The 144,179-nt window shown below is 36.2% G+C and overlaps 11 protein-coding genes, 1 long non-coding RNA gene and 1 pseudogene across 14 annotated transcripts in view; 7 read left to right on the top strand and 6 right to left on the bottom strand.

Moving 5' to 3' along the window:
• The first annotated feature begins 12,282 nt into the window (after positions 1 to 12,282).
• Positions 12,283 to 17,472, top strand: LOC146148385 (uncharacterized). 2 transcript variants are annotated; one of them, XM_083387440.1, is made up of 8 exons: positions 12,283 to 12,630; positions 14,084 to 14,226; positions 14,502 to 14,616; positions 15,092 to 15,222; positions 15,395 to 15,527; positions 15,710 to 15,800; positions 15,916 to 16,136; positions 16,244 to 17,472. In XM_083387440.1, exons 1-8 carry the CDS (start codon positions 12,576 to 12,578, stop codon positions 16,936 to 16,938), a joined length of 1,584 nt encoding a protein of 527 aa, XP_083243566.1. In that variant the 5' UTR covers positions 12,283 to 12,575; the 3' UTR covers positions 16,939 to 17,472. The 2 variants fall into 2 exon arrangements, with proteins under 2 accessions (XP_083243566.1, XP_083243565.1); XM_083387439.1 differs by having other exon boundaries at positions 12,284 to 12,630; positions 15,083 to 15,222.
• Positions 17,473 to 39,007: 21,535 nt separating this feature from the next.
• Positions 39,008 to 45,125, top strand: LOC146148384 (actinia tenebrosa protease inhibitors-like). Its single transcript, XM_083387535.1, has 8 exons — positions 39,008 to 39,145; positions 39,999 to 40,147; positions 41,019 to 41,212; positions 41,430 to 41,521; positions 41,944 to 42,123; positions 43,724 to 43,909; positions 44,008 to 44,140; positions 44,508 to 45,125. Exons 1-8 carry the CDS (start codon positions 39,091 to 39,093, stop codon positions 44,827 to 44,829), a joined length of 1,311 nt encoding a protein of 436 aa, XP_083243661.1. The 5' UTR covers positions 39,008 to 39,090; the 3' UTR covers positions 44,830 to 45,125.
• Positions 45,126 to 49,235: 4,110 nt separating this feature from the next.
• LOC146148383 (jouberin-like) lies at positions 49,236 to 69,193 on the top strand. The gene is made up of 30 exons (XM_083388029.1): positions 49,236 to 49,371; positions 50,399 to 50,462; positions 50,825 to 50,858; positions 50,934 to 51,082; positions 52,863 to 53,039; positions 54,028 to 54,140; positions 55,379 to 55,492; positions 56,115 to 56,436; positions 57,408 to 57,666; positions 57,992 to 58,090; positions 58,634 to 58,831; positions 59,068 to 59,220; positions 59,389 to 59,521; positions 59,850 to 59,973; positions 60,190 to 60,296; positions 61,012 to 61,125; positions 61,241 to 61,347; positions 61,609 to 61,727; positions 62,099 to 62,229; positions 62,653 to 62,793; positions 62,927 to 62,998; positions 63,250 to 63,329; positions 63,439 to 63,543; positions 64,941 to 65,087; positions 65,392 to 65,521; positions 65,632 to 65,747; positions 65,918 to 66,083; positions 66,211 to 66,421; positions 67,297 to 67,574; positions 67,996 to 69,193. Exons 1-30 carry the CDS (start codon positions 49,362 to 49,364, stop codon positions 68,517 to 68,519), a joined length of 4,497 nt encoding a protein of 1,498 aa, XP_083244155.1. The 5' UTR covers positions 49,236 to 49,361; the 3' UTR covers positions 68,520 to 69,193.
• A 441-nt stretch (positions 69,194 to 69,634) lies between these two features.
• On the bottom strand, positions 69,635 to 87,616 carry LOC146148382 (cubilin-like). The gene is made up of 8 exons (XM_083388028.1): positions 87,575 to 87,616; positions 85,523 to 85,660; positions 83,640 to 83,907; positions 82,322 to 82,350; positions 80,276 to 81,182; positions 79,629 to 80,218; positions 73,968 to 74,235; positions 69,635 to 71,772 (listed from the first exon to the last, which is right to left on the bottom strand). The coding sequence occupies exons 1-8, from the start codon at positions 87,614 to 87,616 to the stop codon at positions 69,635 to 69,637; spliced, it is 4,380 nt and encodes a 1,459-aa protein (XP_083244154.1).
• Positions 87,617 to 97,688: 10,072 nt separating this feature from the next.
• Positions 97,689 to 98,168, bottom strand: LOC146148381 (transmembrane protein 254-like). The gene has a single exon (XM_083388026.1). The coding sequence runs from the start codon at positions 98,166 to 98,168 to the stop codon at positions 97,689 to 97,691; it is 480 nt and encodes a 159-aa protein (XP_083244152.1).
• Positions 98,169 to 98,173: 5 nt separating this feature from the next.
• Positions 98,174 to 101,610, bottom strand: LOC146148380 (uncharacterized). Its single transcript, XM_083387841.1, has 7 exons — positions 101,410 to 101,610; positions 100,665 to 100,785; positions 100,435 to 100,515; positions 99,631 to 99,755; positions 99,438 to 99,550; positions 99,279 to 99,364; positions 98,174 to 99,043 (listed from the first exon to the last, which is right to left on the bottom strand). The coding sequence occupies exons 1-7, from the start codon at positions 101,544 to 101,546 to the stop codon at positions 98,864 to 98,866; spliced, it is 843 nt and encodes a 280-aa protein (XP_083243967.1). The 5' UTR covers positions 101,547 to 101,610; the 3' UTR covers positions 98,174 to 98,863.
• Positions 101,611 to 104,125: 2,515 nt separating this feature from the next.
• Positions 104,126 to 109,055, top strand: LOC146148379 (uncharacterized). Of its 2 annotated transcripts, XM_083387588.1 has the most exons (8): positions 104,126 to 105,036; positions 105,453 to 105,744; positions 106,257 to 106,361; positions 106,968 to 107,123; positions 107,186 to 107,343; positions 107,398 to 107,542; positions 108,291 to 108,426; positions 108,497 to 109,055. In XM_083387588.1, the coding sequence occupies exons 2-8, from the start codon at positions 105,454 to 105,456 to the stop codon at positions 108,583 to 108,585; spliced, it is 1,080 nt and encodes a 359-aa protein (XP_083243714.1). In that variant the 5' UTR covers positions 104,126 to 105,036; position 105,453; the 3' UTR covers positions 108,586 to 109,055. The 2 variants fall into 2 exon arrangements, with proteins under 2 accessions (XP_083243714.1, XP_083243715.1); XM_083387589.1 differs by lacking the exon at positions 104,126 to 105,036 and having other exon boundaries at positions 105,071 to 105,744.
• Positions 109,056 to 114,250: 5,195 nt separating this feature from the next.
• Positions 114,251 to 115,234, top strand: LOC146148378 (uncharacterized; annotated as a pseudogene).
• Positions 115,235 to 120,484: 5,250 nt separating this feature from the next.
• LOC146148377 (uncharacterized) lies at positions 120,485 to 123,904 on the top strand. Its single transcript, XM_083388628.1, has 7 exons — positions 120,485 to 120,793; positions 121,757 to 121,861; positions 122,009 to 122,164; positions 122,329 to 122,486; positions 122,687 to 122,831; positions 122,898 to 123,033; positions 123,285 to 123,904. The coding sequence occupies exons 1-7, from the start codon at positions 120,506 to 120,508 to the stop codon at positions 123,371 to 123,373; spliced, it is 1,077 nt and encodes a 358-aa protein (XP_083244754.1). The 5' UTR covers positions 120,485 to 120,505; the 3' UTR covers positions 123,374 to 123,904.
• Positions 121,241 to 123,987, bottom strand: LOC146148376 (uncharacterized). The gene is made up of 3 exons (XR_014494840.1): positions 123,395 to 123,987; positions 122,886 to 122,980; positions 121,241 to 122,483 (listed from the first exon to the last, which is right to left on the bottom strand). It is a non-coding gene; the product is annotated as an uncharacterized LOC146148376 (long non-coding RNA).
• Positions 123,988 to 124,296: 309 nt separating this feature from the next.
• LOC146148375 (uncharacterized) lies at positions 124,297 to 126,272 on the bottom strand. The gene has a single exon (XM_083388629.1). The coding sequence runs from the start codon at positions 126,233 to 126,235 to the stop codon at positions 125,330 to 125,332; it is 906 nt and encodes a 301-aa protein (XP_083244755.1). The 5' UTR covers positions 126,236 to 126,272; the 3' UTR covers positions 124,297 to 125,329.
• A 7,343-nt stretch (positions 126,273 to 133,615) lies between these two features.
• LOC146148374 (uncharacterized) lies at positions 133,616 to 135,226 on the top strand. Its single transcript, XM_083388631.1, has 3 exons — positions 133,616 to 133,877; positions 133,987 to 134,123; positions 134,349 to 135,226. Exons 1-3 carry the CDS (start codon positions 133,718 to 133,720, stop codon positions 134,532 to 134,534), a joined length of 483 nt encoding a protein of 160 aa, XP_083244757.1. The 5' UTR covers positions 133,616 to 133,717; the 3' UTR covers positions 134,535 to 135,226.
• A 225-nt stretch (positions 135,227 to 135,451) lies between these two features.
• Positions 135,452 to 144,179, bottom strand: part of LOC146148373 (neuronal calcium sensor 1-like) — an 8,935-nt gene continuing 207 nt past the window's right edge. The window contains exons 2-7 of the mRNA XM_083388630.1: positions 143,728 to 143,801; positions 139,727 to 139,816; positions 139,101 to 139,179; positions 138,310 to 138,398; positions 137,079 to 137,156; positions 135,452 to 135,710 (exon numbers count right to left, since the gene is read on the bottom strand). Of these exons, the coding sequence (XP_083244756.1) occupies positions 135,585 to 135,710; positions 137,079 to 137,156; positions 138,310 to 138,398; positions 139,101 to 139,179; positions 139,727 to 139,816; positions 143,728 to 143,801 (536 nt within the window). The 3' untranslated portion in view covers positions 135,452 to 135,584. The remainder of the gene's footprint in view (positions 135,711 to 137,078; positions 137,157 to 138,309; positions 138,399 to 139,100; positions 139,180 to 139,726; positions 139,817 to 143,727; positions 143,802 to 144,179) is intronic.

The raw sequence follows: 144,179 nt of genomic DNA, 5'->3' as shown, positions 1-144,179 counted from the left end.
ACTGGCAATGAAAGAAATTTATGACGTTTCTTCTCAACGGTAAACTGTGGCCTTTTGCATTTTCGTAAACAAGACCTCATTCGAAAATCTCTACATTAAAGGGTCGTAACTACAGTTGTAAAATGCGCGTATACGTTATTGTCGAGTTTGACGCTTGTTTTTCTTAAATGAGCAGCAAAAGTTATGTGCCTAAGGTATAACCCATGCTAACAACCTTTTTTATCTTGAATTAAACATTAGTGCAATGTGGATACTTTTCGGTACGTAACAAACGAGCCACTGTGCGTTTCAAATGTCAACCAATGCTGTATAGTGTACTGGGTGTATGTCGTTCATTAAACAAACATGCCAAGGCCAACACAACACAGTTGCGGCGGGCCCCTAAGGCTTGATGGAAGTGTCATATATTAAACAAACAAAAAGTTTCCTCTAGTAACGTGTGCACAATTACAAATTATGCGGCGACACTGTAAACTACACTGTTGTTCGATCACATCTAAACAATTTCTTGCAACACTTGGAACAGAAGTTTTAAAGATGGATTTTAAATGTATATTTAGAAATTGAAGACCAAAAATGGCTGAAATTACTTTAATTATTTTGGTATCGGATCGGCACCGATACCACCCTAATATTGGACGATAAACGATAGTATCGCTTGGTTCCGAGGGACTTCTCTTCTTTTTCTACATGATTGTGCTTTGTGTAGCTCATAATGAACAAAATAATAAAAGGTTATGTTATTCTCAAATCAGTTGGGCAAAATACTAAATCGTTGCAATCAAAATGTATACCGGAATGTAAAACAATAAAAATAAACTTGTTCTAAACAGGTCAGTGTTTCAAAAAAATATGGTGTTGTTATGCTGCCTTATATACCAAATAGCAATAGTTTATGTATGTAAAACACTTGTTTTCTAACTGATGCGTCGCTAGATTTTATCTGTCATGATTGATGTTCGATAAAAAATAGATATTTATTGACACTATTTAAAAGCATACTCTTTAACACATTGATGGGACCTGTCGAGGTGTTTCATTTTAAAAGAAAACAAGTTAAGGGAAATGCCCACTTACCGTGAGGCATGTTTGCGGCTGACCGCAAGATATTCTCAAACGACAAAAAATTGATGGTCGATTAGATTGCGTTTGTTTGACAGAGCTTGGCGATAGCTAATACAGGTTTGGCGATAGCAATATACAGGTTTGAAATGTTTAGTGGGTTATGGTAAATGTTTTGTTGTGACCAAAAACAAAAACTGTTACAAACGACAAACAGCCGAATTTGCTGTGACCGCAGAATCGCCCACATTGTCGGATTTTGAAAAACAAGTTTGAATTTAATCGATTTCCAGGAATATTGCTTTTCGTATTTCAAGTTCGACATCGTGAACTAAAATGTCTAACAAAGACTCAAACATTGTTCCAGGTAAATAACAATAAGGGCCCTGCTACTGTATTTCCTCCGCCGTGTTTTGGTTCCTGTTGGCCTATAGGTAACGACCTATAAAATTTGATGTGCTCATATATGGAGTCGTCTGGAAATCATTCTCCCCTATACCCTAAAGTCATTTAAAGAAAAAAACTACGAACCTAGTTTTCAGCAAAATACATTTTTGGTCTACGCATAACTTCAACAAATTGCAATGTTTACAAAATAAGCTTCAAGGATAGTCCCGACGAATAGTTCAGCAACTTTTGATCAGACAAGGCAAGAAAAACTCCCGCTATCTAACCATCGCTTGACTCACGTGCTGAAAATGCAAACTTTACCACAAACAAAAAATCTGTTGGAACTCATTTCACTTTATTACATCAAAATAATTATGGGAAAATGCTTGAGGCCACCGAGACGATCGCGAAGTACTGCAGTTCCACAAATTGTTGCTGAAATTAAATTCAAACAGGCTGGTGATTAAAATGTATTTATAGCATCTCCTATAACTAATTATGCCAAATATTGGGGACAGCCTAAAACAAAATATTGGTTATATATGTCGATCAGGCCTAAAATTAACCTTAATGAAGCTGGGCCTTTGTTCCTATTTGTTTTTTAGACTTTCTTGTAAATATTCGAAATGATAGGCTATGTCGTTAAAGTGATTTAGTGGACGAGAAAAAAAATTGTTTCCCTTTTTAAAACTGCAATCTAAATTTACTTACTCGTGAAGTTATATATATGTTTGGTAAAGTCGGTAAACACTTTTTATCTATTACTATGATTACATCGAATTAGACCTGTGAAATTTTAAATACAATCAAATTATTGTGGTTTTAATTAATTGGACTTTATAACACAGCTATTAAGTTACTATACACGAGTAAAGCGTTAAGCTCCTCCTAGTTATAAGAGGGTTATTAATATTTAATATGTACCAAAAACGTAGGTGTTTTTGAAATTTAACTTTTTAAAAATAGTTAATTACAATCATATTTTATTATGCGCAAAATCAGTTCGAAAATCTAAATCTGCTATCTATTTCGAGACTGAGAATTCCATTTAAAATTTTCAGCCTTGAGCAGGAAAAAAGTTTGCGGTTTAGTAAACCTAATCCGAAACAAAATCCTTTGCCTGTACCTACAAAGCAACAGTATCTAAACCGCCATGATCTATAATACCATATAGGAATAAGGCCAACGACATAATATGGGACAATGGGGGTAACCTATATTGGGCACAGGCCGTTTAGTGTCGACGTTTGGGCACCCTAGTTTGAACGGCGCCGTTGGGACGGCGCTGTTCTGGAACCAGATTGTTTGATCTTGTTTGGGTTAGGGGTGGATAATGGATGGGGTTAGAAAGTTGGTTAGGGTTGAAACGAAGTTAGTAACAAAGCTAGCGTTGGGGGTTGCGGTTTGAGCTTAGGAAAAAGTTTTATAGGTCTTATTCCGACGGGTTTACGACTTATTCCGATTTAAACGGGATTACGACTATCTAACCATAAGTATTTTCGTTACAAAAACGTGTTAGATTAAGTAATTATTTGATGGGTACAGTAAAACACTTATTCAAACATTTCACAAAGCAACTGATTATCAAATGATCTACACATCCATATTACTTAAAAGGATCGCTAAATGTGACAATGCTTAGTTTAATAACAAAAGGGTGCTACTTATAGTTTTGGAAGAATTCTGAACCAGCTGCGCAAAATAAAACAATTGGTTTGAATTTAATCTAATTGTACTGACTGAAAAAAAAGTCGTAAGGCAATTTAAAACTATAAAAAATAAGGTAATGTGTTAAAAAGTTAATTTTTTTTTAATGATTTTATAAGGATTGTTGTGGCTATAGTTTTGTTAAAATATTGTATACACAACGCTTTCAACGAGCGTGTAACTTTTCCGCGATTTAGGTGATTCGCTTTTAGTATAACGTTTTAAGGTTGAATTTCCGTTTGCAACACAACAACAGTATGTGTGTAGCAGCGTTTCCCAAACGTGCTTTCTTAACTACAGTCGCCGAAATGCAAGGCATTGGACTTGTTAAAACATCCGTTCTTAATTATCGCTGGCTTATGTAGTCATGTCCAATGTGCATGCCCTAGCGACAATATTGTTTTTATTTTAAGTCGATTTAAACAATGTGCTGGCAATAGAAATATACAAAGAAATAGTCACTGTGCAATTTATTTCAAGGAAAATATTATTTAATATTCTAGTTCCTCTTTTCAAATAAATACCGTTCAACATTTTTGCCTTACCATGAGAAGCACAACTTGGTTTGCAAACGCATTCAATAACAACCTTCGCCCACGTGATTTGTTAACAACGGATATATATAAATAAACAACTTAAGTATAATACTATAGGTGAGGCGTTGCACAATTGGTTTTATCTCGACAGAATTTGCATAATGAGATATTTTTTTTATAAAATCTGTTGATTTTGTCGTACGTACATATCACGTATATTCGTAATTATCGGGGCGTGATGCTGCGAATTCGGGCTTGGAGGCTTAACTGAATCCACAATGCAGATGTAAAGCTGTGGCTTGTTCCCATGCTAAAGGCGTTTAAATAATAATTAAATGCTTGGCAATTATCAGGTTGCAAACAACATGGTTCGCACATGATGAGGTCAATTCCAGGTATTTTAGTGATGGCAAATTGGACTAAAAACTTCCCAAAAAATGAGCACATTTGAAAATCGTTTTACAGTTCGAAAACAAAATTCAAGAATTTACTTAACAACTCACTTAGAATTACAAGGTAAAAATATTGTTTCCTGATTTTGTGGTGTCTTCGGGCGTTTTACAAATAAATTTGATGCCTCAAGTTTATCATTATGTACAATCGCAAAATCAAATAACCCTAGCAAAAAAAATATAACAATTATATATAACAACTTATTTTATTGTTGGTACTATATGTACGTATTTTACTGAACAAAGCTAGCTCAATCACTGAACAGTCGAAATTATTAGCTTATAGCGTTCGTGTTTTACACACATTTTCTCCCTTTTTCAGTAAACTGCTCTCCTTTAGCATACTTCCCCTGATATACATCCACCTTAATCAACTTTCCCCTAATATTGGATTTGAAGTGCCTACTTAGAAGCTAGGTTTAAAAGACCAACATGTACGTCGCTTGAAATATTAAGTGATAAATAAATAAAATATTTTATTTACCAAAACCGAATATTTCCCCCATACTTATAACCTGGTCGGTCCAAAGGCAATCCATAGGCCGGCGTTTCTCAACCGGTGTGCCACGGAAGGCTGCCATGTGCGCCGCGAGCAAAAGGAAAAAATAATTTAATAAACAAAACATGTATTTTTTACTTTTCTATTAGGCTTAGCTCATTGATTCCACAGTACTTTCAAGTAGAAAACACAACAATACCTACAAAGCAACAATATAAAGTCAGATTATCCATAATACCATGGTATACTAAGACCACCGAAATAATAACGCCAAATTCGCATTAAAGACCACGACAGAATAACATCTGAAATAGTCTAGTTAAGACCTAAACATGTCGTATTAAGCTCCAAATTAATCGGAATAAGACAAAATTACGCCCAGGACTGTAGCGAAAGGGTATGGGATGATTGGGGGACACATGTTTGGCATTGGCCGTTTGCTGTCGACATTTGGGCGCCGCTGTTTTGGCCCTGGATTTTTTTGCCTCTGTTTGGGCTTATAGGCGGTAGTTGGTGGTGTTAGCAATTGGGCTAGGGTTAAAAATATTCGGGGATTTGGTGTTAGTTATGGGTTGTGTTTGGGGTTAGATAAAAGGTTGTATTGGCCTTATTTTGGCCATTTAGGTCTGATTCCGATTTGGTCATTTTTACGCCTTATTCCTAACTGTCTTTTATTCCTAAGTTGACGTTGTCATTATTTTGGTCTTAAGGCTGGAGTCTCTTTAAAGATATGCAACCATAAAGCTTATATAATAAAAAAGCAATTTAAGAGAAATACCGGTACACCTCAACGCTCGCAATGTGCGACGCAAGCCGCAACGTTTTAAAATATCTCTAGGTGCGCCCCCAAGTAAAAAAGGTTAAGAAACTCTGCCATAGGCCATGAGAATATTACTGGGCAAACAAATCATCCCACAAAAAACAAAAATACATATGACGACTAACATTTTCTGGGCTTCCTACATAATATTATATATAAAAACAGGGCCACTACAAGCCTACAACGCTAATGAAATGCTGGATTGTTATAAAATTAGTGACTTTGATTAGAACAGAAAAAGCTAAAGAATGTTTCCTGATAAGGCAGTATATTAAACTACATAGGAAAATCATTAGTTACAAAAAAATCGTTAAAACGTACTAAAAGAAGTTATAAATATGGTGAAAAATTGTATATATTCAGCACGTTCAATTGAAATATATATATATTATTTATGATAGTATTTAATAACCTATACTGCTTGGGTAGCAACTTAACAGGGCAGTGCTGCGCTATAAACCGGTTTTCGTTATCACGAATTGTACATCTTTGGGATTTTAAACGCAAACACTAATCAGCCGATATTTGTTTCAAAATATTTTTCGCGGACAACCTTATTTCAATTCGTGAAACACGATTTAAAATAGACCCGAATTAGTCGGCTAAATGCCAATTTCTATTTTCTGGGTGTTATTACGGTTTCCCAAATGGTCGTTGTCGACCATAATTACGGTCCCATGATCCGTTTACGGTTATTCCGTCGTGTGCCGCCTAACGCCTTATGCCGAACACAGTGTAGAGTTTACCCTCTATTTAGTCGAAACACTCGCTCGACACTGTTGGCGTAATTAGAAAATAATGCGGTTAGAATTAGATTGTGCCAGTACCAGTTTGTGTCGTTCGACTTTGGTCGTTCGCTGGTACGACCCACCTCTGCCGCGTGGTTCTAGACTGGCGCGAGAAATCTTCTGTCGTGTGGTGGTGAAAAATATATCTCTATAAGCGCCATCACAGATTTGCAAGACTAAAACCGCCTTATTCCGCGCCAGTTTGTTGCAGGCGTAGGTCACTAGCTCTCTCGTTAAGCCGCAGAATATATTATGTTTAACCGGCGAGCATAAAATGCTGACACAACGTCTTTAACTTGAAAGCGCGCGATTGCTTTGCTACATATTCAGACAGTTGGTCTGCACGCCATACTCTGTAATGAGCACATTAATTGTGTTGTCAGAGACTTAACCTTGTTGTCGGCCTCAAGTTGGTTCGTAATCGTATTTTTAACTCTGACAGCACTAAAACCCCTTTTCGTAAAACCCAATACGATTTGTTGGTGTGTAGTAGCTGCAGATAACAGAATTAATCGGATGGAGAATGAGTGTTTAGAGTCACATTACGCAGTAAAGTTGTTTGTCGCGATTCCATGTGATCTATGTCCTGTTGGTGTTTCACATGTTGTCACTTGAAACCAGCGCCGTCTTACTTGTTTTAAAAAGACACGAAAACCCTAAATAAATGATCATGTAATCACCGGGTCACAGCAGGTAGATTGGTTTGCTAAGCTGTTGTGTGAAGCTGGTGCTATAGGACCGCATACATCCGTGGCGTTTTCCAACAACCAGACTTGGTTGTTGCATTGCTAAACAACGCCTGATTCAGTTACAACCACAAGCGGATTAATGCTCATTGCAAAACACTGGTAATATTTCACATGGTCCGAAAATGCATCATTCTGCATGTAACATCAAACTACCGTGGCAATTTATGGACAGTTTTAATAGTTTTACTATAGTTTTTATATAAGATGTATACCTCTTTAAATTGCGTGGATGCACAGAACGCCGATAAATATACAAAAGCTAAGTTCATGTTGAGCAGATATTGGAAACAAACGATTAACCGTTTTAAGTATCACATTCAGTGTGTTTATCGCACATCACCAAACCTAGGCAACGGAATTTAAACTCGATATAAACGTGATACCGGTGGTACACGAAGTGTCGAAGTATAATAGGCGTTCAGACGAATTCGGACGACCTTGCTTCAACGCAAAGCAGAAATTATCGTTCTGTAAAAGTCGGCGAGTTACAAACGAAGGTAAGTGCATGACCCATGTTTATCACGCAGCTGGGCAGGGCATCCAACACATTTCACGCCATCTGGCAGTGGTACTTAAGCTAGTTTCCAGCGTAAAATCGTAGTTCTCACGGCAAGGGTTAGGTAAGTCGCTTTACAATCTAGCAGCATCGGTTCACCTTTTTTTCAATGATGTTCAAAGAATGGGCGTCGCGACCTTTGGGAGTGACAACTCTCGCACTGTTTGGTTTGCGGTTTTATTGCACGCTGTGAAAATGGGTGGGTGTAATTAAAGAGAGGTCACACGGTGACAATTATTTCAGTTTAAGCATCAATTTGCCAGGAATTGAATCGCGCCCTGGGTTCAGCAAGCTATGAACTGACGAAAGCACTTGAAAGTCAGGACAAGATTAAACGTAGCGGGTGGCGGAAATGCACAAACTCCAAGCGCAGAAAACGACCGATTTATTGTTGGCGTGTAATAGCAGTGATTTTGTTTTTATTATTTATAATAATCACAAGCTTTATATCATATTGAAAGAATTTTTAAAACATTTCGCAAATAAACCAATTAAGTACATATGGTGTTTTGGCCAAAACGTTTACGTTGCAAGGAAATTTGTTTCAAATATATTGGCTAAATACGCAAACCAATATACACATAACATCACATTGAACAAACTAGCATTTTAATTATCAGAGGTTCTTCTGGGAAATACATGTATCACTTAAAATGTTTAACGATTTATTCTAATTGCGGAGATAATGCGCCGCCTCCATTAAGAAGGCAGATAACATTATTACCATGGAGTTTCCCTGCAGATAGGCATATTGCTTTATGGTGATTGTTATGAAGGCATATTGCTTTATGGTGATTGTTATGAAGTGCATTAATGCTGTTAGAAATTGGCATGTTAAGCGATTTGAACAAGTTTCACAACAATATGCTATTTATAAATCACATCTCCCTAAAGAAGTTCATTACATTGAAATTTCACTTGATTAAGAGTTTGCACATAATGCATTGAGGTACATATGCATCTACGAAACCAACATACTTGTGTGTAACAAATCAAAAATAAACAAAATGCACAACTTTTTGTTAAATGCACAGACAAAACAAGGTCGAACTGAGTGGAGGAACTTTAACCAAAAATCAGCTCAATTAGATGAAGGGTAACGATAAAATTTAGATTAGAAACATAATTCTCTCATACAAGTTACCCGAAAAAATGTTTCAGGCTGTGACAAAAAATGAACATTTTTTGCGCTTCAACCATCATCAGTAAACTATGTGACATGAACAGCCTTAATATACATTGAAGTTCCTCAGATAGACGCGTTGTTATCTGATGCAGCCAATGTTTACACTTGCCAGACGGATTTTTGCAGCGATGCAATTTAATCGACATTATCAGAGCACGGGCCGTGCTTTGGTTGTAGCGCGAACCCAAGAGTGCTAGATAAAGAGGGAGACTAGCTGCTCCGGGCCCTTATCTACGACGGCAGACTACACAGTATAACGTGGACTACTGATCATATCTGAGCATGTTCTCGTCACGATGCATCATCACACGCGTAGGCGATCCTTGCTTGTTTCTGGCATGCCGGTGGCCGCGAGTGTGCCGACGTTCGCGCTTGTTTGTTGCAGAAAATAAACTTCGATTGTCCGCCGCAGCTTGCCAAATCTGACGGACTCATTCGCTCCTTCACACGGAAATTACAGCCAAAATTCCCTGGATTGTTGTTGTTGTTGTTGTTTTTGCCAGCTCGCGTGCGTGAGGTAACCTACAAAACATACAGCCCGTGAAAATTTTCTACGTGCAACGAACTCCTGCAATGTTAGCTATGATTTGTGAAAACCTCTTTTAAAGCCATGAAAATTTGGCAAAATGCAAGAGGTGACCCGGTTTGTGCCTTATATTAATACTAGTAATTCTTTTGCACCACAAATTGGTATCAGAAGTTAAAATTGCATTTAAATTATAATTAAAACATTGCCTATACTGCGTGGCGCCGTGGCGTGAATAGTTAACAAGAGAGTCCGAAGAAGATCCTACTAGTTACCTTTTACATTTTTAGCATCTGTTAACATTGTGTATATATGCCCTGTTTATATTTGTCTGTTACCTTATCTGACGAAGACCATTTAACAATTGAAGTATATCAAAGGTTTTGGGGATATGTTTGGGGATATAAAATTTACCCACTATAAGTTTCGATAAATGATGTCAATGTTACTTGATCCAAATCAACAACCCTGCTTTATTTTTGTGTTTTAGTAACCGCGTATGTTTCAGGAATATACGATAAAAATATATTCTAATGACAAAAAATTTGGCATGCAAAAGGAACTACGGTATTAAAATAATTGACAAATGAAGCAAAAATATTTTAATATTTTCGTGGGATATTTCTATGAAAATATTTAAATGAGCAGTGTTCTGTAGATAAACCTTATTCTGTTAAATGGTGCGAGGCCCTTGTCTCGAAAAATTGGTAAATCCAAAACCGCAACCACATTCGCATTTCCGAGAAATGTTTCGTTTTACGTCAAGGCTTTAAAAGTGTGTCAAAGCCGTGTAGTTATTCTTATGGCTTTAAAGCATCTTTTTGTATTGACGAATGAATGTGTGACGAAATGATCCTTGACCGTTGAACATTGCAAGCTTCGTGATCGCTTCGAGGCAAATTTTTGCCCAAGTTAAATCTGAAAAATCACGCTGATGACTACGTGTGGCCAAAAGCTGTAAATAGTCAAATCTTTGTTTGTCGTTAGTGTTCAGCCACGCGACTTGACTGGCAAAAGGGGCGGACATGAACTGTTTGTTGAAAGTCTAGGACTCAATTGAATGACCGACACTTTCACCATATAAGACGTTGAACGAATTTTTGAGGCTGACAAACCTTTCGTAGATTAAACATTACCAAGGTGTGACAACTTATATAGTCTAAACATTTTGAAGCGACTTCAACACAGACATTTATTTCGGTAATGTTTTGTAATGCTGATTTCGTTTTCCAACCTATATCTGACCTAATAAACCAGTGTTTCTTAAACTTTTGAACTCAGGGCGCACTTGTAGATCTTTGAACATATAAGGAATACTTCTTTAGAGTACAGACCTTCCGCTATTCTTATATAATGCTTGCAAGTTTTTATTACGAAGAAGTTGAAGCAATCACTACTTGACGAAAATGTGACCGGATGTTTTTGTTACTCTATTTCTTTGCGTAATCCCTAATATTGTGATGCAAATTGTTTTTTTTACGGGCATCTCATCAAGTCGTGATGTTTTTTGCCCAGTATAAGGCTGAGTTTAAGAAACACATTAGTAATCGGATCCTTTTTGTAATTGAACACGTATCAAGAGGGGTGGGGGGCTATGCACGATAATTGTTATCTGCAGTAGGCCTCAGGTTGCGTGTCACGTTATTTGTTCGTGCAAAGAATTAAATAACAAGCCATCACCTCTTTCCACAACTTGCGTCATTCGTACACGTCATAATTCCAATGGCCAAAATAAATCCGATTTGGTTATTGCTTTTTCACTCAGTTTCCTTTCAAAGTTAAGATTTAACAGGAATGTCGAGTTTCTGCTGAAGAAGATCTATTTAATCTAAGCGGATAACGTCTGGCAAAGAACTCGGCAATATCGTAAACTATAATATAATAGGTTTGGTTTGGCTTTGCAACAGCGAGGATTCCTAACGGTATGTTTTAGGTTAAATATCAATATGTTTCAATTACTTGCTAATGCACCAATTATATAGTACAGTGTTTCGCAACCTTTTTTGGCTTGCGGCACCCTACAAAAAGTATAAATACTATACGACACCCTTGCTCGTATTTTTGCTAAGTGGTCAACTGAACGTTACATTCAACGCGATTGAAACAGCACATTAACTGCGCAACAAGGTTGAAAACACATTTGTTTTTATCGTACAAAAAAAATCATCAAAAAGCTTACCAAAAGAGCAAAAATTGGAATCCCAAAGAATTTTAAATATCTCTCGACACCATTGAGCGTTAAAAATGGCACCCAGTGCCGCGGCACCTCGCTTGCGAACCACTGACTTGCTTGCGAACCACTAAGAATTTCGCTTACCTGAAATAACGTTTGGGCTTCGATTCGTCTTTCAAACGGCCATTGACTTTGTCGTGTAAATCTCTGAAACCGAAACTGTTGATAAATCGAACTTTATAGCAATTTTAAACGTTAAAGTGACGAAACTAATTTTTGTATACAGCGGATAAACAATATAAAAATGCTTTTAATTTTTTTGAAAAACATGCAGTGTTTTGAATAGAGTGTATAACTTCGTTAACGTTCTCCTGAAAGTATGTTACATACCTAACAACGTACCGTGTGATCTCCAAAAAACATTGTTTAAAAAATCAGAAACTAGCATAACTTTTCGCACATGGGAAACGTAACCAAATAAAAGTGCAAACTAAGATGTTAGGAGCGCAAAAAGTGCAGACGGCATCCTCGTATCACCTGTGTTGTTTTGCGATTGCATCGCGGTTCTTGCGCACCCTTTGCGTATGGAAGATGTCGAAGACAATAATCGCATATGATGTTGCTTTATAGAAGGTCAGGCAGTTTGGAGCTGTTGTCAGACATCAGATGGACATGATCGCATAGTGCGCTAAAGTAAGCCTTGATCCAATCGCCGCAGGCTAACGACTGTTGAGGAGGAAAAAATCGAGGCACTCGTTTGACACCACGTCACGTGATGCGAAAAAAAATATAAAGCCTGTGCGCGTCGGGCATGAAGTACGCATTGGGGCGGTTTAGATTCGCGATGCCAGCCTTTTTTTAATTTATGACAGATCGAAATATGGATTTATATAGGCGTACAAGCAGGAAAGGCAAAGTTACAACATTTTGCTAAGCAATGATACTTTTTGCTGCCGGCACTTACTAAAACTTAAATAAAACAGTGTGTCATCACGATGCAATTCTTAAATTTCAAATTGGTGTTAATAACGAATTTTTTTTAACTTAGACCTTTGGCTTTGAGCTAATTTTATCAGCATTAGTAATTTTGAGCAAACTGTGTACCGACGTTACGAATACTGAAGAAGAAAGATGCAATCGGTTATTTTGGCAACATTCTCTTGCGTCGTTCTACAACTGACATCAGGTATGTTACATTGTTCGATTAATTATTATTAAGTGACGAACATAACTTTTTTGGAAATAAATGTAGCAAAAATGTTGATGATTTAGGAAACGGATAAACAGTCTTACAGGTCACATTGACATGTTTTACACCTTGGCATTTGCGCGCTAATTAATGCTTTACATGAGAGCTGTGCATGACATTGCAATTACAAACGCTTGCGCCGTCAAGAGCACTTAACCGCGTTCACACCTGAGGCCGGTTTTTCGGCCCACAAGCCTGTGATCTGTCGGGCACGACAAGGATTAGCGAGGATAAAACGACGAGCAATATAGCAACTAAAAGTTTCCATGTTTTTTAATGGGGATCAACTCACGCAAAATACTTGGCTATAAACTGTAGGGCGGGCTACGGAATTGACCCAGCGTGTGATGCACTTAACCCTCTTGACATTACGTATACTTCTGATTGTTTTTTTTTTTGTGTTAGTTTTGTTTTTGTTGGTTTAACTACATTTGTTATTTTTATGTATGTTAACAAATGTTTTTCCAAGTGCCTCTTAACATGGCACCTGGTTGTAGAAAACTTTATGTACACCACTTTATTATATGGCGAAAGCTTGAAAATTTAATCTAACGCCAACAAAATAAAACTCTTTTTTGCGTCACTCAGACATTCTTCGCATACATTTTTATCGCGAAATGATCAGACTATTGAACTTTTTTGCGATTACAGCGGAGATAATGGCTCGTGCAATGGCATTGACAATAATCGGGAGTTTTACGTAATAAAAGTTTTAACCATGTGTTGTGGCAACAAGGATTTCGTGTCGAAGCGCGCGTCTGGCGTTTTGACCGGGCACGAATCCGATAAGATTTCTGCGGATTAGGCCTAGTCAGGACTGAGGCGGCTTGTATGTGCAGAAATCCTTGTCAAGCATGATGCAAAAAAAAAAAATGTCCTAAACACCGCGTTTCGGTGAATTCCGTAGATTTCATTAGCATACAAGAGAGCTCACAGGTGGACTTGCCTTTCAACCCCTTCGTTTCTTTGAAGCAGTGAAGCTTGCTTAGTAATGTGACATACACGTTAGGTTTCAATGGAAGTCCGACTCCCTTATGCCAATTAATTGGGACAACCATAAGAACCTTTTAACCAACTGGCCTTTCCCCTATTTATTTGCATTTCATGGAAACATGTCACTTAATGGAGGTTCATAGGCACCCGGCTATTAAGACAAAGTGGCTTCGGGTATAATTAGCCCGTCCGTTTTTAGAGTGAGTCGTGCTAACGGGTACTTCATACGTCACAATCGCATTATATCGAAATGCAGTTTTCAAATATTGCACAAGACATGTAGGACGCTGACCCTTATACGGATTGCTGTAACACTATAGTTTAGTGGTATGTCAATGCCAAACAAAAGTTAAAATCGGCGTAAAAGTGTCATAACTTAAATTTAAATTTCTTTTAGGTGCTCCTGTCTCGATCGCCCCCGTGCGTTTGCCATGCAAAGAACGTCACAAGCAAGTTTCTGACGAAATCGAGACTACAGGGTCGATAAGGAGTGAACCTTCCTACGTGCCAGAGTGTGACCTTAGTGGAAGATACTGGATGGTAAGAAAGATGGAGTGTTTTCATTCTATTGCACGCGACTGGTACGTAAGCAACACACATAAACGTGAGGCACATTCGTGTGACGTATTCAGCCCTCTTACGTACACACGAATGTAAATGGGCAATATTCCAATACGAAATGTCAAAAAACCAAATGCGTTTAGCCGTGTACCACCAAGAGTACCAGCATACACACTGAAAAGTTAGCATACTTATCGACAATGAGAACTGTTGTTTGGTTGTTGGGTATTAACTTATATTTACCAAATTTGTAGCCGGCTCAGTGCTCCAACACCGATCGCGGATTTTGTTTTTGTGTGGATCCAGAAAGTGGCATACCAAAGGATGGTTCAATTTCACACTATCACCCGAAAGAACAACTTGAATGTGGTAAGTTTACATTTATCAGCATGCAACGTAAGCTTAAATAACAAAACTGCATTTCTGCATGACAAAGCTCTTTTTGATTTTATAACACTACGCCTATTTTTTTCTCACAGCCTTATTTTTCGATATTTGCATGTTGCACCTGCCTTGCCTTGTATACTGATGACAAAGCCGGACCTTGTTTCTGCGCTCACCCCTGCTTCTTATCAAATTTCGCCAACAGTGGTGAAATATATTTTGCACGTCAAAACTCTAAACATTGCTTGCCTTTTTTATGGCTTCCTCTTCCAAAAAAATAATATACTTCAATATCTAATGTCATTTGCTAACAATGACTTTTTAATTAATTTACTTCTAAAGCTAATTTTAATGTTTAATGTAAAAATAATTTTTTATACAACTCGGTTCCTTCCACAAGTCTGTCATCAGTACACAAGCAAACGTTAACCTTGCCTTTTCTCAACTAAAGTCTATACAGCGCCGCCTAACGACACGAGATTGTGTCAACATCGCCAAAACGAATACCGGAACTTCAGGGCAAAGTTCGGAAGTGCCATGGGAAATGTCCTAGAGTACAATCCAGAATGTTTGGAAAACGGCTCATTTAAAGTAAGAAAGTTTCTTTATTATTCATGTGGTATAGGCCTACTTAAAATAATATGTTGTTCTATTTCTTTATCTAAACAATTTGTGAGCCATAGTTGACAATTTACTTTTTATGAAAACGACAAAGTCCCAAGCATAAAAATCAATTAAATAACACCTTTCTTGTCTGGTTTAGGCTTTGCAGCGTGACAGTCTTGACTTTTTTTGTGTTGACACAATGACTGGAAAAAAGATCCCCGGAACGGCAAAAGAAAATCTGAGACATCGGCCACTTATTAACAGTGTGTGTCGAGCGTACTCTTTACAATGTAAATATTTTCCTTATTTTTTGCAGCCTAAAATTCAATCAAGTATATTGACCAAGATACGATAAAAAATTAAAATGTTGGTGTAAATCGACTTTATATGTAGATTGATGCTTTCTCGTTTTATACGAATATCAAAACTGCAAATTATCTTTCTTATAATATGAATTTTTATTTCATATCAGGGCGTGCATTCATGGTATGGCTGAGATCTGCCAAGAGGGTGACAGCTGATCATGATGAACACAAGCTGCCGCAAAATGCTAGCTCATGCGAGTAAGTTTGCCAAATGTACATGATATTATTAAGATAATTTCATAAATATTTTTTGTTCGGTATTAAGCATGGGCAAAATAATATCTCTGAGTAAAAGACTGATTTATTTCTAAAGGGACGGTTTGGAGTTTGTGGAGTGCGGCTGTGCACGTGTGTGTCAGCCTGGTGTCAACATGGCCGAACGTGAATTGGAAACCACGTGCGACAATTGCAAACCAGTTTGCTCTTGTCCAGAAGGCTCGTATGAGTTTAACGGAGCCTGCGTCTCAAATGAAAAGTGCCTTGCAGCCGAGATCCCCGAAGAGAGTCATGAAATCGTGGATATCGATAGCGTGTGTAAGTTAGCAAGGCTATATATGTTAATCTAAAGTGGCATTTGAATTAGCATAAAAAGAAAATATTTCTGTTTATTATTGTTATTTAAAAACCTATTCCTTATGCAGGGGAAGAGTACCAGCGCGACTATCCAAATCAAGATGTTCTCAATTTCCGTTTGCAAACTGGAGAGTACAGCGAACGAGGACAAGGTGTTGAGTACTCTAACAACCTTCAGGTGGAAACACCGAATGAGGTCGAGTTGGAAACTGAATTACCAACTGAAGTGGTGGAACACGGAGAAGAGTATTATCCCGATATACCTGAGGAAGTACAACCTCCAGTATCCACGCCAAAAGACATGTACGAGGATGTTTACATCGATGTTGAAGTTGTCGACCCCGCAATTTCTACATCGACTTCTCCTACGACAACCCAAACACACACAATTGATCCTAGTATGTACTATACATACGAAGAAGAGGAAGAAGAAGAAACCAACGAAAACCAAGGGATGAATGTTTCTCAACAAAGTGCGATCTTATTAGAGTTACTTCGCAATGCAGTGATGCAGGAAAGGACCACTATGAAGCTGAACCAGCAACTGAAGGAAGTCCAACAGCAATTGGAAACTGTGAATCAGCAAATTGATTCTGTTTTCGAGGAAGAATATTTTACGACTGCGCCGCCATTAGAAGAGTTTTCAGAAATCCCGGAAGAAGTGCCCGAAGAGGAGCCATCATTGCAACAAGCATTGGAGGCCGAATTCAAGGCACTTTTATTACCTGTGAAAAAGTCAGCAGTGAATTCCAGTTCTTCGTAGGAATTGCACGATTGCAAAGTCGATCGACAAAAGTTTACTTTGAAATTAGGGTCGACAGCCAACCCTAGTACGTGGCCTTGAGCGAGCCAGTCGTCACGAGTCGACTGATCAGCGTACACTGTGAATCCGTCGCATATTTGTTGCTTTGTTTTCTTTCCGCATATTGCGATGACCGTCCTGCGAATTCTAAACAGTCTACACGCACACCATCAATGCTTGAAGACTTTAAACGACTCAAACGCACCTGGCAATGCTGTTTTTCGATAGAAAGCAAAGCATTTTGCCTTCTCCGCTATAGGCGTGTTAAATGTTTTGACCTGAATCTGCCTTAGATAAATCTCGTAAACAAAAAAACAGCTAGTTTGTATTGAGCAGCTTGGTGCGTGTATACATAATGTATAAATCTAGCCTTCAAGCAAATTGTGCTTTCCTTTTGTTTTCGTTTCTTACTGTTTTGTTGGTTTAAGTTGTACTTTTCTGTTGGTTGTTCTTTGTTGTGAGCTGCTGTTTGAATAAACAAAAAACATATAATTATTTACGCTTTTCCTTTCGCTATATATATGTTTACCTTTTATTACAGGTAATTGAAATATTTTTAAGTAATATAATTTGGGCACTGAATTAAACAACGTGTTAGGTCCATGTATACAGGTTTAGACCACTGATTCTTCCACTTCCACTGTGTGTCGTGTCACACTAGTGTGCTTCGAAAGATTCTAAAGTGCTACATAACTTTTCAGTTCTTGAAAAACAACTTTGCATTGTACCTAGGCATGTAAGTGGGCTTGTGAGAATTGATGCATACTATACTAAAGAAAAATGACATCTATTGCCTTGCAAAATATAAAGGGCACGTGGCAAGTTCAAGGTATGAAAACGTTGTTCGCTTAGTTTAAAACTTTAGAATATCATGAAACTGTCTTCAATATCACACTGCAGTGCTGTTAACTAATAATCCATTCACACTTATTTAAAACGTCACCGCACCACCCCCATTGGCTGATGTCGTTGTGCAAGCTAGGACCGCTTCACAAACAAGTGCTAACTGTTCAAAGCACTTCATATTTGCGAATGAACTAATTGACCAAACAAGTTAACAATATATGTCCTAACCAGATGGTCATTTATGGAAGAACGTGTCTAGGACGTACAAGCGGATAGCCATTACAAGAGCGATAACAATCTACTGTGACTTAGCGAAATGCTGGTGCATTATGGACTAAACACGGACTACAGCCTGATTGAAACATCACTTAAAAGCATTATTTTTTGTTAGAACGAGTGTAAATTTTTAAACAAATATTTATTTGGGATGAAATGAGTTTTCGTTCGCTTGCAAAGTTGCAACGCATGTTTATAATGTTAGGAAACCAAAATAAAGGTATGTCGAGTTTTCTATCTGCCATTCTTCTCTTGCATCTCGCCCGCAGCGTTGCTTTCAAAACAGGTAAATCCAGACAGTTTTCTGACGCGGGTTAAACAAGCAATGCTTAGACGATTTATTACATGTGTGTAAAATATATGACATATATGTATATTATATAATATAAGTTATAATCTTTTAAATCAATTGACTGATAAATAATCGATTGTAAATTATATTACAAATTAATAATTGTTGTATTTAATAAAATTAATACTGCCGATTTTACATAAAGTCATTAGCATTACATTGGCGTACAGGGATTTATAAGTATAATATGATTCTCGGCGCTTTTATGAACCATGCTAAACGTATTTTTGTCCAAATTGTTCTGCTGGTAAACAAATGTAAATCGGGAAACTAACTTAAAACCGTGTATTAATTTTACTGCAAAAATTAGCATACAGTTTTAAGTAAGCTTACTTCTGCTGTGCCAGATTAAATCTAAACTTTCGGTAATAAAATTTATGACCGATTTTATTACGCAATCCAGTTGTCGAAAATGTCGAAGCACATTTTTTATGAAATTTTCCTCTTTTTTCGCAGAGAAAATTTTAAATCGCAGGTTACACCGTTTTAATGAAAGAATCGACAACGTCGCATATTTGGATGAAGAAAGGTGTAGTAAATTATTAGGGCCTATAACAGATAACTTCATTATCTAAGGATAACCTATTTTGCAACTCTTTAAATCATATCCCCTGTACGCATAGCTAAAAATAAATATAGTTTTGTTAGAAACGAGTGTGTTCACGCTGTATTTGTTGTGCTGGTGAAAAAAATGCATTTTTTGTCGAACTTCGCTATTTCTTCCTTTTTATCATCAGCTTTTGTTGCTGATTAAAATAATCAGGGGTTAAGAATTTTACCAAAGCAAAATATCATGATTGAGCTTGTGGCACTTGCGCACAAGACATTGTCGGGAATTATAAAACGAAGGCGTATCAGTACCTATAGGCTCGATGGTCTGAACTTAATATTAGCTCGTTTAAAAAATAAATTAGGATTGTAAAAGGCGAACAAGGCAAAATTAGCGAAAGGTAATACGCTAAAAGTGCCGTGTGTCAGCATAGATCGCATTTTTGCAAGCGTGTTTTTTGGATCGATTTTACCGATATTGATTCACAGTGTATACGCGCGCAAAGTGGCTTTTTTGCCGAAATGCTTCGGGGCTCCTTATCGAGTTGCACTACCACTCAGCCAGTCGGCGATAGAACTGTTTGTCGGGAAGTTTAGTGCAAACTTGTGTGTCGAGGGATGCTTAAACTATAACAAATTTATCTCGTTTACATTAGTACCTGGCACCCAATGCTACTCCAAAACCGTAAACAACCATTAAGAAGGACGGCTTTTATAACGTGTTGATGAAGTTCACAAAGCCGAATTGAAAAAAAATGCTGCAGGTTTTAAAGTTGATTCTGAACGTTAAATGTCGCTTGAAGTTCAATCAGTTTACAGTTCTAAACACATATACGATAAGATTATTTAGGAAACAGGTGCACACAATAGGCGTTTCTACCCCATTCAAGAAATCACACGAACCTATTAAAGAATTCATATAGTTGCAGTAACACAACATGTGTTCTCCATTTCAAGCATTTTTCCAAGCTTGAAGATTTTCACAAAAAAATAGTCAAACTAATTTAAGGACAAGATTTTTCTTCAAAGCTATAGAAAAACATTTTTCCATGAAAAAATGCCGCCGATTTTCTCAGCTGAATTTCAGGTGAAAAGCGATAAAACCAAAAGTATTTGGAAAATGCCTAACACGACATTGGCTCACATTGCTGACGCAGAAGCAAACGGCGGTGCACCAACATTATCCGATATCCCAGCATGAATTTGTTTAAATCGTCTTGCTTACGCTGACAGCGTAATCTGCTTAACATTGCTTGCCATCAGGTTAGCCAGTTAACCATCACTCGCAAGTAGCTGTCGCCCAAAATCGATACTCATATTTTCAGCTAATCTATAGACCACCGGACTCATTCTTTGGTTTTAGCAAAGAAAGCAGAAGAATAAAACTTATATGCTGCCCTGCGACGATCGTTTTGTTGTGTTAACGTAACTGGAATTTGCGTTAATAGTTGAGTCCACAACAATTGTAAGCGGTGATGTGGGAGGTTGGGGATTAATTGCTTAAATAAATATGGATAAATTTTAAGATTTTCTTGAACTTCCACATTACTTATGCTAAAAATTATTTGATATTGGCAAATATATTATATCTTAATTTAAGACATTGTTTTACAAACAAAGATGCATTAATCAGAAATCGGCTTTTCTATAATTTGTTTTATTTTTAACCAAATATTTTCAGAGCAAGTTATCCAACAGACAGCAAAGCAACGCTTGCCGGTAACTATAACACTTTTTTACGTAATGTTGAATAATATTCTGGTACTGTTAGTACGAGTTGACGTTTTTGTTCAGGCTTGTGTCAGGATAAAAAGCTTGACCTTGTGTTTGTTGTGGATGGATCGAGGAGTGTGGGGCAGTCAAACTTCCAGCGAACGATTGGCTGCGTTATCGGAATGGTAAAAAGTCTGGACCTTCAAAAGAACCAAACGCGGGTAATAATTGTCTTCACATGCGATGTTATAATTTAATCATATCGTTCTGCGTTGCGCAATCGTAAACTGGGTTGCTGCTGCTTATAAAGCTGACACTTCGGAAAGCACCGTTAATCCAGATTAATGGTTTAAACACATGTGCTACGAAGCAGTCCCTGTCACTCGATAAGTTGTTAAATACTTGATGCAAAGTTATGTTTATTTTATACAATCTTCTGAGAAACATGATTTCACCAAAGTTGACAGAGCCATTTTATAGATTATAATCGCTCATATATCGTACTGCGGTGGTACATTTTGTTTGTTTAAGAAAGTATTAACAGATTTAAGTTCACCACCTACACATTTCTTAGAAGGGTTGTCAAAATTTCTCACCTTAATAGTTATTCACTTGATTTCTGTATACAACAACCTGGGAAAAACAATTTGTGATAATTTAAAAACTGATTTTGTTTTTTTCGTAAAACTTGTGTTGTATGCTTACCTAAGTATTGGCAATATGTGCCTCGAAAATAAGTCAAGTTGTAAACCGCAATTTGTCGATGACCATGCTTGTTCCGCAGGTCGGCGTTATGCAATATAGCAGTTGCATTCGACCTCATGTGTTTCTAAATTCCTTTTATAACCACACGCAACTCGAGAGCGTCTTCAAGGGAATCAAGTATGAGGGTAAAGGAACCGCTACTGGGCGCGCCCTGAAATTCGCGGCCACAAGAATGTAAGTTATTCGAATAAGACTAAAAAAATATTGAACAAGGCGCGACATACGGGGTAGCATAGTCAGTTAATGTGCTGATCCATGCACAATTTAAAACGAATAGCTCATACTCCAACCTAACCTATTAAAATGTCAAAAAACAATGTGCTTTAACGAAGAAAATTGCGATCTTTGACGCACATGTTTTATCATTTATAGAAAACCATAAAACAAGTCTGTCATGTGTTAATTAAAAACGTCGGATATGTATTTAAAATTTATTTATTTTCAGTATTTCACCTACTGCTAAATTGTTAAAAGAATAATTATTTAGGCCTACAGCTACAAATTATTTATGTATTACTTTAAATACACAAAAGAGAGTCACATTTATGTTATTTTTTATAAATAGGTTTAATGTGAAAAAGGGGGCAAGAAAGAGGGACAATAGTGTCCGTAGAATGATGTTCCTGATCACCGATGGGAAATGGTCATCGCAGAAAGACGTATTGGAAGGCGTCAGGCAACTCGAAAACAAGGGGGTTGAACGTTATGCCATCGGGGTAACTTTACTATTTTTTGGAAAACTCTTTGGCTTCTAATCCTATATAAACTGCATAAAATAAGATAAGTTTTCTAAATATTTATTACATTTCCCGAATGCCTAAGTTAAGATTCGTGTCCTAATTGTTGTAAAAGAAGGAACTGTTTATATTAGAGTAAGAAGTAATACGATTACTAATTTTTTACGTTTTGTTTTTTTGGCAGATTGGGCGCAGTATTCGGGGCGTAGATTTGGGGGACATTGCATCTCAAAACCAACCACCCCACGTGCAATATATTGAAAACTTTAACGAGCTTCAACTGGCGGTGCGCAACATTCTCAGAGATATTTGTACAGGTTGGTTTTAATCTATGTAAACTAAAAAGTCATTGACTAACTATATGAGATACTCAAATAACAGTTTGGCTGTTTTTAATAAGAATACCTTTCCTTACCGCGACTTTTACTTTTAGCGGACATTTGCGAAAACTGCAACATAGAAAACAAAGGTCTTTCGGGTAAGCTTTTATACCTGTGAATTTAAAAGAATATGTATCAATATACTATGTCATAAAACTTCAAGGTTTCGACATTCTAAAGGCAGTAGACAAAAATAGTCTGCATGGAGTGAACCAAGGGGGAGAAGGAAGCAACAGCGAACAAATGAGTTATGGGATTAGGCCACAGTTCTACATTCAAATACAGTCAGCCAGGTTGGTGATCTAAAAATGTTGCGATAATAAACGCTTTAAAAATTGTACTTTCGTTATAGTTAATACCAATTATTACTTGATTTGTAGTACACGCTTTACAAATAACTTTCCAAGGACCTTTGTCCTAACAAGTACGCTTCAAATGAACAAGGACATCGCAAAAAAGGACTGGGCAATATATGAAGTAAGACTGCCATCAGGCGACGTAAGCGCGTCATTAAGAATCATGGGTTCAAATCCTTTAAGAAGAGTTCAATTTATCACACCTGAAGCTACACAAAACTTTTATGGTAATTTTGATAAACTGATAAGTTTTATTTTGAAATTAATTTAAACATATTTCATTCGGATCTTAGTCATGAAATACATAACTGGGAACTATATTCCACTTGAAGTTGTACTTGACAAACGATAACGGCTAACATAGTATATACCAGGCGAGGGCTGTAAACTCATTTAAACTAGGTTATATGCTCGCGCAAGAAACGGTGCTTTGGTAGTTCCTCGGCAAGGTCACACTTAGTTTGCGTAGCTCAGTCGACAGAGCCCTATGCTGGGTGGTACACGGAGTCTCATTGCAGGCCAGATTTGTCTACCCTTACCTTACAATGTTGGTTAGGACAAACTGTTAATAGCTTTTCCGCTGGTATATTGTTTATTCGCTTGGTATATTTGCCTCAGACCCATATTTCTTGAAAAGCGTCACCTTCTAAATACTAATTTGGGTTTAACTATTTGCTACACGTCGTTATTTATTTATTGCAGTTAGGCTTGCCTGATTCTTGACATTTTATATCGATGCCAATACCTCATAATTTAAAAAACAACTTGACGCCATTCGATCCGATAACTAATGACGTGATTAGCCTACTATATATGTTGAAACAAAGCAAACTATATTAAGTTGATACTTGTAAAGGTCATTTTATGGGGTTTCTGCAAAAAATTGCGTAAGCGTCGAGAACTACCAACTCAGTACCGAGACCACCACTTTCAATAACCTATAGAGACCTAGATCAAGCTGTTTAAAATTTAACAGACTGCTACTATTATTAAACTTAAAAAATGCTATTGCTATCAGGTGTATCCAAGTTGTTTCAAGAGGGATATCATACATTATCTCTTTACGTTACTACAACACAGCTCACCCTAACGATTGATTGTGGATTAGTTGGGCACAAACAATTGATTAAACCAGTTTCAATTTCCACTGATGGATCAATTGTTGTGGCAAGGGCCGTGCTGACGAACGAAACTGTTTCGGTAGGATTAGTAGTATTTTATTGAAGATTGTTTTAGCAAATTAATTTTTGTCTTAAAAAAATAAGTATCAATCACCTTAATAAAACATTATTTAAATAGGTAATTTGGTGAAGAGTGCAACAAACAATTACAATGATATGTTTTTTTTCAATCCTGATAGGCATACCTTTTGGCAAAATAACATTCAAGTGTTAATTTTGTTAAAACTGTTCTTTTTTGTAAGATATTCAAGGACTGTGTTACGAAATTTTAGGATTATATATTTAAGTATTTGACCAGTCTAATAGTCACAATCAAAGAAAACAATTAAGGGGGCAGTTCCATATCCTTGTGTACAGTAGGCTAGTCTGATGCTATCCCTTTTGCCTTCCTTTAGTCCTAAACAGCGCGCAAAAGATAGTTCTTATAAAAGCTTTAAGTATATATTAACTCAGTGGTCGGCAAACTTTTTTTGCCGCGGCCAAAAGTACTCTTTTCAGAGCTTATAAAGGCCCACTACGTAAAACAACTATGTAAACAGTGGCGGATACAGGATATTTGATTTTAAAGTGAAATATTACACGACGCCTTAATGCCCAAAACACTTCTATGTTTTGTAGTATGTAAAACACACTATAAAACGAAGAATATACGCGCGAGGCGCGAAAAGTTTTATTAATTGCATAGATTTAAAGTCGGCAAGAAATATAGTTCGACAGGCTCTCAGAACAACATTTGGCACGGGAGCCTTTCCAAGCTGAGCCAAATTTAAAAAATCTATGACACACTAACTTTTAAATTAAAGTGCAATGAATATACGGCTATCACGCGGCCCACAACTAAATGATAACACTAAACTATTTTAAAGGAACTCGCGGCCCACTAAAAATGGCTCTGCGGCCGACATTTGGGCCGCGGTCCACCGTTTGCCGACCACTGTATTAACTAAAACCACTAACTAAAACGAGGTCGATGGTTTTTTGGTAAACTGAAATTGTCATAAAATAATCCTACTCAGTTTTAAATTTGTGATGGCATGATGCTCATAAGTTGTAACAACCTATTTTAACGTTTTATGTAACTATTTGCCTTATTCGATTAGGCCAATCTTCAAGAACTAGTTGTTTGGTTCAACACAACATATAAGGAAGAGTTGATCAACAGACACTTTAATTGCTGCATTCTCCCTGGGGACTCAGTAAGTGTAACATGAGCAAGAAATACTCAATGCTTTTTAAATCGCAGGTGCATATTTTCGCAAATATAACCCACCTTGTTAATATATCAAAAGCTCCTAAACATGTCCATTATTCTCAGCGGGTCTCTATTTCACCTATTTTTATAGGGTGGTCTTAACTAGATTACCCGCAAACTTTTCCACGTTTTAACAAATTTGTTTTCCAACATAAACCTAACGCAACAATTTATCAAGTTTTACACTTGTTATTCTAAATTTAATCATTCTTGTATATCCTTTTTTCCATATTGGTCAAACACGTATCAACCAACATTTTTCAGATATTTATAACCATAACCTTATCTAATAATTAGTGTATGAGTTTGACTGGACTCAATACTAGGGATGTCCGATACTGGTCATTTTATTTCGATACCGATATTCGATATTTTAGACAACAAAGAGTACCAATAAAACCATTTGGCATCGGTATCGGCTCCGAACCGTTAATATCGGATACTCAATACCTTACATTAAATAGTGATATGACGCACTCGTTCATTTACGAACAAAATTCATTACCAATAAACCGTATTGAAAGATGTTTTGCTTATTATAGAAATTCCAAATGTTATTTTAAATATATATATATATATATGTATTGTGATTCTCTTGTTTTAAGTGATTCTGTTGTTCGTGCAGTGTGCTACAAGCCTTTTAGTGCAACCAAGCCAACGCAACACAAATATTCTTACGACAAACAAAGAGGCGAAAGCGACCCTCTCCATTGAACACAAGCCGAATTTCGTTAAAGTCGAGAGCAATGAGAAACTTCAAATCAATGAAAAACACGAACAACGCTGGCCTGAATCATCTAACTACATTCAACAAAAGCGCGAACCAAACAGAAACCTCAGAGAGAGTAGAAAACGTAATGAAACAGTGCCGCGCAACCCGGCTGCCAGCAAGGTAGCAACATCCCCTTCAATTGTAACTCATCATACTGGATTTCACACAACCCCGCTACAACTTCGAAGCAACCACTACTTCCGAAGAGACCTTCCTGGGAGTCAACCGCTAGTAGTCGTAAAACCCAGTGGTGTTCCGCCAGTTCACGCACCTCGACCAAGATGCCAAATAACTCCCGGACAGACAGGGCCTCGTGGGTTTTATGGCGCGAAGGTAGATTTCTAAAAAATCTTGGCAAACATTAACCGCTGAAATATACTTGTAAGAGATTAACTTGCCTAACTTACCGGTTACATCTTCCTTTGTCGAATTATTAACTTCGATTAGTAGGCTAATGATGAAATGGCATTTTATTTGAAGAAAAACTGGGCTGCTTCTTTTATAGCACCCGAATACGAGCGCTACAATTAAGCGCTGGAAACAATTCGAATCGGATGTTTGTAGATATAGTTAAATAAATTTTTTTCTCAAAATTCTGCATATAACATGTATAATAATAATGTTAGAAATACTCCCAATGTCTGCCTTAAGTACATAATACTCTTATCCAAGTAAGTATAGAACTTTAAACCAGGGTCATCACGGTGACAAGGGCGAAACCGGAAAACCTGGACTACCGGGAAGAAAGGTAAGGCGGCCTTAAAAACAATACAATTTATACTATTAAAGTAGGCTTGTTTAAAACTGTTTTACATCCAAGGGTGATCATGGTGTCCGGGGAGCAAACGGTCCACATGGGTATCAAGGGGAACGCGTAAGTAGAAGTCGTCCACGTCACACGTGCTTTTCATTTCGCAGCGTCAATCCATATAGGGCTTTGCATCATTAGTCTAAGAATCATTTATTTAAAAATGCAGATGTATAAATTATTACTCAATTGCAGGGTCTACCTGGGCCTCAGGGGTACAAAGGCTCTAAAGGTTCAAGAGGGACCAAGGTAAGTTTTCTTTAAAGAAAGTGTGAAAGGAATTTCTCAAATGCTGTGTATTATTTTAAAGGGTGATGTTGGCCCACAAGGAGTGAAAGGTTCCATTGGAATGATTGGGCAAACTGGAATTCCTGGGCACCCAGGATTAACTGGGCCTACAGGACCATCAGGAGAAAAGGTTGCAGCATTTATCAGTTCTAATTTTTTTTATTGGGTGATGTTATTGAAAGCACACTTTTATTGTTTCGAAAAAAGTTTTTTCAATACACATATATATATCGCCTATCATGATACATGAAACGGAAATATTAGGTGTAATATTAAACTTGCTTAATTTTAGGGATCAAAAGGAGAAAGTGGTTCAAACGGCATCGAGGGTCTCGCTGGTATTCCGGTTAGTATGTGACTAAACTGCAAACAATCTTTAAAAGCATATTTAATTACATATAGGTTAAATTCACTATTTAGGGCATACCGGGAAAGAACGGCGGAAAGCCTGGAAGACAGGGAGAAAAGGGAGCGAAGGTATGTTACCAGAATATATAGCTGATGGGGCAAGTACAATATCACTAACACTACTAGAAGTAACTGATCTTTCAGTCTGAATGAGGGCTGTCTGCAAGGCAATTTATTCTCGGGCTAAGGATGTGAAAAAACTGCAGCAAAACATAAAGGTTTAGGATGAAGTATTGAAAAAAAAAGGAAGCGACTCGTACCCTTATTTTATTTACTCTCTGCCACAATCATAAAAAACTAGCGCCCACATTATTTCACACTGACATTCACTCATGCGTAACTAAGTGAAATTAAATTTTAAAACACAGCGTACTAAAGTCAGGGGAGGCAGCAGAGGTCTGACCTCAGGGTATAATTGAATAACCCAATTATTTTGAGCATTTCAGCTTCGGTTTTAAATCCGAGTTTTCCACTATATAAAAATAACTTACAAATTACAATAGTTAAACCCAAATAAGTTTTATAAAGCAAAATAAACTATATTCCTAATAACTAGGGCGATTATTTTTTTAATTATCAAAAAAAGTCAAAATTTACATGTTAGGTCAAAATTTACACGTTCGGTCAAAATTTGTTGAAATTTTTTTAAGTCAAAATTGAAAAAAATGCACATAAATCTTTGACACAATTAATAAAAAAATATAGTCAGCTTTTATAAATTTTTTTTTTTTGTTTTAATTTTTTGTTCAATTTATTAAAGATAATTTAGTTTTGATTTATATTCAAAGTTATTTTAACCGTAAATATGATATCTTTGTTAGAGCAATATACGGTATAAAAAACGTGTGAATAACGACGCCGAGGTTATTTAAATCAATGTTTTTCTAACATGTTAAAATTTTGTCAAAATAAATTATTTCAGGTCAAAATTTCTCAATTTTTAGGTCAAAAATATTCGCCCTACTAATAACTTAAAAACCATTACATTTCCACTGTATTTTTTAATTTTGTAAAAATGTACTGACTTTTTATTTTTTAATAAACTGCTAACTCCACTAGTAAAAAACTAATTCTTATTGTACTGATTGGCAAACTATATTTATTTTAAGGGACCAGTGGGTAAGCCAGGGCGCCGCGGTGAAAATGGTGCTCCAGGGCCAATTGGTAGGATTGGACCGCGCGGACTGAGCGGTACAAAAGGAGATCAGGTGAAAGCTTTGTACATATAAATTAATGATGGGCAGGAAGTACTAACACTCGCTTGTATTTTACGTAAAGGGAAAAACGGGAACTATGGGCTTGATCGGACGAAAAGGGGAGCCTGGCGGACCGGTACGTTTTGTCCATTTTGAAATATACATTTTGTATTGTTTATATTTTTTATTTGCTTTAAAATAAATTAAAGTGTGCCCCCCTGAAGTTTGGGCTATATTATTGCGGCCAAGAGGCCTCGAACCCAAACATATATACTACGGTATTCCTGTTCTTGCTAGTTTTTGACAATTTTGAACAATTACAAAACAACTGTTAAACTTGTAATCGTTAGCCTTATCTTCTCTTTACAACAGGGTAATGCCGGGGAAATGGGGCATCCAGGTCAGATCGGAAATCCTGGACCAAAGGTAAGGTAGAGCATTACAACTTAAATAGTGACAACGGATGGAAGCAATGTTTTATTGTTAAGGGTGAATCTGGAGTAGGAGGAGCATCAGGACCAAGAGGAGATCAAGGAGCACCGGTTAATTGTTTTGGTTAAAATGTGTTGCAGACTTAGATTATTGTGGTTAAAAAGGGTTAAAGTAAAAGTTCCAAATATGGAAAGTACCACCTAAATAATACTGTATAAAAAATAACGATATTTATCTTAGGGTCCAAAAGGAGATCCTGGATTCCAAGGCAAACCAGGAAGGCGCGGGTTTCCGGGTTATTTTGGACCTCAGGTAAAGATACAAGTATGCTTTCGTTAGCCTACTGGTAAAGAACAACAGTTGAACACATAAAACTAATCATCAGTAATCTTTAAACGGAAATATTATTTAGAAATTCTAAAAGTTTTTGTTGGTGATTCTGAAACCGTCCTTGTTCTCTTTTGAGTTATATGAGATTTTGAGATATTTGCATTTAATTTTTTTAAATGTTTTGCTATAATAATATTATAGTCAGATTAGGCACTGCGGCGTTAATTAACAGTGAAGTTATTTACGCAGCAATACATCTGTGTCTTATTGAACACTTTGGAAAGGAGGCCTACAGTTTAGGAAGGATCTCTGGTCAAAATTTCCTATTTGGTCTTTATTAAATTTGTGTGATTAAGCCCATTGTATTACTTAAGACATCAAAAAGATGCAAAATTTGTCATTTGGCTACTCATTTACAGAGCAGACAAAACAGCGTAGAGACTGTTATTGGTTAAAAAAGATTGGCGAAACAAACAAATGCCACGGATGCCATTTAATGTTCTTGAAGATAGTGTTGATGAACACAGTTTCATTAAGTGATTTCGGGTAACCTGCATAAGAACCAAAATATGGTTTAATTCAAAACAAGTTACTAAAGACTGTACTAACAGATTGAGCAAGCATTGGCGTATGGTTGTTTCTCGACTCGTTCCCTTCTGAGCCTGCATAGCTCAGTTGGTAGAGCGACGGTCCCGGCTTGACCGGAGGTCGTGAGTACGAACCTCACTGCAGGCTAGTTGTTTTTCTAGTCTGCTCTGCTTGCATCATTGATCGACAGATTCGGTGAGTCTGCAATGGCTTTTCGGTGTAAGTTACTAAAGATTGCTTTATTTTCGAAGAAATGTCAGAAACTGGCTGTTTTCTTGATATTGGGCTAGTTAAAATTAATTTGTAAACCGGCATTTTTCTCGAATTGCTTAAGTTTGTTTTCACATTCGCCTCCAGTTGTAGTACATTTTAGGTGTAACTTGGTATGTATTTAACGTACGTTGGTTGGCTTTCCTGGCTGGGGTTCAAGAATTTCGCTCATTGATCAATAGGCTACAAAGAATTGCGCTTTGAGCCGCGGTAGAATTTGCATGCAAATGGTCCGTGGTTTAAATCCTGATACATGTATCAGCTCGTCGGTGAAGGGTTACACACCCTTGAGTAAAGCTTTGGGAGCCCATCACCAACCTTTTTATAATTGAGAGTGATTGGAGACTATATATATCGTGATATATCGTGATGACCCAAGTCTTGTGTACAAAAAATTTATATGATAAGGGCTATGCGTATCATACCAAATATTGTCAATGTACCATAGCTGAGTATTAAATGCGTTTTTTTAGCAAAGCAAATAGACGATATTTTTTACTTTGAACTGCTAGAGAAACACAAAAAACATCTAAAATGTTTTCCGTTTGTAAAATAAAGTTAAATTTTGTTGACCAGTGTAATCGTTTATGATAAAACCTAAATTAAGCGAAACCGCATTTTTTGTAATTTTATTTTTTCTCTAGGGACACCAAGGAGAAGCAGGGCAAGTCGGCAAAAAGGTCATTATTAAAATTACCTTAAAATGTTTATCTTAAAAAGAAATGCACAAACTTTATAAACCAAAATCTTTTGAACAGGGTTGCACTGGAAAAAGTGGTCCTATGGGTGTGGTCGGTTCTGAGGTAAGTGTCAAAGCTAATTTGACCGTATAGGCCCCTACATTTTTTTGCTTTTGGTTCTGCCACAATTGTTTCGTATTTAATTTATCTACCACTGTGTTCAACCTAATTGATGAAGACGGCTAAGTTTAGCGACACAATTATTATTTTTCAGGGACAAAAAGGAAGCAACGGCCCAAGAGGAACGGTAGGACTTCTGATCAGCGGTTAATGTTTTATTCTGTTTTTTTGTTTTTTTTACACTTGTGCGTGGTGCTATTAGTCTAATGTTGTTAGGCTGGCAATAAAGGCGAAGTTGGCATTCGTGGCCAGCAAGGTGCGATTGGTCCAGTTGGTCCTAAAGGAGAAAAGGGGGAAAGGGGATTCGATGGACCAACTGGAATCCCCGGAACTATTGGAAAAACAGGGCCGAGAGGACCAGGGGTAAATCAACATTGGATTAGGCCTAATGGTCGTGGCAATTGTATTTCATTTTTTTAAACCACTTTTTTAAACGACAGGGACCACCCAGAGATTTAAAAGAAATTGAAACACTTATTCGAACATTACTTGGCGAAATGCTTCCAGCGTAAGTAGGGCTTCTTCCGTATAAGAATACACCAAATAATGTTAATCGCTATACATTTATTTTGTTTTGACAATTGTCAGGAAATAAGATCATATAATTTATATGCAGTGTTACTATTGCTTTGAGACACCAATGCCAGCGCTGTATTGCACCAAAATTATCACAAGGGGTACCGGGACCACCTGGAGAAAATGGCGCCAAAGGCATCCAGGGACTCCCGGGATTTAAGGGTAACGACGGCCCCGTCGGAATCCAAGGCCTACGTGGACCAGCAGGAAAACGGGGAATTCCCGGTTTGTAAAACCAGGCATACACGAAAATCATTTTGTAAGTTATATTTTAAACGCTTTAACATGTTTATAAGGTGCCAAGGGCGAAAAGGGTGATACAGGGGATCGAGGATATTCTATACCTGGTGCCAGTGGGCCCGTGGGAAAACCAGGTACGACAAAAATAATCGCGTAACGAAATAAACGGAACAAACACAAGATACTTTTTAGGAAGGCCAGGCAGACCAGGGTTGAGCTACAAAGGCAAGGATGGCAAACCGGGAAAGCAGGGTATAGTCGGCCTACGAGGCCTTCCCGGTACAAGAGGGGACTACGGTTCGCCAGGAGTGTGCCTTCCAACCGACTGCGCTCTGCAACCTGGCCACGTTGCCCCGCCACAAGGGGTAAACATTATATCAAAAAGCACACTCGCTACGCTTTCTAAAACGTTAAAAGCGGCTATATGTGGATAAACTGTTGTTTAAAACGACCATATTCCATGCTAATTCTACTATAGGACGTATACCATTTTAATGTATAATCGTATATAAAGATCTTTTAAGCCAACCTTCTTTGAATTACATCCCATCGCGCAAGCAATATAGCAATTCTTTTTTTCTTTACAGTATTATCCGGAAGACACAAAAGGTCCCTCCAGTAACCCAGCATACCGCAATCCCCCAAGGGGCATGCGGTTTCCCGAAATTCAGCAACCCCAACAAAGTTCCGCTAGGTTGCCCCAAGAGCACATTAGAAGATTGAACATTGGTCGTCAAGTACTGCAACGTTTAAAAGGTGAAATTATGTTTGAGCAAGATTTTAAGTCTGGTTAATGGTACAACAAAATGCACCGGCTGATAAAAATGTTTAGTTTAGGTTAAGTTAACACACTACCAGAATATCTGTTCTTGGTTTGACATTGTTTCGCTCCTTGATAATAATGTCTTGGTAATAAATGAGCCATCGACGTAATAATTTTAAACAATGGTTTGTAGGTCTACAAAGTGGTCGAAGCCACATTTTCCTGTTATCTATTATTGGTGTCGAATGTGTTCTTAACAGTTCTCCATTTTTTGGTAAAACATTATTGCTTGAATATTGTGAAAGAGTTCGAAATTAAAAGAAATGCTCAGCAAGATTGCTTTCGATTAATTCGCATGGGGGAACCACTTTGTACAATGTGTAAGACTGAATGCATGTGACCCGCAAGCACTTTCGAACGCGTTGTTTGCTGATGACGAAACTCCGGTAACGACCAAACTGCGTGCCATTAAAACGTCAGAATAAAAATGATCATCGCGAGGCGTGACCTTTGTCAGCTGTGGTCAACGTTTGGAAGGCGATTGCATGAAGGAAATCCGAAAAAAATCCATTTCCCATGTTCGTCACAACACTTATCCAAACCCAAAATGTTTGACTGCAGATAATGAACCAAAATACAATTTTTCGTACATAATAACGATTTTGGTCGTTTTTTAATTTTTGCTAGCTCAGACAGAAATCGAAAATAGTTTTTTCGTGACTTGCCTAAATTATGTGTCAAGCAACTGTAGCAAACAATTTGCCTAATATTTTAGTGATGATTGATGCTTGTCCCAATAAGTACTTTCGACGGTCTATGTATATCTAGATATGAATTACAACAGGAATATAATTTTTTGTTTATCTGTAAATTTAATTTTGTTTTAAGGTCCACACGCTCAAAGCGTTTTCAATTTGAACGACCTTCAAAGGCCAACTAGTTAACTTCAAAGCTTCATCATGAAATTCTTCTCATGTTGTGTTCTGGGTTGTTTGAGCTCCTGAGCAATCTTTGTGATGTATTTGTTTATAAAGTTTATGTAGCAAGCCACTGTAAAGCATCAAGAATTTGCAGATGAAGCCTTTCGCTGCTAAGAAATTGATATTATATTTTGATTGTTGCTATAAACCTATAGCTAAGTCGGCACAATAGCACTTAATCGCTACTTAGCTCCACCGCAATTACATTGAGACAAATTTCGCAACTAATTGAAGTCAAATTCAAATACTAATGTGTTGTTATCTATTACGAACTAGATTTTAAAGATCAAGTAATATAACCTCTTTTAAACGATGAATATTGCAGGTAGTTTCAAAATTCGAAACCAAGAATGTGACAAATAGTCGTTAATTGCACATTACAGGGGAAGATGCGCTCATTTTGGTTCTCGCTTTTCTTATCATGTGTTTCTTCCTTAAATTTGTTTATTTATCGGTAGTCATAATTTCACTAAGGTGATTTTTACTTTACGATTGAGCCGTAAAAGGTTGCATGTAAAATATTGAACTAAAAATATTGTGCTGCGTAGATTTGTACTGTTTTGCAGTCGACCAATATATTAACGGGAATTGCCACCTATACAATAAACATTTGTTAAAGGAAGTTGTTTTGAGAACTTTACATTAGGTGCTCTATTTGGGTGTATATGGGTGACATTTCGTTTAAAATGAAATGTTTGTTTCCACAATGTTTAAAAAATGAAACTTTTTAATTGTCACTGTAGCACACCTCGGGCCGAAATATTGTTTTGCCAAGAAGAATCAATAATAAACAAACTATTTTGCCAGTTTGTTGACATACAGTCAAAAACCAGGATACTAGTTTTAGCAATTTATTTACCCAACAATATTAACGTAATACAACGTCGTCAACATGCTATGAAAATCCGAATCGTGTTAAACGACAGGATTTTTGACTAAATTATAGTAAAGTTGTAAACGAAAAACCAATTACGATTAAATGATGCTCAACAATTGACAATAGCCTACAAGCGACCGATACATTTATTACAAGCAACTTAGTTAGATTTAAAGCGCTTGGAAAGAATTCTTACTGGAACCCCCTTTAAAGTGCCGGGTTAGAATACATCAAGTAGTAAAGTAACCACTTGTGCTTCCATGTGCAGGAAAATTTTCTTAGTAAATTATGGGTTCGGCTGTTGTAAGTACCGCAGTATAGTTAATCCGTCATGTCTTGTAAAAGCCGATTATTTTGAAAACATTTCAAAGCGCGTTGCGTCAATTTTTCAGTGTTGAATAAATACAGTACGAAACGTTGAATGCTATATTTTTTACCACTATGTATAGTTAGAGTCTATTGGCTTGTCTATTTGCAGTTTTGAAAAATTGATGATGACAAAGTTCGCTTATTACATCCGTAATCAACTCGACGTCACCAAATTGATGTTATAAGTAATCTTCTTCAGTTCATCATTTTGCATGCTCTGCCTACATTTACCACCAAAATGATTCTATTAGTATGATCTCGTAAGTTAAAGCAATGTGTTTGCGTACCAACATAGCAAATGTCCGGTGTCGAACATATAAGCCGCTTTTAGAAAAAACGCCGAGGAGTTAGAACCGTCGTTGGCTTACGAAAACAATAACTCCGTACTTGCGCAAAATTGTCGTCGAACTGAAGAATTTGGAATGGGAAATGATGACAACTGTCGGCTAGAAGCTCGTGACGTTTTACCCGACTGGCTGAGATTTTGTGGCCCCCGGCAATGGTACTGGCCGACACACGCGCAATATAACCTCATTATATTTATGCCCTCCTGTAATGACGAGTGTCCAGGCCGCAAAAACGTCATTAATGTAGTCTTGGTTTAAAATAGCGTAGGCGGCAAGTTTTTCTCGTCGAATGCTTGTGGTGATTTGACGATATGAGTCTGATAATTAAAAGCCCCGCGGTGGCAGGGAATAAGGTTGCTGCACACATGAATTTCTTGGCTTGATAAAAATAGCGTTATTTGTAAATTTATGTGCACGCATGTCGCGCGATGAAACAGATTCTAATAGCAATTACACCGACTTGCAACAGGGTTCAAAATTAATATGGAAAGCAAATTTAAAAAAACATTTGTAAGAAAACCATCAATATTAGATAAAAATCCCAAAAATAATATTATTCCGACCGAACTCATTGCCGTTCTCTTGATTTATGGAGAGAACATGCCACCCAAAAAAATCAATAAATTTTCGAACTTTGTAGGAACCTTCTTTGGTTTTAAAATAGACCCTACAGCCATCGCGCGAGTTACTTAATTTAGGTTTTCACTTGCATATTTGTGAATTTAGTTCGAGAACAGAACGTCTCTGGTACTACTTGAATTATGAAATATCGTTCTGACGTAATTTGTGACGTCATTCTTTTAATGTCGAATATACAAAGTATACAATACAATAAATACTGAATACGTTATTTGATTTAATTGTAAAACAGGTTATTTATGGCGTTTTACGAATGTTACACTTTGTTATTTTCCTTCATAATTGCCAGATAACTTGATATAACAAAAAGGAGAGATAATAATCCCACCGATACTTATTATTTTTGTTTGTTGGTTTAACCAAAACAGTTAGGTGTAACTATGTAAATATGTATAATACCTATAGTAATAATAATAATAATGTGTATGGTTATTATTTGTAAATTGACATACCGTACACAGGGTTGCAATATTTTCCCTGGCAAATTTACCGCGGTTACATTGACCAACTCCAGATCGGGAAGATTTAAAACACAGAAATGACGTCACAAAGTTATGTCAAACCGTGACGTATTTTTTTTGTAAAAATTGTAAAACAATGGCGTGCTGAGTGAAAAATGCCTTTGTAGATAGTTTAAGTTGGCGAAATTTTTACTTTCGATGGTGCGATGAGTCGCACGGCGCACTTTTTTGGCTAATCTGAATTCAACAAAACGAGCTAGACATAGATTTCGCGCTTTTTCATTTACATACTTTTGTATGAAACTGTGCTTGGGTTGCAAACTAAACATTCTGCACACCTTCAACTTCTAACATGTCTATAAAGCATGGATATTTTACTTGTATTCCACTCGTGAATTTACATTTTCTCTTTAAGATCTTAACAAACTCAGCTGGAATCTTTAAAAGAGATAATAATGTTTATTATAGGAATTCGGCTAATAAATAGCAGCTTGGCCAGATGAAAAATTGGTTTGTAGCAAAATAATTAGACTTTAAACAACTCAAAACAAGTGTGTTTCCACAGTAAGTTTAGCGGTAGGCAAATGATGTTTCACTGCACCTCGATGTTTGATAAAAAAAAATATGTATACTTTTGCTTGTTTAGGGTTTGCGATCTACTTGCAGTTAACAAATGAAAAAAACATTCTGGGTAAAAGTTTTTAACAGAGAATACTAAAATAGAACGTAATTTATACGGTACGCAAAAACTCTGCACAAAAGCGAAACAAAATGATTAAAAAAGCCATAACCTAGTAGTGTGTGACGTAACAATGAATTGTATTTCAATCAATGAACAGTATTTTCACTCGCGAGTAACTCTCTTTGAATGTATTGGCGATATAATTTATACAATACGGTTAAATCATAGACATATAAGCATATTTTGTCATTTCTCCCTGACGCAGATTTAAACAATAAAATCCCTGACATGTCTGGGAAAATCCAGGCGTATGGCAACCCTAACATACATACAGTTCCAAACTACAGAGAAAGGATTTTTGCTATGAGCTAAATTTGGCTTCGCGACCAGCGCTCTGCACTGCTTTATGTGCACGTTTTTTTAATGGTAACGTGCCTAACCATCCGAATCAAATTTGGCAAAAGGAAATGAAAATTAGCTCAAAAGCGTTTTTATTTTGGTTTAGGAAGTGTCTGTTAAATTAAATTTTACGAGTGCTACTAATTATAGAACAAGCAGCCGCCGGCCAAAACTGCGCAATGTTTTAAAATAGGCTGCAATAGCGCCTTAAAATGAAAAAAGAGACATATAGGGCTATTTCTCAAAAAAAAGGTTATTTGGTTTATTTTATTAATATATATATTTACTATATACATTTTATTGTATAATTTTACTGATATACATGTTATTTTGTTTATTTTATTAATATACATTTTTATGGTGAAACGCAAACTCTAGAATATTTTTCACTTGCAAACTAAATTTTTCCTCAAACCGAGAACTATACCTCCTCTGAGCCAAAGTGAAAAACGCGAGAAATTAAGCAAAGGTAAAATGTGTGAGCCTGATCTATACAGTCTGTTTTGTTTAGATATACTCCCTAGGCCTAATGCAAGGCCCCTAAACAATTTATGAGCCTTAAAAATCTTAACCGAAACGATTAGTGTTACATTTACAGAAAATAATAATGTTACCAACAGGGTCATATATAATACTGTTTGACTTACCAAAAATGTATTTTGCCGGCAAAAAGATGCTTCTACGTTTGATTTTGTACACATTTTCAATAATGTTGGTTGATTGTAGCTACTGCCAATAGAAACATTTTATGGGAATCGCTGTGACGCGCGATACAGTACACATACCTAATTTAACCACCCACCAACTTCAACGTTAGTTTTTAACGATTGTCCGACCAGCTGCGACTTTAATGTACGTAACAGTGCATCACCTTTCTTTGCTTGTATTGTAAACAAACTCCACGTGTTAAACAGTGACGGTTTTTCGGTAATTGTAGCTCGTGTGCCGAATTTGAGAAGCGCACAAGCAAATTAATGACTATTACGTATCTGTTGAATGGTAACAATAAACAAATACTGGGATAATTGCAACGCGATGTGTGGGCACTGGACTATCACTTCTGAGTGATTGACAAAACAAAACAATCAATCCAAACATGGTCAAGCTGATACAAGCTTTTTTGATTCTATAGGATTGTTGGGTTATTGTCAGCGATTGCACGAAATTGGAATTAAAATTTATTTGCGGTCGCGTGAGCGCGATCTGTCCTTTTTGGAGGTTGGCAGCCCTCGCCGTACGTCAGCGCCTTTGTAGGTTTGGGCATTACGCGTGGGACGCTCGAGGGCTCGAGGCTGTATAAAAGACCACGCAGCTCTAACGTTGTCTCATAAATGATTTGTTCACACAAGAGAAGAAATACGAGAAAGCAGTGATAACTCTCAGTGAGCTTCAGCTTTTGCAAAAGTAGAATCGATACAGAAATGACGAGGACATACAATACATTTTTGTTTGCAGTTGCCTTGCTTCTTGTTAAAGGTAGGTTAAAGTTATTTTTGCTATAACATATTTTAAAACAGTAAATAAAAACACAGGGTTATTAGGAATTGCTGTCTACAGTCAGTTGTATTTTTTGCAGGACTTTAAAAATTGTGTGTGGAAAAATTTAAAAGTCCTAAAGGCTTTTATTGTATAGCGTGGTTACTTTCATTTTCCCTTTGTATAAGCTTGTGTTTAATAATTTTTAAATGCTATAGGGTCTGACGTTCTTAGCCAATCTTATATCTTATAAGAAAACTTTTTGTAAAATATTTTACATTTGCCTGTGAAATATAGCGTTCCCCAAATCTCACTACAAGTATACAAAACCGCAGTATCAAGGCTGTATACTTTTACCGTCGATGATTATGCCTTTATATATAGCAATAATAGCCTCTGGCAAAAGCAAATGTCAGTAACGCGATTCTACAGTATGACCTATCAAAACTTTTCTGCCAAAAATTATAACACAAATACTGTTGTCTTGTTTACTGTGACTCACTAGCCTTGCAGAATAAAATACTGAATTTAGCCACATGAAAAATTTCAAATACACTTTTCTCTTCAAAGTTTTAACCATCATATCTTGGTCTTTTCTTGTTTTACGACAGCAAAATCTTTTTGCCTATTTGGAATAATTTTTATAATTTCGGGATCTCCCACTCTTGATTTTATAGGGGTTTCCACAATACGTGCTGTTTTACAACATAAAAACATACACGTCTCTATAAACCAATGTAGTTTTATACGACCTAATTTTTTTAATTTTAAATGTTAAATTCTAGCTAACCCATGATACATTCAGAAAACTGTTCAAAAGCGCCTCTTATTATTTAATGTTTTTCAAATTCAGCTTGTAGCGGCTATTTTCCGTACTCAAGAGAACTGCAAAACTACGACGTTGGCTGTTATAAAAAGATATCGGATTTCTATTCATCGAATGACTGGCAGGCATTCGCAAACATCGTGATTCCGGATTGTAAGACAGGAGGAATATTCAGGGTAAGTTTAATAATGACACCACCGCAAAAAACGTTCTGTCTGCTATACATATTGTATAATGTCCTACTTTTTAGACAACTTGATTAAAAGTGCCTTCTTACAAGAAAGACAAAGCTTCGTTCCAGGGCAGCGGAGTCGGCTAAAAATAACCCGAGTCCGACTCGGCCAAAAAAATAAACCCGGGTCCGACTCCCGAGTCCCGACTCCGACTCCGGTCAAATGTGTGATTTTGCCAAGTCCCAAGTCCGGCCCTGACTCTATACACCATGTATTTCGCTAATTTACGTAACAAAAATAACGTGGATATTCAGCAATCCACCTATAGGTGTGTCATATAATTCATTTACTCACAATACACGGTTGAAAAATGTTCCACAATATGCTATTCCACATTACTACATTAAGTTGGCGCCCAAACAGTTTTAAAATTTGGTTCTGCTCATGCGCTTGTCGGACTCGGGTAGTTTTACGTGGTCTTACTCGAGTCCCGAGTCCGACTCCGACTCCTTAGCCCCGCTTCGTACACCCTGCATCGTTTTGCGCTGTATGGTTTGCTTGCTTTGTTAAAATCCGTTCTGCCTTGAAGGCAATAACCACCATTTCTGATCGACTTTAAAATTAAAATACACAAATTTTTCTCAGACCTATTTACAATTTTCGCATTGTGCTGTTATTTGTCAAATTATACCACCAGAAGTTCCGAGTAAGTCTGCCTGTACATAACTTTACCAAGAGCTCCACAATTTAAATTTGTGGTTTCAAGATCACTGACACTAATATGGCAGAGTAAAATGTAATTTTATTATGCTGTTGTTTGTATAATTTCACAGCACCGTTTGTATGAACAGTTGTTTGATTTCCAATATTCTAGAATGTCCAGTGCTCATTTAGTGCACAACCACCGTGCTACTGTGCTTACTACGACACCGGAAACAAGATTGCGGATCTTCCTCAATTGTATGATTATCGACAATTGCGCAGGAAATGCCCTATACGCACCGAAATCAAGACGAATTATTGCAGCGTTCCTCAGTTGCATTACCAATGCACCGTGACCGAAAAAAAGTAATTATTTATACGAGACTTAAATTATTTTCATCTGGGACCAAACGATTTCACACGATATTGCTATATTCCATCTTCCTTAATTACCTGTCACGGAAGTGTTATAATTACAGGACCAGTAATGTGTATCTGCAGTAAATTTAACGATATAAAGTTCAGTTCATTATGACTTCTTAACAAAAAAGCTTGTTAAAATCAAATAAATTAATCTACGTAGGTACGTGTACAATCCCCGAACCGGGGCATGTGAAGCTAAAGAATTTGGTTGCAGAGGACACAAAACACTTAAACTGTGTGAGGAAAAATGCGGTAAGTCACTTGCGACTACATTTTGGGATTACCACGCAAATCATCATTTTAACAAAAATTACTTTATGCTTCAAAATTGGCATATTTCATTGTAAAATATAGATCGTTTTAATCTCACTCAAGTTATAGTTGCTGTTATACTGTGGCTTGTGTGACATGATGACGCTATCGACACGCGAAATGAATGACTCATATATAGCCCCAGAGAATGCGAATTCATGCGCCTGGTACTACCTTTAAACATGGCATAAGCTTTAAATACATAAATAGCCAGGCGTTCTTTCGCAAAGCTTCAAAGAAAAAACCCTTTCGGAGCTATTTTGAAACGAAATCTACAGTCACACAACACTTACTGTTCAATAAAGTAAAGTTACTAGCAGCATTATTATGTAATTCATTGTAAACATATGCTTGCCTTGCAGTTCCAAAAGTCTACGACAAATGTTCATTTGCTGTCAGTGAAGGACGTTGGTGTAGTCTACCTTCTGAAATAAGATACAGGCACAACATAAAAAACGGTGCTTGCGAAACTTTCTTCTATAAGGGTTGCGCCGGCAACTCAAACAACTACAAATACCTATGGCAGTGCAAGAAGAGCTGTGGTAAGAACACTTAATTTTGTTGGGCTATTTTGTTAATTTGTTGGGCTATTTTGTTAATTTGTTGGGCTATTTTGTTTATTTGTTACTTTGGTAACTCTCATAAACTCTCTCTTCTAAATAAAATATGACCACCAAATCAAGTAACACGATTTATCACAAATTTATACTTCATGACTTGTTAAACTGAAACCTGGTAATACACCCAATTGTCATTGCACCCTTCTACACAAACGGTTGCATAACCCGGGTTCTTCGTCCCCAAGTTCAAGGATCCGCAAATAGTGGGTCGCAACCATTCACTTTGGGTTGCAAGAACCTTAATATGCAATAGCGGCTCATAATTTGTAGATTTTATGGATTAAACAAGTACAAACTGTTTAGGCTGTACCCTGATAGTTTACTTTATTTGAGGGCGGCTAGCATTTTGGCACGTCATACAAATGCAGAGTTTCAAAATTCCCGTGCTAACCTTGGTTGGATCCAGGTGAGGGGGGAACACCATCTCAACACTATTTTTTGCCAACTACCGAAGTGTAAAACTCTTTAGCTTAGCTGAAATCTTTTTTTTTATTGTATGTTTCATTCCGGAATTTTATTTTATATTTTTCTATTTAACCAAAGTGCTTAGGGCGCTTGCACTCTATAGAATTAAAGTTAAGTCTATAAATGTCTAACGCAGCCTAAGCAAAAATACCTTGTGCTTACTGTTTCCGTCTGTGCTAACTGTTGAGCTTGTATGGGGTTGGTCAAAGTTTGTATAGGCCCGATTCTGGCCATTTAGACCTTATTCCGACGGGTTTAGGACTTATTCCGACTTATATGTTATTACGACTAATAAGTATTAGTGCTATTTTGATTTTATTCCGAATTGTGTTCCGACGTGGTTTTAATTTAGGGCAATGTCTGAAGTAAAGGGATAGGAATTTTATTTATTTTTATTATTATTTGTAACAGAAACTAAAAAAATCGACGAACTGTTTTCGTGACATTGATTTAGTAGACATAAAATAAGATAATGCTAATATAACTTTTAAGCATTTCATTACCAAAATTAAGTTAAGATAGGAAATGAAACAGTGCACCAGGGCGTCGCCACACACAATCTGGAAACCTCTGGTATAAGATGTGTGTGAACATTTAAAGCCAAACCTAGTTGAGCGACATATAAAGAACAGCGTATTGACATCGTAAATAACATGAGTGCAAACCGTAGTTTTCTTGAAATGAATTCAGTTTAGTTTAGGATTCAAAGTGGCAAATTTATTCTCGCAAAAATAACACTTAAAATATTTGTTTCAACCTATGAGTGTGAGTCGGTTTTTGTACAGTACCTAAAATAAAAATGTCGAACCAGGTTAGATGCGACATATGGCCCTACCATAAAAATTGAACCTAAGCTGTAGGACGTGTAGGTGAGGAACCAAGTGCATTTATTTTGTGATTAGCTTCACTTTATACATGAAAAGTGGTTCGTCAAAAAACATTTCAAGGCCGTTTTGAAAAAATAAGTTTAAGAATCACTGTTTTTATACAAAACATCCCCATCAGCTATATCATATTTAAATGATCTTGTCTATATCTGGACTTATTTGTTTTTCAGTCAAACAGGTAGCGGTTGAATTCCAGGTCGAGGTCGATTTCTATATGACGTACAGCGTAACTGCGTTAGGCTGGATTTTGGAAAAATTCGATCTAAAAGAGAAAGACGTCAATCTCATTACAAACGAAAAATGGAATTTGCTACGCGCTCACAATATTTCGTTTAAACTTGTGGATGACAACGCAGGTAAATGCTTGAAGCTTTTCATAATCATATACCTATAATATTTTATTAGGTTTAATTAGTCACGCTAGTTTAAACTAACTGGGTTTGTTGGTACTTAGGATCGGTTGATAGAAGTTTAAACGTGGGGTCCAACAGCGACCACAACAACAACCGGCGTATTCGCAACGATATAAAAAATAATTGCTTCGTCGCTGCAGATACTGGACCATGCAGGGCGTTGATAACACGATGGTAAGTTTCGGATGTTGGCATGTGCAAACATCGTTCTTTTATAACTGCTATTGAACAGTAAAGTGTAAGTCTATAATACTATGCTACCAACAGACAGAAAAAGAATTTGACAAAGTCGGGGTAGCTGAAGTTACTGATTTAAACCCAGTGTATTACAAGACTTTAATCCTTTTTGGAATGTACGTAAATACTAATATAAGGCATACCATTTGACAAAAAATGAACTATGGCATAATTTGCATGAGCAAAGTTATTTTCGTTGTTAACGGGCCCATTGTTTACTCCTATGTTGAAAACCTATGGATATTGTTTGTATGATTATATTAACACCACTGACTAATAACTACAATAAATTAATGATAAACAGGTATTTCAATCGGACCGAATCGCAGTGTCAAACGTTTATATATGGCGGATGTCTCCCCAATAAAAACAACTACGAAACTGATGGAGAATGTAAGGAATACTGCAACCCGTTAAATCCGCCACGACCCGAAGACTTGACAAGTAACTTTCCCCAACCCGGTGCCGGCAACAACCCTGAAGGAGAAGATGTTTATCTTGAGACTGGTGCCACTGTTGTTTATAGACTTCAACCTGCTCCCACTACTCGAGCCTCTACCAGTAGAGACCCATATGCAAGAAATTTTCTCTTAAGTGAGGGTCCGTCGGGAGAGGGCAGCACATGAACTGCCGCCGCAACCACTCTCATTGTTTAGCAAAGGGATATTGTCAATAATAATTTGCTTTTTTTGTCGTTTCCCACAAAATCTCGCCCACTTCTACGCAAAAATGGGTGCCGCCGACAGCAACAAAGAAATGTGTAAATGTATGGCAACACATGCTACATGTTCTGTTGAAGGCGACTTTTTATAGATATTTTAGATGTTTTATTTGTTTTCTGCCAATTTATTTAAAAATATATTTAAATAACTTATATTACTTTATGAACATACAACATTTTGTTTCGAAATAAAGCACAAATTGATTGTAATTTGCTTGTTTATTGCTATACTTAGAATTAGAAACATGACAAATGTTACACTACTGTATTAATTTTATAAGTAACTGAAATCTTATCAAATTTTTAAACTATAGCCTACCTTTGAAAAACCTGCTGCTGCTAAGTTTGTATGCATGGGTTGCACCAGTACAAAAAGGAATACCAGGGGCGCATCACAAACTTTTAATCAAACATAAATATTTGACATTTAGGATTTGTTTTATGCCATAGTACTCGCAAGCAACCTGCAGCCATAATCGAACTCTCACCGACAATGTGTAAAACTTCGGCAGTTCCGCTCGATTTAATTGACATGATAATATTGTTATGCAGAAAGATTTTTCATATCGCTTTTATCAAATTTCAATTTTTAAGTAAACAGGGTGCATGAGTTCGTCCCAACAATTTTAAGGGTTCACCAAACCAAAACATTTTGAAGGGCACTCTTTAGCCTATCAATCGACGAATTTGAAATAACACTCTTTGATCGCAACGAACAAAATTTTACAGTGTGAAAAGAATAGGTTATTATAAAAGTGGCAATATGAAGATTAATGGTTGAAGGTTGTAGTTAGATCAGCGGTTTTTAACCAGGGGGCGACCCCTAGGTGGGAGCCAAGCAATTCTCGGGGGCGCGAGTTCTACTCCAATTTTTAATTTTTTGCAGTGACTACAGATGTGCAAAACTTCCCAACTTAACAATAAAACTGCAAAAAGTTTTCGCGCTCCGCGCGAATCTTCTGTTTTCTTCTTTTGTTGACTACTTTCTAGCGCAAAGTTGTCATTGCATGTTTCATATCATTGAAGGTATAACGGCCCTATTTAATTACAATTTGGCTAATTTATAGATAAACGATAAAAGTCATCCCCCGTTCGAACTACTAAACAAGGAGAAATACAATATCTAAACCGGGGTAGTAAGTGTACGGCGATAAAAATGGAGGTCGCCGATAACAGATAAGGCCCATCCACGTGACTCAGATATTAAAAGGAAATAGTTGTATTAAGACTTGGTTTACGACTCTACGTAGATATCGGGATTGTGCATCACATTTTTTCTTTTCTTTGTCATTAGTCGAAGCAAACATCCACTTGTCGCAAAGATCTTGGGGTCTACTACTATATGTGACCAGGATTTAAATGTAAATGCCTGGCCACGTCTGTGTCGTGTGTGGAATGTGACGACCGGTCGTGGTTATCCATTTTATCCGCGTAGGTGCAGACTATGTTTGGTTTGGACAATATAAGTTGATCGGTATGAACATTGAACTTTGTATTTTAAATCTGAACGATATAACACATGCAACACATGCTGGTGGTCTTTGTGTCTAACTAACGAACTTTAGATGTAGTTTAGTGACTGAGGATTAATTAAACTTCGGTGTTTCGGGATACAAAGGCAATAAGTTCTTTACATAGGTTCATCGATTGTTTGTGAGTCTTTGTATTTTTGGTCAAGGAACCTGTAAATGACATTGTCAATAAATTGATTAGGGTAGACGTTAATCATTAACACGTTAGAAATGTTGCAGAATTTGAAGTGCATTTCTTTGTATGTGTTATGAATTCTGTAGGCCGGATATACTAGGCTAAGTTGTTTTAATTGCCAGGTTGCTTGTACCTGCTCTTTTAGCTCAGCCACAGAAGGACAAACGTACAACCGACGACTTTCGAAGCCGATTATCCGTCGTTTTGCAGCACAGCAAACCTAGTATTGTTTGGCTTTAATCTTTTAGCCTGCAATACATGCGTCCAACAGCTAACTTTTATCTGTAGAAGCGACGACTCGTCAACTAAGCGAGTTAATTGCTGCAAAGATGATTCAATCAGCTTTGACAACATGCTACTTAACGCCAAACTTTTATCTAAAGGTGAATAACACATAACCTATTTGATTAACCTTTCCCTTTATACAATCTTATAAGACAGAAGTTCTCTTCGAAATAAGTTTCTCGATGATGGGAAGCGTCCGCCAAATCGAAGCTAGCAAGGAACCCTTTCGCATTAGTTACGATAAAAGCCGCACTTTTTTACGACGTTTACACCTGATGATAACCTAATAAGTTTTCATCACTTTACTTTACCTTATCTACGACCTCTGACTATCCTAATCTTCCTTTTCTATTATTCTTAGCTTTTTGCAAGCATTTTAATAGACGTTTAGTTAAGGTTTTTGGCAAATTTTTAGCGCCTATAACTACCAGTTATCGTTTACGCAGGGATGGGCTATACATACATAAAATTAAATTATACACATAGGTTCGTTACCTAGGAAGGCAGTTATTATGTTTTATTTCTACTTTCGTTCGCGTTATGCTTGTCAGTTTTGATTATTCCTTTTACAAGTTTTTGTAACGCCCTGTTCTCTCTTCAAGCCACCGCCTTTGTAAGTATTTTACCGTTGACTCGAAAGCTTGTTTTAATATTGCTATATCGGTCGTACAATGCCGATTTAAAGCCGCGTTTGAGTAAAACTTAATTTACCGCATAGCTGTTCTGTCAGTTGCAAATTTGCGCCCCTTCTTGTTTAGTTAAAGGACCTATATTACGGTAGAGAATGAACTAATCTCTTAGCCTATAAACAAATATTTTATCTTTTATACTTACATAAGTTGTGCCTTCTAAACTACCCTACCTTTGGACGCTTAACCTGTCGTCTGGTCGTATATGATTTACGGTGAATTGATCAGTGATCACCCTGGAATAACCTGACCGTTTTGTTGGTTTCCGGGCAGAGTCGATCCCGATGATTTCATGAAGGCCACTTGGTGCCTTTTTACATGACAGGCGGCTAAGATACCACATTTGGGTTGCAAGCTTGAGTAATAATGTACGGTAACTTTTAGTTTAACCTTTGCGCCGAGGTTAAATGTCTGTCATGTTGGGTATTAGGTCTACTTAAGTGTTAAGTTTGTTTTCGAGTTTCAGATATTAGCACCCTTTAACTTTATTGATATTGGCATTCCAGAGCGATAGAGTTTGAGCATATGGCTTTCAGCTTTAGCCTTTCTACGGCTCCATCTCTGCATTGTAGGCTTCATTGTATTCGCATATGTTAATCGCCGGTGTAAGTACTTTAACACAGATCTATTAGCAACTAATGAATTAGAGAATAACGTACGGAGCTCCGTGTGTAAAAAATGTTCCACGTCGACCTGCTGCTTCATCTCAGTGTTCGAAAAGCTAAGCCTATGAGGCTCGCTATATCGTCGGCCGAGATACAATTAGATTTTCTCATGTAGATCCGCCACCGCTCCTGACTTCTGCTACCATGAGCCGATATTTAAGAAGAAAAGTTCCATCCAATAAACAACGTTAGACATCAAAGAGGAAGAAGAGAAATGTAATTTCTCCTAAACTTTTTTTTTCAAAGACAGTGGGGAATGATGTAGCAGCTTGAACCATGTGATCGGGTCAACCCCTGGTCATTCTGTGAAAAGCCTGGTCGGCTGTAGGCCTATTGCTCAAGCTGTCAGTTGAATTATTATAAATTTGTTCCTCGAATGTCCGATTTTCCATGTCGTTTCCTAGCTTATGCTAACGCAATAGTATAACTACTAACATATGGACGATGTAATTGTAAGTTATATAAAACCAGCAAAAATCGTTAAAGTCAGCACATGCATTATGTTCATCTCGTGTAGTTAAAAGCTTTCGTGTTTGAGTTGAAATTATTAAACATATCGTAAACAAAACTGTAAGTACTGGTTTACCGTTTAGTTGCACTTCTATGTTATTGATAAAAAATTGTACATACTCTAGTCACTGGATGTCGCTATTTAAAATATTTTCTTGAATAACACAGTCGGAAAGTAAACAGTTGGTTTAGCTTCAGTAGTTACCGTTTCTTATCTTGGTAATGGTAGGGTAATACTAATTTACGGAATGATGAATGGTCGGAACGCTCACTAATTTAAGTGTTACCCCGTTAAAACAATTATTAAACCAACTCACAATATTTGAGTTAGGGTGGGGGTTAGCGTTTCGGTGAAGGTGGGTCAAGTGTTATTATATTTAATAATAATACTGTGAGCGTTCCGACCATTCATCATTCCGTAAATTAGTGTTATCCTCTTGGTTCAGTTGAGAACAGTTTTCCTTAACCATTGAGAATTTTGAGTGTTTGACGACTGAATATTTTCTTTTAGACAATCAAAGTTCCAGAAATAAACTTAATGTAGTATTCACCATGGAAGAAGAAAAATTAATTCAATAAAAATGCCTTCAGGTAATCTGTTTTTATATTTTAAAATAATTTTATGTCGTTAAAATATTGAAATTGTGGTCTTGGAAACAAATTCCTTTGTATTTAGTTTGCATTAACCTTAAACTTACTCAATGCCACACCTACATTCCATAGCTTTAACAAAAGTCTGTATTTGGTGTTGTTCTACAATCCGTTTGCTGGTCTAGATTTAGAATGCTACAACATTTCTCTCCGGGGATTTATATTGCTTATTGCTAAGGTTTGGGTTAGGTTTTGAGCATTGGGTTTGGGTTTGTCAAGTATTATTATTATATTTATTCTCCCTTATTGTTTTCTTACTGGCAGTTTTAGCGAGTTTTCGCAGATTTTAGGTCTATTTTATATGATATGAGTGGCTATGGTGGGCTGAGTGGGCACCTGGCTAACATTTTTACTATACATTAAACTAACCAATCTGCCAAATACAATATATTATTTAATTTTTTCCCATTGGTTTGCCAAGCCATATATTGTGACTGCATGCAACAAAGGTTGTTAAATCTATGAAAAAGGTACATTTTTAATTTTGCACTTAAATTTAGGTGCACTTACAATACTTTTAAAGTGATTGATCACCAATTTTTTTACATATATAAACAAGAATGCAATCAGATAAATGTATTTTGTAACTAGCAAAAACTTGCAATAAAACATTTTACATTCATCTGTTTTGGTTTTTAAGGTTAATAATACATTTTGGTATATTGCAAACTCTTTGTCCAAATAATCGGGTATCGTTATCGGAATAAACTACTAAGTATATTTCATCCCTATGTGAAAGAATTTTTTATACTTGAAACAATTTGACATCTAAAATGTGCTGAGAGCTTGTTAATATATGGATAGCATTTAATTTTTTTTAATATGAAACAAACAATAATTAGATTGCATTTCTTGTTACATATATGCAAGTTTTTTTCTAACATGCAGTTGTTTTTTGGCTAATACAATAAATAAATTGCAGTTTATCTGAGATGTGCATTTGCTTTTTAATCCGTTTATCTCATAGAAACCAATGTTGAAACCAAACGGAGTCTATTCGGAAGTATCCCAAGAATAAGAGGAAAAAACAGGTTAGTCATAGTCATATCCGAATTTGTTTAAAAAGTGGTTTTATAAATAAGGGATATAGTAAGTGATACCAGTGAATGTCTTTCTTTTTTAAAGTTGTGTCTTGATTTGATCAAATTAGGTAATAATTTCTTGCCTTGTGTATATTAGCAGTTATTCATACAGATGACCGAGATATGGAGAAAAATGTTTCAAAACTTTCATAGATTTCAAAAATAAGACAAAGACAATAATAAATAACACAAAATAGTTTTACTGTATTTCCTAGTTTAACTGCAAAATATCTATGTAACTTAGTTTTTATATTCACCTGATTATTAAAATGTTTTGTATTGTTTAAATTTATTGTTTTGTTTGCTTTTAGAGACAAATCTGTTAAGACAACGCCTGAAAATGTGGTGAGTTAAATCATTAAAAACATTTCATGCTTTATTATAATTGATTGTTTAACTATTTGCGACAATCTGACACAGGTAGAAGACCTCGAACGAAGCTTAACTAAAGAAGACCCACTTATTGAGAATAATACATTTAATGGAGATGCTGATGTTGAACAGCGAAAACAATTTATAGTGAATGAACCAAATGAAGAGATAAACAATGAAGAAGATAAAGAAAATATGTGAATATCCATTGGTTGTGTTTTATTAAATTGGATTTATTGTGTCACTTGTTTTTACCCTAACATTTGATGAGCATTAAGATGTTTTATTTAACACAAAACTTTCAATAATAACAATTTTGTAATACCATTAAAATTGAAACCATTTCTGTGCTGTATTTGTATCTTTTATACTACAGTATGTGTTTTTTTAGGTATATTACATTTTGGCATTTCGTCATATAGGCATGTATTGTAGAGACTGCATTTTTTTCCTTTTGTTTTTCTAAAAAATGCTGGCTGAAGTGGTAAAATTGTGACATTCACTAATGTACAATTTTTTTCTGTTTATAGCAGTATAAAGGAGAGGAAGGTGTGGTGGCCTGAAGTAGTGGCAACAACATTCATTGAAGGAAATGTCAGACCAGGTTCATCAACAACATCAGGTTCAGTTTATATTTCAAGAACCAAAGAAAGGCACAAACAAGAAATCTCTAAACATAGCTTACCAGCACCTATTCCAAGTTCAGCATTTGGCGTCAGTAAAGCACGCTTGAAGAGGCCCCAGAAAGAATTTAGTGGCTTCTCTGCAAGTGAGATTATTGCAGATGAAAAAAAGAATAATGTTAGAGAGGATAAAAGTGGTACAGAGTGCACAAGTGGTCTACCTAGTAGCACAAGACAACCAGAAGACAGAAACAACTTGTCAACTACAAATTCTTTGCATATCAGTGACCTTGATGGTGATGTACAGACCCTGTGGCAAGCAGAATCTCGTATTATAAGACAATTGTAAGACAAAGAGTGCTAGTATGTCTTTGAGCAACAGAGTTTAATATCATTGTTTAGAGCAGCGGTTCCCAAACTTTTCTAAAAAAATTGCCTGGTGGACCCTTTGCGATTATATTGATATTTCGCGGCCTTATAAAAATCCAGGGTCAGTTGAGCTATGTTTCTTGTAGTACACTAGTGCAGTCACAACTTTCTAGCTAATGCGAACTATTCGCTGATAGCAGATAGTACAGCATAATAGATGCTTTATGATGTCACAAGAGACAATAAAACACGCTTTATTATCAAATAATAAAGCATAACTAAAGACTAAGATTGGAGAAAGACAATGTTTAAAACATAGACTAATACTAATGTTTAAAAACATTCGCTAAAGACTAATGTTGAAAAACTTAAGGACTAATTCAATTCTCATTGCGGAAACACTCTGAAACAGCTGTACGGACCCCAATCGGACCGCGGACCCCAATTTGGGAACCACTGGTTTAGAGTAACTTGTACATCAAGATTTCCTAAGTAAACAATTTTTAACAATAAATATTTGTCCTGCAAACCCAAACCAAGAAAGTATATGGACTAAAGGGAAGAAAGGGACCCTACAGCCTACAGCCTATTTATTAAACTTTGTTATATATTAGTTATTTGTGTTATGACTTTTTTTTAATTTTACATCAGTCTTTATGCAGTTACTTTTTTTTTTATTAATTGTCATTGCCGCGAATCCTTTTTCAAACACAACCAACCCCTAGGATGTTCTCAAACGTTATGTTGAACCCCACTAATTTAAAGTGAATTAAAAATACCTTGGCGGGCAAACTTCTGAATGAATTCTTAACTAAATCATGTTTAAATACATCTGTTTTTTTAAGCAACTAACAACAGTTTTGTTTTAAATTAAAATTATTGTTGATTGGCGAAAAACAATAAAATAGTTTGTATTTTAATAAATCAGTGGACCTTTTTTGAAACCCCCAAGCAAGTTTTAAAAAAAAGGGGTTTTGTTTCAAAGGGTCAAAGAAGATGATGATAATGATAAAGATGATCATAAGAAATCAACTGCACACCAGAAGAAGCTCCGTATGCCAAAAATAAAATTGCCTAAGAAGTTTCGTAAAAAGCAGTCAAATAAAGCGGAGCCACATTTAGAAGAAGACAGTCACAGTGAAAGAGATATAACTAAGGATGGGTAAAATCCTGCATTTGATTGAACTTTATGACTATTTTTAATTATATACCTTTTTAAATATAAACAATTTTTTGAAAACCACCATGTAGATCAGTGTTTTACATTACCACCGAGTTATAAGGGGGCATTGTGAGTCTTTTCTTCATTTTTTCTTTATATTTACCAAAATCACAATGGGTTGTAAATCATAAAACTTTTTTTGCCAATTTGCACTACAAATATTTTTTTAAATGTAATGTTTCGGCTTGGATAGGGGTACCCAACCTACACAGTTGGTGTCAATGCTATTACGGCTATTTTTTATGTTGAATTTCTTTAAAACGGGGCAAAGTATTTATTCTTAGATAAAAATTGCTTGGGTTCAAGCAATTGGTTGCAAATAATGTCAAACTGTTTTATAATTTAAAAATACAGTTACAAATGTGGCTTAGAATCATGTAATTAGCTTGTTTATGATATAATTTTTCATTTAAAATAACAAAAAACACGGTAACGTTTAGCTAAACTTATATAACTTGGTTATACCTATATTGACATTGTTTTAGTCTTTCTTTGCCTCTAATTATTTTACCTTGTTAAAAACCCATATTCATCATGAAAATGTTATGCCATGAGCGCCAAGAAAAAAATGTAGACAGAATCTAAAAACATCTTTTCCCTTTCTGCATATCTTGTTTGGCTTAATGCAACATAGGTTTCAGTTTGCTTTCAAATATGGAATGCGTGTTATTGTTTTTTCGCTTAAAAGTTAAACTGGTTGTCAATTTAAACTAGTGAACCCATTTTTTTGGTTTCTTCACATCAATTATTTTGCGCCCTAGTCCCTAGGCACAAATTAGCTGTATATATATATGCTTGAATCAAATGTTTTAAGGAAAGGATTTAGTCAAATATTGGTAATAAAGACAAGCACTAAAAGAGCTTAACAAATCCATTTTGTAAAAAATACTTTCAACTGAAAAAATGGTAGTCTATTGTTCTATCATAGTTTAACAGAAGAGGAAGATGAAGCAGGGAGAAGAAGCAAGCAGGGAGAAGAACAATCATTGAAAGAAGATAATGAAAATCCAGAGGATGTTGAGCATGTTCAGGATAAACCAGGTTGTTATATCAGCATTTCTATTGGAATGCCTGCAAGTTTTTTCTAAATTTAGGCCTAGTTGCATTATCTCTAAATTCCTGTGAACTCAATGAGTCAATTTAAACGAAAGCAAAAATATGTGCGTTTCACCCTATCTGTTAGAAATTAGTGCAATTTTAAGCAACAAAAACTACGTCAATTAAAGGCGTCCAAGGTCCAAAAGTCTGATTTTTAGACCTTAAGGTCGTTTAAAAGCACTTATTTGACTTCGCAAATCTGCATGGAAATATTAAATTTAACAACACTTCCCCATCCCCGAACCCAAACGCCAACCAGTAACCCAACCCAAATAATGTGCATTAATTTAATAAATGTATGAACGCTTTGTGCACCGATACATCAATTTGCAACGTAACAACGGTAGTAGTTTGAACTTTTCCCCGAGCGTTTAAATAAAAACTCAGTCAAGGCTCACCGTTTGCGTTAGGGTGTGGGCTAGCGTTAGGATTTCGGTGGATTGAGTATCATTAAATTTAATATCTCATTTATTTCAGTAGGGGCTACCTAAAGTCTAATTAGTGCATTTTCCACGACAACAAGCTCTAAAAATCAGACTTTTAGGTCCTTGGATGTCCTAATTGTCGTAGACCTTTTTGCTTAGTGCTCTAATTTCTGACGGATCGGATGTGTGTGTTTTGTATTTTTATATCTTTTTTCCATTGGTTTGTGGCGTACATACCTTTAATGGCACTAAATTGACAAGAATTGCTGCATTAAGGTATGACCCTATTTACAATATTTAATTTTCACCCATCATTATAGGTATACAGTAGCTTTGGAAAAGCTTGTTGAAGTGTTTATCTAAGCTAGTGTTTTTTAAGCAATGGGTTGTGACACTAAATTGGGTCACTTCTCATTTGGTTGGATCGCCGACTGCAGTAGTTCACATTGTTTTGGTTTATTGATATTCGCTATGAGCAAGATTTCTCCAATATTCGAAAAAAATAAAGAAGCAACCGAAGACATGGCTCGAACTTAGTTATCCTAATATGTTTATGTGTTTACGTCGCTCTCAAAAAGTTAATTAAAAAGAATTGGGTTGCCAAACTTTACTGATATACTTCGGCCTAGCATTTGGGCCACCTGGAAAAAGTTAACGAACACTATTCGTGATACAATTTGCATTAGTCGTTAGGTCGAAATTTGTTGGTATAAAGAATGGTAGAACCTTGTGTAATTATATTGATATTTGTTGCAGTCGCAAAGCCACGACAATTATCTGATCCGGTGCAGGTGGAACAGAATCAGGATGAATTTATTCAAACTGTAGATGAGACTAAGCCAATACCTAAAAGAAGAAAAAAGAAGAAAAAAGGTAAAAATTTTCACAAACTTTAAAATATCGTAATTTATCACGAAAAACATTTCTTAACTCATTCTTTAGCCCCGGTATTTTATGTATTGATTAGATCGAATGACGCCCTTTTCATTATTAATTCGATTTTTTTTAGAATTTTTCAAGTGTTACGGAAACTATGCAAAAAAGCAATTTCTGTTTTGTAAATGTTGTTCGTTCTAATTTGGTCAAAACACAAATACTTTCATTGAACAACTCATATATATGATATTTGGGTGCCCTTGAGGTTGGCTAGTGATACTGCAAAAAGACTTGATGCATATGTGTGTTGGAGTTGCTGAAATACCAGCTCTTGATTCCCTTTGATTGATTTCCGAGTCTGCGTAGCTTAGTTAGTAGAGTGACGGTACCGGTATGGCCGGAGGTCGTGAGTTCGAACCTAACCGTTGCCTAGTTGTCTTTCTAGCTGGACCTTGTTTGCACTACAATCCTGGTCAGGCTGACTGATTTCGGTAGGCCTCTTCGAAGGCATTTTGTGTAGTTTCATTTAAGCGACAATTTTGGGGCTGACTAGTGAAATCCTACTACTTTAGGCGAATGTTGTATTAATGCAGCATTCGTTTTGTGTTACCGACAGTGGCGACGAAAAAAAATCTCCAACCCGATGAAGAACCGGAAACGTACCGTGAGGACGATCTCGAACAATCTACCTCCACGCCGAGGGAAGAGCCAGTGATCCCGACTCTTCCAGACGACACCCAAACTCCGTCCAGCTCAAGAACACGAAGAGCGCGGACTGCCAGGAGAAAAGCGCGATCACGTGACGACGGCCTGGTGCTTGGCGTCACGGTCCACCAGTGCGACCATCTCCGCGCTAACCTTAAGTACATTTCGCACCCGGCTGTGCGCGTTTCCTTGGTGGACGGCGGCAACGGACAGTTTCTGCAGAAAAGCGACAGGTACTTTTAAGGGATCGTTTTTTCAGCTTTAAATTTTACGTCAGGCTGTGGTCGAAAGACTTCATGAAAACAGAACAAAGAAAATATATATCGACATGCGATCAGAGTGAATAAAACACTCTACAGCAGGGACGGTAACCATTTCCTAGTCGCAGGCCAATGCCAAACTCAAAAAAGGCACAGCAGGCCGTAACAATTTTAAATGACAACTTTTTTAACGTGTTGTTTAAATGTTTTAATAACAATTTATTGATCAGAAAGCGGATCTAGAATTCATTTACAATATATAATTGGTTTAATTACGTCGAAAAAAGAGAAATGAAAGCGTTGGAACAAAACATGCGTTTGTTGGGTAAAATTTTAATAATTAATTTTGTATGATTATTATGTAAAAGCAGACGGTAAAGCGTTCGCGCAGGAAAAAAAGACTTTTGTTGTTCTGTTTAGATTTTACATGATGTCGTTAATGATCGTAATAAGGTGTAACAAAAATACGTTTAGGAAATGCGATCAACAATTTATATTGACTGACGATCCGGTCCGCGGGCCGCAGGTGGTCACCCAATTTTTCGGGCCGGATAACTGTAATGACCGCGGGCTGCGGATTACTGTATGGATTAACTATCTCGCTGGCCGGATATCAAATTTTGTTTTGAACTGACTTGAATTGCATATTAATAAAAGAAGGAAACATTAACCAATATTAAAAAAAGATATGATTATCTTTATGATTTGAATTAAACTAGAGAGCCGGGTTTGGACCGCGGTCGTAGTCTGGTTACCCCCGCAACACATTTTCATCAGTACACGTTTAAAAGCGGTTAGGATGTTACTCTCCTATATAAGAAAATTGAAATGATAAAAGCTTTCAAAGCCGTTTAATGTTAAAGATGAAATGACTTTTCAGGATGTCACGAGCGGTAACTTGATCCAAGTTATACTAGTTTGATCACGATATTACTTGGATTCAGTGCGAGAAGTGTGACGTCATACTACGAAAGCGACTCTGTGACGCAAGTCCTCCCGATGATGACGCAACCTTATGACTTCCGTACGAATCAGAGCATCCTGCCCAGGTGGGAGGAGAGCCTCATTTTTAACGAGAGCTACGAAAGTTTGATTACGTCATTAACACGTCAACAAGATGCGGTTACGTCACAGCAAGGGGAAGATGCGCTGGTACCGGTCAATCCTCGCGTCGTAAAACCAAGTCCGATGGTGTTTTTTGTCGTAAGTTATTCGTTTATAGTGTAACTAAACGTTTATGCAAGACCCAACTAAATTAATTGACCACGTTTATTGAAATTCTGAATTGATAACAGATTCATCTGTTTCTGGTAAAGATAGTTTGTTTAATATAATATAATGGGTTTTTGCAATTTTCATTGAAAATTAAGTGAAATGAAAAAAATTACAAAGTTATCCTCTGCCGCCATGGACCATTTTAATTGACAACACAGCGAGTGCGAGTTTCTTTAATCAGTCAGTCGAAAATTGATTTCTGTGAATCAGCCAATACTCCACCATTAACTTCGTACTTTTAATTTTATTGCAGATCCGCGATTTTGTCAGCATGACGAAGGCAAACAACGTACGCAAGGGCAAGGATGACGTTGACAAGGGGTGGCATAACGTTGCTTGGGCTTTTCTAAAGGTAAAACTGTTATCAAAGTTGTAAACTGGGCCATTTGGCCGAAATTAAGGAAGATTCCCCGGCAGGTGTCGATAAAATTTTCCGTCAATGTTTAAAGTTTAGCGTTCATTATTGCCATTCCTTATTTCACAAGTATGATGGGTTTTATTGGTTATGTTTAAATGTGTCTGTCGGCAAAGATATTCCCAACTTTTATTATATGAGGGTGGAAACCTTGGTTATCTGCCCAAAAGCTGTTGCAGTTTTTTCAGGCGGGCCATTAATGTTAATGTACCCAAAGTGTTAAATTGACTCTTTGTTATTATTGTTATTTCTCGGTTGATAAATATTGTCCAAAAATATATGAAAAAAATTAGCCAGGTTATTTATTTTGTTTTGGTTAAAATACAGGACACGATGTTCGTCCAATTATGGAGTCTTGGCCTCTTTTTACGTGTGGTTAATTGCGTAGAATCTGTCACACGGATACGTTTAATTAAACGAACTTGTACATTCCCGCCTTCGCATTGCCTCACCATTTTGCCTTCCCTTAACTTCTTTCAGTTAATCGGATCGAACGGTCAGCCAAATGCTGGCAGGAAGGTGCGCCTTCAGCTCTTTCATCCGCCCCGACAGCTCCACGGTGCTCCCGATGCTCAGTCGCAGTCGGAGGCAGCTTACTTCTGGTGGCGCGACGCGCACAGAGAACCATACCCGTCCACGCTGTACGTTACTCTGAAGGCAGTTCTCCGGCCGAGTGAGGTATTCCTTTCGTCTTTTTGTACATTTTTTCTAAACCTTTAAAAAGTTGCGTTCAACACATAAAGTGTAGGTATTAGTTTTTATATCCAGTTGTACTGTCTGTTACCAACCGATTTACCAAATAAAACGTTTTTGTGGTGCACTGCTAGCTATTTTCGGGAAAATTTTTCGGTGTCAGGATAAAAAGTATAAAAAGGATAATTTACCTAAAATTAATATTTTGATTACGTTACCAGATGGACCCTGCATCCCGTTCAATGTTCGCTACCCAGCCGGAATGTGGCGCCCAACCAATTAACCAAGCACACAGTTCGCTTCAATTCGCAGACGGAAGTCAAAATGCATCAGAAGAAGACAGGAGACCAAAATGGAGTCGTCTAGCCGGTCAGGTATGAAGTATCGTCCACGTCAAACATCTTTTTTATCCCTATATAATCTATAGTTGAAAGCGTCTTTTAAAACTGATTACAAAGATTTCTTCAGCAATGTTTTAACGCTAAACATCATGAGAAAATAACTCGTCGCACAAATGATTATAAAATCGGTTATTCTTACAGACTTGCAAGATACCAAACTCCGTTCTTCTTCGGCTTTGGTCGGGATCAGACGGTGCTTTTTCTATTCGCTTCTCCAATGCAGGAACGAGACTTGCAGTGGCTTGTAAACACGAAAACTCGTACCCTATATTACGTAAGTGTTGATGTAATTTGTCTAAAACGCTCGACTGATGCTAACCTAGTCATAATCTTTGTATATGGCCGTATTTGTCTACTTCTAAATAGAGGAATCAGGTGGCACTGTATAAATACAAATTGTATTTGATTCTCGACAAGCTTTCGCACAACCGTGCTTCATCAGGTCAAAGTATATACTTGTTTTTATGCAGTGCCACCTGATTCCTCTAACCTAGTCATAGTAAAGTTTAAAAAAATCAATAAAGCAAATGGGTGAACAAAACACGACAGTCGTTTTTAGAAGCTTATATGTTTATGTTAATTCATCTTTAAAATGCATACAGTGTATGGTATACCCGGTGGCGGTGAGATGGGCTGCCTCAATGGTCACCAACAGCTCATATACGACATCCAATGGTCAAATAACGACGAAAAGGTGGTTTCTTCTTCAGCTGACGGAACTGCACAGTAAGGGATAAACTGCTTGTACATTTCTGTACTCAATATAGTTGAGAGATCTGTGGTTTGTCACTGGACGATCCTATAACCGTAATGTGTTTAAATGCTGTATAACTTTTCTTTTAAAATATGTTTTATTATTAATAAGATGATTTACATGGCTTCGTTTAAACATAATAAGAGAGACTATATTTGCGCCTTACAATGCATTTCCTTTTATTGCAGGGTTTGGGAACTTAAGGACAAGAGCAAGGCATCGCATACCCTTCCCCACCCCGCGTATGTTTACACGGCGTCGTTCCACCCTTCGGCTCAGCACATTGTGGCAACAGGTTCGTAAACTGCCATTGATCCGTAAAACGCTTTTAAACTTGATCTGTGGTAAGGCGCCCTTAGTCCCGAAACAAATCGATTTAAGTTGCACTGCAAGTGCAGATCGATACTAGGTTTAGCTTTATCAAGGACAGTTGTGACCCTGTTATTCAACCCATCTATAGAAAAAGTATTAGTTAGCTTAAAACTGTAATGTCAGTGTATTATTTTCATAGTTCTACCTTAGTAATAAGAAAGAAAACTGTTACATGTTCATTGTTCATACCATTCAAAAAACATTTATAATAAATCCTACGCATTCTACTTCTGTTTTTTTAATAGACCGTGGTACACGTTTTTATTGCGAAACGGGTTAAACTTGTACGATGTTTGGTAAACCTGAGCACTTGGCATACAAAACTGTTGATTGTACACTACGCTCTTTGTGCTATATTATAGTAAATTATGGCTTCGAATTTTTGCTGTGTAGTTTGTTTTCGGTACTTTATCAGATATAAAAGTAATTTAATTCTTTTCAATCCAGTAACTAATTTAATTTGTTTTAATCCTGAACAATTTAGCAATTGTATTTTACATTATCTTAGTGGTATAGTATTTCCAAGATATTTTGTGTCGGAACACCTATTATTGCTTTTTGTAAATCACAATTTTGAACCTAATAGTCCTAGAGACTACCCATCCGCCTTCTGTAACACATCTTTCATTTGAAATAAGGTGGTTACGATTGCGTAATTCGAGTTTGGAATATAGCGACAACGACCGCGCAAATGCTGCAGGAGCTTGATGGGCACAAGGCGTTTATCAACTCTCTGGCTTTCGATCATACAGGTCAGAACATTGTCAAAATGAGTGAAAATAGAATTTGATTTGATAGCCTTAGCCTTTATTAAATGGAAAGCCATCATACAGACTAAATTCAAATATACATTAACTTCCTACTTAGGCTTAACAATGTACAGCGCGGACAGTAACGGGTTGGTTCTAGCTTGGAATTGCCACGCGCACGAAAAGGCAAGAAAAAACTACAAAACTTCATGGACGATGAAAACCGTAAGTAATAGTTTGAGAAAGTTATACTCCTTATTAAAATATTATAGGGTTTAAACGGGCTTTCTCATTAATGTGTTTTATGCAACAAAGGCAAGTGTTAGTCGATTCCAACAGTTTATACTTAGATGCAAAGGCCCTTCAAAAAAACCTACAAGTTTTAGGGCACATTTTGTGCTTTTGTAACAGCTCTCGATTTTGCTATTAAAATTAAACGGTCAAAAATAAAAACATACCGATAGCTCTATAAACGCCTTTGAACAGAAATACGAGGACCGAGAGCTTTCGGGAGTTTGCATTAACTGCATCGAGGTCCATCCGAGAAACAACAAACTGCTTCTCCACTGCAGGGACTCCGTTATGAGGATACTAGACGTCCGGATGTGAGGAATTTGGAATAAATTGTTACCAAACAGTATTTCGCGTCAAACATTCTATAAAGGGACTTACTTTATCATCTGACTAAAACTTAAGTTCTTCTGGTATATATTTTTTGTCCAAAGTTTCGGCTATTTTTTAACTATCCAGACAGCCTTCATCAGGGAATGACACACGTGTCCAGCAAGACGCAATTCCCTGATGTGTCATTCCCTGATGAAGGCTTTCTGAATAGTTAGCCGAAACGTTGGACATACAAATATATACCAGAATAACTATTTTTCAGTTTACTATGCCTGGTAGCAAAAGCATATTTATTTATCAAGTGACATTCGTTTTACCACTTAAGTGGTGTATTCTTTTCGAATTTGCGCAGCCACACTATCGTTCAACTGACCGGCGCCGTCAGTCACCGTCAACATCTCCGTTCTACGCTTTCGGCTTGCGGATCGTTTGTTATCTCTGGCAGCGAGGACGGGTGCGCCTATGTGTGGAACGCCGATTCAGGTGAGGAAATACTCGAAGTGTAAAGGCTGCTATACTTTCGCTGGTAAAAGGCTTACGTTGATTCCGACTTGAAGTCGTAACCTGCCTCGGCAAAATCCATTTCGCGAGAAATCAACATCGTTTGTAAAAACAGAAGTAGAAAAAGGGTGGCCCAAATAAATGATAAAAGATCCATTCTTTTATTTGTATACGTTTCGTCAAGTGCTTATCATTTTACCGCACTGAAGATGGCATGAGCACTTGCCGAAACGTATGCAAATAAAAGAATGAATCTTATATTATTTTTTTGGTCACTCTTTTTCTACTGAAGATTATGAACAGATCCGTGTTTAGTGTTTCAAAAGTAGAAAGTTTTATTAAAATTAATGAAAGTAATAAAAATTAAAGCAAATTGTCGATTTCGCATTTCTTTGTACTTCACAGGCGACCAGGTTGCCATTTATAATGAGCTTGGCTTTTCCCGATCTGTCCGCGACGTCAGTTTTCACCCGCACGAGCACATGGTGGCCTTCTGCTGTTTCTACCCAAACATGCCGGTGCTCGTGTTCAAGTACGACAAGGGAGGTCAGTAGTTTACACAAATCTCCCACACATTTTGTGGCATTTCAAGCTCTAATAGACCCAACCGACTTTTTGAATACCTTGTTTTATTCTTACTTAACCGGGCGATACGATGTGTTTTTATTGTGACTTACAGTTGCTGCATTAGATGCCGCCATTCTTCCTGTGGTTGCGTCATCTCATTTAGCCAAGGATATTAAGGTTGAAGGTAAGTCACCGTCCCACAATTTTATGTTCTTCACTAAGGTCAGCCAAACAAAAGCGTTCTCAAGTAGTAATTTAAAATGCTGCATTTATTTTACCGCAAGTTTGTAATGAAAATTCCCTGCCTTGTTTCTAACTTACACATTTTTTTTTCGTCATTTTGGTATTGGTGAACAAATTCCTTAACGTTGGTTATTTATGGCGATACTTGGAAACCATGGCTTATTACGTTTTTGTTCACCACCGTTATTGCAGCACTTGACGACAGCGTCGGAACCGATCGTCGCCAAACAGCGAAAGTTTCTCGCATAAAGCAACAGCTGGATGCGGTTTTGGTAAGTTACTTTGTGTGGAAACTGTTGTTTAAATGATTATGATTTTATTTCGTTTTATTTAACTTAACTGTATCCTTTGTTTTGTAAACACGTGTTTGTGATGTCACAGCCAAAAGACGGGTATTCCAGTGATGTCGGTACATGGAACGTCGCGCGTAAAGCTGTGCCGGTTGTTATGGCAACCGAGGCGTTTGCCGGTGGCCGAAAATTTAAAGTAATGCATGTAGCGACACTAAAGTGGTGTAAAATACTTATTTTCTCTTAATTTTAATATGGAAAATTTAATTCTTTCCGATAGCAATACCCCTTATAAAAGTTGTTTCCCTGTAAATAAAATTACAGTAATTATAGCATTTTGCCTTACGTAATTTCCAGTTCTTTAATTCTAAAAACCTTGCATGATGAATGATGACTCTTTGCGTGTTATTTAGATGTCTTACTTTATAACGTTAAAATACCCTTCGCATGCCTTAATGATATGGTGTTACTTTATGATTGCGTTCTATTACCACCCACAATCATACGTTTGCTGTAGAAAAAAATGCTCTAACGGGGCCATCCTATGGAGTCAATTAACGCAGTAGTCGGCAAACTTTATTTGTCGCGGCCTAAAATTCTTTTTTAAGAGCTATTGAAGGCCCACTCTACCTGAAAAATCTACGACAGTAGGGGAGTCGAGGATTTTTGGGGGCGGAGCGTACAAACAAAATTACGTCTGAAAACACTTCATCCTAAAATGTTCTCGATCGAAATCGCGATTATGCAGCTGAACTTAGCGTTTACAGGTCACACGTGCATGGAACATGCCATAGTAAGCGTTGTACTTTTGGACGAAAAAAATTAATTAAACCCTAAAATGGTCGCAAAAAATAACTTAAATAAAAACTCTTAACTACGCCATTTTTTTAAAATACAGTACAATGTATGTACGCCGTACGGTATTTATAACGCGGTACACTTCTACATGATAAAGGTGAAATATTAAAAATCAGTCACAAGAACTCACATTTTGGCCACTGCCCACGGTTTGCCGATCACTGAATTAAAGCATGCTCATTGCTCATTGCTCGCCGTTCTCGTGGCTGCTTTGGCTCTTGAAGTTCCTGGCAAATTAGGTATTGTTTGTGTTACGGCTTCATAGCCTGCAATTTTAATATTAGCGACGAGCAGTATAAATAAACCAGTTTCTCTGCTGGCATGATTGTCTTTAATCATTACTTTGTAATATAAGTGTACCTAACTTGATTAATAAAAATAAATATATATAATGCTTTAATTCACTGGTAAAGATTCCATATTCTGTGTATGTAACCTAATATTTTTTGACATCAAGGTAAAGTGTATAGTATGGAGTGGTATAACTCCAAACCAAAGCCCGTGTGCCAAATGTGGCCCACGACTATGGTGTTTGTAGCCCGCAAAATATTGTTTAATTTAATGTCTCTCAAACTGTACTTTAATTTGAATAATTACCAGTAAACGAGTTTAATTGCCTCGGGTATGAAATCCAGGTATATAGTAAACACATTTTAAACTGTTTTTGAATATAATTTTTGCGTAAAGTCCCTCTAAATAAAGCCTCCGCTACCAACGGAAACGCTCTGCTTTTAGAGCCAGAGTTCGCCAAGGGGAGTCTCTGCTTATGGCTTACCGGCGACTCGCGAAGGACATCTGGCGCCTCATTACGGTCAGCAGCTCGATCCACTGAGGGGATCTTTCAACGACCTTACCTGGGGTTCGACGTTTGATAGCACTATGGCAAGTTTAATCTTTTAATTTTAAAATAATACAACCGAACTACTACATTATTTTTAAACGGTTATTTAAATTCATAATTGTGTTAAAAAAATATATGTTTTTGATTGCAACTCTAAAATATAGGTTTCTTTCTCGCAATGAGAAAATTATAGGACCCTTTCTTGCAATGTTATACAGGCTTCGATGAATTTTTCACCTTTATTGCATTATGTACACCAATTCGTAAAAATGATAGGTTTTAAACTATTTAAATAAAATAGTACTCTGTTATTTCCTATATTATTATTATTTACTGTATTTATAGGCATCATCCATGGAGCCTGCCTTTTTCTCGCCGCACGCGAGTCCAGAAGCACGAGCCTACGCACACCACCAAGCGGCCGGCCGTCCGAGGCTTGAGTCGTCCGGAGGGTGGCGCCCTACCTTTGCAGCTGGCAAGTGACATAATTTCATAAACCTTATGTACAAACGACCGAACTTAATGGGTTGCTAGTTTACTGGTAAATCGCCGTTTGAATATATTTTATCACGAGGTTTGTTTCAGTCGGGGGTAGTCCCTATCGAAGCGGTGTCGGTCCAGACGTTTCGATTAATATCGACGAACACGGGAAGAGGTCACTGCAAGTCACCGCCACCTCACCAATTAAAAACGATCAAACAGTGAGTGTTTTCTTCTCTTTTTTCTCCTTTGCTTAAGTGATTTTGTGGTTTGCCCTATATCACGCATTGTTGCGCCGATGCTAATGGGGCCACGTACTGAACACAGTTATCTAGCAACAAGGCAATACTGCGCGCACCTAAAACATAACATAATGTCAACATTAAATCAGGTGGTGGCCTTGTACGACTACCAAGCCAACCGCTCGGACGAACTGACGATGGCGAGGGGCGACTTAATAAAGCTGCTCTACAAGGACGGCGAAAGCTGGTGGTTTGGCGAAATGCTGAGCAACGGAAGGCAAGGCTACTTCCCGAGCAACTATGTGGCGCTAGAAGGTAAGCTTGCTGTAATTATTTTAAATCGGCCAGAAATGCCTCTCTAGCGCTATTCTAAACTGTAAAAAGTCTTCCGACCCAGTTAATTTCACTTGTGAGTACTTATGCTGTTGAAAACCCATTGTAGACAACGAATCGGTGGAGTCCAAGCTGGAAACACGTAACCACCACCCGGAAGTGATGTTCGGCGTTCCCGACGATCCTCGGCCAATCAGCGCCGCAAGCGAACCGGGCAGCACCACGCACGCCCTTCGCATGACCTCTGGCAAGGTTAGCTTCTATTCTCACGCCGATTCGGACATGGAAATGAAACCGGGCTCGTCACTGTCCAGTGTCAGGTGAAGTTCTTTCTTGATTTTTGCTACTTGATGTTTTGCTTATGCACGATCGCGTTTTAATAAGCCCGCTTCTATATTCAATATAAATTAAAGTAAACAGATTGTTTAAAGCAGGGTTGGGCAACGTGCGGCCCGCGGGCATTTTTTCATGCGGCCCTTCACCTTTTTCCAGCTATTTTTCCCTAAATAAGGCTATGGGTGTGCACCATGCTTGACGTTTGCTCTATCAGTTTCCTGTTTAAAGTGCGATGTAGCCCATGTAGGCTACACCGCTACACTAACGCAGTTGAACTCGAATGGGAAGCATCTATGACAAAACAATCTTCATTCATAAAGTTTTAACTGCGTCACGTTGTTATGATAAAGAATTGTTTTTCAACAATTACACTTGTCTAGTACGGTCAAGGTGTAACAGACTTTTGCCAGGCATATTGACTGAGATGTTATGTTTAACACCTGGTTTTGAATTAAGGCTGTCAATTAAATTATACTGAGCCAATCCGTACGAGAAAGGCGTCATTGGAAATGTAGGTAAGTTATTTCCGAATTCACAAGTAGACAGCGCTGACAAAACTGCCGTAATTGCAGCCTAGTAGCTCATTAGTTTTTCTAGTAAAAGCTGAAAATATGAATTAGTGTTTATTTGATGTGCGGCCCTCATGTAAGCATTACATTTCCCAACTGGCCCTTGTGGTAAAAAGGTTGCCCACCCCTGGTTTAAAGGGTCGCAGGGCGAAACGGGGACGTGGTATGACGTGGGACTTGTTTTGTGTATTATGGTTTTTAGCAGGAATAGGTTAAAATAACTGTAATGACATTTTTACAATAGGTAGCACACAAACTTTCCGGACTAAAATAATATTTTTTGCATTCAGTTCCCGGCAACGAAGACGAGAGCAGCGCACCAACGGACCAATGGATTCGACGCCTCTGCCAAGATCCCGGGTTCCCGATAGCATTCCGCCGTCCTCTGGCGCACAAAGCCCCGCTCAAAGTCCGAGTCCCCGACCTCGCAAGTCGAACATTTCGAGCCCCCGGGCCAGACCCAGAAAAAGAAGCCCCAAACAACAGACCCCCGGCCCATCCCGCCCGCTTCCTGACATGACGCAGGAAGTTGTCGAACGGAAAGAAATCGTCGTTGAAAGTGTTAAAGGTATGTTGTTTGTTTTTGTGTTTTTTTTTAAATTGAAAGATAAAAAGTAAAGGCAAACACATAAACCAGTGTTTCCCAGCCTTTTATGGTTAGCGGCACCCTTCAGAAATAATAAATAGATTGAGGCACCACTACCACAACAAGATTTTTTCGTACGTACTTCACTAAACTAACAAACAATAAACGGAACTTGAACAACACACATCAACTCTACACAACGTACGAAGTTATAATTGGATTTATTCCACTAATTTTACACAAAAAGTAATATGAGTTAAAATCAAAAAGTAAATATATCTCTCGGCACCCAAATATCTCTCGGCACCCTTGAGCATTACAAATAAGACCTCAGGGTGTCGCGGCTGGTTGATAACCACTGACATAAACCATTCTTTTTATAACCGCACGTCTTATTTTGTAGAATCCGAATCGGAACCAGTTTATGCCAAAGTTCAAAAACGCCCCAAAGCCGAATCCAAGCGAAAATTTAAAGTCGAGAACGGTCGAGTGAGCACTGTGCTCGCCGACGTCCACTCTGTTCCCGAAATCGCCCGAGTCGAACCCCCTAACGACCACGTCACCCCGTCCCCTGCAACGCGTCAACGGTTCGGTATTGTCGAAGCGGCCAAGCAGAAACTGGCCGAGAACGACAGCCTGCTCTCCAAGACTGTAGTGGATGGCCCTGACTTTCACCGTGATGACTTTGCGCTGGGACCGCACGGCCCCCTCGCCCCTATTCTTACCTCGACGGCCAGCAAATCCACAAGGTCCCGATCGCGCCAGAAACGCAACACGAGTCGTTCCCGGCCCCCCAGGGTGCTTGTTACCGGCCCCAGTGAGGATGCTAACGAAAATTTAATCCCCATGGTGGAGTTAAAGAGTCGGAAGGGCCGTGACGTCACGGGCACGGAAAATGCAGCCTACGACGGTTCTTCGGAGGCTTAGTCGAGTTTTTAATTTTTATTAGCTTTTTGGCCTATTCATTTAGATGCCAGTTTAGTAGGTTTAAAACAAACTTAGTTTTGTGTTATCAGTTGGATTTGTTTTAAATTCACTATGTGGTTGTTTGACCTCCTAACCAACATATCAATAGTTTTATTGCGCTTAAAGGCAGAACCAAATTTTTCTTACATCTTTAAAACTTTGCTGCTTTTATAACGTTTAACATCCGCTACTTTTAAGTGTTGTAGCTCGTGTATAGGTTTTACATACTTTTATAGTTTATATTTCCATATCTGCATTGTTTTAACACAAATTTGGTAGTGTGTAGTTTATTATGTTTTTATATAATGTTTTTATTTACAGCTAATTTTAAATATAGCCAGAGGCCAGTATGGACTTTACAAGTATTTCATGCAGCTTGAAACATGATATTGCAAAACGATTTTTACACCTGTATTCCAGACATAAGATATGAAGAATGCAATAAAGGTTGTAATTGATTGAATTGGTTTCCGTGCGTCACCCCTCCTAGCCTTTATGCAACATATACTTGGTACTACTTTGGAACGAATAGCTACCCTTAATAACACTGTATGTTTTGTTTTGTTTTATCCAGTGGTATAGCTTCCAAACTGTTGCATTTTATTAAAAAGTTCTATTTTGTATCTGTATCTTATATCGTACCAAACGTTTGGAAAACAAATATATCTCATTAGCGTTTATTACTACTGTCTAATGAAGTTAAAATGCTTATCAGCTTAGTTTGTATGCTAAATATAATGCAAATAGTGAAGCTACGGACATCAACCACACACGTTTGGCCAGCTTTTCTTTTTTATGTATAGTATAAGCATTAAGCATGTAAGTAGTAGATTCCCTGCAAACAAAAATCTTGCTTGCATTCGCACTTAAGCCTCTTCCAAAGCGAACCAATATTTTACAGCATATAGTTTTATTAGCAAATCACCAAAAATTACGTTTCACCAATACATTAAAAACACGCATTACATCACCAAATTTAGAAAATACAGCTTGAATCATTAGTACCCAATTTTAAGCCCTGCCTAGATAATTGCATTGCAAGAGTAATATTACATACGGTACCCTTTACAACAAAGTTAAATGTTAAGGTAATACTCAATGTGAAATCCGCTTCTTTGTCCGGTATAATCAGTAGAGAATTGTAACCAGTAGTTATATGCAGAGTTTATGTATGGTGAGTATCCAGCATAATATGAACCAGAAAAACTATTCATGTAACCATAGGAAGAATACAAGTTTAGCGAATCATAATAGCTCTCAACTTGAAAATCGTTAAACGTCAAGTAGAGTCGCCCATAGTAATTCGATGGAAAAAACCAGCACTCAGTAAAGTTATTTGGATAGTTATTCGGGTAATTGTAGGATGTAAGATTTCCATACATATTTACATCGTTAATGTAATGTACAATGGAACAGTTGGTAACTTCATTAGGGCCAGTCGTCGTATAACTATTCGTGGTGACCACGGAATTGTCAACTGCTTCATATCGTAGCATGAAACCTCTTGCCGTGTAGTAAGAATCGGACTCAAGTTTGACATGCATGTAGTTCCCACTGGAGTAAACGGGGTAAGAAAAACTGGAGTAAACGGGGTAAAACTCCCCCAGAAGTCTGTTATTATCGCTTGATCCGTCATATACCTTTACCGTGTCGTATTCCGCCAGGCTCAAATCGTATACCTGTAACTTAATGCTATACCAGGAATAATAACTATAAATGGTCCACGAGCAGTTCATGTTGTTTGCGTAATTGTTAGAGTAATACGGCGAGTAGATGTAGCCGAAACCCGCGTAAGTAACAAGAGTTTCTCCACCATCGCAAGCTTCAATTGATGGAGGGTTGGTTGTTACTGATTCAGCTGTGGTAACTTCTTGGCTAGGAACCGCGAGAAGTCGTATATGGAAACCACGCGCTGAGTTGTATTCGTCCGAAGTAAATTTAATATGCAAGTGGTTACTGCCGGAAATAATAGTTGATGGGTAGTTTGAAAAGGTTACAACTGCAATTAAATCGTCGTTTGACCAACCGTCCCGAATTTCAACGGTGTCATAGTATGTAAGATATAGATCTATAAAGTCAAGTTGAATAACGTTGAAATAGCTGCTAGAATGGGTATGTATTTGCCACGAACAACTTAGGTTGTTGTAATAATATCCAGGATAGTTGGGAGAAAAAATGTCGGTATAAGAGTAACCATCGACATCAATGTCATCATTGCATGTATGTGTACCCTCGCTAGTTGTATATTCTGGGTAAGTTGCCGTTGTTTGCCATGTGGGATTATCGTATTTGTAAAGCAACTGAAAGCCTTTCCTAGTTACCGAATTATCGGTTTGAAAGCTAACGAACATATATCTTCCAGTGGAATAAATGGTTGAACCATTCGTTAGTGAGTTATTTAGTATTGGGTAATTGTCTGATGAACCGTCGTGAAATCGGAGGTAATCGCAACAACTCTCCAATTCAATGTCGTCAATAACTACTTTTACAACATAATACGAGTAATACGAAGTTATTCTCCAAGTACAATAAAGGTTGTTGTAATAACCATTGGGATAGTTGATTGAGGTCATGGTGTTATAGCTACTATATGCAGTTAAATAGTCGGTACCCGTGCATACAGTGTTATTGGCGGATACTGTCGAGTTAATTACATTGTTGGGGATGGTAGTTTGTGTTTGAATTGTTGTAACTGGTGCCTTAGTTGTGCTTCCAATTACTGCAACAGTGGAAATTGCTTTAAAACCACTTCTCGACTCTGAGCAATCGGAAGTTAAATGCAGAAACATGCTGTTAGTGGTAGATTGGAAAACCGTTAAGTTATATATACTATCCATAGACCCAGATATAACTGCTATAACCTTCTCGTGAATTGAATTGCCATCGTATAACGTCAAACGATCGCAGCATTCTTCAATGTCGAGGTCCACAATTTGCAATCGGACTGCGTTTTGCTCAGGGACCCTCACCCACCAGGTGATGTCAGCACTGTTGGGATAAGAGTTGGGATAGTTTGGAGAATATAGTTCACCCACCATCTGTTCAACCGTAGCTCCAAAGAGATCAAACGCAACCCGAGCCCTGTTAAGCACTTTTACGCCAGAGTCTATCATGTCTTGAAGAGTCTCCTTGTACTGCATGTCGAAGGTCATCTCTTTACCAGCTTTAATGTGCACCGTGTTCTTCGCTGTCTGGATCTCAGAGTCATATCGGTCTACAAAATAAGGAAACTCGTGGTGCCTTTGTAATGCAATGCAGCATAAAGTCTGCCTAAACAAGTAACAATATTGGGGTTAGGCAAATACGAACTAAAAATATATTTTTAGATTATAAGAGCATTATGGTCTTTACGATTTTTCATTTGTACGCTGTATACCCCCGATCGTACCAAGCGTCTTTCTCTTTTCCCTTGCGACAAACAAAAAATATTATTTGAAATACTACGCACACCTTAACTATATAATTGAAACACCAACCTGTATGGGGCACCGTTTAAAAAATGTCTGGCTTATATTAAATCAGAACATAATATGTCCCTTTAAATTATGTCGAAAAGTTTATTTGTCCATCATAAAGAATTATATTCCGATATAACTTTAAAGCAAGTTGTCTATAAGGCGTATCAAAATTAATCAAATCTATGTTAAATCTGTTTTGTGTTTATAGGCACGTGATTGTGGCCTAAGTGTCATTAGACGTTTTATCTACTTTTCGTCTAGAGTCTAGACCACACTACTTTAAAATAACCACACTACTTGCAACTAAATTCCAAACCTGTAGCCAACAAAAGACATAACCAAAAAGTAATTGCACAACCATTACCACATGTGTTAAATTAGCAAGTGATGCTATTTTATCCCAAAGACGATGGTTTAAGCTAAAATAAGTTTTGAAATTAAATTCGACTGATTTTGATACGCCCTGTAAACCACTGGCGTTAAAGTTAATTAGTATTTTATGGTGATATCGGAATGTAATTATTTTCAATTTAATTTAATATTAAGGTGACAAATAAACTTTTTGATTTAATTTAAAGGGACAAATTATATTCTGATTTAACCTAGATCGGACAGAATTACTTTCCGATTTAAATATTGTCCTACTTAAACTAAATCAGAACCAAATGTTGTCCTATTCAACTTAAATCTGACAACATTACACTCTGATTTATGGAAAATCGGACAAAAAAGGTTTCCGTATGAGCGAAATAGTTTTTTTTTAAACGGCATCCTATAAACCCGTTTGCTAGTAAACCAGTGATTCTTAAGCCCTAAGAAAACTTCAGTGTACATCGAGAGATTTTTTGTATTCTGCAAATATAATTTAACTTAGAAAAAGGGATATATACGTATTGCAAGTAGCAATAGGCATGTAACCGTCGTAAAAAACTACTATTGCATCTGGTTGTTTTGTTAGGTACAAATGTCAAAAGTCGTACGCAATTGTTTGATAAATTTTGTATGTTAACGCTTTTTAACTGCGAAACTCGGTCGAGTGGGAGGCCGTGCACATATTACTAAACAAAAAGTTTTGCCCATTTAAACTATATTATCGGAATTCTTTTCGAACTTCGCGTTATCTCACCTAATTTAGTTACAATTGTTTGCCGTCAAGTTTGCTATCACATAGCAGGATTCTTTAACTTTTAACTAACCGTTTTAAGACACCGCCATCCTAAACAAAATAGTCCACCCAAGTGTGATAAAATGAGCCTTGTTTTGTCTTACACTGTAGGACAGAAAATCCTGGTGAAAAAAGGCTTAAACCTCAAACGAATTGTAGCATAAGGTTCATTGTTGTTGATTTATCACGGAAAAGGTGCCAGGAACTATAAAACAACTTCCCGGAAAAGTATCCTGTCGACAATATAATGGCCTCATCCACATTTGTTATGGACTGCAAAATTCAAAATGATTTTAAACGATCAAGATTATTGGTTTTATATTAAATAATATACTTAGTGCATTTAAAAAGTTTGTTGGGCCAAAACGATAAAACGTTTTAAAAACGTTATTATGGAGCTATTTTCAAAACAATGCTTTATTTCACGTTATAATTATATCAAAAATGTAAATTTTGGGAAAAATGTGTTATACACAACAAATAAAAACTCAGCTATAAAGGCTAGTTTAGTGATTCTCAATCTGTAGCCTAATTTCTATTGATCTACAGATAGCTCTATAAATCATTGATTAAAGGCTTTTTAAAAAGTAATAGATCGGCCTAAACTTATATAGGTATATAAGCAGTGTTTACATCATCCCTGCAAAAAAATGTATGCCCCCACAAACTAAAGTCCCGAATCCGCTCCTAATAAGCGGCAAAAGAGATAAAAAGTCGTGTTTTTTCTCCAAATGAAAAAATTAAAAAAAATTGTTGCCTATTAATCTCTTTACCCATTTAACTTACCAAGTAGAGGCTGCGGAACGTAAAGAGCTGCGTTGTGGTTTTGTTTCCTGGCAACCTGCATGAGCTCTTGACCCTCCTTGTAAGTTGTCTTCTTGGCCCTGTAAGCAATGCCCTCTGTGTTCATAGTAAACGACGTCATCTCTGCGTAATCGGGGAGAAACGTGTGGAAGCCGACATCATCAGACGTGTCTCCGTAGTTCTTTATTGCGACTTTAATGCTGTGACCTTCGCTGAAGGATGGCGGTGGAACAGGCCACGTGACATTTGCCTGTAAATAACTGTATGTTCTGCAAAATAACCTTAATGTTGACCGACAAAATGCAAGATTTCGCAATCGATTTACAACACGCGTAAACGTAAAATAAGAATCATATTTAAATTGGCAGATTGTTTTTATATTTAAGATGTTGTTTTAAAAATATGGCAAGAATGTCCGGGATTGTCAGAATATGCACCAAAAGCATTAAAAACTAAATAAAATTATGGTCTTAACCAGGGGCGCGTGCAAAAAATTTTCCAGGGGGGGGGCAATATAAATATATATGGAAAGCAGGGCGAAATGGGCACCACACTTTTCTCGTGAACGAAAGTTGTCAGCCTCAAAAATTGTGACTATCGTCGAAAAAACGTTTGTGGACAAAAATAAGGCTGATTCGATTTTGAACAAACCTGGGAGAGAGAAAATATGTTTTGAGGATGTTGATATAAGTATAGTACAGTAAAATTATGTGTAAAGTTACTTTTTTTGCTAAATAATTTGTAGATAATGGTCTGTTTATTAATTCAAGACAGTTGGACTTTTTAAGTTTAGAGATCACAAAAATAAGGTATTCATACAAACAATCAGAAATCTTAACAAGATCTGTTGATAAAAGGCGATTGATAATTGTTTTAATACTTACGAGTTGGTACGGCACAGGAGAAATAAAAAGCAATTTATGTACGGCCTAGGTATAACCGTTTAACTTATTGATGCAACAATGCTAATACGTATAGTCCTATTTTGGTTATGTTGTATGTTTTGTCCAACTTTTGTAAAGTATTTTTAACTTATAAGGCGGCATGTATACCATTACTTGAATTATGACGTCACGAAATTAGAAAATATCTCTAAATTTTTTTTTATTCGACACTAAACAAAAATCCTTGAACCGCCATTTTCACACAACAAGGCAGTTAAACTATATTTTATTGGTGGGGTCCGTTTTGAAAAAAAGGCAAAAAAGGGTAATTTATTCAACACTATGGCGCCTATAATTGTGTGTTTTTTTCAGTGTTTTTTGTTTGGCATAGGAGTAACTTATCATAAGACCCTTGCTACCCCATACTGAGCAAAAACTATTTTGCTAAACTCGGAAAATAGCATTTATCCCTTAAGGCAGGCGTGGGTAATGATTTTTTACCGCGGGCCGCATGAGAAACATAAAATGTTGTGGGGGGGGCAGGTCAAAATAGGATCTCAAATTAACGCAAGTTGAACCTGTTTCTACATTGAACTTGTGCGCAAATTTAAAATTGGAGTCGATTTGATGGTGACAATAAGGCATCGCGCAAAGCGCCTAAAATCGCGACTATACTTGATTTAAAATGGAAAGTTTAATTTCGATTTAGAGGGTGACTGGACGCATTGAGTACAGGTTATGTATAGTTTGGTACATATGTATATTCCTTGATCTGTAGGCATTAAGTAGTGGGTTTTAACAGTTCAATGTTAAAATACGTTAAAATTTTGTACAGAACGACTTACAATGCCATTTTTGTTTATTATGGCTTTAAGTTGCCGATGTGTTTCTTGCGATACAATGGACATATTGCAAAGACGGTATAAGTCGGGAGAAACACAAACGTGGCATTAATAAAATTGGGTTGACATATATGAATCGGTATGCTTTAGTGCAGTGGTTCTCGTTTTTTTATATCCCTTCCTTATACAAGCCCAAGCACTGTCAATTCCTTCCCAGGAAAAAACACGCAGTACTCAAACCTTTTTTATTTATCACTTCGATCAACAAACGTAAAATAAAAAAACTGTAAAACTGCAAAAGACACACCTGCGCCAAAGGCTTAGCCAAGACTTGTTACAAAAGTTGGATGCGCTAATCGTCTGAAAGTTGAGTTCGTTAAAACATACGATTTATAATAGGTAGGTTTTAATTTTATACCTGCCACTTGGTTCCTTCGAGAAACCACTGTTTTAGAGGTAGGAAACGGCCGTTATACTAATTCCTTTATATTTTTTAGACCTTATACTGTTGATCGAAGCGCAAAATTTAATTTACCAACATTAGGCTGAGTTTGACAAACTTTCGTTTCAAAGAATGTCACAGTGCAGAGGGCGACTTTTGGCTGTAAAGACGCAAGAAAGACAAAAGAAATTTGCACGAAACGCGAAAACTATTATCAATTTAGTCTTTAAACAGGCTAAAAATTGAGTTAGCGGGACATAGATCCGTCCTTGGAAAGTGTTACAACCAATCACGTAGAGTGTCGGCCAGGTTTGTATTTTAAGAAAAATAAGGCGCGGGCCGGATAAAATTGCTGGGCGTACGGCCCGCGGGCCGGATTTTGCCCAGGTCTGCCTTGAGGGGGGCGTTTGCCCCACCTTTACCTACACATAAATTAACCTAAATATTACACTTATAAACAATAACAACAATAGCATTTTGAAATCCAGGGGCACTTGCCTTTTCCCCCCAGCAGCCCTTTTTTCGATCAAAAAAATTAATAGATACATAAATAAAAATAAATAAATAAACACGTTGTACGCTTTGTTTTGTTTCGCGTTAATTTTAACATCACGTTACGACCAAATGCCCCACTAAACAAAAATACCTACATGCATTGCATAAAACATAAAAATTGTAATGAAAATTTGTTGGTTGAAACAAGGCCGGTTTCGCACCATGAATGAATGTAACTTGATTAAAAATGTTTTAGTTGTACCTTGTCATATATTGGTTGCGGCATCAATCCAATTAGAAATACTTGACCGTTGTCATCTTCACTTGCCACGAAATCAAAGTAACTACTGCATAAATAAAGCAAAAATACAACTTCTCGCAACATCACAGAAAATGTTTATACAGCTCTTCTAACCTCTGATTAGAAAATGAATTAGTTAAATCAATGGAAGATTCTTAGCTTCATTTTTTGATGCCGTTTTATCGATAAAACACGATATGCTAGCTATTTTATAAAAAGCTAATTTTAGCAAATGTGATTTAGTTATCGTCGCCAGGTTTTACAGAAGAATCAATTCTCTTATATTGCACTGCAACCAGTGTTTGGCTTAAAATACTCAAATATATTTGTTAAAGGCGAAAACCACTTTAACGTAGAGTTTTTTCAGCTTCAATATCGAGAAATCCCCTCAGTAGGACACATATACCTAGTTATAACCTTTTTGAAACGTTTTTTTTTATCAAAACTCGGCGCATTGGATGGCTTCGTTGCTGTTGATTGGATTAAAAATCAAGGCGAACAACAAGTTTTTTTGATTTCTAATTTATGACTGTTAACTTGCGATTATCCGATGGTAAAAACTTGTATCGCAAGAAAACGTTTCACCTTTTTATAATCGACACTATGGCGCCTATAAACTTGGGGCACGTGTCGTATTCTCACGAATGACAAACACAAACGTTGGACCAAACAAAAGAAAATTATCTCCGAGCGGCCCACAGCATATGGTAAGATTCTCACATATCGCAAACATACCCGTTGACGGAGAAAGCTCACTAACGAAGCAAGTTTTAGCAATTCTGCAAACAATTACATTTGTTACTTGTCGTTATTGTCGATTGTATTAAAAATCAAGGATAACATCAAGTTATTTGGATGCTTAATTTATAACGGTTAACTTGCGGTTATTCGATGATAAAAATCTCGTATCACGATAAAACGTTTCACCGTTTTAAAAACGACTCTATGGCGCCTATAAACTTGAAGCACATGTCGTATTCTCACGAATGACAAGCACAAACGTTGGATCAAACAAATGAAAATTATCTCCGAGCGGCCACAGCATTTGGTAAGTTTCTCACATATCGCAAACACTTCCGTTGACGGAGAAAGCTCACAAACGAAGCTAATTTGGGCAATTATGCAAACAGTTGCACTTCTTACTTGTCACGTAGCCTCTATTCAATACGAGTGTATTATATTGCTGTCTCAATATTTTGTTTATCTGTCTCGTCGAGGCTTTTAGGCTTAACTCTATAACGCCCCCTATCATCGGTGTTTTGCAAAGTTCTAATTAAGTGCCTTATTGCTGGCCTTCTTAACATATAACATACAGGCCGCATGCGGTCTTAAAAACCTTTTAATACGCCCACGATGTAACAACAAATTTCGGTTAATTAATTTATTTTAAAAAGAGTCGTGCTGGCCTGCTTTATAGGGATACACCTTCCAAAATGTACTGACTTTATACCTTATATAACTAAATATTCTTCGAAATTAAAACTAAAACCCCGGAAATAGTATTCTTTGTAATACGGCAAACCGGCTTTGTTTTGTGCCCAAACTTTGAATTTTATAAATTAATAACAGGACCAAACTGAGTAAACTGTTCAATAACATAATATTACTAGACACAATATACTTTTTTACGTTGTACGTGGGTTAATATCTTCTAAGATATTTGCTTATCACCATAAATGTTTGGTCAACACGCGTTTATTCGATATCGGGCCAGTTTCGCAAATAATCTTTGCTTTCAGGTAAATTTATAATGTCATTAAGTCAACAAAGACATAATGCTCCACTCCCCCAGTACCTTCCGTAGTTAATGCCAGAAATCGTTTGACGTGACACAGGCCATTTTTTTATCTTTAGGGTAGGTGTATCAAATACACTTTTAGTAATTTTTTTTATCTGGGCCATGTGCTACCAAGTTAACATATTTGTCGAAACTTGAAAGTTATACTTTAAGTATTAAATTTTTAGCACATAAAATATTGCCATATTTTAACAATATTCACGTAACAAGCCTATCTATTATGCTTGATGTTAATTACAACGGCTGATCAATAGTCTACATTAAAAATCCGCTCCAAATACCGCGAGATTAAAATCGATGCCCGCACACATAAAATATGTTCCTGGAAAGCAATAAAATTGTTTTCTCTTTTTAACACATCCTTTATTGTAAACCGCAAGGCACAAAAAAATAATTGCTACAATTTAAACGAACAAGGTTTACAACTACTACTCCATATATCATATAGATATGTTGTTTTTAATTTCAGTACAATTAAATTTTAAATTAAATCTTTTGAGTGACGAAAAATTTCACGAGGGAAGAACAATGACGATTTAGCTTTGTTCATAATATGCGAACTACGTTTTAAGCATAGTGATAGCGATATGCGTTTGCAATCCAACAATAATTCATTACCGTAAAAAAATATTAAAATCACCGTAACCACAAAATGTAAAGCCCCACCCCAAAGTCACCAGTTGTTTATTTAGTTCGTTAGCATTGGATTTTGTAAGCTAATAATGAGTGATGTACCGCAGTTGGAACCCTTTCCTGGTTACAGATGAGTCAGTTTGAAATCGGATAAACATGTATCTTTGAGAGGAATAAATTGTCGTACCAACTGTTAAGGATGGATATATTTGAGGATAACTACTTGAGTGACCGTCATAGAATTTTACAGTATCACAACAAGATTCCAAATCAATATCGTCAATAACAACTTTTACAACGTGGTATGAGTAATATGCCGTAATTCTCCAAGTGCAATCAAGATAGTTGTAATAATTATTTGGATAGTTTAAGGAAGTCAAAGTGTTATAACCATAATTTGCATTTAAATAAGTGGTAGCAGTACAAGAGGGACGGGAGTCTGACTTGTACCTCAGTTGAAATCCTCTGCTCGTTATCGATGAATCCGTTTGAAAAGTAATGAACATGTACATTTCGGTGGAACGAACCGTTGAACCTTCAATTGAATCGATTGCTGAACCTTCGGCGGAACCCATTGCTGAACCTTCAGATGGCGTCGGGCTGATCTCCGGATCATACGCGTGTGTACCATCATAGAATTTCAAAAAGTCACAACAACTCTCCAGTTGAATATCGTCAATAATAACTTCAATAATGAAGTCGTGATATGACGTTATTATCCAAGTACAATAAAGGTTGTTGTAATAGCCATTTGGGTAGTTTATAGAGGTCATGATATTATAATTTGAATAAGCGGTAATGTATTCAGTTTCGATACACGCAGTAGAATTCATTGAAACTGTTGTGTCGCTAGAATCTGGGTAAGTTTCCGTCTTCGACGTTTGTGCATAATCACATTTGTAACGCAACTGAAAACCTTTTTGAAACATATAATCTGTTTCAAAACTAATGAACAGGTATATTCCAGTGGAATGAATGATCGAACCATTAGTTGGGTTGTAGTCAATATATGGATAATAGTTTGTGGGGCCGTCGTAAAATCGAAGGTAATCGTAACCATACTCCACGTCGATATCGTCAATAACTACTTTTACAACATAATATGAGTAATACGAAGTTATTCTCCAAGTACAATAAAGGTTGTTGTAATAACCATTGGGATAGTTGATTGAGGCCATGGTGTTGTAGCCACTATATGCAGTTAAATCGTCGGTACCCGTGCATACAGTGTTATTGGCGGATACTGTTGAGTTAATTACATTGTTGGGGATGGTAGTTTGTGCTTGAGTTGTTGTAACTGGTGCCTTAGTTGTGCTTCCAATTACAGCAACAGTGGAAATTGCTTTAAAACCACTTCTCGACTCTGAGCAATCGGAAGTTAAATGCAGAAACATGCTGTTAGTGGTAGATTGGAAAGCCGTTAAGTTATTCATGCTATCCATAGACCCAGATATAACTGCAATAACTTTCTCGTGAATTGAATTGCCATCGTATAACGTCAAACGATCGCAGCATTCTTCAATGTTGAGGTCCACAATTTGCAATCGGACTGCGTTTTGCTCAGGGACCCTCACCCACCAGGTGATGTCAGCACTATTAGGATAAGAATTTGGATAGTTTGGAGAATATAGTTCACCCACCATCTGTTCAACCGTAGATCCAAAGAGATCAAACGCAACCCGAGCCCTGTTAAGCACTTTTACGCCAGAGTCTATCATGTCTTGAAGAGTCTCCTTGTACTGCATGTCGAAGGTCATCTCTTTACCAGCTTTGATATGCACTGTGTTCTTCGCTGTCTGGATCTCAGAGTCATATCTGTCTGCACAAATGTAAATTCGTGGTAAGACGTCTGCTTTCTTTTTTTATCTAATTAGGATAAAATGCATAAAACGAGGCTATGCCACCCTCCTTACAAATATATATTATAAACTTCAACTACCTAAACGCAAAATTCTAAGAAATCTTTTCAGCCCAAGGGCACCTTTCCTATATAGACCAAAATGAGCTGAGTTAATAATCATTTTCTTTCATCTTAACGTTAAAAGTTTCCTCTGGTATACAAATATCATTAACAAAGAAGGTATCAAATCAATCTCGTTAAACACATGATTTGCAGCAGCTTTACAAATCTTTGGAATCGATGGTCTCGAAAAGTTGTATTTTATTACTCAGGTAGTTATTACACCCAGCTTCCCGAATACACTTCCGTAAAATGTTGAACGTCGTTTGCGAATTCCGCTTCCCCTATGTTTTTTTTGTTATCAATGCTTTAACCCACATTTTTTTTACGCTACACATATATACGTTTAAACTTTAAATGGTGATCCGGTCTATTGCGTTTATTCACTTGCTTGCCTAAATATATGGCTTTAGAGTGTAATTCACACTCGTTTAGAGCCCCAACCCTGTGAACTGGTTATAGTGGATGTTGTGTGATTTTGGTAATATATTTAAATTGCTCCAATTTGTACAGTCATCTGAAAAAGGTATTTTGAATGAATTTTGAACTTTGGTTCTTCTGATATTTGATTATGTAAATTGCTATCTGTATTAAAAGTCCATTTTAAAATGGATAGAATATATTATTTGAACAGTATATACTTTAAGTGCAATGACCAAGTATATTTTGGTGCTCTCAGTTTCTGTTTACTGGGTAGTTGAGTGACATTTTGCTGTTCAAAAACAAAATTGGGACCCAAAGTTTTTCCCTCAACGATTATATCCTGTGTACAGAGACCCATATCTAAAAATCTAAAAAAGGGGCGGGGCACGAATTTTCAATTAAGGGATTCCACATTTTCTGTCTGGCGTTAATGAATAACGACGTCATAAAAAGTGATTGTAATGACGTCAAAAATAGGAAAAACGAATAAGAAACAGCACTTGCGTGTAACCCGCCTCCCACCTGGACACGGCTGTTATCATTGTTTAAAGTTATTACAACGTTAACAAAGGATTTATTTTTGCATCCTCTGAAGGAGATCAGTTTTTTTCTCTATCTGATCACCTTATTGAGTATACAATACTTGCAAATTTTAGGATAATGTTAAATAACCGTGTAAGCATGACGATATCCTTCAAGAAATTGAGCTCGTTTAGCTCGTTAAATGCGAAAAACATTTTTATGGTTTATTAACATTTTTACCATGAAGCTTCCTTCTATCTAGCAGCTGTTAATTCCGGTTTAAAGTTATTTTTGGTCATTTTAACTCTTTGTGGTATCTATATATATATATATAGTTATAATAAAAATGGCACTGTAAACGGGAAAACCCAACTAATGATTTTTTAAATGATTTTTTTTAAATGACTATGAAAGGTGACAGGAGCGGATCTAGGGAGAGGAGGACACCACCCCAAACTATATCTTTGCATTTTTCAACTACGTAAATGCTATTTTTTTAGTGTGCCAATCTTAAATATGTTTCCATCTTAAAATAAAAGTTTACCCAACCTAAACTATACAAAGGCATTTATCCACGCTGCACGCAATTGTTTTTTTTTTCGCATTTTTGTGACAAAAAGTACGTGGCGTATTAACGTAACTTTTTGGTCATTCCCGTAAAAAAAATTATGTCCCCACAATCTGAAATCCTGGATCCGTCCCTGATAAGCGGCAACGGAGATAGAAAGTCATGTTTTTGTCCTAATGACCCCTCCTTATGCCTAGGTTACAACGAAACTAATATTCACTGCTACATGAAGAGGATTCAACATTATTTTTTCATATCTAGATTTGGAGCTATTTTAAATGTTAAATTAGTTAGGCCTATTATATATTTGTACGCGTCATTTGGAGTGTTCTTGTTAAGGTTGTGAAATCAATATTTTGAATAGAGTAACGTGTAAGTAATTGTTGTGAAAGTGACAAAGAGGCTTGTAAGGAAGCATAAATACGATTGTTACAGGGGAAGGACGCAGGTTTCAGTGGTACTTCATTTACAGCCGCGAAATTTGTTACAATAAATTTATTACACCCGCACTACTTTAGACACCAGAACCATCCCCGCGTGATTCCTAAGTTTCCAACATGAACAGACCCTTGTAGTATATGCTACTTCTTGTTTAATTGTAAGTGGGATACAGGTTTTTGACAGGTAAATCAGCCATCCATTTCAACCAGTTTTGCTTGCCAGTAAATAGCTCCCGGATTTATTCGAAAATGTTTAACAATTTAAAATAAAGCTTTTAATAGAACAAGGACAGCGTTGAAAAAAAATGTTGCACATTATAGTTTCTTCTGTTTCAATTTAACTTACCGAGTAGAGGCTGCGGAACGTAAAGAGCTGCGTTGTGGTTTTGTTTTCTTGCAACCTGCATGAGCTCTTGACCCTCCTTGTAAGTTGTCTTCTTTGCCCTGTAAGCAATGCCCTCTGTGTTCATAGTAAACGACGTCATCTCTGCGTAATCGGGGAGAAAAGTGTGAAAGCCGACATCATCAGACGTGTCTCCGTAGTTCTTTATTGCGACTTTAATGCTGTGACCTTCGCTAAATGATGGCGGTGGAACAGGCCACGTGACATTTGCCTGTGAAAAATGGTATATTCTGCAAACCTATAGGCAAATTTGATAATCTCCGTTTTTTTTAGTCAAAACTAATTGAGAATCCTAATCTATATAGGACTCTTACATGTTTTTTGTTAAAATCATTGATGAAAACAAAACTTTTTTAAATCCTGAGTCGAAGGTCGCGAGCTTTACTACAATTTTCATCTTTTATTATTATTTTATCGTATAGTAGTTTAGTATTTTTTCTGCCAAATTTAACAACGTAACCTCAAAAATCCTTCGTTTTCTGCTTCACTTTTAATTTCGTGTCTATTAAAACAGAAAAATTATAAACACTATAACAACCCTTAATTAAATAAACATTAAAGATTGTCCCACTTCTCTTACATACTTTCTATGTGATAACATGTTTAGCGCCGGATTTCTGACAATGGCGTTTGCGCGAATCTATATTATTTTTACAATATGCCATTACCATTTTGTATATAACTTTAAAAAAAGCGCAATAATTTTTTCCGTGGTTTCCATACAGCTTTGCAGCTGTGGAAAATATAGTTTGGACAGTGATTGACATTAACAGCTTTGTAAAAATCAATAAAAAAATTGTGTGCAGCTCTGTGCCCAATTTGTCATGTCTCCTAAATTAAACTTTAGACAAAGCAAAGTATAAACGCAAATGTTTCCGTGCTACGCATTTTTATGTCGTCTATAGCTAATAGGTAGCCTATGTGCAGTATTTATTTTCTAAGGTGGGGCGAAGTGAAAGGACAATCACAAAATGGGCGCAGTACAAAATAACTTACGAACCAATGCTTTAAATTTAAAAGATGCATCACCGTTGTTCTGCGAATGAAAAACAACAATTAATGTCTCAAATGCGTTTTTGCCTCGTTTGGATTGTTTTGCCTAGGCTATTTCTTTTTTTAGGTTCGTTATTTAAAATGCGGCTTTGTTATGAAATATTATTTCTATTTTTTTAAAAGTAAAAAAGTTTAAAAATCGTAAAGGGACCTTCGATTTTACAAGGAAAAAATCCCCTAAACATAACGCCATTCGACCAATTAAACAAAAAAAAAATAAATACGATTAATATTAATTACAATAGCACCACCAAATGTGAGAATTTGAGATATTTTTTGATACTTTTAGCAGGGTGCCCAACAGATTTTCAGTTTTGACTTGACATTACGACCAACGTGGTATCTTCAAACCTTAGTTAAGTCGAATCATTTGTGTTCCACGACTCGAAAGGAGTCATTAATTTTTTCCAGCACTGCGTGGAATACACGCTCCAAATCATGGGACATCAACTTTTATTATAGACCAAGACAACTGAAAGAACGACAGATCGCGAGGCGAATATAATATTTTGTACAATTTACTAGGTTATAAATTATTATTAAACATAGGAAACATTGAAAATCATTAAAAAAATTGGTAACCTTTATAAAACTGTCGTATAGTTAAAAATATTATCAAAATTTGTTTAGATTTGAATCCAAAACATTTTTCGATTAAACAGTTATTTAGCTTGATTAAGATAATTAGCGGCGGGCCAGAAGAATTACCGCAACGGGTCGTAGTTTGGTGATAGATCTTTCACACAAAAAGCTAAAAAGCACTTTTGTTATACCTTTTCGTAGATGGGTTGAGGAAGCAAGCCAATCATAAAGACTTCTGTATCACCCTCGACCTTTGCCCAACGTAAAATAATCGTCAGTATAACTAAGAAAAATGTATTACGAGGCATTTTGTTACGCTTTAGTTTAATCTGTTGGAAAAACAACAATATAACAATGTACCGTGATAATATGCAATTCTACCTTGCGATTTTTACCGTAAAAGTAGTAAAACACAGCAAAATAACAACTGGGGGGGGGGGGATTAAACTTTTACCCGCTCAAGCAAATTTTTGCCTGGCAATTAAACAAAATTAAATTTAAACTTCAATCGACATATTTAGCTTGTGTAAGAATATTATTGACGTAAATTCGTACCAGATAATAACGCGATACTCTTTGCCCAAAATATCGGGTATCAGCATCGAAATATAATGTCAAGTATCAGACATCCCCAATAGCAATTAGCAACTAATGTAAAGTTATTATGCGTTGTCGTAAACTTAGCAGTATTGATGCCTATATTATTTGGAACTGCTGTAAACCTTTCCCAATATAACCCAGAGACGTACTTAAGGGGGCACGGTGTGTCCCGGGGCGCCAAAATGAGGCTTACAAATGCTAAAATGAGGCTGCTTCTTCTTTAGTTACAATGTTCTATTCAAATTTGAATTGTTTTTCCTTATAAGTAAGATATGTTATGGTAATGTAATAGAAAATGTGACTAAACATAGAGGAGGGGGCGCCAATTATTATGTTTTGCCCCCAGGCGCAAAATACCCTGGCTACACCTCTGATATAACCTATACTATAATCATAGTAAAATCGGTATTGGATGACATTATTTACATTTATACTACTTATTGCCATCTCTTCTTAACTGTTATAACAAAAAATGTTTAAATTTATAGCTAGTATGGCAAAATGGGACTTTATCATATCAACTTTCCGTCATCTGTCAATTAGCTACAATAGGACTTAATACTTCTAATCACGAAAAAAATTAAGTGACGTGAATAAGTAAATTTTTCGTTTTATAATGCGCCTATCTATACAAAACAAGTTAACACATATGTTGAATTCCCACCAGGCTCTTACGACATTTTGCGAAAAAGTTCTTTCTTTAACAAAGTAAACGAAGTGAAAAAGTTGTCTCGATCATGACGCATTTGGAAAAGTTTTCACATTACCACGAATATCATCGAACGTGAAAACACCTGGCATCACAGATAAGCGACAAACCTATCTCAAAAGATAACAAATTAAATAATAATTAACCCCTTTATATTTTTAGGATTGTTTTGGGCAATGTTGGAAACTATAGGTGATATTATTGTTTGTACTGGGTCTAAGTTGCTTACAACAACGTTATGAGTTACTCTTAGAAATGTAAAAAAAACAATTTTTTTGTAGGTTATGTTTATAATATTAGTATCCTTATTTTCGGGGAAAAAAAGACCAATCTTGGAAAAATTAGAAACAAGTGTTTTTCAACGGATTTGTATCAGTTCGGGTCTGGGGAAAGTCCCCATTTTGGATTTTCAAAATGGCCGCCATAAAATATAGGTTTTTGCTCATATCTCAGCTTCTACATTATTTATAAAAGAGATTATGGTGTTAAAGCAAATGGTTTGAGGGTTAAGCAACCAAATAGAGCATTTTAAACCTTAGTTAGTCGTGAAGACTATATACGGGGTGGGGGGTGCGGGAATTCTCCACCAGGTGGAATGCAATATTAATTTAGATTTCAGATCATCAGTGTTTGTAATATTTGTATTTAAAACTATCTATTCAGGCCAAATTTGTTTTCAATTTACTATTATCAGTACAAGCATGTGTTTTTATGCACGTGTTGTTTTGCTTGACCTTTATTATGCTATAAATAGGGCTGCGAAACAAGGCTTACTTTCAGTTAGGTATATTCCAATCAAACAATTTATAGATATGAAAACGGAGATTTCATTTAAAACAACAGATCTTATATGGCTGAATGTATGATTACCTAATGCACTTGAGACCAGCATAAGTCATTCTAACTGGTCTGGATTTATGCACAAGTATCATACCGGTTTGGTGGAAAAGTCGACGATCGAGTTTCTGCCGATCATTTTTAATGATCCGAATGACCCCCAAAAGATGTCAACAGTTTTTATACTACACTCAGAAAATGTATATCTAGCTGTTCACATAATATTCCCGTAATAATAAACTTCGATCAGCCATTGTGGATTAAAACAATCCAAGTAGTTAAAGTATGGCAACTGCCAGTTGTCGTCAGACTCGGAGGATTTCATCTCCTAAAGAGCTTTTTGAATTGTATTGGACTTATAATGGCTCAGGTTCAGGTTTGTAAGATGTACTTGGCCTTTTATATGGCCCGCATACCGTCACTCATATTTTAAAGGGAGCTGCATATTCAAAATCGCTCCGAGTCTATTTTCATCAAAGGTCTGGGCTTTATATTATGAAACGTTATCACTTGTTAGGCAGTAGCATCTATGCTTTACATATTTGCAGCAGCCAGTGATGGCCATTATGTCAAAAGTGGAAGGCTATATCTACTAGAAATGTTTGACTAAAAGACAAACTTCCACATACATACGAGATGTTTCGGACGAATGGATTTCACACAACTCGTAACAGTGAAGAACAGCTTTCCGACATGACAATAGAGAAGACTCTTATGCGGAAAGCCAAATAAAGGTAGTCTCACAAGCGGCAGGCTTCGCCATACGAACTCAATAAGTTTGGATTTCTAGCTTATCACATTTAAAGCACCTTGATATGCTAATTAATTGATGAAAGGGTCGATTTTAAAAGATACAATCAAAGTTACAAAGATTTGACAAAAATACGTCTGCAGAAAGACCATGAATGTTTCACTACGATGGTTGAATGGTTTACGTTTCACAATTATTTCAAAACAGTAAGCGATCCTCTTGTGGTAGCTTCATTCTCAACAGGACTGACTACAACCGACACAAATTCTATTAATTGTGAACAAGCATGACAAATATTAAAAAGGTTTACGTTGAAAAAAACGGTTCTCTTCAAGCGACTTATTGTTCTTGCTGAAAGAGATAGAGACATCGAAATACAATTTAAATATGAGATGACACCTGTTCCATCATCTTTGTTTAGGGTGGACAAGTTAATGAGAAAACAGAAAAATCTAAATTTGGTCGCATGTTCACGTTATAGACGGTGGTTGGTTTTTACTTCACATATCGTGGAACAACTAGAGGAATTCCTTCTCAATCGCAGTAACAAATCATCGCACAGACCAGGGGTCGGCAACCTACGGCCCGCCGCCTCTTAGACACGAGTCCATTTCACATACTTTTTGACTATTTTAACTAGGTAAGTGCAAAAATTTTCTCGCTTCGCGCGAATTATCTTTCTACGTCCGGTTTGTTTACGTTTTCACTTAGATCACCGCTTCTTTACCGTTGCGCCATGAAAGGCAGCCAAGTGGGGCACGGAAAACGTATTCGAAATTTCGAACATATATTTTTTAACATTTTTTTTTATTTTTGGCAATGTAATAAAAACTTGAAAGAAATTTAAAAGAAATGCCGGTATACCCAAAGAAAATCGCGCTCTCTTCGCTCGCCAGGTGTGTCTTGACTTAAAAGGTTAACAAACACTGAGCTGGATAAACTTTACATGTTATCGCGTTTCTTCAAAGCAGTTATATTACACTTTTTATTAGTAGTATGGATGACGACGTGAGAACTCGAATTTTAAACCAAACAAGCGTTTATTTTGCGCTTTACGTCACACTTTACTGCCTCTGTAAGTGTAATTAAATACGTTTTAAGTGCAAAAACTATCCAAGGCCCGCCTGATTCACAGTAGTTCTAACATGAAAATAACACAATTCTTAGTTATCATTTTGTGCGGCCCGCACGTTTTGGCCCGCGACTAGAAAAAGGTTGCCGACCCCTAGCACAGACTGTCTGAAGGTGGTCTTAATGCCTAACAAGTGATAACGTATTATGATATATAAAGCCCAGAGCTTTGATGTACTTGGTACTTGCTTGATTTTCTCAATTGTTCTATTTACTGTATCGATATACTAAGACTAAACATTTTCGTCTCGTGTCATCATTGTACGATTAACAGCTGCATTCGCTAAAAAAATGGACTCGGAAAGATTTTGAATATGCAGCTCCCTTTAACATATGAGTGACAGTATGCGGGCCATATAAAAGGCCAAGTAGGCTACATCTTCCAAACCTTAACCCGCCATTATAAGTTGAATACAACACAAAAAGCTCTGTAGGAGATGAAATCCTCCGAGTCTGACGACAACTGGCAGTTGCCTTTCTTTAACTATCTGGATTTGCCCTTTTTTCTCAAGAAAACTGAATGGTCCTCCGAGGACGCCCAAAAATGCCCAAAATGTTTCAAGTTAGTTGCTTATAGTTTCAACAAAAGTTTTAGGCGAGACTTGGTATTTATTTCCCAAATAATACTGTAGCCACGAAACATGCTGAAATCGCCCAATAAGTTCTACGTTCTTCATGGCTGTTACAAACTTGCGCCAGAAAAATTGCAACCGTACCTCACATGTAAAAAGGCCAATTAATAAAGCTAAGGTGTGTGATTATTTACTTAAAAACGTAGAATTTTACATCGTCACTTATAACTCTTTTCGTAGCAAAATGTCCTCTTTTTGGGTGCTGAAAATTTGGTAGCCCTATTAATATCAATGTGCTATAAATGCAAAGCAGGAAACCAATGCAGCCATAACAAATTAAATTGCAGAAAGTACTTTATACCAGTGTTTCTTAAACTGGTGATTGGTTCACCCCAGGGTGAATGAACGTTCAGGAACATCCTATAGTCACTAATAAACAAATTTCTGAAGTAAATCGACTACAACTGTTGTTTTTTTTTTGTTTTTTTGTTTATTTCTTATTGTAATAGTTAAGTTGGTTTGCACTGTAAGTTAGGCCTACCCTATGTCCTCTTTTCTTGAGAAAACTGAATGGTCCCCCAAGGTCGCTCAAAAATGTTCAAATGTCCTCTTTTTAGCATTTCGAGTTAGTTACTTATACTTTTAACAAGACGTTTAAGCTAGGGGGGCTCCAAGCAATTCGTAGGCCAAGCTTTAACATTAAAACAGTTAAAAAAAATTGCTTTGTTGAGCACAAAGTCTCTTTGAGTGCCATAGCATGTTTTCATTTCATCGACCGCCCTATTTAATTATAATTTTTCTAATTTATAGATAAACGATTAAACTCATCAACCGTTTGAACTATTTTTTATTCATGTTTTATACAATTGGATAACAGGATAGCAACAGGGGACGAAATGCCTTACGAAAAGCCTCCTGATTTAACAGTTTATCGCCAATTCAACCAATTAAATCCAATTTTTGCTTGCGCTTCGCGCGACCGACAACATGTTGTACTATCTTTAAGTTGTCTCAGTGATATTTCATTGAAAATGCCGAATTTCATTTCTTAGGGGGTGTGCAAGGCATAGAAAAATTGCCAAAGGGGCCGCTGCTGAAAAAAGGTGTGGATAGGGCACGTATTTCTCAAACGTATCAGTTCTATTTTCGTTTTACTTGCAGGCAAAAAAATGTCCCCTTTTTGGGTGCTAAAAATATGGTAGCCCTAGTATAAGTACAACAATTCGGTGAATTTGTTTGGTGCTTTTGTTGCTTTATATTTCTGGACTCGAAAAATCGTAGATTTGCAATGGTAAAACTTAGCTTGAGTAGATCCTAACAAAAATCGAAACAATCTAAGTCATTTTGTGCTGTTATATATAGACGAGATAGAGAGATAGATGCTAGGGGTGAACAAAACTAAAAAAGAAGCACTGCTTTATACCATGCGTTACTGTATGTGGCTATTGCAGTGGTAACTGTTCCAACAGTAAAGAGACCTACGATAGTGATGAGGATTGTTCGGCTGATCGGACTTAATATAATTGTAAAATTAACTGGCGCTTGGCTTTGTTTATTAGTGAGTGTATTGCCCTTTGGTGTTAGTTGACCGAAATTTAGAAATTACCCTAATTAGTCGATGCTGTATAATATTAATCCAGTGACTGAATGGCCGTTTGTCAAAATATTTTTTTAGAAATAATGTATATGTAATTCTTACACCCCTCAAAATAAATAGCAGAAATGTTCAAAAACGTGAAAAACACAGTGGCAACCACTGAGTGTAGCCTACTTCTTAATGACCTATTTCGGTTCCTTAAACCCTTAAAACATATACTTTAACACCATAATAACTTTCATAAATGATGTAGAAGCTGAGATATGAGCAAAAACCTGTATTTTATGGCGGCCATTTTGAAAATCCAAAATGGGGACTTTCCCCAGGCCGGATAAGCTGGAACTTTTTTTTGGTTGATATGTAGGCCCGAACTAATACAAATCCATTAGGAAACACTTGTTTCTAATTTTTTTTAAGAGAAAGTGAAAAATAGGGATACTATATGTCTTATCCCAAGGATGTCCAACCTGCGGCCCGCCTGATGTTTACGTGCGGCCCACCACTTAACCTCACTTTCATTAGCAAAACAATTGTTTGGACTATCATCAAAACATGTAGAGCGCGCAGTATTTGAATTGGACCTAATCTTATATTTTTTTTTCTGAGACTACAATCGAGTCCAATGTCGCATTTTAACATCCATCGAACACTTGTGCACCCAGCATTTTTAAGCAAGGTGTGTGTTTTTCTAAATGTGTGTTTTTGCGGACCGTTTTAAGGAAATATATCAGCCTAAAGGTGTCGTACCATGGTTTGATACAGCATGTAAACTCAATTCTTTGAGCTTCGCGCAATAAGGTCGAGATCGCAAAATATTACTTGCATATTTGCGCACGAGTTCACTCACGAAGACCAGGTGTTTATAAGTTAAGTTGTTTGATGACGTCACGATATGACGAAACTTATTACGTCACCCCTTTGATTTAATAGGTTTTGCCGCCCATCGAAATTTCTAAAGTGGCAATGCGGCCCAATCTGTTGAAAGGTTGGTCATCCCTGTCCTAGCGCATTTCGTTGAAATCGGTTTAGCCTAAAGGAGCCGTGCGTCTTATCGTACCCTTTAAAACGAACGTTTAAGAAACTTAAACTATAGAAAGGCGTTTTTGCACGTTTACAAGGTTTTCAGTCTTTTCAATATAGAATTCGTTACGTTTTGACTTAATTTGGTGACGTCATTCCTGAAAATTGTTTCATGCCCCTTGAAATCCTAGATCCATCCCAGATCAGTCCCTTGCGAAGGTATTGGTACAATCTAAAGCCAAACTGAAATAACAGTTTCAGCCATAGTTTGCTGTTAATTTTGTCTACCTTAAACTATGATTTCTTAAAACAACAACAATGTTGTATCATGTAATCGTACTGCAAGTTTGGCCTATAGTTGAGGCCGAGGTCGTGAGTTCGAACCTCATTGCAGGCTAGTTGTTTTTGTAGCCTGCCTTGCTTGCATCATTGATCAACAGATTCGGTCTGCGATAGCTTTCGGTGTGTTTAGCGTACCGTAGGTATTTATATACAAAAATAGTGCTTGACATACGACATGTATTAAAATCCACGCACAGATATAGTTGTCAACTTCTCAAACAAATGATTTCCAGCCGTTTTCGACATTTGTTTACCACTTTGAATCCGATAGGTGCTATGTGGATCCTATGTGACATGGTTCTTATTATCTGCCTCTTGTTTACTGCACTGCGATAAATTGTGACAGAAATAAATAGTTTAAACTATAAGTAATGCAGCATACGATAGTAAAAACAGTTTTCGCGATAAAAAATAATAAACAATTACGAAAGTATTAGAACGATGTAGTAATTTTAAACTCTTTGCATCAAAAAAAAAAAAAATTTTGCATTAGTAGTATAGCTTTAATAAAAACAACAAATCACTAACACCAATGATGTCTTATTAATTGCTTAATCGCTTTTATTATTTAAGCCGCGAAGTATTTCGATCGAAAAATATCCCAGTAGTAATGTCTGCAGAAACCATTTAATGAGGGTTACAGTGTCACTGATGCCCGCCCTTCTTGCTAGTTTCAATGACGTCACTGCTTCGTAGAAATGGCCAACAAGAAGTGCGTGGTAGATTATTTGTACGGTCACTGGGTAAGTATACGCAATCAGACGGTAGAACCAACCAATTGGACCTAAGGACTGATCAGGAACAGTTTGTGGACTGTAACATCCAAGGTGTAACATAACAAAAAGGGCGATGACCAAAACCCAAATAAGTGGATTGGGGCTTTTGAAGTATTTTGAGTCCACATTTTTTTCCATATCTTCCACAAACTTGGCACGCGATTTATCTACTGTAGTCTTAAAAAAACAATTTCAAAATATTGTGAGATTAAATCCATCAAAACAAAATACATGATACCGGTACTAATAAGGCTATGCCGAACTCTTATTGGGCGAGATATTAGTTGTTGCAATAGTATGAAAGCGATGCTGTTATCTGCTTTACGTGGCACAATGTTAACTACATAAAAAGCAAGCATTTTTTAAATATGCTTTATTTGTTTTTATTATGTCTAGCTTTAGTCTATTTTTATATAATCGTTTTAGCCCGATATGACGTTGCGTGCGTCTTATAGCATCCTTCGAAAATGAAGGTTTTGCAACTTAAGCTCTAGATGCTAGTATCAAATTTAGATGTAACTTTGTGACGTCACGTAAAACTATTTTTTTTTCTTTTCACACTCTTGCCTGACATGTATGAAAATTCGCAGAGGGAAAGATAATTTTTGCAAACACTTTGCAAAGGCTATTTATACTGCAAACATATGGTACATAAAAAATACCGAGCTGCGCTCTTGCAGATCGACATACTGCCGTGCAAAAACGTTAAAAGCAATTATACCAGTGTTTTAATTGACTTTTATTCCAATGCTATTCAGGTTTTATTAGTAAGCCTACTTGAGATATAGTTGGATTTACACTTTGGATAACATATACCAGTAGTAGGTATCCTACGTTTATCTATCCATTGGCATCTTTTTGCCTCATTTTTTTCCTTTATAAATTAAAAGCATGATGAATAATCAAACCATTGTGAGTGTTCGGTAAATTAGTTATTAATACGATATCGCGACCTTACTAGCCAACATTATCAAACCTTCAAAACTATGATTACGTTTCACAAAATTTATTTTTTACCAGCCGGTAGTCGCAAAAGCACAAGACCACTGACATTCAAAACTAAATTAAAAAATTACCACTTTATATTATACAATATCTCCACAACCCTTTTTTACTTTTTTTAATATATACTGGTTTGTAGCGAGAAGCGAAATAACTAATCTTTTAACGAAACACATTGCTTAAAACATATTTTGAACCTCAGAAAATACACAACTTAATCTGCTTAGTGGGACTAGCAAGTTAAAATAACGTCAACTTAACGACCGGAAAAGCTGTGGCGCATCCCTTTTTTTCAGCCCCGGCATCAAATAGCATGACATGACAAGCATGGAATTATCGAGGTGGCAACACTACTTTCCTAACTTGATAAGCTACAAGACAACAAAATGCTGAGTTAGCAGTTAGCACAGTAGGCTACTTCTTGGCGTGAAATGAATTTATATTACTTTAATTCATGGCATTAAACGTCCAAATAAAGAATTTTGTAGCCTAACCTTTTTTGTGCATTTTTGTTGGAACTTATGTTCCATTAAATAATGATTTTAATGTTACCTAAAAATGTATTGGTGCTTTGGAATTTTTTACAATTAATGCATATTTTATATTTGGTTAGGGTGAGTCTGTGGAGCAGGGTTTCTTAAACGTGTCCCTCGCTCCACGAAAGTCGGGGCCACTGTATACAAATAGGAAAATTTGCTCAAGAAGCAAGGCACACAATTTCGTCTGATTTATTAGAAGAATAAAATGTAGGGGAAAGCGGGAAGAAAACGGACCCCTCACTTTTCTTAATGACGAAAATTCAGTGACTATATCGTCGAAAAAACGTTTGTGGACAAAAAACAGAATAATTCGATTTTGGACAAACCAGCAGCGAGGGGAGAAAATGTGATTTGGGCAACTTGATATAAGGATAGTAGGGTACAGTTTAATTACCGTATGTGATTTTTTCAAATAAAGGTTAATAGTACTTTTTTGCTAAATAGTTTGTAGATAAGTGTGTTATAATTAATCCGAGGCAGTTGTACTTCTTAAGTTTAGAGATTCTACTGAAAACAGGTTTTCATGCGATGCATAACGTTGGGGTTATACGGATGCCGGAACAAGGCAAAACGGACCCCCACAAGGTAGTCCGTTATTATTAGTGTAACTCAACTTAAAACTCTATTGTTTTTTATCAGCCTTTCAGTAAGACATTGTGGAACAGGAATACATTGCTTAAAATGTCACTATTTTATGTTTAGATCAGTTTTGTAGAAAGACCAAACAATAATAAATTTTAAATGTATTACAAGATCTGTTGTAAAAAAGGTCGAATAAAACTGTTTTAATAGGCTACTTATGAGTTGGTATATATTGATGCAATGCTACTTACGCATAGTCCTATTTTTTTTTGTACCGGTACCGTATATTTTGTACCACTTTTGTAAAATATTTTTAACTTATAAGGCGCCACGTACACCATTACTTGAATCATGACGTCACATACGCGTTGTGACAAAACTTAAAAAATGTTATGCGCCCCTTAAACAAAAAACCTTGAAACACCATTTTCACACAACAATAAAAGGCGATTTAATTATCTTTTATTAGTGGGGTCAGTTTGGCCCCGTATAAAAATCGACAAAAAAGGTGTATTTATTCAGACGGTAGGCTATTCCTCTTTCAGTTATTGTTTGTCGGCATAGGAGTAAAACTTTTACCATAGAGCATCGACCTTTCCCTAACTGATTAGCCTAAAATATTTTTTGTAAAACTCATAAAATAGCATTTCTCCCCTAGACCTATAGGGTGTCCGTTTCGCCCAGCCTTCCCCTACTAATATACAGTGTATATTGTACACCAGCAAAAATGTGAGGAACGATGCAATCCTTTTCAGGGAGTCGAACCGGTTTAGGTTCAATTTTTTCCGAACCTGAACCGTTTTTTGTAAGATTTTAAGGGGCCGAACCGGAACTGAACCGAATATTTTGAAAAAAACAGAACTTAACCGAACCCGAACCTGTCATAAAAAGCGGTTCACTCCAGCATGACGTCACAACCTTTATTTTACAGAATCAAGTAATGCCATGTTAGAAATTTTATTTTTAAAAATGAATACAGATTAAATAAATGTTGATTATTTATTTTTTAGATATTTCAACGTCACGTAACTCTACATTTATTGACCCACATTTTCATCTCAAATTGCATCCGAACAGGAACTTTATGAATCGGTTTTAAAATAACCACGGTCAAACCGGAACTTTTAGATTGCTCAAAACCAAAACCGGAATTGAACCGGATTCCAAAAAAATCCTTGAGCCCGAACCGAATCAGAACCGGAAAAGTCAAACGGTTCGACTCCCTGATCCTTTTTACAACTTAATTGTTATAGATACTTCGGTGCAAGATCGAAATCTGAAACTTAAAGGGTAAATCCATGCTAAAAAGGGTTTGTCGAATTGTCCGCTGGCCAGTTTTTATGGTAAAACGGGCCCGGGTCTGGTCAGAGGGACTTGGTTTGACTTACCGGAGTTGGATTTTTTATACCTGGTTTTAACCTCTTGTTGTGCTTACAAGAGCACTGCGGGCCTGTGTGTTATGTAAGGCACAACCTCTATCTATATGGTCCATGCGGTTTGCTGTTTAGTCACGGGACTAGTGTATTTTATGTAAATGTACGAACGAGATAAAACTGCATAAATAAATTACAAGCGTTTGTAACATAATATATAATGCTATTGGGCACCCCAACGAAAATCTTTAATAAACAATGTTTAAATCTAAAAGATGGGCAAACCCTCGAATATTTAATTCCAAGGTGCATGTGTTTAGTTGATCGGCCAACCATAATTTAAACCAATGTAATTCACATGCCATAGCCGAAAATTGAGACCACCGAAGTTAATATCGCAGATATTTTTTTGTCGCCTTTTAAGAAAACTTTTATTGCACGTTTAAAAATAAAGTGTTTTATAATATGCCACTTAAAAAGTGGAAAAAACTTCGAGGTAAAATAATTAAGTTGAGTTTGAGTACTTTCAATCCTTTTTGCTGTTTAAAGCAATAAGAAAATGAAGCGAGGGAAATCCAAGTAGCGTAGTTTGAAGCAACCACATTAGCCGGGTTGTTGTGTCGGTGATACCGGCGTTGGCAGTTAAGCGAAGAGACAGCAGTCCTTCCAATATGTGGACAGCAACAGCAGGATAGTATATCAGTTTAATGCCGAGTGGATATGTGTACACCAGCAACCGGTAAAGCGCACCAACAGGTCCCATGTATTGGTCGGGTACAGTGCTGGGACTGTAGCAGCCCAAATGGCATAATGTCATACCAGCAATTATCACCACCCAATAAAACGGATGAGGTGACTTGAAGTAAGTCGAATCCATCAGTTCAGTTTTCTTGACCAGATTGACTCTATCTGCACATTTAGCAAGCGCAACATGCGACTTACACTGCCTAATAATTCTGAAAAATATAAGACAGCATAATGAAGCATACTTGTTGTTTTTACGCATTTTACCAGTATTCGAATTTAAACCATTTGACACATTTTGTTATAACTTAGGGTTGTAACACTTTTCAATAACGGGCCAGATAAGTTTATAAACAAAAAATAATGGCAAACTCTTGTAACTGTACAAATTACCGGTAGCACAGAAGAAAATAAAAAACAATCGCTTGTGTATCACCTAACAAACTGCGAATGGTACCAGTAAAACAGTCTGAAGTTATAGAATCATTTTTTACATTTTACTCCGCTGCCAGCTTCGTTACAAAGTGCACGCTATGATGCAACAACGTGGACAGGGGTATGACCGATCTTACTAATGATTGGTGTGAAGTAGTGCAAGGTCGAAATACCAATTACTTCGGTAAAACAACAACATACGATAATAGTTATGAAAACCTGACGAATTTGGGCCGTTTGAAAAGTTCCGCCGGCCGGATTCTAGCCTGTTAGTCGTAATTTGCACGGCTCTGTACTAGAACTAATCGTCAGACAAAATGGTAACGATGAACCATTTCCAATAAGTGAACATATTAGGTTTTGCAACATTACGGTACAATTAGGCTGTTCATCTGAATGTCTCGACCTCCAATCTCCAGTACTACTCCTCAACATGGCGAAACACATTGATGATCTCCTATGTTCTATCAACTTGGCAGAAAATTAATTTATAAATCTATTTGTGTCACTTGATCAATCCTGCTAAAGGATATCTTCTTTTATTTCACTTTCTTGTTGGACATTGTCTTCCCAATCAAGGTCTTCAACCTCAAAATGTTTTGTGGTTCCTTCCGGATGTGAGTAGACTGTTGGCACAGATACAGCAGGTGCCAGCCCATACTTTTTCAGGAGTCTTTCAGCCATTATAGCTGCTTGTTGTTGCTACAATACAATGCATTGTAGGTTATTTAGTTAATAGGTAAACATAACAGAACTAAACTACGGATAAGTGATTGATGTCAACGCAGCCCAAGAGATTTCAAACATCACTACATGCCAGATTTGTATTATTATTTTTTTATTTACAGACAACACTTATAAACAGCAACTGACTGTTTTGTCGAGAAATTAAAAATTGAAATAACAAAATAAATATATATTTACATAGATTTCAAACCTTTTCTTTTTCCTGTTGCTGAACATGAAGGCTTCTGCATTCATCATAAGATATCATCATAGTAGTTTTTGACAACTGTCCTGTAGCTGTTTTCAAATTATAACCACTTTAAACATATTGACAATTCAAAAAAATTAGTGTTATAATTACTGTACTGACCCTTGTAATTTGTGGTTAATATTTCATCAAGTTCAGAAGATGTGTTCTGAATCTTTGTACTTTGTAAGGAATGATTGTGGGAATCAAGATTTACCTTTGGTTTGTTATCTTGTCTGCAATTAAGTAAACTAAATAAATTGGATTTCATGCAAATATAGCAATTTCCATTTAGTTTTCAGTATTTAAAACAAACCTGTTCAAGACAAACTTAGACTTTTTTGGTTTTGAGACTGCAGTTTTTACAACATCATAAAACGGTCCTTCATGAATAACTAAATCCCCAAATCCTTTTTCAATTACAACTAATTCACCATCTTTCTGTAAATAACAATTTTGATCTGTTAAAAGCAAACATTATCTTAACAATACTCAAAAATCTTTATATAAAATAGTTTTCCTAAATAGAAGTATATAACGGTTTACAATGCATATAAGTACAATAGGCACTCTTCAGGTTGCTGTCAGATGCTAATGAAATGTAATGGAAGAATCGGTGTTGTAGACAACTCATTTTGAAATGACTCAAATCCCAGTCAAGTCGTTTGTAAATAACTTTTCGAATAAATAACAAATTGAGCCCCAGCCCAAGCCATTAGTTGCCCAAATAAAGTCCCAGTCAATTTAGAATTAGAGAAAGTTAACTCCAAGTCAAGTCCCGTCATAAAAATTAAACATGCCACTATAAAAATTTGATAAAGACAACCGATTATATCAGCATTAACTAGATTAAAAAATAACAAAAAACATATAGCAAGTAAAACTTTCGATACACAAAAACTTATATATATAACCTGATTTTATATAAAGTGCTTAATGAAAACACTTCATTTTAACTCAAGTCATTTATACAAAAGACAAAAGTCAAGTCAAGTGATGCCAAAGTCATTTTTCATGAAATAAGTTAAATCAAGTCACTTAAAAACAGCCGCAAGTCAAAGTCATTACAACACTTATAGTATGAATAACCCACAACTTAACTTGTCATATCGCTACATACCACACATCTTTCAGGTGTAGTATTTGGTATGCCCTTGGTTGATAAAACTGTTTCAACATCCATTACAACTTCCACATTCTCCTATGAAACGAAATAAGAGTCTTTATAATTTTGGTTGCGATGTTGGGTTTTATCTACATAATATAATGCTAGTTTATTTATATGTTATAACTCGCAAGAACTAAATTCAAGTAAAACATAGCAAAAAATTGATGGCACTTTTTACAAACCTGATTTTCTGCTGACTCTGATTTAATAGTTTTGCCATCAATAATGCTTATTTGTTTTTTAATTTGATCAACCAACTTTCGAACTTTGTAGCCTTCATCTGGAAGATTTGCAATGAATGTTCTGAAAAGAATGATACAGAAAAATAAAGCAAAGGTTAGGGTACTATAAAAAAACATTTTAAATATGTGCACAGTATCTAACCTTACTATTTACTTGTTTAGCCAAGATATATATAACACAGGCGCCAAACGTGGGTGTGCAGAGCGCATCAATGAGGCTCATGTAAAACAAATACAAGCATTTAAAAAATACGGGTATGCCACAAAAAAAATGTCTTGAGGTATGGTACAACTTTGCTAGCAAGTAAAAACTAAACAGCGTTATAATTTGTTTTGATTTGATTTTGTTTATGGTGACATCATAGTTAACAACTTGAATACAAGTAAGTGTGTCATGGAATAGTTATATTTTATGAAGGGTGCCTTTTGGCTAAGACCATTCTTTGTTGTTTGTAATCCCCACTATATGTTGTCCTTTTTTAAGAGGGGGATTTGCGATTTATTATGGGAGACACAGCGCATTGTTTCAATAATAATATACGGAAGCAATAACAGTTTCCCAAAAACAGTTAAGATTTGTTGATGATAACTGACAAGAAAGTATTTTGTACTAATTTCAAAAAATGACCCGACGTTTTAAAAGTTCGGCGCCTATGGTATATAATATTATTAATTATTATCATACTTGTTAGAAAGGATTTTTTCCTGTCGCTCCAGTAAATCAACAAGTTCCATCCGGTTGGTGACATTTTGAATGTTGATTGGTTTCTTGTTGAAATCCGAGGAAGCAACCGATGAAAATATCTCATGGCAATGTTCCATTTTAGTGAATTTTCAACAAAAACTAAATTATCCAGAAGAAAATATCATAAAAGCTTCGTAGACAATATCTAGTGCCTCATCACTTTTTATTATATTTTAGTAGTATTTTTTACAAATCTAATACAATTTAGAGAAATGCTGTCACACCACTTGATTGTGGCATTTGTTTTCAATATGTTTTAACAAGTATACAAAGCACAAACAAACTAACTTCTTGTAAGTAATAAATTACATGATCAACTATCTTTATGAGAAAAAAAGCAATCTGAGATCATGCAAAGCATAAAATGTAACAAAAATTCAATATCTACAACTTTTACACAAATAACAACATCTCATGAAAATATTGATTTTTGTAAAATAATGATTCTTATACCTCTAATAATAATTTCAGGCACTCTAAAATATTTTATACTGTTTGCATCAAAGCTTGGCACTGGTCTGGAATCCTACCACTTTTTTACAGTAACAAACAAGTTGACAAATTTGAAATTGCTAGGAATAAATGAATAGGGAAGAAAAAATATAATAATAATACTTGTCCGAGCCAAAGCCAAACCCAAACCTGATTTACATAAGTCACTTGAAAATTGCCTAAGTGAAATTCAAAGTAATTAAGGATATGTTAACACAATAACACTTACTATCAATTTTTTCTACTGAAAGTTGTGAAATACATTTACACGTTATATTTTGCGAAGCAAACACTAAAAACTAACTAAAATATAAGTAGAAAACTGTGTTCGTGCAGAGAGCTAGAAAAATTAGAAAAAATATTACTAATTTAGTCAAAAAAATTAGTAAAGACATTAGCCTTAATATCATTTGTCCAAATTACTCATGCAAGTCTTGTCTATTTTACCTCAAATCCTAAGTTTAGAAATTAAAAAATAAAATTGTAGCACTCAGTGACCTTAGTCATTACATAATATAAAATCTATTTAACCAAACGTCATTTTGTAAAACAAAACTTTTCATTAACATAGGGATTTCCCCTTAAAGTTTACCTACGTTTTTCAAAAATACCAGTGACTAAGATGTTATCGATTTGCGGAGAGCAAAAGCAAAGAGATTATAATTTAAGTTACCAAAACTATAATTTAGAGGTTGCGATGATGCGCACAAAGTCTTTGAGGCTTTGAGCTAAGACGATTTTAGTTAAATAGAACAAAAAATCAATCATTGTCCTACCAGAAGCTTTATCAGAAAAATTTTGAAAACCAACAGTAGATTGTGTAAATATTCTTCGTTATTTGTTGGTTGTTCACTCTGAGGGTCACGCTAGGGTTCCTCTTTTTCCCTGATTTTTTCACTCCCGGGAAACGGGATTCAAAAATGAAAAGTCCCTGGAATCCTGGAAATTCCACCGAAATTTTCGTGTACTAATTACGTCATTATGATGTTTAAAATTACTTTATATTAGCTCCAAACATTTAATTAAGCTCATTTATGTTCTGTAGTATGACTTCTGCAATCTTAAGACCTTCTCGTATTAAAGGCTGCACACACATTTGTTTTTATTTAGAAAACACGCGACGATGCAGGGCGTATTTTTATTGGTAAAATAAATTCAATGAAGTTTTTCCGCTTGTAAGTGCAAATAAAGCAATCCAGGCAATGACTTAAATAGATTTGATAATAATTTTTGTATATTAGCCAAAAAAGACAAAATGTTATTCAAGTTTTGTTATTTTGCCGAATAACCTGGATTATGAAAAAATTTCCCGATATTCGGGATCGCTATTTCATAAGAAATCCTGGGAATTTCCCGTCAAAACATTCCAGGAGAGGAACCCTAGGTCAGGGTTGTTCAAATCATTTCTGCCATGATCCACCACAGCCAAACCTGACAACATGATGATCCACCAAATACGAATAGTAAACATATTGGACACACTTTAATTTTTATGGTGCTTTATTTATGTAAAGGTACCGGTACCCTATAACATATTAATTACTTTGTAAAAGTCAAAAGTGAAGTGTGCTACAGCACCAAGATTGTTTCAGTGAGAAAAAAGATGAGTTGGTTAAGAGCAGGGGTCGGCAACCTTTTTCCAGTCGCGGGCCAACACCAAAATCAGAAAGGTTATTGTGAGTCGCACAAAATGTTAACTCAGAATTGTGTTATTAAAATGTTAGAACAACTTTTAATCAGTCGGACCTCGGATCTTTTTTTCTCTTAAAAACGATAATTACATTTAAGGAGGCCGTAAAGTGTTGGCACAAAGCGAGAGAAAAGGTGTTGTTTGGTTTAAAATTCGAGCCCAAACTTCATCATCCATACTACTAATGAAAAGTGTAATAACACTTCTTTGAAGAAACGCGATAACTTTAATAGTTAATCTTTGTTTAGTGTTTGTTAACCTGTAAGTCAGGGCCCACGTGGCGAGCGTAGTGAGCGCGATTTTTTTGGGTTTACCGGCATTTCTTTTAAATTTCTTGCAAGTTTTTTACGGCAATTGCCGAAAATACAAAATGTTATGTATAATATTTTTAAAAATAAACAAACAAGCCGGACGTAGAAAGATGATTCGCGCGAAGCAGGAAAATTTTTCAAACTTACATAGTTAAAATAGTCAAAAAGTATTTGAAATGGACGTATCTAGTTTGTCAAAGAGGCGGCGGGCCGAATGAATTAAATTAGCGGGTGCATCCGGCCGGGGTATGTAGGTTGCCGACCCATGTTTTAATCCTTAGGTCTTACAATAGCATCAAATTGGATAGATTAGCATTTGGGAGTCTCGTTCTATGCTTGATTTTTTTACAAAATTCATCATCACTGACAATTGGTATTCACATGAAAACACTGTAGAAAGTTTATTTTTTCAAGACTACATTAGAAGATCTGCACAAAACGCTGAAAAGATCCGGAACCGGATCGCGATCTGCCATTTGAACATGACCGCCCTAGGTCATAGGCCTTCAGCGTGAGGCCTGACTGTATTCCATAATTTGTGGTTGCCAAAGATTTACGCCAAAATTTGTTTGGGCTGAAATCCTACGCCAAAAACGGCTATTTTTCTTAGTTAATTCACCAGGCCGGTGATATTTCATGCCAAATGACATCACTGGCGTGGTTTTGGGCAAGCATTCCACGCCAAAGATCTCTGGCGGGAAGGCAGTGGAATGCAATCAGGGCGTGAGGGAAGTTTGTAACTAAGGCCCTGAATATTTGCAAACCTTCATGGAAATTATGGAGAACTTGTCAAACACGAAAACAAAATTACCATTGAAAGAAAAAAATCTTTTACAAACTTTTTACTCACCGACAAAAGATATTGTCAACAGAATTAGCTTATGGACTAAAACTAGTAAAATAAAATTTTTCATATATTTTTTTAAAATGTACTAGGCTGTCAATATTTCATGCTAAATGACATCACTGGCATAGTTTAGGGCAAGCATTCCATGTTAAAGATCTTTGGTGGAAAGGCACTGGAATGCAAACGGGAGTTCAATTGTCAGTGCTGGCTATCTTGAAAGATTTATGGTGTGTTTACTGTACCCACTTATAGGCTACCTTTACTTTCAGAGATCGTCAAACAAAAAAACACTTGTCACTTATTCACTTAACGTACAATTACAAAAGTGCTTCTCAATTTGTAGGCTTTGTTCCATATGCCCATTGGTATTATGTAGTATTGAAGTCTCTAAAAAGTTAAGTATTTTAACAACATAATTATTAAAAAATTATTATTAGATAAATAATGTTGCCTTATTTTTCTATGGTTTAGGTATTTGACTGGGCCCTGGCTAATTTTACCCTTATTTGGCCTTCAACATTTTAAGTTAATGTTTTTATTGATCTGAGGTCTGAGCGCTTACATGTCATTTCACATACCATATTTGCTATTCATGGATGTTTTACTTAACGATTTCGGTTTTGTAACTTTTGCAAAAATTCAGAATGATGAACCATATTCCAACAAATAAGGTATTGCCACATAAGGAAAGATTAAAACTGTTTGATGATGAGATGTACAAGTTGTACAGAAATTGTCAAAAGGCTGGTTACAACCCAGACAAAATTCGTGAAACTGCTATGCCGGTGATAAGAGCTGCGGAACGTGGAAAATGGAAAACAAGGGGAAAACAATCCTTGATGGCTCTTGTTGCACTTTGCTTGCTGGTGTCCATATTTACATGGTCCCCGACCAGTTATGCAATCAGCATTGTGTATAGAAAGTTTATGGTTAAAGTATGTTCAAATAAACTTAAAAATATTATTTTTTTAATTTGAAGTAATTTTTCCATGTCTTACGTTGCATTTGGAAATCAAAGGTGTTATCAAAATCGTTAAAAAATATTAGGTTTGAAATTGGATATAAACTACATTTGAAAAAGTAACACCAATATTAACTATAATCATGGTTTAAAGCACATGTGACTTTGTAAATCCTACAAAAACACAATGTTTTCTAAAATTTAGGTGTGCACACAAATTGCTTAAACAATATCTGTTGTGAATCTACCACAGAACGCACTTTGGCTTGAAATATATCACTAAAGCTCGGATACCATTTTAGCCATTTGTATAACACTTTGTCGATAAGGTTTATTGAAATAGCACAGGGCACATTGAAAAACCTTGGTGAAATGCTGTTCTGCATTTTGCATACAATAAATAAGAAGCTTTTTTACTTTGTGCTGTCAAATATTTACAAAAATTACTTACAAAAGACCATTAAAAATGTCTTCCCTTCTTTTTAGATATTACCCTATTATGATTGGACATGGCCATATTTATCTGATTGTATGTTGGAAAACCCATACTACAAAGAAGAAGAAAGGGATCTTACTGAAGTGGAATGTGAGGTTTGTTCAACTAACATGAAGTTAATGCTGTGCTGATAATTTGTTAAGTGTCTCTGTTATGGTATGTGCAAATATTGTAGCGACATTAGCCTAAGTAACCAGAATGCATTGTACACCATTTTGCTGCAAATTCCTTGTCTGTTTTATTTTTTGAGTTAATATTTATTAGTGCTTTAATTGTAAATTATGTGTTTCTTAAAGCTTCACAGAACTTAAGATTGGGATTAAAAACGTTAAAAACAACTGCTTTGCGGTCAACTAAAAATAATAACACCTGATCTACAAAGGCTTGGTAGATATTGAAATAAAATTTGCCTCGATTGTTGGCCTGTCGTTGAGTTTTTGTCCTACTATTTTGGGGCGGTAACATATATCTCACATTGCCCCCTACACTGTTTACTGACCATTCAGGGGAGTGCACAATCTGAACCTTGAAGATAATGCAACCAGGAGTAGAAAGCCCATTTATTTTGCCTAGCATGCCAAAAATGTCAACCCAAATTGGTCACTTATTAATTAATGTTACACCTTGCATAACTAATTATAATACATTTTAGGTTAATGTAATAAAAATGAATATTTTAAGCAAATATCTGTATTTGGAAGGTATGCAGAGACTTAAAACAGTTGATACTGGAGACTCAAGTATCACCAGAAGATGTATCTGACAATATTTTTAAAATGCTTCCCACATTGGTTGGAGATGCAATGGATGATTGGAGAGCAACCAAGGAATCAATTAAGTTCTCTGATTTTATCAAGGTATGCAGATATTTTCCTTTATGCCTTGTTTTTGATTTCTCACCTTTGCTTTCAATTTACAGTTACACCTAGACAAACCTTGCATGAGAATTGCGGAAAACTTTTGCCATCCAAAAGTAACCAAAGGAATTGAATCGAATAACCTGGCAGTCCCAGCATTAATAGAGCAAATAGACAAATCAAACAAAGATGGCACAAAACCGAACTTTACTTCAACCTGGTAAATTATAAATTTCATATTGTAATTCAAATTTCATAAGCAATGTAATTACAGGATGACCTGCAATGTTGATACATTTAAGGAGATACACAAGCTGTATCACACACCCTATTTTATTCCAGCCATGTGTGAGCCAATACAACACAAAAATTATGTCTTGTTGGGAAGAAAAAGTAGCCTAAAAACAAAAGCACTGCATGTAAGTTACAATTTTATAGGCACTTGTTTAAATTGTGAAGCACTATGTTATTTTCTGACAGAAAATACTAAAACCAAGTATACTGATAATTTATTTTTCGAGTAATGTTTGTTGTGGAAATTTAATACACCATGTTTGTGATGTTCTTTCTCTCGATTTAGGCCCTAATTTGTTTTACAATTGAGATTACCTTTGACAGAAAAAGTGTTTGTTTTATGCTGAAATCTATTTGATTTGTTACGTAGCATTATTTTTCCACCTTTGGATGTTCAAAACAATAATCAACAAAGTTCGTGTTTATCTTTTGACATTTAATTTCCCTTAAGTTTGCCACTATTTTAAACTGTCTGAATATATATAATATTTGAGTCAGTAAACTATTTGACCCATTAATTAACAATGACTCATTTATCTAGACCAGTGGTTATCAACCTTCTATAGGTTTGGCCCCTTTTACATGTGCTTTCAATCCTACACTCAACGCCACATGAAAGGTCTCGGAAGTCATAAAAAAAAACTACAAATTGGAATGTAACTGGTTAATAACTAAAACCATAGTAATAGATACTCATGACCACCCAGAGACCGCTGTGGGCCCACAGGGGAGCTGAGAGTTGAGACCATGGTTATAATCAGACATTTATGGCAGTGTCATTAGTAGCAAATTGTTAGTAACATTTGTATTTGTAATGCTGCTGCTCTGCATAAATAAATCTAATGCTAGCTGATATTTTCTTTTGGGCAACAGTTTGTTCCAAGAGAGTTGGAGCTTGGTGAGTGGATTGCTCAAATTGATGGAAGTTTTGAAATGATGCTGCAGCCCAAGGGCACCTGCAAAGATATCTGTCCAAGCATTCGATTTAACTTAACTTCAGGGCAAATAGGTAAGTCTTAATGTGTTGCTTAAGTGTGTTGACACAACATGTATGTTGGTATAAACTATTGTCATTACAGTAAACATCCCAACAACAATGTATAATATGGCGTTTCGGCCATCATCTTCTGAAGCTGTGGCAATCGGTGTAGGATATTTGTACAACTAGATCACACAATATTTTTTATCATGCATTTTTACTGCCATAAGGGATTATTTTTTTTAGTTATGTCTCTGAATTCTGCATTGCGTTTCTTCACTGTCATCACTGTCTTATTATATATATTTTATTACTTTTATACCTGCCATTCTTCATAACTGCATATAACTTTAATGTTGTTTTGCCCCTTGAAAGATACAATACAGTTAACTCCAGTTCGTTGATTTGGTTTAAACTTAGATTTCAAATATTAAATGCCTTGTAAATATTAAAATGTGTACCACCACTGACTTAAGCAAGTGTGTAGAATTTTTTTAAGATTAAATAAAACTGTTGGTTTTATGCAAAAAATTTGATCTCTGTCGCATTTGCAGTGCTCTTCTCATGCTGTAAGGTGTTGGTAATTACAAGCGCGATTATTTTATTTTTTTATAGGAAGTGAAATAGTGTTCCAAAAGTTAATGCACTAAAATATATATATTGTTTTGGGCAAAACAGCTTTACGAATTTTTTGGGGAACTAATTAAAAATATTTAGGTATTACCCAAGGGTTTGTATGGGGATTTGCCGTGTACTATTTGCTAACAAATAAAAAATGAAAGTTAATATTAAACCGCCAGTCTTGCAATCATGTGTATGACATTTCCATTAGGCTTGTTCACTGGCACAACATCTAATCACAGTTGAATGCTCTCTTACAACGGTATCTTCACTTACAAATTAAAAAAATGTAAGATAATATAAATAATGCATCAAAAGAATTATCGCAATAAAATATCTTCATATGGCCTTCTTTATTTAGGCCACTTTGATTTTATACTTGAAGTAAATCAATCTCTATTGTTTATTTCAAGTTAAAGGGGCGCGAAGACTAGCTAGCCTTCCTAAAACACGAAACATTTGTTTTTAACTACAATTTGGTCGTGACTGACACACGTTATTTTATTTCAATCACCTCTATTGTTCTCATTGAAAGCCTATTAATTTTGTTCAGTCGTTGTTTAAATTATATTTTAATGACCGGAATGTAGCTGGATGCTTAATATATATCGCCCATCATGTTCAATAAAATACGTCGCTTTATACATGATTTTTCTCGAAAAAAAATCTGTTATTTCCCGTGTTAATTTGAACACACGGACCAAAACTCAAGTCTCGAGATAGCCAACGCACCACTGTATGAAGCAAAAGAGTGACATTATCAGAATCCATCTCCTCGCACACTTTTTAAAAAACTCTGGCAGATTTGTCTTTACCACCACATTTTATATCAGGGGTTCCCAACCTTTCTTGCTGCTCCTACCCCTTTGTCAGTTCAGAGCGTTTATCGTACCCCAAAAAATTCTGATAAAAATTTTCAGATAAATGTTGCAAAACTACATTGCTTTTATAGCTCAATGAAATGTTAAACCGGCATTTCACTAAAAAATGCAAAAATCATATTTCGTTTGTCACTTCTCAGTGAGATATTTGTTGCTGCTTCATTGATAAAATTCGCTCAAACCATGGTTTGATTGTACTCAAGGCAACACGTTAATCATCTGCAGTTAAAAAATGTATTGTTATAAAGTATGGTGATTATTTTTTGACTTGTCAAAACAGTCAAACAAAATTTATTCGTTAGGTCAAAGTCAAAATCGATTAAAAATGCACATAAATCATTTACAAAGTTAAAAAACTATAGTCATCTTTTCAAGATTGTCGTTCAGTTAAAATTTTATCAAAAATAATAGTTTTGCGATATATTCAACGACGTTTTAACTGTATTGTATCCATGGGCGCCCGCAGGGGGGGGGGGGGGGGGGCACGTTTGTAAGTGTAATAGGTATTACTTATGAAGGTTAAAAATAATATACACTATCCATTGCCCCCAGAGGCGTATCCAGTGGGGGCGGGAGTTCTTACCCCCACTTTTTGTAAGTGATATTATCGTTTTTGTCATGGTTTAGCAAACTGTTCGAAGCGGCGTGCTTTTTAAGTAATTGGGTCACGCGTCTTAATCTAATGCGAAATCAAAATCGAGTGCAAAACGCCGTGTTTTGTCGACCGTAAACGCTGGATAGTTTTTCTCTTTCGTTATTTGTTTAGGTCAGTGGTTCTTAACCTTTTTTCTTTCGTGGCCCATTTACGTGGCAAAAAAATTCTGGGGCCCAATAGAATGTTTAGGAAAGAAAAACTTTAAAATAGGTTTAGAACAAAACACAGCAGAACATATATTCCCTAAGTTGAAAATTCAGAACCCCTTTTTTGATTTTCTGGTTACGCCCCTGATTGCCCCCCCCTGGAAAATTTTCTGCGGGCGCCCCTGATTGTATCTTCATTTGAGCAATATACTGTAGAGCGAGCTGGCAGAATTAACCACTCAAGCCTATAGTTTATCGCATTAGGTTCAGCTCGAAATTTGTTTTTGCATTATATAGTTTTTATCTCTGATTTGGACAAATGTATTGTCGTTTTTTGCTTGTAATCTGCAATTATCCCATTTCCTATTTCGATAACTATGTCTTTGTTTATTTTCTGCAATTATTTTTACGTTGCATTTCAACTGTTTACACAACATTCTAAAGTAACCAGCGTGTTGTTTTTGGCTTTTTTATAGTCGTTTGTCTTTTAGAAATGACAAAAATATGAACTAAGCGTTTTTATAAGTTTTTCAATAAACCCGAAAAATAACTGATTGTGTTTGACCGGTAGTCAGTAAAACCTAAAAAACGTATGGCTGATGACGCCAAACACTAATGTAGTAGACTATATTAAATAACAACATGGTGTTTAAATTAATGGTTTTGTAGTAGGTCAAAATTTTGTCATAAAAACATATTTTTTTGACAAAATTTCTCATTTTAGGTCAAAAAATAATCGCCCTACTCATACTGTCTATACCAGGGGTTCCCAACCTGTGGTACGCGAAGGTTTTTTAGGCGGTACGCGAGTAGCTTCCGTTTTTTTACCAAATAAATTCCTGAAGCCTATTCATGGTTACGTAACTATCCCTATTGGTTCGTACCATTACGATCTTCAAAATACAGGTCATGTCATTCGTCAACAAGGAGCACAGTTGCTTTGTAAAGCCGTAGGCTACAACGCTATGTGACAGTGGGTGTTAATTTTGTCAAATGGTTGCTCTTGATAGATATTATGTACTGTTTATAACTTAATCTACATTATAGCGTTATTCAATACTAGTTATGAGCTACATAGATAAAAATATAATTCGATCAAAAAAGTTGTTCTACATCCAGTGGTTTTTAACCGGGGGGGCGCGGCCCTGAGAGGGAGGCCAAGCAATTCTTCAGTGATGGGCACAAGCTCTACTCAAATATTCAACTTTTTATAATGATTTTATCAGTTCCATGTTGCGTTAGTTATTAAATCTGATTGTATGCTGCCCTATGCACAATATCAAATTTACCCATGTTTAGAAAAGTAACTGCGAAGAAAAATTTTCATAATTTTTGCGATTTGCGAACTTTGAGGCTATACTTAATGTTTTAATAAAGTTTCTCGAATTTCGGGACAATATTTGCTACTTATTAGGGCCAATTGGGACTGTGTTTGGTCACAACAGTAATATATGGTTGAAAAAGATCTAAGTTGTGCACCATGCCACCCTCTCCACAAGCTGTGTTTTGTCAATTTTAAAAACAAAACTACAAAAAACTACGAAATACTTTTTTTGTGCATCACCAATTGGGGAGATCTCAGACTTTTTGCACCAATTTGTAATGTTATTTGCAGTAAATAGACTTTGCATTGTGTGTCATTACACTTTTTAAAACACTATTACCGCAATGTTTTATTTTTCACGACATGTCTGTTAAAATCAGCTCGATGTAAACCAATATATCGAGCACGAGCAACTTTTTTGTGTCTCCCAAATTTAAGTGGTAGGAAAAAACATGCCGCTAAATTTTTTTATCCTTATACCGTTTTTGTGATTGTTAAAGAAAAGCGTGGCTTGAAAAAATTAGTGCCTCACCATCTAGGAACGTCACCGCACGTCACTGCATATATGTAGGCTTGCCATACGTCCCGGTTTAGCCGGGACAGTCCCGGTTTTAAGGCCTTGTCCCGGCCGGTTAACCCATTTGTCACGGATTTTCAATTTGAGATTTACAAACAAAATCTATAAAATGTAAAAACTTTTGAGTTAGCCATTTTAGTCTTTCTCAAAACTATGTAATACTGTTGGTAAGGCTGCCAAGCTGCCTTTTTAACATAAATTAATTATTTTTCAGCGGCTGTTAAGAAATCTTTTTCTGGGGGTAAGGTTGCTGGGGCTAGCTTCTTTTTTGTGTGTAGTGAGTAAATTTTTTTTGACGTATGACGCAGTTTGGTGCCGGTATTATTTGCTTGAATATTACGCAAGTCTAAACAAATGCTGTTACAACTTAAAGTTTAACGTTTGTCAGTAATTCTGGATCGATAAATGTCGCGGGTTTCAGCATTACAAATCAAATTAAAGTCATAACATATTGATTGCCTTAATAGAAATAAGTTTTAATGTTTCCAACTTGAGACTAATATGTTAAAAAACTTCTTGATTTCTGTTACCGCGCAAAATTTAGGTAGAGTTCGCAAAATTTTGCATTTAATGCGGCGGTTTTAATAGCAGACAGTTTTCAGTTTAAAACAAGGTTTTACTTACGTTGGACGCAATATTGTACAGGGATGACGTATCTGCTTAAAGGTTTTACGTTTGTGAGTAGTTTTAAAATTGCTTTTTGGTTACATACTTCATAGCATTGTATAAAAAAACTTTAATAGCAATTATCTGCGTGGAAAAGGTATATTGCCTTAATTAAAATTAATTACTTTTAAGGTTTAAGAACTTCTTGAAGTACGCATTTAATGCGGCGGTTTTAATCATAACCAAATTTCAGTTTCAAACTAGATTTACTTACGTTGAACGCAGTATGGTACAGGGATTACGTGTTTGCTGAATATCACGCAATGCGAACAATGGCTGCTATAGTGCTACAACTTAGGGTTTTACGTTAGTGAGTGGTTTCCTATTGATATATGTCACTGGTTTTCGTTACGTAAAATTTGACGTGCTTAGACGTTGGGTATTTAGTCGTTTCATTTAAGTAAGCACACATTACTTTGCAATTTTAGTTTGCGAAGACGAGCAATTAGATGTTTCACAGTCACGCAGATAAATGCAATAATTTATAACATCCCATCCGATTAAAAGTTGAAAAAGTCTTATAAAAATATATGTCTGTTCAAAATATAAGCAACGAAAGACATTCATTTTTTCTCCACTTAAAAGAATACATACAGTAGACTTACATATAAGCCATTGCTGCCAGGCATAATATCAAGTTTGTTGAGCTCTTCTGGCAAATGTAATTTTTATTCCGACGTTTCGACGTCCTATACAGGTCGTCTTCAACAGGGTAAATAACACTGAATGCGACTAGTACAGTGCACGATAAACAAAGGAAAAAAAGAATGGAACGCAAGCACGTTACAACGCAACGAAAACACCACGCGATAACGAATGATTGGGTCTCTAATCTTTAAGCAGGTGCCTGTAGCACGCTTCTGTTTAAAGACAAAACACCATGCCCCCCGTTAGATATTGTGGACGGTTTGCGGATTTGCTCAGAGCAATCCTTTTTAAACATTCAGGGGAAACTTTTACCAGCAGGTTCAAGGCACGGGTTCCCCGGTCTCTGTGGTTATCGCGAACATGACAATGGAAGCGCTTGAGGAAAAAGCCTTATCAACATTTGCCTACCCACCAAGATTTTGGCGGCGATATGTTGACGAAATTTTTTGTGTCATTAATAATAACAAGGTTGAGGCATTTCTACGGCATCTCAGCGAGGCGCAACCAGGCATTCTGTTTACCATGGAACTCCAATCGGTAAACTTTCTTCCATTTTTAGATGTTCAGGTCACAAGAACCGATGACGGTGTCTTGTACTCGAAAGTGTACCACAAGCCAACGAGTACCGACAGGAATCTCAATTTTCGATCTCATCACCCCACATACCAGAAAAGAGGGGTGGTTCGTTCCCTAGAAGATCGGGCACGACGCTTGTGCACACATAGCGACGATTGCAAGGCGGAACTGACAAACGTTCGCAAAGCTTTGAAATATAATGGCTACCCCAATTGGATTCTCCGTGATCGACGGGCAACTTGTCCCAAACAGGTGACTCATCCAAAAACAGAGGGTTTTGTGACACTTCCGTACATACCGAAACTGACGGATATCCTGCGGCGTATGTTGCGTGACTTCGGCGTAGCGGTTGGCGTCCAACCTGCCAATACTCTATGCAAGCTACTGAGTCACCCGAAAGATCCAAGCAACACCTTTGAACAACGTGGTGTGGTATATTCTATTCTCTGCGCCGAGTGTCCGTTAATATATATCGGGGAGACTGGAAGGTCACTCAACACCCGTCGAAAAGAACATTAACGGGATGTTGCCAACAGCGACGCGAAGAAGTCGGCCCTCTCCAATCACGCGGTGTCACAAGGCCACCATATTGATTTCAATGCGGCGTCTGTTGTGGCCCGGGAGTCTGACAACAGAAAAAGACTATTTCTTGAGTCATGGAATATTCACCAACGTGGCAACACAATGAACATCAAAACAGACGTGATGCTTTCAGCGTGCTACAGGCACCTGCTTAAAGATTAGAGGCCCAATCATTCGCTATCGCGTGGTGTTTTCGTTGCGTTGTAACGTTCCATTCTTTTTTCCTTTGTTTATCGTGCACTTTACTAGTCGCATTTAGTGTTATTAACCCTGATGAAGACGACCTGTATAGGACGTCGAAACGTCGAAATAAAAATTACATTTGCCAAAAGAGCTCTACAAACTTGACAGTAGACCTAGGGCGTATATGCCTACAAAAAGCATTTTAAGTTAGTCTGAAAAAAAATTCACATTTTATTGTTTATAAAATTACATTTGTTGTTATTTAAGGCAGTGGTCGGCAAACGCCGGTCCGCGGACCGGTACCGGTCCGCGAGGAGTTGGTTACCGGTCCGTAGGTGAATTGTCAGATTAAAATTTTGTTTAAACACGAACTGTATGTAAAAACGTGGTAAAAAGTCAAAAATAATTGAATGTATTTTTATATTTAAACCCATTTACTTTCGTTTTAATATAGCCTACTACTCCATGGTTGTGTAGGAGGATTTGGGTCCGATTAATGAGTCTTCATTTATATAATTGCCAAGATGAATGGACCACACTCCTACAAGATTTGAGATGGCCTGTCTTCGTGAGGCCATTCAGGTCCAATTCTTCCTTTAGTTCAGATACATGAACAGTCAATTTTGCTGTCTTAGTATTTTCTCCCTGCACTAGGCAGTACTGGGTGATACTGACTGATACTGGTTGATACTGGTTGATACTGCTCGATACTGGTTGATACTGGTTGATACTGGTTGATACTGGTTGATACTGGTTGATACTGGTTCAGTTACAAAAGCACTCAAGTTTGCTGTCTGAGTAGAAGCTATAAAAGCCTCTATCTCTCCGCTTTATATTGATTGAACACGCTATTTATAGACGAGAATCAGTTAAGAAAATTTCTGCGATAAAGAAAGATTTACGTCATTAATTCTTATAATACTTAACAAAATATCACGTGATAACAAGGCGTGGTCTAAACCTTTTTCTCTCGACTCTTATAGACGGAAATAATATTTTTGTCCAAATATGGCTTGAACAAAGGCGCTTCGATCTACATTGCGACGTAACTGGCGTTCGATTCTAAAAAATGCCGAATTGTTGACAATAAGGCGAATTTCAAAACAAATCGCTCACATTAAACGGATATACGTCACATCACATACAGCTCTGAAGCATAAAAATTGGTGTAACAAGGCATTCGTTGCAAACTCTAGCAAGAGATATCGGCAATCGAATTTAAACAAAAACTTTCATGACGCAACATTAAGGCGATAAAACAAAGAATTAATTTGATGTGCTGACGTGTTGCGACAGTTGATTGGTATGATAAAAAATCACAATTAGTATAAGCTCTCGTGAGGTTCAAAACAACTAGTTTTTTGTTGCCATATGAGTTACATAGCACGTTCACAACATCCATAATGCATATTGTTATTACAAAATCTAACTTCTAGTACTAACAATATATCGAAAAATGGGCTAAATATCATGTGTTTTAATTTTAAGCGTGATCGCCTTAAATTGCAGTAGAATTTCATGCAAACAATGTTTATAAACTATGTCCCATAATAAAATAATTTATTATTTTGATATTTAGGCATGGAAAGGTTTCGAAAAAACCTATGTATGTCAATTAGTTTTAGCCTCTATAGCAGGGGTGCGCAACGTGCGGCCCTTTTCTATTTTTTGTTCGGCCCTTCACCTTCTTCCCACTAATTTTCCCTAAATAATAAATAAGTGTGCACCATGTTGGTACGTTTGGTCTATCAGTTTCCTGTTTGAAGTGCGATGTAACCCATAGGCTACACCGCTATACTAATGTAGTTGAACTCGAATGGGAAGCATCTATTAAAAAACAATCTTGCAATCTTGATTCAAAAAGTTTTACTTGTGTCACGTTGTTAGGATAAAGACTTGTTTTGCAACAACTACACTTGTTTAGGACGGTCAAGGTGTAACACGCTTTTGCCACGCATATTGGCTGAGAATATATGTTTAACAGTTGGTTTTGAATTAAGGTTGTTAATTAAATTGTACTGAGCCGATCAGTTCGAGAAAGTCAAAAGGTTGCCGACCCCTGCCTCAATAGTTTTAGACACTATAAAAATGACAAAAAAGCCAAAAAGCCTAATGATGTATCTCGCGTTAAAAAATTATTAAATTATTTTTGTTGCCAAAAAAGCCATTCTGACAAGCCTTAATTGTACGTACATGTCTATCCCATACTTTTCAGGTGTCGGTCTGTGGTTCGTACTTTTTCATATTGCCATTATTTTTTTCGTTTTTATATTAAGTAGGCTAACTATTGAAAGTGTCGTGTAGGGCCCGGTCAAAAATAAGATCATACATTATTCTATGTTATACAAAAGTGTGACTTATTTTAAAAGAATGCTTTAAATAACCTTATTTTGACAAGCTGGTAAGAATATATAGGAATTGGTAATAATGGTATACAAGTGTCATTTAAGAAAACACGTAAAGGCCTAAAAGTTTTAATGATTTAAGCCGCGGGCTAGGTTAAATTAAATTGTTTGGCCGGCCGAATGCCGCCCGCGGGTTTCAGAAAGTTCAATGATTCCTAGATGGGACCATCTCTTTGCGGCAAAACAAGCATAAAGTTCGCATTGAAAGTTGCAATAAATTTCCTTTCCTGAACATTTGTTGTTTTTTAAAGCCGGTCCGCGACAAAATTTTAGTTTTAAACCGGTCCGCAGTGCAAAAAAGGTTGCCGACCCCTAATTTAAGGGATAGAGGGATAAAACCAGGGGCTCCCGCAGGAAATTTTTCAGGGGGGACAATCAAGGGCGTAACCAGATAATCAAAAAGGGGGGGTCCTGAATTTTCAACTTCCCTTATTTTTCAGACGAAAAATAGGGAATTCCTCTATTTTTCGTCTGACGTTAATGAAAAATGACGTCATAAAACAGTGACAGTATGACATCATAGAATGGTGATTGCAAGACGTGAGAAAAAAACTAATGAGAAACAGCCAAATACGTCCAGCAAAAGCGACCTGCGTCGTCGACAATCCTGTCAGGCGCCAGCTGCAAAATCACGGTGTGAAATCGTTAACTTCAGGCAAAAAAAAAAAACAAGACCGTGAAGTATGTGTGATTAATTGCGGTAGAATCACACATAATTCGACTATCAGCAGCGCAAATTTCAAGTTCTATTAATGGAACGAGCGCTAAATTACAAGCACGTCTTTCGCCACCTGCAATACTAAATAAAAATGTTTTTCCGGGTGTTATTAGATTAGCGCAACATCTGCGCCGAGCTGTGTGCCAAGTCAGCTAAATTACAAGCTGCGGTTGAGGGGAAATAAGGTGGGTCCATTGCACACTTATATAGCACGTGGTCTTAGAGTATGCTGAACAGTATAATTTTGCGTTAACCATCATTAGTTATAAATGGAGACTTTGAAACGCGCACTACAGTCACCATTATACCTCCTTTTAAGAATCTGCTTCAGTTAACTGTTGAACAAATGTCGATGTTACACCAACACCGGATATTAGCGCAGAGACCGAACAGCGAGGAACATACTGCGTATAACTCGACGTTTTTCAGCGAGAAAAAAAGAAGGTTTGACTTAGCGTTGTCAATTGTCGAATGCACACTTGCTAATCATTCAACTTAAACAAATAACGAAATAGAAAAATTTCCAGCGTTTACGGTTGACCAAACAATTGGCGAAAAACGGCGTTTTGCGTTCGATTTTGGTTTCGCCTTAGATTAAGACGCGTGACCCAATTACTTGAAAAGCACGCCGCTTCGAACAGTTTGTTAAGTCATGACAAAAACGATAATATCACTTACAAAGGGGTAAGAACTCCCGCCCCCCTGGATACGCCACTGGGGGCAATGGATAATGTATAATATTTTTAACCTTTGTAAGTAATACATATTACACTTATAAATAATACTAATAATCGCATTTTGAAATTCCAGGGGGGGGGGGGGCAAGTGCCCACCCGTGCGGGCGCCCATGCCTGCCCGTAACTATAACGTTGATCACATGTAAAATGTTTGCGGACTAAACGAACCTTGAGTTGTTTGTCCTTTAAAAATTTAAATCAGAGAGGTTGCATACTACGCTATTGCTAAATTCGCGCAAATAAAGCTTTAACTAAACTAATTTGGCTGAAATTGCATCGTGGAAAGAGTTAGTACACTAGGAACAGTTACACATGAAACCTGTGTAAAAACTTTTCAGAACTTCAACATGTTGGATCGTTCATTAGTCAGAGTGGTACTTTCTATATGTTAAGCTCATATTAAAACGACGGAAACATTGCGTGTTGCAGTAAGAACGCAAATATAACTTATAAGGTTGCAAAACAGTTATTTTAGTAAGTACCATAGGACCTATCCCTTCCCTCGAAAGCCGGTCTAACTCTAACACATATCAAATATTAGGCCTTCTTGTAACCCTCTATTTATCCGAATTGTTGAGCGATGGCAACCCGGATAATATATTAGTGTAACTCGCAAAACGTAATTACAAGCAAACTATTCGAACATGCTAACTATTTGTTCGTAACTTATATTTGTTCGATAAACCCTTCAACAGAACGTATTAAAATAATTCAACAGTGCTCCGCGGGCCACCAACAATGATGCGGGCCTGGGTTTGGACCACCCTGAGCTAAACAATAGAATTGTGATGTTTTTAGGACTTGCGTAGGTTTACACAAAAAATGATGAAGTTTCATTTTTTCCAATGCATGTACATGAAGAAAAATGAATCCGGTATTCCTCAACATAACAAAGCCGGTAAGTCATATAATGAAGTAAAACAAACGCAAGACGTTCAATAGTTGCAAGGCACGTAGACGACAAGTTTGGTATTCATGTAAAAGTCGTTATCTGACACAAACAAGCGATTTTTAGGTCTAGCGCGCGAGACGTATGTCACGCTCCTAACGGGAAAGACTGGGCAATCTAATTTCCTGCGTAAGGATATAAGCTTTGGCACAGGCCTACTGCAGAGCAGCATGCCTTATGGCCCTACACTATTAGTCTTCATAATTTTATCGTCAATCACAAGTAGTTTATTCAGGCAGTACACTGGAATGTTTAGCGATTGCAGGAATCCTTTAAGAAATAACGAGTACCGGTAGTAAATTGTTTATTAGAAATGTTTTCTAGTGTCAAACCGAAAAAGCCATAAGCATTAAATTGTTGCGAATGTTTAACATATAAGTCCATGTTTACAGTTATACGTATTTAGACGACTTATTTAGATTGAAGATAAAAATTGGTATCATGGATCCAATTACTGGTACCAAATCAACGACCACAGATGAACGCTTGAAACTGTTTGATGAAAAAGTAAGCAAGTTGTACAAGGCATGTAAAGAGGCTGGCTTCAGTCCCGACAAAATTCGTGAAACTGCTTTGCCGGTGATGCATGCAGCACGACGAGGAGCGTGGAAAACGAGAGGAAAACACGGTTTGGTAGCCATGGCAGTAGTTTGTCTGCTGGCGTCACTTTTTGCCTGGACGCCAACCAATTACGCAATTCGCGTCGTCTCAAAGAAAATCATGGTCAAGGTAATCCTAAATTACGGTACTTTTATATCAAAATCTTTTCTAAAAATGATTCCATAGTCCATGCATTAAGCAAAAGTTTATTTTGGCCTTTTCCACCTAAAGACACTGTGTAAAAAACGCGAAATGTAAAACTGTCTGGTTAAATAATTATATGTTACTAGCCACTGTTCATTGTATCAGAAGTAACACAGCTCTAACGTCTACTCCACGACGTATAATTGCTCTTAGTAACTCGTAAGAAAAAATGCGCAACGAAAATCGAATTATAAACGTTCAAGGAGACAAGGCAAGGTGTTCACACTAAAAATTTTGCGGTTTTAAGGTTTGAATTGGCCAACTTTTATTTCCAGTAGATTTTGTGTAATTATCATTATTGAGATACTGTAATTTAGGTAGAATAATTTTGAGCCATTTACCCAACAATTGTATTGTTCCACAAAAAAACTTTCAAGTTGGTAAGTTGTTAATTTTAATACAATAGCCATATTAAATTCTCGCGAAGCGCCAAGAAAAGCATTAAACACTAAACAGCCTAATTTAGCACAATTTGCGCTTGGTTCGCGCGCCTTGTCTATAATATTTTATATATATAAAAATGCAATGGCATTAGGCCTTACAAATTTCCAAGTTATGTTGATATTATTTCGAATTAAAAAAATATTATTAGAGTGCATTTTCCCTACAGTAGACAGAATACCTTTAATGCCAAGAATATTCGGCCAAATTAGAAAACATATAGACAGCCATATAAAATGCGCGCCAAGCGCAAAATGAGGTATATTTTTGGGGAAAGAAGGGGGCGTGGTTTTGTGGCCTCCGCCGTCTCATTCTAAAGTAAAAGTTTTGCTGGCTAAAACCAATTAAACACAATGCAGCATTAAACTTAAGTTGCATAATTGTAAACCAGTAGTTTGATAAAAACGATTTTTCAAAGTATTCTACTATTATTTGTGTTAACTGCAGGTTTTACCCTATTATGATTGGACATGGCCATATGTGTCTGACTGTGTGATGAACAATCCTTATTATGAACCGGAAGAGGACTTATTAACTGAAAAAGATTGTGAGGTTTGTACACATGAAAGTAATGTTGGGTCAAAACAAGAAAAAAACATGACTTATTATATTAGTGTAATTTTATATACATGTTTTACATTACAATTTCTCTTTTATAACGATTTTGCCCAAATAACATGCTAAAATACCCACTTGCAGCCATGCAGAGACTTTAAAGAATTACGAATACAAACAAATGTGTCTTCAGAAGACGTGTCAAACAGCATATTTGATATGACACCAACATTGGTTGGCGATGCCATGGGTGACTGGAGAGCAACTAAGGAGTCAGTTACCTATAACAGTTTTCTAAAGGCAAGAACAAAACTAACAAAGCATTTATTACATTACAATTTTTAATACATACAATGTGTTGTTCTGGTTTTATATAGAAGCTAAATAGTTAATATATTACCAAAATTATATGTCCTATTACCAGATATGTTAACATGTATTCTACATAAAATGCTTATTTGCAGTTTCACCAAGCAAAATCCCATATGAAAGATAAAGACAACTATTGCTTTCCTCGGATTAGCAAGGGATTAAAGATTAGCAACCTTACAGTTCCAGAATTGTTGAAGCACATTGACCAACCAGATGGAGATGGCAAGAAACCAAACTTTACTGCAAGCTGGTAAAAACAATAAGCATTCTTTAGGTATTGCAATAACATCAAAAAAGTTGTACTTTAGTAATTCATAAAAATCAAAAATTACAACGATGGATTTCCATTTTCAAATAACTTTTAATTAAACTTGTTTTTAATAACAGCTAACTTAAACAGGAATCAATTCATCATTACCCATGTTAAGATCTTTTTACAATTTTTTTTAGGTTAAATTGCAAAGTAGAAACTTTTAAAGAAGTACATAAAATGTATTACAAACCCTACTTCATACCAGCAATGTGCGAGCCAGTTCAACACAGAAACTATGTATTAATGGGTAGAAAGAGTGACATTAAATCAAAGGCTCTCTATGTAAGTATACATAACAGAATTTCAACGCTGTACTATAACTATTAACACTGGTACCTCAAAATGCAGTTCCATCCAAGGAATTCAGAACTGGGGGTATGGATTGCTCAAATTGATGGAACTTTTGAAATCTTGCTACAGGTTCAGAGTGTCTGCAAGAAATTGTGTAGCAATATTCGCTTTAATTTAACAGCGGGACAAATAGGTAAGCCTTTATTGGAAACTTTTAAAGATTAGAAAAAAATACTATCTAAGAGATTTTAATATAACTTACTTTTACTAAATTTCTGTATATCAAGTAACAAACTTTGTTATTGGGCAAATAATGTACTTTGTTAGGCTGGGTAATTAGGAACCAATATACTATATGATTTTAACAATTGTTTACCATAAGACTGCCATCTTGTATAAAAAAAAACGTTTACAGATTTTTGAAAAGTTAATTATGTTTTTTAGTTAACATTCCAACAACAATGTATAACATAGCATTCCGGCCTATGTCTGATGAAGCTGTAGCTATTGGTGTTGGATATATGTTCAACTAGTGAAGAAAGAAAATGCAATACCAAGACTTTAGAAAACGACTTCTTTTGAAAACATATGAGGAGTTGAATCCTATTTTTCCATGCAATGTTCATTATTTCCAACATTTTACAATGTCTGTTGTTCTGAGATTACTAAAAAAGTGAAGCTAACGCATTTACTCTTCAATCTGTTTAAAAAAAAACTGTACATGTTTTAGTTTTTAAGTGTACAAATGTTAGACCTGAAGAAAAATAAATTATCGCCTGTGTAAACAATATACAGTATTTTTTATAAATCCCATTATTGTAAATTGCAATATGACACTAAAATATACAAATCATTTTTACAGGAATTAAAAACTGTTTAGAATTTAGATTATAATCGTTTAGCCAATTGCTAAACAGTTATGGTAAGTCATTATGTTTCTATACATTGTCAATTTTGAGTGCTGTTTTGAAATGCATCCCGATATTTAACTTTTTTAATGTCACATTATAAAATATTGTGGTTGTTTTAATGCAATGTGTTAACTGACTTTGAATAAAGGTATAAGTCAGAAAAAGAATTGCCTGAAAAACAAACTTTGTAACACAGCTGTTCAGCAGGCAAATTACATCAGTAAATTAAATATGTGGTTAATTACAATTACTAATCTTTGGGTTCAATTAATACGTCATCTTTTTCAATGGTCATCACACGTTTTACACTTTCGCCTTTTTCAGCCATGATTTCCTCAATATTTCTTTTTCCTTTTAGATCGCTAAACCACTTTAGGTTGTCTGCTATTATATGTTTATTTTGACATCCTGGGCATTGTACTAAAACCACGCCTTTGTGATAAGCCAACTTAGAAATAGTTTTGGAAGTCCTTGTTTGGCAAACAGTGCAAGTAAATGCAAGGGTGTAGTTTGAAGTTTCCACTTTTCCCAGTTTAGTTTGCGAAGGAGCAATGAAATCTTTGTTCTCTTTTGAAGCAAAGCATCGAATAATATGCTGTTTTGACACATTTTTTATTTCAGTTTTAAGAAGCACAGGCTTGAGCGTCTCTGACAGTCTTACACATCTTTTTGAAAATGGAATCATGTTTTTAATCATAATGACATCCAGCTAAAAAACACAATTCTAAAATCTGAAATTAAACTAAGAATAATTTTATTTGACACAACTCTATTGGAGTTTAATGCAAAAACAAAAATGCTTTATTTAGAAAAAAAATTGGATGTTTTTTTGTTCATACATATAGATTAAATAAAATATTGCCCTAACTAAATACACTGTAAGGTTAATTTAGTGTTTTTTTACAAATACATTTATTTGTTAATGCTGCCACAATCACTGATAGTAAAAAAATTTAATACAGAAAATCAGAACAGAAAAACAACAAAAGTTTATGGTAAAACATCAACAAATTTATCTATGTTTAAACAAATTTATCTATGTTTAATCTTACAAGGATTAGTTTAACAACCTGTTGTTATTCATTATATAACCAAACCAAAATCTGGTTTCTACCATGTTTCAATGGGAGTTATTTATTTGCTTTGTTTTAAATGAGAATCAGTATTAAACAATTGTGGACTCTGATCCAATTGTTATTTTTAGACTAACCTAAAAATTGTCAATTGAATGGATTAAGTCCATGAAATATATTTAGAATGTCATGCAAGGACCAGTACCATAAATGTATGCTTTTCGTACGCATTATTGTTTTAAATTAATGTTACATTGTTACTGTGGCCCAAAAATGAGAAAGGTAAAACAAATATGGAACAACATAAATTTTTTTATAGAACAATGATAGATTCTGTAGAGCCCCTTGAACTTTACTATCTGTCATATTCATATGTGTCCCTAAAAGAAATGTGTCTGATAACACTCTTTAAATAATCCTCTTCCAGTGATAAATCCAGGACACATTCTCTGAATCAGCACCAGCAACATGTCAAATCCTTAACTTTAAACTTTCGGTAGAAAAGTCAAGTAAAAGCATCTTTCTCTCTCCAATCCAACAAACTATTGTCCTCTTCATCTGTACTGCTGGGAGATTCCTCTTCACTTTTTTGTATAGTTGGTACAGTTTTTACATTTGTGTCTCTTTTGTCTGCCAACTTGTGGACCAGATTATAAAGTTTAATTTGCTCATCTATTTCCTCAATCTCCCTATCAAGATGTCCAGTTTCTTGCTCTTCCTCTATCAGTTGTTCAGATTGGTCTTCCGCATGCTGAAGTTCTTTCTGGAAGGACTCCCACTCCCTATCCATCTTATCAGCTGGTGTTTCAACACCTCTCATTTTGGCATCTACTTCAGGATCATCAAAAAATCCCTCCGGTAGTTCTTCGTTTTCAGTAATAATATCTTTTGAAATCTGAACACTGGAACTTCCCTCTCCAACAGTTTTGCTTGAATCACCAGGAGGCAAAAAATGAATTGGTTCTACTTCTGACTTTTCATCATCGGACGAATCACTATAAAACCCAGAAACCAAACCTCCATTGCTGGAAGGATTTGTTTTGGACACACTTACTTTTATTAATTTAGGTTCAACGTTGTTTTTTCCATTTTTTACTTGTAATGAGTTACTTCTAATTTTTTCAATGTTAGCTTTTAGGTTTGTTACAGTGCCCACAAACTCCTTAGGAACTTCTTTGGATGCAATTATTTTATCAAGATCTTTTTTAAGTTGTGCATTTGAAACCTTGGGCTTTTTCGACTCATGCTTTGGATGTGACATATCAATTTGTCGCTTGTTTACTCTTAAAACTTTATTGGATTCTGGAACAATTCTTTTGGATTTCATTTGTTGCATCATTTTCCGCAGTTCAGTCTGAGAGACCTGCTTGTGATTTTTTTGTTTCTTAGAAGACATGTTTATTTTCTGCATCTATTTGCAATTACAAAGGAAAAACTAAAAAAAAATGTTATCCTAAAAATTAACAAATAAAAGCAAAAAAGTACTACTTTACAAGATTTAAAGATGTGTTCTGAATTCAGTCGGTTGTATACATTAATTAACATGCATTCTGAGGTATACAGTTCAGCACAAATTACATATAAATTAAAACACAAATTTTATTTCCCATAAATTTTACACTGGCCTTGTTAACAAATGTCAAAACAGCTTAGCTAAGTTGAACATCACAGAACCTTGATCCAGTAAATAAAATGAAATTCTGATTCCCTACAATATAATGAACTTGCAAATCCTGTTATACAGAATCTGCAATGGCTTTCGGTGTACTGTTATACAGAACATGACTTTTTACAAGTCAGGGTACACCCAAAGAGAGCAGGGGGAAACCTCTCTAGGATTAGCAACTCAACTTTGGGCCGTGCTATTTTTGTTTTTAATCTTAAAGGAAAAGTTTTGACAAGCTTGTTCAAAAGAGTAAAAATTGCCTTTAGCTTTTCAGGGGGCGTGTAGTTACTACAGGTAAAATAATTGTCCTTAACTTAACTATATCCAGCGACTTTCTGTGATGAACTAAACTATACAAACAGTGGTAGGCTGCATGCAAACCACGTTGGCTTACACTACACTACAGCAGTGCCTTTCAACCTTCTTGCTGAAGTGGAACCCTATGGAAACATTTCACTGGCTCGAGGAACCCCAGTGTAATAAACACACCTCAATTAGCTAAACAATTTAGAAATGCCCCTGGTCTGTACTAGCGGAACCCTGGTTGAAAACCACTGCACTACAGTCTACACCAACAACATCAGTACAAACATGGTAGTACTAAATACCGAATGGTACCAAATGGCGCCAAGTGGAACCCAGATTGGAAACTTTGGATATTGCGCGGGGGATATGTTTTGCAGCTGAAAAAATGCGCGGCTGAAAATAAAATTTCGACTTGAACTTGCGCGGCTGAAAATAAACCATCAGGCTACCGAAAGTTGTAAATTGCGAATTTATATTAAACTTACAGCGTTCATAGAATACTTAAATCACTGCGCAATTTTGGGTTGGTGTGCGGGCGTAGTGCGCAGGTGAATATTTAAAAAGTTGGATAGTATAGCATTTAATATACAATATTACTCGAAATTGTCTAATTTGACGTCACTAAACACGTGACCGTTGTCCACTGATGCGTGACCAAATCGCCGAACTATGCGTTTTTAGCGTTTCGCAGGGGATTCTATATGATGCATTATATTATATACGTCTTATAGACTAGCGTTAAAAAATGTTATGCAACTTCAGTATGCGGCCCGCCAATTTTTTTTGTGCTTGTTAGGTTTCATACAGAAGTTTGCGCGGCTGAAGTTTTTCGCGTTTGCTCGAGTCAGATTTGCGCGGCTGAACACATTTTCTATAAAATGCGCGGCTGTGACCGCGGCTGAAAGTGCTAATGCGCGGGGGATAAATCCCCCGCGCAGGCCAAACTTTCCAACCTGGAGTGGAACCACATATAGGATGAAATAACATTTTCCTCCTAAATTGAATTCAATTAAAAAACAAGCATTATTATGTCGCATGAGGGCATGTTAAACCGTATGAGACAAAACCTATAAAGTTGGAATGAACACTAAATGGCACATTAGAATGAAGCACTGATCTCTATGAAACCTGGATAGCGCAACTAGTGGCACGCGTGAGCGGTTTTTGAAGCCAATTAGAAGGCTTCTACGCCATCTTGAAAGGTTCCAAAAGTGCGTAAATTTTGCATTACGGCTTATGGGAGAGGTATCTTAAAATTGTCTTTATGGCAATATTTGGTGATTATTTTACCGAATTTTAAGGGATTAGTGATGTATTGGTATGCTTGGTACTATACGCAATGCTAATAAAGCAGAATAACTTGATTTTAGCTCCTGCTGATAGAAATATACTTCGTTTTTACTGGCACCAAAAAATACTTTAAGGCAACGTCAAGTTAGGTAAAATCAACTTATATGATATACAAATCTTTGGAATGGCCTTTTTGATCAGTCTAGTTAATGTATTTTTTATGTACATTTCACTATGCTGGTTGGTAACGCTGTTCTGACAACAACATTTCTTAGCATTTATTTTTGTATAATAGTAAAAGCAGCAGGTAGTAGTAAGGTTTAAATTGAAGCTATATGCATAAGTAGAATCAGGTATTTTATTTAATTGCTTTTAATATCTCATGGATGTCCGGAATTAGTTGCTGTGTTTTATATGGTGTTTGTCTGTGTCATCCACTAACAAACATTGGCCACCAGATTACCAATCCATCACTAACTGGTGTTCAAATGGCAAAATGTAGGATATTATCACATTCCAGTGTATTTTTTGTTTATTGTTGTTACTCTATTAGGAAAATATATTCGTGCATAAATAACTTATCCATAATACAAAATCTCTGCAAATAATTACTATTTTCCACACAGCAGCAACTCTGTTGTATTACAAATAGAAAAACAATCATAACTAAGGAAAACAAAGTTAAATGACACTTGTAATTAAACAAGAAAATAAAAGGTAAATTGGTGAAAAGTTTATATGTTGCATTTTCTATAAATTACCCTTATTGAATGTTGAAAATAAATGAAGATTTATTAATAATGTTAACAAAACGCTATCTATGTTTAATGAGTAATTCATTATGTGTCAAACTACAACCTTGGGTGCTTTCAAGTTTATATTAGTTTTAGCCAGTTGTTGGGTGACAATATCGATTTAAAAAATGTAAAAATCTTAACAAATTCTCATGTTTTTGGTAAAATTTATGTTTTTTCTTGTTAGTTCTCATTACACATCACATATTCCAGGAGACAAAAGTTATCCAGAATGTATGTATTACTTTGTTGCTTGCATTGATTCTTGCTCTTTGAATCATTCCGATAAGAATATACCACTTCGCTGTTGTTCCATGTTTGTTTTTATTTTTCACAGTACGAAAGTCTTCAGGAAATATTTACAGGTAAACATACATCTATATTATTAAATCTAAGTACGGTAATCTGAGATACTCAAATCAGCAACAACAATTATATTGTTAGTTTAATATCAAACTAGTTACATACAAAAAAGAAACTTGCCCTGTTATTCATCAATATTATTATTTGTCATAAATTCATGCATTGTTGATATTCTGATATTTATTTAAAAATAACTATACTCATCCAGTTGAAGTGGAATTACTTGCAGGCTTTACTGGATAGTTTTGTTGTAAATGGTTTAGTGATGAATTCCAGTTCGAAGAATCTAAGTGTGTTCCTGCAATCAAAATTATTTGACTAAACCTATTAACAGTCACAGTGCGGACTAAACCGGTGCTGGTCTAGAATCCTACCACAACGAAACATTATTTGGGTTAGGGTTAGCATTTGGGTTAGGGTGGGTCAAGTATTCTTATTAAATAAAGAATATAATAATACCTGACCCACCCACACCCAAACTCGCACCCTAACTCAAATTTTGTGGGTTGATTTTATAACTGTAGTAGGATTCTAGACCAGCGCCCTAAACCGGATTTGGCTTTTTCTTTGATCAGTAATAAACTAAACCATAAAAAGCCACCAAAATCTGCAGCCAGGCACCTCCCAAAAAGAAACAATGACAGAAAAGGGCCAATTCATAGACACCTTGCACCGCAACTCCTGTTTAAATAAACTTGTGGTCCTACATTTTGCCATTTGAACACCAGATTGGGCATCTGGTGGCCAACGTTTGTTAGTGGATGACAAAGACAAACACCATATAAAACACAGCAACTAATTCAGGACATCCATGAGATATTAAAAGTAATTAAATAAAATACCTGATTCTACTTATGCATATAGCTTCAATTAAACCTTACTACTACCTGCTGCTGTTACTATTATACAAAAATAAATGCTAAGAAATGTTGTTGTCAGAACAGCGTTACCAACCAGCATAGTTAAATGTACATAATAAATACATAAACTAGACTGATCAAAAAGGCCATTCCAAAGATTTGTATATCATGTAAGTTGATTTTACCTAACTTGACGTTGCCTTGTTGCAATAAAAAAAAATATTTTTCGGTGCCAGTAAAAACGAAGTATATTTCTGTCAGCAGGAGCTAAAATTAAGTTATTCTGCTTTATTAGTATTGTGTATAGTACCAAGCATACCAATACATCACTAATCCCTTAAAATTCGGTAAAATAATCACCAAATATTGCCATAAAGACAATTTTAAGATACCTCTCCCATAAGCCGTAATGCAAAATTTACGCACTTTAGGAACCTTTCAAGATGGCGTAAAAGCCTTCTAATTGGCTTCAATTTTCAACCACTAGTTGCGCTATCCAGGTTTCATAGAGATCAGTGGAAAGAAGCCAAATGAATAAATGTAGTCCGTAGAAGCAATACTGAAAAGCAAATGGAACCCAATGGCACTCGTAGAAAAATTACGAAATACAGAATGGAGAATGTAACTTGTAGAAAGATTACTAAACACCGAATGGTAGGCTTCTGAATGAAACCCATTTGTTAAGGAACTTACTGTGATGTAGCCACCACAACAGACTACTCCTTGTACTCTGGTGTGGCCAAAACGATCCACACACTATTCCACTCTGTCCGTCTTTCTATTTAACCACTGATTTTAAAAAGCGATTCGCGAGCTGAAAGGATTGTCCGCTCCTGTATTGGTCTCTCAATTAATTATTATAAGCCTACAGTCACAACTTGTGCATGACCAAACTATGCGCATTGTTGTTTTTGCTAAGTATTGCAACCATTAGGTATGATCACGCAATACACAAGAAAGTCGGCACTTATTTAAGATATAGGCCTAAGCGGAAAATGTTATTACCGGTACATCGTGGGCCTCACGCGGGCCGTACGTAATTTTGTGTAGAACTTACTTGGCAGGACTATTTAAACGCAGGTAATATGAAAATAGATTTAACAAAATTTGTAGAAAGCTTTACGGTATAAATTTTCGTTAAGGTTGAAATTTCATAAAAAAATCTTTTAGGCTATATTTAAACAAACTAATATGTCGACTTATTGGTTTTATTGGGAAAATACGCCGTGGGTCGCATCTAACGTAGTCTTTTCTTTAGTGATCCCTGCTCTTACAAATGCCAAAATGGCTTCGTGACCAAATTTACACCTTTTTAGGTTGGAATGGCCACGTGCCTGTGGATGAACCAGTCCCGTCCTGAATGTTATAATTTTCGCGCTTTTGTACGTTGACGCTGACTGTAACATTACTTTTTGAATACCGTACCAGTTAATTGCCCATTTTAGTTTTCATAATCATGGGCTAGGGCAGTGGTCTCCAACCTATGGGTCGCGACCCCATAAACCTATCACTCACCAATTTCTGCAGTTTTAGTGATTTCATTGCGCTTGTGGTGTAAACGAGCGTGTTGAGTATATTAAAAATGTTTAAAATAAATTAAAAAGTCGTGTTTCATGGTTACTTTAAATCCATGTGTTAATCTTAACTTTCCATTTTGATACGCATGTCATGCGTAATAACAGTTCTCTGAAATTGTGTGTAATACTCGTGTAATAAGTTTAAAAAATACGGCAAACAAACTGGGGTCGCATGAAAATGCTAATTTCATTCTACATGTAATTGGGGATCGGGATTGGAGACCACTGGCCACTGGGCTAGGGCGCTTAGCCTTTATCGCAATAGCTAAAATGACTAAAGTGTACAATTCCTTATTATCACATCACAATGCATGCTTTGTGCTATTTACTACGACCGAATTTATTGTTTTCATAAAAATGTCATTCAACAAAGTCGAACAATTTGGCACTAATATAGCAACTCAAAAGCTCCCACTGTTAAAGAAGTTATTATTTCTTTTCTATTGACTTGTTTATAGGTATATTTCAGATGCTGAGGGAGAAGATTGAGTTTGAATGTCGGTTAAAGGAGTCCACTGGGTGAAAAACGTTAAGAAATGAGAACCACTTATATAACACAGTGTTACTCATGTTTGACATATGTAGTAAGTATTCTATGGAATACTACACTATAATTTAGTGTTTCTCAACCTTTTGGCGACCCAAGTATATCAAGCTTAAGTACAACAGCGAAGATTTGGCGACCCATTGTTTCCACTGAACTCTTCAAGTGAACAAAACATACGACATTAGCATAACATTTTTGGAAAAATATCGCTCAAACTAATCTCAATAAACTTAACTTTGTGTACCACTGCAGTCGGCGACCCAACGGAATCAAACTGCGAACCAGTGTTGGGTCGCGACCCAGTGGGTTGAGAAACACTGGTATAATTAATTTATATTTACAAGTAAAACAGCCGTTTAGTTTTGGTGTCACTCGTCAGCATTCGATCCAATTCGATGTCATTTAGTTCCGTTGGGTCCCATTCGGTTCCGTTCGGTACCATTCGGTGTTTAGTATCCCCCCCCAAATCAACTTTCGCATTATGTTGAATATTTTAATTTAAGGTATCTATCGTGTTTGACTTTAAAGAGGGTAGGCCGTTATAACACATTTTGTTTCACGGTGGAATAGATATACGAACAAATGTACCTTAGCAATAATACCTAAATTAAAACAACATTAACGTCAGAATAAAACACAGTTTGGAATAAGAACAAAATAGGAGTAATACCTAAAAGTTGGAATTAAATCTAAATCGGAATAGGATCTTTTCGGTCAGCGCAAGATATGAACTTCGTTTCTTCAGCGGATTAATGTGAGGGGTTAACCAGCCATGTTCCCCAAAAAAATATATTTAAAATTTATTCAAAGGTAAACATTACGACAAAAACGTAATATATTAACGTTTTAACATTTCACCTCGGACAACAAACCTTGCATTGGCACCGGGTTTCGCTTTGCCGCCACTCTCGTTTGATTAAAGTAAAGTGATCAAGGCAAACAAATCGGTTTGAACAAATTAAGAGATTGTGTTCGAAATTATTTTGATGTAAAATACCACTGACTAACTTTTAGAAAGTGGTAATGGAAACACATTACTATGTTTGCTGCCGATCGTTTATGGTGTAATTCATTTATTGTACAAATTAGTATGTGCATTGTTTACAATCCATATCTTTCTAATCTATACCAATGACTTTAGGTGATTCGATTTCGTTTGGTGGCGTTTTGGGCCTTGTGTCGCCTAACGATACAACAGTAACAGAAACTATCGGCGTCCTATTGTTTTGTGGTTGTGTTTATATAGATCAGGTTGCGTTGTACCTAGCGTACCTGTAACCAGAAACCCGTAATGGTCACAAAATAGCTTTATTAGCCGACTTTAGGACGTTTTATCTTTCGCCCCGTCCATATTAAATCAAAGAGGCAGAGCACGATTAGCTGTAGATTATTACTGTGTCCGCGTTTATGTTATCAATTAATTTGGCCCTCTGAATGTCGCAAGTGTGATTTAGAATTTGTTACGTTTTATTATTACTGATTTGGGGGCGATGAGCGACCGAATGCCGAAACAATCTCACGTACGAGCACACAAGAAAAACATTGGTGCGGTAAAAACTCTCCGCAAGCGAGTTGATCAGATGCAGAAGGACCGTAGGAAAGCTATGCAAAACATTGACCAGGAAGTGATCGACAATCACAAATTTTTAGGTGGCTAAATTTGTATTCGTATTTTAGCGTAATATAAAAGTGCACAATTACAAATTATTCTAGCAATATATTAAATACATGTTATGGCTGTTTTTTTTTTCACTCTAAGAGCAAGTTCAGTACAGCACAGGAAACAGTATCTCCTACGAGGAGGTTTATCCTTCACCGCGTGGTGGTGCTAAAGGGGAAGGCAAAGTTTCTGCTGAGAAGTTCCGGCCAACCAAAAGTTCGGTCTTGAAGATGGAGGTGAGTTAAGCGTATCTCACATTAGTGTCACAAAAAACTAGTTTAAGTTATGTCCAGGCCACATTACAAGCATAGCCTGAATATAATTCCGCCCTCTGCCCATATGACCCAATATTATGAACAAACCGACTGACTTTTTATATTCCAAATGTGGCCCTGTCGTTACTGTGACGCTATTTTTAACTGAATACGGAAGAACACCTAAAACACGTGTCTAATACACAGGTCAAGTTGCGCAAATCGCTAGCTGAGGCTCGATACGTGGCTCGGCGAGACGCCTTCTTTAGCCGATGGGAGGACGTCTTTAACCTTGATTTAAAGTTGGACGACTGGTTGGTGACACAGCATCGACAGAGTCAAGATGTTGACGGCGGTGAATGGGTCATTGATCATTTAGAAGAAGTACCTTAAAAATCGCTACTGCACGCACATGAATCTCCAACAAGTTTGCTAACTTAGATGTGCATTTTCCATCACAAAACAACTGCACTTCGGCAGGTTTTATTCATAGCAAAAGTAACTCAACACGTGATACTCTTTTCTGTGTTGTGTTGATTTTTAGTACCTTTGTCAAAGGCTCGATCATTTTGAATCATACAACTTCTGCACTCTTCTATACCACTCTCCCTATAATGAAATAACTAAAACCATTTAATAAAATATGTTTACCGAATGGCCATAAAAGACTGCGAGCAACAACATCACCATTGTACTGATGCTACTAAAGAAAACGGCGTACTTTGTAAAAACGTGGTTAGGTGAAGCATATTATATTTTGTTTCTCATAAGCATAGTAATTTTTGTTTCTTGGTAAACCTTTGCCTTAAAATTACAATGAAGTACTGTAGTTTATTCACCGTGCTTTTCTTTATAACGTTTTCGAGTTTAAAACGCCCACGCTATTCGTTTCAACGCTTTTAAACAAACTATTAAAAAACACCATTCTGCCACACCGTTGTTCGTGTCGGGCATATGCCAGCATTATGGCCTACTCAATTACGATTTACAATTGTGTACGAGTCGAAAGTAAGCTGTGTTTTAAGTTAGCTTAAGAAAACAGAAAGTTACACCTGGTACAAATAAGGTTCAATTGTTTCTGTTTACCGACTTTGATCTTCGGTTTAGGTTTGACATGCCAAAATAGCAAGGCTGAAGAATAAAATATGACACAATAAACCTCTGCAACCAGACAAAAATAGGGTTTACCTATTTGCAATTCGCAAAAGCATGTATATAATTTTACATCACACTTTGTAATATAGAGTGCAACAAAAAACGTTTTTTTACAGGCTTAAAGGGATGCATTAAATGTCAGCTCCCATTTCGAAGGGCAGCTTAATAGATTAAATATTACAGAAACAACATACTGAAAATACAAGTATTCGTCTAAAACGCTGTATGCCTGAAAAGTTATTCGTTTACTTAAAGGCAATGATGGAAGCCTTTGTACAGACATATTCTTCATGACGTTGTCTTGTTGTTGGGAGCTGCCACGTCACCCAAACCAGCAGACAGAGCTTTAACTATGTATGGGTCGCACTTCGAACCTTCTCGAAACTCGTCTTTCGTCAGTTTTCCGTCATTGTTCTGGAAAACAATTTAAATGATTTTAAATGGTTAAGAATTATATCTAATTACTGGTTAACTTGTACCTTGATAGCAGCGTCATATTAATTAATAAAGAACATTTTTTATTTATAAAACTCAGTATAATTTTTTATCGAAGTAAAACAAATGCGATTTTAAAATAGGAATTGTGATTGAGCAAACGTTTTGTCAGGATTTTATATATTCAGAAAAACCTATGTGAAATGAACTTTCATTATATAAGGGGTCGTTACGATTTTATGAAATTGTCGTTTAGAATAAATATATAAATGAATATAAGAATAATTATAAGAATGAATAACATATTTTAATTTAAAGCTCATCCTTCGAAAGTTAACAACCGCAATCCTTTGAATACGTTAATTGCGTCAAATACGCCTAAACTAAAGTTTTAGTGTTACCTAAAGGGCAATCATAATAATAACCAGAAAATGTATCCAAGTGCAAAAAGGTAATCAAAATAACTTGTTTGTTACGAAGAACATTATTGCAATTTTTAAACGTCGGGGGCGCGCTATACCAACCACATATATTTACAGCAGTGAATCGACTTTTTGCGCAAAATCAATAAGTGGATTTAATTATTTAGCAAATTAAGATGTAAGCCACTTATCCTATTGCTAAAGTTAAACATCGTGCAATCAAATAGATCTATCCAAACGGCTTAGAGCTGAGAACTATTCTATACACCACGCATTGGCGAGAATTTTTAAATAGGAAGATTTTTTAGTTTGAAAGGTCGTTTGTTATTACGATCAAACAGAGAACTAATTTAATTAGATGGACAAAACCAGAAAAAAACATAACATGTGATAACAAGTATTCCACAACACTACAAAATTAAGTCAACATTTTACTCTTAGGCTACACTTTGTTGCACAAGAAGAAAATCACATTACTGTGTGGTTGCCAGATGGGAAACACAAGGCCATGAAATTTTGATGCACAACAAGTGCTACGCTTGTACCTTGCTCAATTTCTGCCGGCATCACCTCAAAGCTCATGCAAGATACATGCATGGTAAATTGCCTGAGCATGACACGTTAGTATACTGGAACAAGATGATGTTAGATTAAATCTTTTTATGCCAACAGACTCAGTAAAACCTATTTGTCAGCTGATTTGGTGCAATATAGGAAATGCCTTTATTCCAAAATATAATTTTTCTTGATGTTATAACAATTTTGATATTCTAATATGCCAAATCTGGTTTGGGCAAATGACAAAAATCCAGAGCACAAAGCCTGAAAATCAACAAATGTATATTTGTTGAAATGAGATGCATGGTCGCGTTAATTGATTACATCGTATCAAGTTTCAGGTAAGAGTTCAAAAGGCATAACTTACTTGGTCCATCTGGCTAAATATCTTCGTGACTCTTTTTTCAGGAGTATTCTCGTCTTCTGGTAAGTCCATAGCATCACCCTACAAGAGACAAAACGACGTTGTCAGACTGCCTGCTCTTAATTATGACTTGAAAAGCTTGCCAAGTAGACAGCTTGTCGGCTGTCTTAGGGACGTCAATATTTAATGCAAGGATCAGCAAACTGTTTTGCACTTCCCCACACTGATATGTATCTACTTAATTAGCAAAAGACAGAAGCTGTTTTAAGCAGACGTCGATTTTTTGTCAAATACAGGTATGGATATTTTGAAATCCTATAGTTAAGACACGGTAAAAACTTTTATGAAATAGTTTGTCTATCGGCCCTTTATCAGCTCTACCTATGCCAGAGGCGGCAAACACGCGGTATTTTCTTTTTCAAAAGACGGGTTTACGCTTCTAACCATGCTCACATGTAACTAATTTTTTATAAAGTGACTTTTTAAGAACAACCTAATGTTAACCACCCTGACCTATGCGAGGACAAATGGCTTAAACTTATAAATGCTAGCATTAATATCCAAAAACTGATTTACCTCGGATTAAATAGTGTTCTTTTTATTTTGCTTAATTTTTCTCTATAATTTTTTCCTTCTTTTTTATTTGCACCTCATGGCGCGTTTTTGTCTGTGACATCAGTTGTTAGCGGTACGTAATTTTAGCCTACTTGCTGCTTGCGTATGGTGCACCACTTACCTAGAACAGTTGGTTTAAGCTTTTATTAGCGAACTTCTTAATTTATATTGTGTTATGTTTTTAGATACTAAAGATGCTTTTAGTAGCGAAATATGTTTATCATATAACATCCAAATACACTGATTTTCGGTTTACTAAGTTTTGTAGTTAGTTTAATCTTTATCATTGGTGTGCAACCAGAAATCGTTTTTTTGGCTCGTTTTACATTTAGGCATTTATTAGCGCCATTGCTAAGCTTTACTTTTTAAGTGGTACGCTTTCCTGTTGAACAAATTCTTATAATTTAGTTGCAACACAAGAGAAACGCTGTACACACTTCAACATAATAATTGCATTTAGGAAAAGCAAGTAATTTTTTATCTAATTTGGGTATTGGTTTGAAAAACTAAAAGCAGGCCTTCGGCTTTGATTTTCATTGAAGAAAATGAGTATTTTGAACGAAAGCAGTTTTACTTGACTGAACTAAACGAGATGTACAAAATTTGTTTGTGAACTTACCACCATGGCGTAAATGGCCTCCACAATATTAAGCATCTCTTCTCGGGTAATATATCCGTCGTGATCTAAGTCGTACAAGTTAAACGCCCCTTGAAGTAAAAGTAAAGCACTGCTTGTTAATTTAATCATACTAAGAACATATTAAACACATTAAAAAAAATTTGTCTAGTTTAAAAACATTGCCATTTAGTCACAAAATGTCTTTCAAACATCATGCAACATTTATTCTCCAAATGTGTTTACCAATTCTACATTAATAATTCAGAGTCAACTGTATAAACTCTTTATAAACATTTATCGCAACGAACAAATGGCGCATAAACAAGCGCACAAACAACTTTTTTAAACTCTTTTTTTTTCTTTAAGCTTGATTTTTCCTGACATTTAATTGTACGTGAGATAAAAAACATACTCAGCATGGATGATGAAAAACGATCAAACAAAGTAATTTATTACGTCACAATCGTCAATCCGGATTTGATTTGTTTACTTGCTTTTAGCTACAAACATTAACTAAAAATGACCAAAGCGAAATGCTTACACTGTTGTGACAAAAAATGAAGATATTTTAGTTTTAATTTGAGAATGATGTAAGTGCGCAAAAACAAATTTTACTGCGCAATTTGTCTGGTGTGACTGCGCACCTTAGAGGGAACACTGGTTGTATACTCCGTCGAAATTCAAATTAATAAATTTGGCTTGTTTGACCATACTAAACCGTAATTTGGTACCCGATTGCACGACTGCACACAATAAATTAAATGCTTAATATACAAATATATAAAACTTACAATCAAGTTTTTCATCCAAATCTCCTCGCGATGTCACGGATAAAGCGGAAATAAATTCTTTAAAAGTAATGAAACCGTCCTGTAACAACACGAAACAAGTTTTGACGCGATTTCCGAAATTCGGTCCTATAAAATCGTATACCACGAAAGACTTTTATATAACATTTAAAATGCGTAATGGTAGGTTTTTGTTCGAAACTGTTAAGACCGCACTTTATAAACGATAAAGGCGGAATAGCAAACCGTTGAATATATTGTTTTGTATTTTATTATTTTCTGTAGGCCTATCTATTAACTAAATTCAATAAATCCCACAATTTTAATATAAAAAATAAAACTTTAAAAAATCCAACGATTCTTATCAGCACAATAGTCCATAGCCATTCATGTGTGGCTGACAAATATTACCCAAATAATAGTGTCTGTTGTTGACAATCTTAAACCCCGTACTGTATTGTTTATTAACATTGAAATCTAGGTTGTCCTTTTTAGTTTGACAAATGTCGATAAACGTTCATAGTGACATATAATACAGGCGACCCAAATTTTACGAAAAGTCGTATCTAATGAAGATTCCTTGTGGTCACAGTAAAACCTCTCGCTGGCAAAGTAATCTAGAAACTCACCCTGTCAGAATCGAAAACGTTGAAAACAAAATGAGCAAACTTGGAAGGATCGCCTTCAGGAAAGAATTGCTGGTAGACGCTTTGAAATTCCTGGATTTTAAAGAAGACTTTTATTTCATTGACACCATAGTAAACCCTATAAACATCCAAATAGATGTTGGACATTTTTTCCACTGTTAAAAAAGCCCAAGTAGATCGCATAATAATTTGATCGATGATTTTCAAAAAGGACTATGACCCGTTTTAAACGATTCAGCATATTTTGAAGCTTTATTTATCCTCCTGACCTGTTAAAAGAAGAAATTTGGCGTATGCGATTACTTTTTTGTAAATTAGTATACCTATGTAAGCTTTACTTTGCTAATATAGTTACTATATATACAAACAAATTGTGTTGTCCATGTCTAAGAGCGCCCCATGTTAAGAAAGTTTACAATAGTTGCAGGCATGAAACACCAAATGTTTTGCATTTCAATAAATCAAAATGGATTTTTAAGGACAGTAGGCTACAACCTAATTTGAGTTTTAGTATTGACTATTTAACATGGTCAAACTGTCCCATTTTTTTATAAAGACTAAAAGTCCAATCTTATTATTTAAAAATAAAACCTTTCCTGTTTGTTGGTTCAAGTTGTTTCCCCTGCCTTCGATTAACATTGGACTACTGGCGTTTAAACTCACTAAAAATGTTATTAGGCTGCGAAAAGAAACTTCACATAGTTTTTTATACCATTTTTTAAATGAGGTTGCTTTCACATCAACGATTGTGATTAGTTTGAATCAAAATAGGTAACATTTTGTTTAATTATATATGTTTTGTTTAGAAACCTTAACATTTTATGAACTCCTAAATTTATAGGCATTGATTAAATCCCACGTCATTCTTATTCTAGTTTATTTTAGTTTTTGGATGACATGTCAGAAATTGTCACAGGGCAACGAAATACCGATTTTTCCCTGCCTGAATCGTTGGTTCGATTTTAAAGAAAGTTCAATGTACTGATTCCAAAAATGCCATCAGTTCTCTTCTGCTGGATCTAGATTTGATAGGACAGTATGACTGAAAATCGATGCTAGACGCGGTTTCAGTTTTGAATGAGAACTGTCTAAAGCAGGCCTGCACAACTGAAAATATTACCAGCACCGTAATCAGCAAAAAAAACTTTGGCACAACTTTCAATTTAAAAGGAAACGTGACGTACAGCGAAAATACATTCGCATAAAAGTCACATTCATAGTCTAGTTTAGGAGTTCTTAGAATTTTGGAACGCGTACCAAAAATAAGATGTTAGCTACTACAATTGGTAAACTTGTCCAATTATGAACAATATCTCATTAAAAAAGAGAAAATCCAACATATAGCAGGTTCATTGTTTTAGGCCTACGTGAAAAAAACAGATACCTAATTTTATCAAAAATTGTTAAATGAAAACATTTCACCGAATGAGTTGAGGTCAAGTCAAACGTTTGTCCTATAAACACTTACGTCAGTCAAGTCGTATTACTTAAACGATTTAACTCATGTCATTTAAAACAGTGACTAAGCGCACTTGATTGAATTCATTGACTTAGGCCATTACAACGCTAGGTTATACAATAAAAAATGATCTAACAGAGCAAATTTGTATTATGTATTAATTTCCCCAAAAATATATAAAAAACATATAACAGTTGCGGCACAGAAGGTTGTGTTTGACAGTTATATATTGATGTATTGTTCTGTGTTTTTTAGGCCTACCTAAAACTCAATGTTTCTCAACGTTTGTTTGCGGCGACCTTAATAGTAAGCGTATATGTATAACAGCGTAGGTTTGGCGAACCAATTCTTCTCATAGAGCTTACAGTTAACAAATCACAGAAAATACAATGGACCAGGAGTTCTCAAACTTTTTTGTAGCTGCGTTCCCTTACGATTTATCTATATTTATGCCGTATACGGCTTAAAATAATGAGTTGCAACAATAAAAGACGTGTTTTAATGTAGGAAGCCATATCTTTGATCTATCTTCAATAAAAGTATAAAATCAATTTTAGGCCCATCTACGCTTAAGTGCCGCAAGATCCCTTAGCTTACATCATCAGTAAGACAAAAGGAAAACTCAATATAATTAAGTTATTGTAGTTGTGTGGCCAGTAACGTCACAAGACAATTTAAAAGCTCTTTGCAGGAAACGGACAAAAATGACAAAACGAGAAAACATAAAACAAAACGTTAGTTATGGTGGAACGATTTGTAGCATTCCAAAACAGTGGTTGGCTCATGTCTAGCAGCAAATCATAAGCATGCGCCAGTCTACATTTCATATGGCAATTTTTGTCTAAATCTCGGGTGTGCAGCGCCAAGTTGTAGACATGTGCAATCAAAGTTTTAGTTGTAGACATGTGCAATCAAAGTTTTAGTTGTAGACATGGGCAATCAAAGTTTTAGTTGTAGACATGTGCAATCAAAGTTTTAGTTGTAGACATGTGCAATCAAAGTTTTATGCACTTTTGAGGTTGTTAATCCTACCACAAGTTAACCTTTTTTTGTACATTAGGTGTACTTAATTGTTTTTCTCGCTTTCAACACAAATGTTAGCAACGATATTTTCAAATCACTTTTGCGAAAAATCTTCACATTTTTCTATATTGATGGGCCTAAATTTTATTTTAGTAGCCTATTAAGAAGTTTAATTACCATCAGTTGTTAACTATATTTTTGGTGAAATTATCTTTCAAGATAGAAATCGCTGCATTGGATGACAAATCAAGGCTAAAACACCGACAATAAATTGATATCGGATCGAAAACGATACCACCTATACCACCACTTGGCTTCGGGTATCGGCTCCGATCCGATACTATCGAACATCCCTAATTGCTTTCGCAAGTTTTATAAATTTTTAAGAAATTTTGCTCAAAACCGTGAATTGCTGCAGAGGTGAATTACTGCAGAGGGCGACACACCAAAATCCAACGACGCCCAATTTTGGATCGCAGCCCATGCTGGGTTGAACAACACTAAACTAACCGGTAAATTCGGCTATTACTGTTGGTTTAAACATAAAAAACGTTTTTTAGAAAATTACACCTGTAAAAAAACAAATAAATATCCCCTATGAATAAATTGATTTAGGACAAAAAGCGCTTAACAAAAACAGATGTAGCTTTCCCATAAAACCAAAGGGTACCACTTAGCATATAAAATTTTTTTTTTCTTTTACTGAATAAATTTATTTTTGAAGCGTTTAAACAGGGACGCCGGAGAGGGGGGGGGGCGGGGGAGGGTGCGGGGGGGGGGGGCAAGCGCCCCTCCTGCCCTTTGCTGATGGGGGCAAGGGTGGGAAAAATGCCCTTTTCATGAAAAATGATATATTGCTTTCACAACGTTAAATATTATGCGACGGAAATCATAAAGCAGTGTTGTACACGCATTTTTTTATAAGAAACTTGGCTCAAGCCGAGTACTAAAAGTTTCTTAAATTTTCTATTGTTTTCTATTGTTTAAGAGAACAATAGAACAAAAGAATCTATTGTTCTTTTCGAGAAATCCGAGTACTCACTTTCTTATAGAGGGTTTCTTATAAAAAATGCGTGTAGCCAAGTGGGGGCCTAGACCCCTTATCCAAACTTTCAGAAAAAAATAAAATGTTACTGTTTATGGGTATTTTCGTTTTTTGCCAGGCTCTAGACAGACATCCTGACAACGCCTATGGCATAACTTGACATTTTTAAGTCAATTAAGCCCAATGCACACCGCCGTCGTTATCGTGTCGTAAGCGCCTTCCAACGCGACGCGACGAGCGCTTACGTATGCCAATGCACACCGCGTCAGAGCATACGGAGAGAAGCGAATTTTTGCGGTCCGGGGGAGCACCCCCGGACCCCCCAATATTTCGGCTCGCTACGCTCGCCTGCGGTCTATATTGCCCTTACCAAAAAAGTTTGCCCTGAAATCGCTCCGGCGTCCCTGCGTTTAAATATTATTTTTTAAAAAGGTTTGTCTTAAAAAATTGACTTACCTCTTTTTTTAAACATCCGTTAGGACAGTCCTTCATAAAATCTCTATACCACACCTGGATTTCCTTTTTGTCAACTAAAAAGCAGAATATAACACTTATTTTATTGTATTAGAAAAATGAGCCTGTGTTTGGTTTTGTCATATTTTTCTTCGTAAATATTTTTGTTGAGATTTCGTTTATATCGTGACATAAGTTTTATATACCATTGCGATTATTAGATAGTTTTGTCACTTGGCTTGTTACATTTGTAGCCCCGTACACAATTTAGTGAGAAATAAAAGTGTGTTAATTGTTATCACTATTACATTTCAAAATAAAACATCCAATGCTGGAACATTTGTTTTGGAATTGACCCAACTCGAACTCCTTCGCTATATACATAATTGACCTTTACCTACATTGAAAAATTTTTACACTGCAATACTAACAAAATATCTAATCTAACTAGTTTT

Source organism: Ascidiella aspersa, chromosome 4 (genome assembly GCF_963924565.1).
Source record: "Ascidiella aspersa chromosome 4, kaAscAspe10.2, whole genome shotgun sequence".
NCBI classification, from domain to species: Eukaryota; Metazoa; Chordata; class Ascidiacea; order Phlebobranchia; family Ascidiidae; genus Ascidiella; species Ascidiella aspersa.
This window is presented reverse-complemented; position numbering and strand designations above follow the sequence as displayed.

Coding starts and splice junctions, on each gene's coding strand:
- LOC146148379 (XM_083387588.1), top strand. CDS start 105,454: ATGATGAACCATATTCCAACAAATAAGGTATTGCCACATAAGGAAAGA. Junction 106,362..106,967: donor TTACTGAAGTGGAATGTGAG/GTTTGTTCAACT, acceptor TGTATTTGGAAG/GTATGCAGAGACTTAAAACA. Junction 107,124..107,185: donor AGTTCTCTGATTTTATCAAG/GTATGCAGATAT, acceptor TTCAATTTACAG/TTACACCTAGACAAACCTTG.
- LOC146148385 (XM_083387439.1), top strand. CDS start 12,576: ATGCAATCGGTTATTTTGGCAACATTCTCTTGCGTCGTTCTACAACTG. Junction 12,631..14,083: donor CGTTCTACAACTGACATCAG/GTATGTTACATT, acceptor AATTTCTTTTAG/GTGCTCCTGTCTCGATCGCC. Junction 15,223..15,394: donor TGGAAAACGGCTCATTTAAA/GTAAGAAAGTTT, acceptor TGTCTGGTTTAG/GCTTTGCAGCGTGACAGTCT.
- LOC146148374 (XM_083388631.1), top strand. CDS start 133,718: ATGAGCGACCGAATGCCGAAACAATCTCACGTACGAGCACACAAGAAA. Junction 133,878..133,986: donor CGACAATCACAAATTTTTAG/GTGGCTAAATTT, acceptor TTTCACTCTAAG/AGCAAGTTCAGTACAGCACA. Junction 134,124..134,348: donor GTTCGGTCTTGAAGATGGAG/GTGAGTTAAGCG, acceptor TCTAATACACAG/GTCAAGTTGCGCAAATCGCT.
- LOC146148380 (XM_083387841.1), bottom strand. CDS start 101,546: ATGGAACATTGCCATGAGATATTTTCATCGGTTGCTTCCTCGGATTTC. Junction 100,516..100,664: donor CAGAGTCAGCAGAAAATCAG/GTTTGTAAAAAG, acceptor TTCGTTTCATAG/GAGAATGTGGAAGTTGTAAT. Junction 99,756..100,434: donor CTACACCTGAAAGATGTGTG/GTATGTAGCGAT, acceptor TGTTATTTACAG/AAAGATGGTGAATTAGTTGT.
- LOC146148382 (XM_083388028.1), bottom strand. CDS start 87,616: ATGATCGGCAGAAACTCGATCGTCGACTTTTCCACCAAACCG. Junction 81,183..82,321: donor ATAAATCCTTTGTTAACGTT/GTAATAACTTTA, acceptor TATGACTCTGAG/ATCCAGACAGCGAAGAACAC. Junction 71,773..73,967: donor CGTTCCGCAGCCTCTACTTG/GTAAGTTAAATG, acceptor CTTATTTTGTAG/ACCGATATGACTCTGAGATC.
- LOC146148383 (XM_083388029.1), top strand. Junction 50,463..50,824: donor AGAATAAGAGGAAAAAACAG/GTTAGTCATAGT, acceptor GTTTGCTTTTAG/AGACAAATCTGTTAAGACAA. Junction 56,437..57,407: donor TTTCTGCAGAAAAGCGACAG/GTACTTTTAAGG, acceptor ACTTGGATTCAG/TGCGAGAAGTGTGACGTCAT.
- LOC146148377 (XM_083388628.1), top strand. CDS start 120,506: ATGGATCCAATTACTGGTACCAAATCAACGACCACAGATGAACGCTTG. Junction 122,487..122,686: donor CCAAACTTTACTGCAAGCTG/GTAAAAACAATA, acceptor AATTTTTTTTAG/GTTAAATTGCAAAGTAGAAA. Junction 123,034..123,284: donor TTTAACAGCGGGACAAATAG/GTAAGCCTTTAT, acceptor TATGTTTTTTAG/TTAACATTCCAACAACAATG.
- LOC146148375 (XM_083388629.1), bottom strand. CDS start 126,235: ATGCAGAAAATAAACATGTCTTCTAAGAAACAAAAAAATCACAAGCAG.
- LOC146148384 (XM_083387535.1), top strand. CDS start 39,091: ATGACGAGGACATACAATACATTTTTGTTTGCAGTTGCCTTGCTTCTT. Junction 41,522..41,943: donor ACTGTGTGAGGAAAAATGCG/GTAAGTCACTTG, acceptor CTTGCCTTGCAG/TTCCAAAAGTCTACGACAAA. Junction 43,910..44,007: donor ACTTGTGGATGACAACGCAG/GTAAATGCTTGA, acceptor GTTGGTACTTAG/GATCGGTTGATAGAAGTTTA.
- LOC146148381 (XM_083388026.1), bottom strand. CDS start 98,168: ATGCGTAAAAACAACAAGTATGCTTCATTATGCTGTCTTATATTTTTC.